The sequence below is a fragment of the Aphis gossypii genome, chromosome X, assembly GCF_020184175.1.
Source record: "Aphis gossypii isolate Hap1 chromosome X, ASM2018417v2, whole genome shotgun sequence".
In the NCBI taxonomy this organism is placed as follows: domain Eukaryota; kingdom Metazoa; phylum Arthropoda; class Insecta; order Hemiptera; family Aphididae; genus Aphis; species Aphis gossypii.
The window spans coordinates 24,549,166-24,654,688 of record NC_065533.1 but is presented as its reverse complement, the minus strand read 5'-3'; the positions used below and the strand labels follow the sequence as shown (position 1 = coordinate 24,654,688).

The 105,523-nt window shown below is 26.4% G+C and overlaps 2 protein-coding genes and 1 long non-coding RNA gene across 8 annotated transcripts; 2 read left to right on the top strand and 1 right to left on the bottom strand.

The window, feature by feature from the left end:
* The first annotated feature begins 23,703 nt into the window (after window positions 1-23,703).
* LOC114124482 (nose resistant to fluoxetine protein 6-like) lies at window positions 23,704-83,574 on the top strand. Its single transcript, XM_027987738.2, has 13 exons — window positions 23,704-24,491; window positions 58,930-59,088; window positions 62,381-62,607; window positions 69,284-69,495; window positions 70,059-70,138; window positions 70,234-70,427; window positions 72,199-72,359; window positions 73,109-73,277; window positions 76,392-76,585; window positions 77,841-77,970; window positions 78,942-79,131; window positions 81,059-81,201; window positions 83,169-83,574. Exons 1-13 carry the CDS (start codon window positions 24,209-24,211, stop codon window positions 83,340-83,342), a joined length of 2,316 nt encoding a protein of 771 aa, XP_027843539.2. The 5' UTR covers window positions 23,704-24,208; the 3' UTR covers window positions 83,343-83,574.
* Window positions 83,575-85,019: 1,445 nt separating this feature from the next.
* On the bottom strand, window positions 85,020-94,992 carry LOC114124486 (uncharacterized). Of its 2 annotated transcripts, none has more exons than XM_050208106.1 (4): window positions 94,832-94,992; window positions 94,118-94,367; window positions 86,549-87,443; window positions 85,020-85,601 (listed from the first exon to the last, which is right to left on the bottom strand). In XM_050208106.1, the coding sequence occupies exons 2-4, from the start codon at window positions 94,312-94,314 to the stop codon at window positions 85,059-85,061; spliced, it is 1,635 nt and encodes a 544-aa protein (XP_050064063.1). In that variant the 5' UTR covers window positions 94,315-94,367; window positions 94,832-94,992; the 3' UTR covers window positions 85,020-85,058. The 2 variants fall into 2 exon arrangements, with proteins under 2 accessions (XP_050064063.1, XP_050064064.1); XM_050208107.1 differs by having other exon boundaries at window positions 94,118-94,345.
* Window positions 94,993-95,568: 576 nt separating this feature from the next.
* Window positions 95,569-102,825, top strand: LOC114124489 (uncharacterized). Of its 5 annotated transcripts, none has more exons than XR_007606396.1 (5): window positions 95,569-95,699; window positions 95,959-96,371; window positions 97,945-98,234; window positions 98,303-98,380; window positions 99,724-102,825. It is a non-coding gene; the product is annotated as an uncharacterized LOC114124489 (long non-coding RNA). The 5 variants fall into 5 exon arrangements; XR_007606395.1 differs by lacking the exon at window positions 95,569-95,699 and adding an exon at window positions 95,745-95,891; XR_003592451.2 differs by lacking the exon at window positions 95,569-95,699 and having other exon boundaries at window positions 95,749-96,371; window positions 98,303-98,393.
* The last annotated feature ends 2,698 nt before the right edge of the window (window positions 102,826-105,523 follow it).

The following is a 105,523-nucleotide window of genomic DNA, read 5'->3' as shown; positions in this document are numbered from 1 at the left end:
AAACCTCAACAATGAATGTAAGACCAAAGTAAAACCACTTAAAAAAAAGTTTTCACTGTACATGGACAGTTGTTGATGAGTTTTAGTAGCTATTTTTTTTTTTTTGAGTCTGTATAAAAATAATTGTAATAAATTAAATCAGTTAGGTAAAGTTATAGGTGATATTATTATTTACAGTCCATAAAAATATGGTAAAAAATAAAATACATAATAATCAAAGCACAATGTTTAATTCAGTACATGTTTAATTCAGTACCTAACTATACTTAATGATTAAATTAATGAAAATGAAACTTTGAAATTACTTTAGGGTGTTTAGGGTATTAAAAATCTCTAATAATTAGTAATTGGACAATTGAGTTTTGATATATTTTATTATTATGATGAATAAAACCTCTTATAAATATTGTTGTTCAATGTTCAATAAACATTTTAAATGTCTATATTACCTATTTAATTTGTATATCTACTTGGTACCTACTTAAAATACTACTAAAATTGTTATTAGCTAATTAAATACAATTTTAATTAATGCATTATTTTATGGTCAGGACTGAAGCAGTCATCTGTATATATTTTTTAGTGCACTGTACTACCAGTCTAACAAATACCAATAAATTAAAGGTTGGATGATTCCTGAAAGGCTGAAACATTTCCTGATATAGGTAAAATGTATTATTTACCTTTTCAATGAAATAACTAACCATTGATATTTGTAGTTAAAATTTATTCAGTTAACAGTTCATATTAGGTATAGTTTTATACTTTTATCACAAATTCCTTTGAAATGATTTATGTCTATTCCATTGCCAAATTCAATAGGTACTCTCTAAGTTTCAAATTGCATCTGTCTTGGGGTTATGTTGGAATACAAAATGTATTATATTAAAAAAAAACTCCCTTCTATAAGATCTTTTAATTCTCTATAGTTCATACAATAAATGGTAGATAAATAATTATTTTTCAACAGAACTTAGTTACAAGAATAACCATAAGCCTGTTTGATGACTATTTTGTTATATTTTTGAAATTTCTTTTATTGATACTAGAATTAGCCTATCACTTATTTGTTTGTAAAATAATTGTAGTCTGTAGAAGTGGTGTCTTCAGAAGAATTTCCATCACTTTTTTCACATAATTTTGCTGTATTTCTGTTATGAGAAACTGATTTATTAAAATATAGGTAGGTACAAAATGTATTAGATTAATATTAATTTAATTATATAAAATAAATAGTAACTAATAATTAGATATGATAATTGATAGTCAGGTAATGGAAGAATTAAATTTTTTTCAATTATTAATTATTAAATTAAATTCAAATAATTGAACCTCATAGTCATCTTAAGTAGGTGCCTGACTGTCTTTTTATTTTCATATTTATTATTTACTTAGCTGAGTGTGTTATTATAAATCTTAATACTGTTGAGCCAAAAAGACTACCTATTTAGTTATATAATTGAAAGGTACACATTTATTTTATTGAGCAAACAGATTCAGTTTGATTATTATAATATTGTCATGCAGGTAGCTTAAATAGGCAGCTACCTATTGTGAAAAAATCCTTTACATTTATGTTGCTGTGAATTATCTACCAATTTAGTATTACTCTTTCATACTTGTTACCAATGATTATATACACATATTTAATAACCATTTACCTACCGATTTTATTGAGACAACCACTAATTACTACATAGCTTATCACATGTTTTAAACAATTGTAAATAATAAAGTTCAAATCGAATATGAAATTTTTTTTTGAAACAGTCATAAAATCATAAAACATTTTTTTTAGTCCTCTAATTTCTATTTTTCGTTTTGTGTTTTCATTATGATAAGAGAACATGAGAAAATTGAGAACGACAAAAACATACAAAATGGTTTGAAAAAAATGTGAATAATTATTTAAAAATTCTAACCCTCGATCATTCGTATTTTGTACACAAATTAAATCTCACTATAAAAAAAAAAGTAATAATCTCAGAGTACAATAAAATATTTAATGATGTATAATCTCAGTTAGAATTGTTTGTATTGGATGATAGTATGATACTGAATACTGAGGAAGCTAAGGCAGAAAAGAGCTTCTATTTAAAGTAATTATTTTAGGCTTTATATTTAATGCGATCAATGCCCATTGCCCGTAAGCGATAAAAATTACGAAATTATTATCGGACAGCTGATCCATCGATACGACAATCGCAGTTTAGTTATACAATCCCATACTTATCCACTCGTTTGAATCCAAAAAAAATTGCGGCAGTGACACCAGATACATACATCAAAGAAGCCATTTATTAACATACAGTAAATTTTTACACCCTGTCCTTATTGTCCTTATTACAAAGAAGTTCTTAGACTATCTACGTACGAACATTCAAACTTTCTAAGTCAGAAAAATTATGTTTTAATTATGTGTTTCCGTTTAATTTGTATGATTGAAGTTCTATTTATATTTAAAATTAAGAAAAATCCATAACTATAAAGTTATATTATAAAAACGAGTACGAGATAGAAAAGTTGTATTTCATGATCAGTATAAAAACTATTATGACTCAAAATAATAATTATTTAATATTTTTAAAAATATCGTTTATCTATATTTTAGATTGGTGTACAATTAATACAGCAATCGATATCTAAAATTATAAACATTATAAAATAAGTGAGGTGGGAATTCCGAATGGTAATTTGATTAAACGCATGGCTAAATATATATTTAGCCATGATTAAACGTAAGTTGATGTTTGCTTGCGAGCGAAAACTGAAATGATGCCACTGCTGATCAACAACACTTATTAATACAATGAGATAATGATTATAGTAAAATTATAATATCTGTCACTACAAATCTACAAGTCTACAACCTATCTGCAGCTAGTACCTATGCATAGGTAACTAGTGTCGGTAACAATTTAAAAAATAAAATTTTTTAACAATGAAAGATAACTTGTTATTGTAAAAAATCATAAACTAATAATGAAAGCATACTACACCAACAGAAAAACCTTGGCGTGTATACAGTTAGGTAAATATGTATATGAATAAATAAAATACTAATTATAAGGACAGACACCTAAGGTGTTAGGATCTAATAAGATTATAATAAGATTCATAATATCTAAAATAAATATGAATTAAATTTCAGAGCAAATATTAGAACGTCAAATATAATAGACAACAGCTTACAAAAAAATGTACAACCCTAGATTGATTACTGTAGGAGTAGGAATAGATTACATATTATTATTATGTACATTGTACTATAGTAGGTATACAAACTATTAACATTTTTTTCAGTTAACTGATAATAAAAAGCTGATATTACAAAAAATGATTATCACGGAAACGCAGCAGGTTTATTGTGTTAACACAACATAATATATACCTATTTTATAAATAGCAAGTTCTAAGTTCTGAAAAAATGGCAAAAATACTTGTATTGACAATTCATATATTATCACTTCCGTAACTCAGTAATGTATTATCATTGATTATTAAACATTAAATATTTATAAATTATAACCAATAAGTAATCATCAAGTATTATCTACATGGCTACATGATCGTGTAAAATGTTTTTTAATCTGGCCAAATTATTGCCATTAATTTACTATTTAATATGTCATATTAATAAATTATTATGCTCCTAATAATACAGATTGTTAGCCGAACTGTTGAATCGGAATAAAAAAATTATCAACAATAAAAATCATATACTGGAAAATTTGTAAGTAGATTTGTATAAGTAATTTAAGTGCTGCTAGTCTAAAACAAAATATTTACAACCGTATTATATATTTTATATTGTATAGATAATATATATCTGATATGATATGTATAATATAAATATTGTACCTATATGTATCTACAATTGTTATTTAATCTTAACATTCGACTATAGGTTAATGTGTTTGAGAAGGACGTGCAGACACAGTTTTAACAATTAAATATATTTTGTACTCAATATGTCAAAAGCGTATTAATAATATTTATAAAAATTAATATGATTATGTTCAATACGGATTAAATAACGCTCGTTTTCTTCCTCTTGCTGATTTTATAATATATTTCTTTTCCACATATGAAGATATTAGATAAATCTATTTAGGTATTTAACACATCTTCGTGAAATGTTTCATTCAGTAAATCCCATACTTATAAGTTATAATGATTTAAAATAACTTATAATTAGTATGAAAAGTAAGACGATAATTTATTATATTATCTGATTCTTTATTGTCAGGTTTTTATTAAAAAGTAAGTTGTTATCAATCTTTTTTTTTTTTAGAATTTTATATCTGATCGTCATAATTATAGTATAATTTGCTATATTGTATGTAAGTTGATTTGTATATATGAGCGGTTATAGACAATATAAAAATTAAAGTACATAGTTTATTGCGATTCAGAAACTACAGTGTTTCTATTCACTATATTAGGAAAAAAAACCTACATGAAAACTGAAATGCTCAATCAAAAAGTTGAACAAATTAGGACTCTTATCGTATTTTTGTTGTTTTGTACAGAGTTGTACATACAAATTATCCACTACCCAAGGTTTTTAAACATAGACCTGTAATTACTATAAATTACTAAAAAACTATAGATTCTAATGTTGTAAAGTCTTAACTTCCGTAGTCACCATTATAGGCTTTAATCATCATTTAAGATAATAAAACAGCCACAGTAAATGAAAAATGAACGTATTCACTGCCCACTAATAATGACGGACGAATCAATTCGGAAACAGACGCGGAATAGCGTACTCGTATTTAGGTCCTACGTGTAACGGACACGATGACGATGTTAACCAATATTGCACATGACGACGTAACCCGTTGTCGACGGGTGAACTGCTGAAATAACGTAATCATGGAGATAGATCGCAGTTGAAGAAAAAACTATCGGCCGTAAACAACTTATGATGTATCATATATTATAATTATTATTATTATGTATTTTGTTTTTTTATTAAGCTCTTTTACTAAGAAAAATTTATACATCGATAAAAAAAATATTTAAAAGTGAAAATTACTCAAAATGAGCCAAAACATTTTTAAAAAATTTCAATAAAACATAAGTATAATAATATTTTATACAAATTTTAATTAAATAAATATATTACCTAGTATGTCAAACATAAGTATTTAGTGTTACGTAAATATTCCCGCTAAAATTAAATCAACCCCAGTACCAGTGATTTTTTTAGTGTTTAATTTTTTTAATTTTTTAATATTTTTTATATTTTTACAGTGATCAGTGGTCTTTTCCAGTTCCACAACCAAAAAGCACGAACTATAGATCTATATTGCATACATAAACCGAAGTCAATATTGAATTTTAAAAACACGCATCGTATGACATTAAAATCTTAAAGATTGCAGTTAAGTACCTACTCGAAACATTTGTCATTTTATTGATAGGTAAATTTAACATTTTCAAATAAGTCAAACTACGGTACAAGTAATAATTTTAAACTGAAGATGTACTAACTTAAATTTTGTGGATTATTAGAGCTAATCAAATTATCTAGAAATCGCAATCCATAGAGAGCAACATTATAATATTATCATATTTTAATTAATAATAATTATACGCCCGTAAAATGTATAATATTACATAATTATATTTCACCCACTATATACCAGAAAAAGACCAATTATCTATGTATAACTACGAATAATCTATCTAAATCTACGCCGAATCGACCAAATCGACTGACGTCGTAAAAATATTATGCAGATTATTTACATAATTGTTTACGGCACTTACCCATTATATATATATATATATATACAAAATTTGAAGCAATTCTTTCGTTATATAATGTAACATTTTATAATATATCTAGTCGGTCATTATGACACATTAGGTATTAGATTTTTGTTGCGTGTTCTCATCATTCGATATATAAATGTTTTCACACTTCTGTTGGTCGTAAGATGTACGTATAGTATTATAGTATATACTAATAATTAGCATGTTTTTACTAATAATAGTGCAAGTAACTGGCACTAACTGCAATGTAAAATGTATAAATTGTATGTACATATTATATATTATGTATATATATATATATATATAAGCACTAGCCACGCGTTATAAAACACAGACGATATTATATTATGCTATTGTAATGTCACATATTAGACCATTCAACAAGAATATTACAAAACCACGTGGAAAGTAATATAAATATATACATATACCTATATAATACACATAACATCATTCATTAAAAATGCATAAATTTTATCAAAAAGCTATTAAACTATGAGCGGGTCCTCGGAGAGAAAGTCACACATGACGAGAAGAAAACAATAAAACTGTGAATAGCATAATACGACCAGATAGGTACCTTTTACGGAGTGATTGGCTAATCGCAGAACACTTGATATTCCGTTAGGTATATTTAGTACCAAAATACCTAACCTTTGCCTACGGTTTACCGGCCGTCGATAACCTACAATCTACATAATATTATACAAATCTTAACGACAGAGCATGCTTACAATCGTATATAAAATCCTACGCTTAAACATTCTAACGGTTAGATAATCCAACCTATTACTATAATCTGATGGATAGGTCTGGTGGATTTAACCAGAAGTCAGACGTTTAATAAGTGTATAAAGGAAAATCGAGTGCTCTGGAATAAATGAATTAATATTTATAATACTATGCCGTTGTTTAAAAATCCGTAACCGGTAAAAAATTTACCTGTATTATTGTTAATTTGTTGTTTTGTGTATCTAAATACGACGGTGACCTATTTGTACTTTTTTAAAGTAATATGCCTATAATATTACTAAATATTAATTTGCTTAATAACCTTTTATACCTATATATCATGTAAGTATATAAATATTGATGCGCATGCACCTTACCTTATTCGCAGCTGTGTCTGAATGCACAGTTGACGTAATAAGATAAATAAGGATTTTTAAATACTCAGATTAAAGGAAAACAACACTGTTAAATTTCAATTTTAAAAAAGGAAACTGTCCAGTTGTCGCTTGCAATGTCTGGTGTTCAATTGTTTTTAGGTGCTCCTGCACTTGTTTGTTTGACTGGTGCTCATGCACTTATTGCTTTTTAAGGGTGCTCATGAACTTATGAGAAGAGAAGATCTTGGTCAAACCGGCTAGAGTCGCTGGCGGCCCCATCAAAGGTCTCCGCGTTACAAAGAAATCGTCTTTATCCCTGACGACAGAAACCCTACTTACTGGACCATCCATTGTCTCCGGCGGCACACGAAATAGATCACATGTGTTGCGCTACACTGTCACAACTATGTATAATATCCTACGTGACCGAATAATATAAATCGTTCCTTTCATCAGTGATTTAAGATGCTAGGGTTATTACTTATTATAGGTTAATCTGCTTGCGGCAATTTTACAGTTATTTATTTTGTTGAACAAAATAAGCAATTTTACAACCATGATATATCATTATACAGTATAAATGAATCGTTTAGGACTTGGCTGTGTACCTATACACATTATAATATAATATACCAATATTAGAATAAATATTGTCGATGTTATCTTCGTGATAAACAATCGTGTGTCGTGTACACGGTTATAGATATAGGCGATATAGCTATACATATAATATATACAATATAATATATATAGTCGTGGTAGTGTATGATAAACATTGAAATGTTATTAAATACGTTTTGAGCTGCCAGCTGCGGTGTTCGGATGTTTTTACATTGTACTATCTGATTATCATAATACGTGTGTAGGAACCTAAATGTTTTAGTTTTTTAAATGCAGTATCTGAACTGACTGAACTAATAATGTGCACGTTAAGTGACACTTAAATAATAGCACTGCTATACAGTAGATACAGAATGTAATTAGTACTTATTAACTGTCAAACGGATGATTTCGATACTGTTTTAAAGTTTATCTACATTATAGTATAGAAAATTATATAATGATAACAAGTAAATATTAGAAGCACAAGTATTTGTGAACAAGTAGCTTAGTAGGTATTAGTATAATTGCTGGAGCAACGGTTTCAAACCTTTTTTCCTTTCGTTCCCCCAAGTTTAATATTTTGCTCTCATTTTAGATTTTAAACTTTTTCACATAACTATATTATATTTAAAATATTTAACCCAATTTTTTTTTTTTGCGTACCTCAGGTCGGGAACCGTTATCCCAGAGCGTAACATTTCAATTCGAACAATTATTTCATGTTTTATTTTTAAATTTTTCAAACTATAATTTTGACTTTTATCAGTTATATTAGTTATATAAGATAAGTTACACACTCAATATATCTCACACTCATATCTATCGATATGTATAGCCTATGCCGCCCTATAGTTTAATATAATCACCTCCAGGGGCGGCTCGTCAGGGGAGACTTTGAGACTGAGTCTCCCCCTTAAAAAAACTCAGTTACTTGTAAATAATAATTAATTAAAATAATAATGCATAAAAATATTTTTATTCGAATTGAAAATATAATATTATATAATTTATATCGTTTTCTTTGTTTATTATTATAAATTGAAAGCAACCAAGTCTAAAACCTTTAAATAGTTATTTTAATAGAAATGCTATTTTAGTTTTATCGATGACGGTGACGGTCGCCGTTACAGTGAAACTGCCGCCCGACAGTCTCAATCATAACATGTAAAATGGACCGGCCGGTTTGATGGAGGGCCGGAGGGGGCAGGAGAATAAGCTGCGTATTATAGACTCTATTGAGACTGGTTCACGACAATAATTGCCGTACCGCGCGCCGTTCTTAGTCGCTGTCATAATTTAATGCATTTTTATGATTTAATAACTATAACAAGTTTACTACAGGGTTTTTATATACTATCTATTTGATATTTTATATTTTCTAATTATTTTAAAAATTCAAAAAGACAATATAATAGACGTATTATTAATTAGTGGTTTTAATACTTTAACGTACGAACAAAAAAATCAAATTAAACTTAAAAATATTGACTAAATATGTAATACTATAATATTATTAGATTTTCAATAACAGGGTTTTTCTTGTTCGTTGTTGTACGTAGTTTATGTTAAATAATTTTAAGTCTCCCCAGAATAATAACTCACGAGCCGCTACTGATCACCTCAATAATAATGTTGTGTATAATAAACTATAGACTATAGTTATAGTTAGAACGGTGGCCGGGAATAACGTGCTATGTAACATTTTTTCGGATTTCATGTTTTTGCGGAATAACGTGCTATGAAGCATTCCCGATATACATATTTTAAGAATCGAAAAATTTCTAGAATATTTTTATCGTACAGAATCATCGAGTACAAACTTAGAAACATAATACAAATATACATATACTTTTTTTGTTTTTAATTGTTACTGAACAATTTACGAATTTCTACATGGCACGTTATTCCCGCCCACCCTTCGTCTATCGAGACTTCGTTAAACGTGCGGTGGTATAATCGTTAAAAATTCTTAACTTTTTGTCCACCACAGTAGTTCTTAATCATTGTCGATTTGAAAAAAAGGTCTAACTGTACGACTATTTCTATACGATACATAATCGAAGATTTAGTCAAATTTTATCAACTAAAATGTACATATACATCGTATATTTTATGGTATAGTCATATTGCTATTAAACTAATTTGCTTTACTATGAGTAGGTTATTTAATTAATTTACGCCGACAGAATTATATTATTAAAAACTATTTAATTATTATAATAGTATATATTTATATAATATATTATTGCTATTAATGCTATTAACTTAAATTCTAGGTCGATCGACCGACAACGAAAATGCAATGACAAGACAATCGATGAATAATAAAAGGTATAGATTTATAAAAATCTATCCGCATGATGAATATTGACAATGTTGATAATATCCATAAAACTAATACTTATATTAGAACATTATAAAAATGATTGGGTGTAAAATCCGATGAATAAACCGTAATATATATTATCTATGTCATTGAACCCGCGATAAGCAGAGTTATGTGTTTTCATATATAGCATATTATATATATATAAATATATATATTGTTCTAGGGTATAACTGTAGTGATTTCAGTAGGTAGGTAAAAAAAATCTGATTTATTTTTACTAGTATAACGTAATATGACGGATACTGCGAACTAGGGGTGACTTTTTTTAAAGAAATTTAAAAAATATATAACGTACGTATACTGAAAAATGAAATACTAGATGGATGATGGATGACGATATATAAGTATTATTAGTATGATGGCATTTCCCTGTCACAGTTTTACATGCACACACACACACGATCGAATCCAAGCATAGTATCATACAGACGACTACAGATAACGATGATAGTTATGAAAATCCTATCTCTTATAATTATTTTAAAATAAAACCCATGATGACATGGTCTGTTATGCTATTTTAAAAATACGTATTTTCAAATGAAACGCGTACCTACGAAGGTATGTGGAGGATCATAACAATGTGCTATGTCGTGTTCAGAATTGTACGTAGCGGAAGTCAATAAAAAAAAATTGCAAATACACCGACTTTGTATTATAGATTTTTTATTATAATTGTGGTGTTAACGTAGCAAAGTGTTCTTACAACACGTCTGTCGTTTAGTAATAATATTATAATACATTAACTATACGTATTATTAACGTTGCCTCCTAACAATACAAATTTACCATGAAAATTGACGCAACTCGCGATGGTTCATACTTATATATATATATTATATATTATATTATTCATAACGTGCGTTATTTAAGTCATAGTACACAAGCGTGCGTAGATTTATATACGTTGACTTTCACTTTTAATTTTTGCAATTAATAAAACAAATAATTAAACCGATTTTTTATTTTTGTTTTTAATATATTAATATATTTGGTATACATTAATTATAATTTGTGTATGATTTATATGTAAACATCAACGAAGTCATCTTAACGCGGGTACCGATAGGTGTCAGATAAGTCGTTAATAGACACTTATATTTTCTCATTACCCCGAAGGTTCTTATAGTATAATGTAGTGATCAACATTTGTAGCATAATTGCCATCACAACTCTTGGAAAAAATGCCGATAATACATTTATTCATTAAAATCTGATAAAGAAATTATTGTACCTACCTATATGAAATTGATAAATTAATATTCTGCTATAGATGACCTACAATTAAGTATGGCATTATTTATACAGGTGGTTATAAAAAATAATTTTACATTCTTTTTTACCCTTGAAGAACGTGTAATGATTTCATTAATGTCTATATATAATGTAGATGTAGATTAAATAAATTAATAGGTGAGAAAAAAATAACTGTCAACCAGGCATACACTAATTAATCAAACAGGTGAGTTTGGTAAATACAATATATTCAGTACACCTACTGTATAATAAATATAGTAACATTATAATATTATATGTATTACCTTTATATTTTAAACTTGGAGGTATGTCCAAGTTTAAGCTGACTGTGATTGAACCATAAGTATGCAATGGTGAAAAACGAACTGTAACATTAAAATTTTTTTAGATTGGACTCAATGAGAGATATAATTAAGACAATAGGTTACACGTGTGAAATTTTCTACTGTTATAGTAAGTATATGCAATTTACAAAAGAAAAAATATGCAAAGAGAATTACTATAACTTAAATTTTTTAAAATTTTTAACTCAGAACTAATGAATAATTTATTTCTGATAAAGTTACTTTTACTTATAGCTATAGTTTAAGTAGTGAATATTGTAAATTGCAGTAACAAATTGCTCTTTCTATGTTATTAAAAAAAAATTTTAAGTTAAAATAATGTTTATACAGTTATAGATACATAGGTAACTAAAATTGTGGTTAAAATTATTCACTGAAGTTTTTTATTATTTATACTGTATCTAGGTAGGTACTTTTTTTCCAATTATTGTTTTTCTTCCAAACTCTTATATGAGTTATAATATGAACTTATTTTATTCAATTAGGTACCTACGTATAGAATAATGCACATTAATAAAATACAAATAACTAATCATTAATGATTTACAAAAAATGAATGTATAATAAAACATATAGGTACCAGGTACCTAGTATAATATTTGGATTAAATATTCAAAAACAAAATAATTTCTATAGATATCTTAAGTGGACGTGATAATATGAAGTCGAAAGATGAGAATGTGTAATAATCTTCAATTAGTTAACTAATTATGAAATTCAGGATATTTCTAAAAACAAGGAAATTGTTTTGTTTTTATTTGTGCATATTATACAAAACTATTTTGACAACAAATTCGAACAATTCACACCTTTATTTATTCTCCATCTACGTCATACTAATTATTTTGTATAACCTTAAAATATACACATAATAATACATGTAGAAGTACAATTGTAGGTACTACACTATCATACATACATTATACATTTACTGATTACTATACGCAGTAACTATTACGTCATTCAATAGGTATTATTGTTGTCATAAATAAATAATTAATAAAGTATTTAGCAAGAGTACGCGCAAACATGATTGTTTTTTTGAGTAGAAGATTTAAATTATCATCATGATCAGTTGTAGCCTTTAGGTCTAGGTGGCAGATATATTCGTGATTAGAAAATTAATTAAGACTTTTAAAAATATATAACAGTTATTATAAATGATCGAAAAATTATCTATAGATATTTTTTTTTACGAAGTCTTGAAAGAAAGATATTTCATATACTCGTACATAATTAGACCAACATAGAAAAATTAGAAATTTGATTATAGCAAATACTACTTAGTAGTTAAATTAAACCAAGTAAACATCTATCTTAAAAACAAAAGTATCGTCTTAGTCGGTATCTAATGAGTTTTAATATTTTTAAGTTTTAATTAAAGTCACTATAATAACTGATAATTTATCAATAATGAAAGCACCATCACTTAAAAAATGTATTAAAATTAAAAATAATATATTCATTAACTATTAATAATAATTAATAATATACCTACATACAAACGGTTGATTTTTTTAAAAGTTATATTTTCTCAAAATTTTTATTTGTCATAAAATAACATATACCTACTAGTTGCTACTTACACCTTCTATTCTGTAATATTTATAATACCTATATATTTGTATTCCATATACATTTACTATTACAATTTCTTAATGGTTATTAAAAAGAATATTTAATAGTGTTATTATATAATTAATAATTCTCAAGGTTGAATATGTTAACAAATTATTTCGACTCAATTATTGGTGAAAAACAAAACTTAAACGGGCTAATTATAAAAAAAAAAAAAATTAATAAGATATACTTTTCTTTATTTAACTTTGACGCAAGATTATGTTTTTTTAGTGATATTATATTTTAAAATAATATTAATTGTCTCATTCGACAAATATCTTTGAGTGGAGTTCGATCAGACCATATGAGATTAGAGCTAGCAGACGTTATTTATATAAGCCGCACCTTCTTAATTTTCTCTTAACATATTCCGTAATATATTATTTGTCAATAGTTTATACGATTTTACTATGACTAGAATGAATATCAAAAAATTATCACTCGACAACAGATATCACCTGGCAGAGACGTGGCGAAGGCTGATTTTTGATTTATAATAATATAAATTAATCAAATCGGTGGTTGAGTAACTAATAAATAATAAAAATGCATTATATTTAACTCGTTTTACAATCTATAAAAACGTAGGTTATACTATACTACTAGATACCTATAAACATCTAGCCATAACCCATCATAATGTAACTAACAATAGTAACAAACAATTATATTGTGCTTTTAAAGTTCTATCTTAAGCGGGTAACGACCTATATTTAGTATCACTATTTTAAATAACCTATTCGATCTGTCTATATTCTACATTTTCTATGGCTTAATATTTTCTGAAGAACGATATAATGTTAATATTTTTTATCATGATTGGGTTTTACTCTTTTTTTGTAGTCTAAATGAGAGCGATTAAATGCAATGGATTATTACAACAAATACTGTAATGAAAAATGATAATTATATCATTACTCTACCAACTATAACAAAATAAATCTATTAAAATTATTTTAGTTAAAATAAGAAAAATAGCACTGATTTTATTTTAAGGATGTGGTGATGGTAGGTAAATAAAATTTCTGAGCTACATCAAAAACAAAAAACATGTTCTAAACGCCACTGAATCACCTAGCTGATATTTAAACTATTGATTGAACTACTGAAATTGTTGGAGTTTGAGACATTTGAATATACTTATTTTTATCCATAAATGTTCACGAAATAAAGCAATAAAAAACGAATTTAGAAGGGAAAAACATAATTGTGAATTGTAATATATTCTTCATTCAGAAATTGACAATTAATAAGACTGCGTTGTATTTAATAAAATATGTGTTTATCGTACAGTAAATCTATTTTTTAATTCATAATATTAGTGAAATGAAAATCTCAAACTACTGATCCAAGACGTAAGTCCACAACTATATCAATAGAATGAAATAGTATATTTTAAATATTTTAAAATGTCATAAGTTAATAGTGTATAGATCGTCACTGCAGCGTGAGGTGCAAGAATACATAAACATTATTATAACTGGTTTTTTATGTTCTTTTGCACTTTTTATTATTTGTATGAATTTATTCTATACATAAACATAATAGTGGTATATAATATGTGTATAGGTACCTAATATAAATATTAGTATTGGCTAATATAATATAATGTAACGGTTATAGAATATTTTAAATAAATTCTAAAAAGTATTATTCTCTTTTACTTTTTTATTGGATTAATAAAAAATTGTACAGAGAATTTTTTTAATAACCATAAAATACATTTAAATCGGTAAATCATTTTTACGAAAAATTAATAAACATGTTGGTTATGATTGGCAATGCTATGTGTTTGTATTTTTTGTATTTATCATCACATTTTGTATTATAAAAATTAGATTGTTTTAAAGTACTTTTCTAAATAACATAGAAAAAAAGTAGAGATTAACCATAATATTATCTGTAAAACGGAAATATATTTTTTGAAACGCTAGTTTTAAGAAAATTTTAATTTTATATTCGTAATTTATACAGAATAACCGTAAAGATTTAATATACCATTTACTTATACTAAGTATTCATGTATGTTGATAAAATATTTTGTTTTTCGGTCAATAAGTACCTATGAATAATTAACACAAGGTTACTCTTAAGTATAGTTAGCTGTTGTCAATTGTTATAATAAAATTAACATTAATATGTAAATTAACTTTTTATTTTCTGTAGAAATTAGTTAAACTTATTATAACAGTTCTATCCAGTGACGAAGCGTCGTAATAGATAATGAAACGACGTTTATCCACTTAGAATTTGGACAAATAATTTGGTTTTATTTTTACAAATTTGAATGTAAATGTTTTTAGTTCTAGTATATCCTTAGAATAGACCCATCATGAATCCCAGAAAATATTCAAAAAAGTATAAAAAATTTATTAAAATGAATACTGTAAACGATGTTGAATACTTTGCTTCAATTTGCCAGACACGATGCAGGAGAAATTGGAAAACGGGCGAGGTTTATCGCTGTGCTACAGCCTACAATTTACTAGACATCAGTTAATTTTAGTATTTTATTTTTAAGTAATCGCTATCAGCGACTTCAAACGGGTCATCGACCACAGCAAACCAATGATTGTCATTGTGGTTGGTTTTTAATTTACGGTTTGTGATATGTTTTATTTTTTTTCAACGTCATTTCGATAAAGTATGAATGATTACTATGTAGATAAATTTAATAGAAAATTTTAATTATTAATTAACTACCTTTGTTCTAGTTTGAAGTCTTCAAATCACCAATTAAGTATTCAGATTTGATTTTCAATAGATTATTAGTCAATATCGCGGGACGACATGATACTACTTGAATTATTTTAAGAATCAGATTATGAAAATATTATAGTGTCGTTGCATAACAATAATCGATGACAGTATAAATAAAAAAAAATTGAAATTTGTTCATCTGAATGAAACAATCAATTTTAATGACCCGAAATGCAACAGATATAATATGTATAGATGATCGACCAGGTGTAGATCTGAGGAAATATAGAACTTTAGCCGCCCCCTTTGGAAAATAAGTGTACTTGTATAATTTATTTATGTATAATGTGTAAATCACACTTCTTAAAATCTACAAATTTAAACTATAAAAAAAAATTATTAACACTATTATCAAATCGTAATTATAATGGTATTTATGACTTATCTATTATGAACTAAAATTATAACTGTATTCCCCCCCCCCCACAAAAAAAAATGTAGCTCCCTTTTTCCCATTTCAAATTTCTAGATCCACGCCTGTAGATAAAATAAAGTAAAGTACATAAATAGTAAATGATAATAATATAGTGAATCCAAATTGCAATAAACCTGTTAAAGATATTTTAAGAATATATTTAAAATTTGAAAGTACTCATTATACCTAAATACCTTACATACTAAATAATAATAAATCAAATAAAATATATCTTACAATAAATATTTCAGTATAAATATTAAATACAAATTATTATATTATCATATTTTTTATTATTAATTATTAAATTTTACAATTGGAAAAATCTTGTTCAAGAAAAATAAATCGTTGATTCAAGTTTTATTTTTAGTAGGTATTACATAAATATTTTTATATGCTGATTAGATATTTTTAAAATTGTGTGAGAACAAAGTCAACAATAGATTAATCCCTATAAAATGTAAATTATTTTGGATTTATTTAATTAAAAATTCGCAAAATAGACATATTTTAAATGTACCTACATTTAAAATATTTTTTCTAGATGTATTTTAAATGCTTTTGATATTATTACTTGTAATACTTTCAACAACTATGCACTAATAGTAGTAGTATCAAGTATGTATTAAATTATGTTTCAAATATATGTTCTACCTATATACATTAGTTAAAAAGTGAAAATATTTTGTTTGATAACAAAAAAATACGAACCTTATGAAAATAAAAATCGTTAAAAATGTACTCAACCTTTATGTATATCTCATATGTATAGGTACATATTATAGACACTTACGCATTAGGTAAATTATATTGATATTAATATAATCTTCGTGTTTGTTAATAAATAAATAACAAGATAAAAGTATAAAACAGAATGCCGTATTAGGTAAACCAATGTACGTCCTATACGAAGGAATTTGTTTGTGTTATTTTCATCGAACTTATGAACTTATACTATTGATAGATTATACGCATCATCTAAGTAATATACACTGGGATAAAGAGTTAATCATGGGATTACAACACAGCCCACAGAATACGTCCACATATATAATATAATTATAATGGATCTGGATTTTTTTAGAAACTAGTTTGGAAGTCAAATATTTTTAAAATGAATATCATAAAAAAAAAGTTAAGTTGATCAGTAAAAAAATAATAAACAACGTTTGTCAGCAAACAATCGATATTATTTCGAAACAATTTATTTTTTTTTACGATCTCGATAAATACGGGTAGATTTCAAATAAAACAAAGCGTATGTATTAAAATTTCATTGATTATGTAATTTATTATTATATAATAAATTTAAACCTATAATGCTTTGTTTTCACATTATTCGATTTAAATCACAAGTTTTCTTGACCATTGTAAAATATTACGATGAAAACAATAATAAACCGTATACTGTACCTATAGCAAGTTTATTAGTTTAACCATATTTTAATATGCCATATTTCTAATCCTGATTGATAGCACTTTACCAAATACAAGTATTGGTCAATAAAAACGAGTGGCTTTGTAGGGAAGTATACATTATTGAAGGCACTTTTGTTTGTTGGCAAAAACATTTTATAGGATTATATTATCATAGATTCATAAAAACAATATAAAATGTTTATATTATAACATAAGTAGGTAGTATGGTATTTTTCGTTTAATTATTTATTCTACTATATTGCCCAATATGTTGTCCCGACAGCATCTAAGTAAACCACGATGCACTCGAACCGTGTTAGTTGTTTAAAAAAAAAAACGTGTTATGCCTGTATGACATAGATTATTTGATGTCGGATGCTTTACCAAGTTAAACCCAAGGAGAACGTGACTTCCGACCACGAAAAGAGCCTTCAACCATGTTTCAATTCACCGACCTTCCGATTTCAGAAGGCACCTTATAGTTTAGGTATTAACTTTTTGTATATGTTATGTATAGGTATATATATACAGTATAATCGATAAATACAATGCATATACCTGCCCATCAAACCACCTATATGTTTGTGTGCGCTGCACACCAACTGGAAACTGCAATATATATATGTATAATAAAACATCTGAAAAAAGTATACAAAATATATTCTCCAAGGCCGCCAATGAAATCTTAGGTATTTTATTTATAATGACACTCGTATATTATCCAACGTTAGCAATAAAAATAATTGTACTACGTCAAACGCCTGTTTAATATATGCCTATAGTAAGTAAAAATAAACATTTAACACGTATTAAATTTGTTAAATTTTCCAATTTATGACTGACGATATGTTTTTGATTCTTAGCTAAACTTTTGTAATAAATAATAAAAGAATAATAAGTAATAATTAACAATTAAACGCTTTTTTTTTACATGATTGGTTAAATACAATAAGATATGGAAAAACCAAATTACAATTTTTTACATTAGGTAATAATAAATTATAGGTACAATGAGATTTTTCTTAACAAATAAAAACAAAATATTTATATAAGTTGTATCATTAGTTTATTTTTTTGTTTTTTAATATAACGGCATCAGTAAGTACATGGTTAAATTACTATTACTACCTATTATTGCTATTTGCTATACCAGTTATTGTATTAAAATGTATAATATATACTGTTTTGCAGTATTTTAAAATGTTTTAAACTAACTTACCGTATTACAGTTTGCAGTTTACAGTAGCTTGTAATAGGTAATAAATAGAAAAATGTTTTGGTGAAAAAAAGATGTTTGTACTCTACGTTTTACACCTCTACTTAGTTTAATAGATTTTAAATGCGCATGATAAATTACAACTACAAATCGATTAGATGTTCAACCGTACAACAAACAGATATTGATATACAATTTTAAATTGGTTCAGCTCAAACATCAATGTTACACAGCAAATATAAAATATAAATAATAAATTACTGCTTTGAGATAATTATTATAAAGACGCGGCGTTTGTTATTGTTAATAGCCAATTCTACATTATATTTACTTATTCTATCTGCTCATATAATTTAAATATTACAATATTTTAACTACTTACTATAAGCGTAACTAGAAGGCATATGGAATCATTACAGTCCTCCCACCTCAAAGATGTTTATAACAAATATTATCGTTAATATTATTAAATAATAATTTTCAAAATATAATATATAACATAGATTTTTAAAATTAATAAGAATTTTTTTTGTCAACACTACCAAATCCTAACCAACTAAAATTAAAACTGATGTAAGTTAAATATATTATGGTTATTTATTAAATATTTATATTTGACATTGAAAATTTGCAAAATTGATTAATAATATGATATTTTAGCGATCATTTTTTTCGTCTTTGAGTCACCCATTGCAAATTCGCATTTATAATATACATTTCGTGTTGTTAGTTATAATATTATAATAAATTAACTATTCTCAAATTTAACGATAAGAAAATTATTTGTGTCCATAAGTTAGAGTTTTTATAGTATTTAAATTTTTGTGTCGAGTTGTAAAATATTACAGCTTAAAAATGATCATTAAGTCACCGACCAATTGAAATATATAAATTCAACGTATAAATATATGTAATAATATATAATTGTTACGGCTGATTTACTCAAATATTAAAATTAAAAATTAACAACTCAAGATTGGTACATCTTAACCTGCTAAAAGCAAATTTACAAAAGTCGCATGTTGGTCAGAGAAAAAGAAATAGTGCATTAACATTTTCTTTGTATAAATATAAATCAACGCCCAACGGTATTATATCAATTAGTGGAGTTATTTTCTTTTTGATTTAAGCTAGCACTGTCTGCTATTTCTTTATTGATTTTTGATTTAATTTAATTTTGAGTACAGGTTTATAGGGTGACAACACCTATACACAGGACAGGCTAAGTACAATGTACTTATCTATATATTTTGTCATAAAAATATTGTAGGATGTAAAAAAAAATAATCTAACAGAACGGAATCTGTTATCACTTATCACCAAATTTTTGCAAAAATTTGTTCAGTTCCCAAGAAACATTTTAAATTACGTTTATGCAGTTATGCTTGCTACTTGGCACTTGCATACACGATTCATGTTTTACATTTTACCTGAAAAAACTGTATTATCTACCCCACGTGGTGTGTCGATTTTCAAGGACAACTGTAAGGTATTACCTGATTATAATCAGGTCAAAAATCAAGTGCTGACCTTGTACGATCATTATTTTTCCAATTTTTTAATTATTATCTACTAAACTGTACACAAATACTCAGTATGTGTAATATTTTCTAATATTGTTTTTAAATAATATTTTTTAATTTAAACATTAAAAAAAAAAATGCTTTTATATCCTAAACTATTATAGATAAGTAACAAGAATAACTATGCGTATAATGAGATAATAATAATCTTAAATAATGTACCTATGTAAAATGAGAGCTTTTTTTAGATTTTAAGTGGTGTAACGTTCAATGCGAATAAGTAGGTAAATGATGAATCATAAAAAAATATTGTAGGTATATTTATAAAATAAAGTAATAATCTCGAAAAAGCTAAATAAATATAGTCCATAGAATATTAGTCCAAAAGAAAAATATGTATTTTCTTTAATTAATAATACATTTTAAATAGATAGGTAAGTAATAATTATATTAAAATAAGTAATTACGAAATATATTAGGCAACAAAATATTAACTAAATAAATATAAGTAGGTAGGTATACATATTTTTAGGTACCTAATGTGTTATTAAAAAAATATATATATTTAAAAATAGATATAATTGGTATGAGAAAATTTTGCATTCATATATTGCGTATAATATTATATTAATATAATTTGTATAAATTTTTAATTTAATATTTAAAAATGTATGTTTTAAAAAGTTTTCGAAATGTCTTCGATTTTCAATATACGAATTTGTAATCTTATTAAAATATACTTATTTACGTATTTTTTAAGGTGGGAGAGGGAGCTTCAATATAAGCTTGCAAAATTGTAATATTTGTTTATTTTGACCTCCAAACGTTTATTTCTTTTATTAAAGCCCACACCATAAAATTCACTGAATAAATTCGAAAATCTATAGTTCCAAGTTTCAAACCTTCGTATTTGATTGTGTGACTTCTACAGTCACCTTCCTTTAATTTTGAGGTTATTGACGAAAATTGAAAATAGAGCAAAAAATCACCTATCAGTGAAGTTATAACATTAGTTATCATTATTTTTCTATGTATATTATATATTGTGTTGTGTAGAAATAATTTATTAACTCCTTTGCTTCGTTTAACATAATGTTTCTTGAGGAATCTAATCTCGTAGAAACTAGAAATATTATCACGAAGCCTATTTTTGTTTTTATTTTTATTCGAAAAAATAATATTAATTTCAGCCTTATAACATAAAAAGATCTGTTTCAATTTTTTGACGACTATTAAGTCCATACAATAAAATCTAGAAGATAGCTAGGAACCTGAACACAAATTACTACATTATACTGTAATGCTGTCTATTAGACTTATATCACTCACGAGTCTAAATAATACATTTAAACTTTTATTACTCTATATGATAATTTTATGCTAGGTTTCATAGTAAACAATTATATCATTATATACGATAAACCATACTTTAAACTAAATGTACATCTTAATGTTAATATAGACATAAGACAAATTATATAACTTTTTGGGTTACATTCTAATGTGTATATAAATGTCTATAAACACTATAACTTAGATCACTATTATTCGCGATTATGACCTTTCTCTATTTTAACATACTAAGTACAATACAAGAGAAAAATTTAGTTTTGTATAATGAGATCTCACTTTTATACCTGTTTTGATCTCGAGCCCGAGTCCGACTTACGAAATGAAGACGTAATAATCAATTTACTTTTTTTGTTGTTAAATTATGACATTATTTAATTGCAGTATTAAAATACAAATTAAAGTATAAAAACAATAAGGTGCTGAGAAGTTTTCATTTATTGTATGTTACGTTAATAATTAACAATCAATTAGAATATTTTCACATCATTGTTATCTGTCAAACAAATAAAAAGTAGGTCTGCGATAAGTATAGGTATAAATAGTAATTTAGAATTATCTTTTGTGTTTCTACATAAGTATATCTACGCCATTATCTCCAAGGAGTTAATATTAATTTTTATTTTCAATGTGAATGTTTTTGGAAGTATTAATTTAAAAACAAATTGCACATGATAACTGAATATAGTATATTTGTTTCTCGTTTATATAGCAATAATAAAATAACATAAAATTGAAGAAAAAATGAATGAAAACCGTAAAAATGAAAAATAATAACTCTAAAATATGTAGAATACCGATTTTTTAACTAAAATTTAACTTAATGATGTCACTGTCTCTGATATCTTAACTCCGCTTACTATCTTTCAATGGTTTTTAAACATCTTTATGAATGTATAACATTTATAAATATAATTTATATGATATTATTAGTTAGCTATGATTGACTGCAGATTTCAACAATTTACCTTAAACTATATAGTTGTAGAGCATTTGTGTGCTGTGTTAAATTCGTCTAAACATATTTTGTATGTACCTACTCGATTTTAGATCATGCATTGATGAGGAGTATTTAGTTTTATTAGGCGTAAACCCCAAGTATAAACATAAAAGATATTATACATAAAAACATAATACACTTAATTTGATAATATGTAGTTAACGATTTCAAGCAAATTTCTGTGAACCAACGCTGCCCGAGCTCACGCTAACCTGGCCTATACCTCGATATAGTTTCGAGAACTAAATACATTTCTAGACTCTGGTATAGACCTGCTGCAGGTCGCGAATTGTTCGTATATACCGTATTATATACCTACGTACAACATCGTGACATAATACCAATTATTATGTTATATTATTATGTCAATGAATCGACGTTGCATACTATATTATTGTGTTATTAAATTGCGACGACGAGTAAATGTCAAAGAGTCTAGAATCGCGATGGCGGCGCCAATCTTATACGACTCGTGTGTGGGAGGGATTGTCATCCTCCACAGCCGTTAGTCGTTACGTTATTGAGACAAAATATAATAATATATTATTTTTTTGCCACCGTAATATTTCTCGCGGACATTATAGAGCTTGTAGCCATCGGCTCCCGAAAGACGCCCGTTGCTCGAGATCCGAATCCATTATTTACTATTATGATCTATACACGTCAATCGTCACGGAATAATATCGTACATATTTTGAATACAGCCTAACACACGACGTATTGGGGCACTGGGGGCCCTGTGCCACGGCGTGTGACGGATAAAACGATGACGTGCCGTTGCCGTGGAGCGGAGGTGGCGGCATCGTCGTCCACCTTGGAAACAACTGAAGAAAGTGAAAGAGATGCGTGCGGTATCAACAACACCCGTGTTGTAGGTATATACTGTTATAGAGGGGCACGTGGACAGACGCCGTTGCCGCCGCCTGAATAACAATAATATATCGCCGCGATAACTGACGAACGTCAGTCGATGGTCACCTCTGTACTACTGGCGAATAACATATTAAAATGATAATAACATAATATCAAACCCGATAGTAAATTGCGATTAAAAAACGACATTAAAAAAAAAAAAAAAATCATATTCTATCTGAATTATAATTTTCGACGGTACGGCTACACGACACTAATAATATTAATACCTAATACATAACCGTCCGCCGCGAGATACGCGACCGCAGTCGACGATCATAACTCACCTACGACACGTACCATTATACACGCGTGCAGTGCTGGTATCTCTTCGTATTATAATATAATATTGTACCCAAATACACGCGCACGTCACCCGACAGTTAGTGCCTACGCCCGTGTAGGTTTTGGGTCCACTGCCTTTGGACGTAAGTCGTCTACCGTTTGAGTCTTAACATCGCGCCCGACGTTTTTTCGGATATCCGTTGACGGACGTACCGCGCCAAAATGTCCAAATCGTTCGAACGATGGTCCATGCTGGTCGTCCTGCAGGTATGTTGTTTCGTCGCTTTTGTCGCGAACGAGCCGGCTGCAGGACAAGTCCGGACGCACCGAAAGTGCGATTCCAGAAACTTCGCATCACTAAACCATACTGAAATCAATGAGTGTAGAAACGACTCGTTGCCGATGCCACCTGCGAGACATCCAGACCAACATCGCCAGTACGCCTTTCTGTCGGAGGAAAACAATAAGAACGTTTCATTTCTCATTCAAAAAGATATGTACCGCGGTAAGTGAGAAATTAATTATTACTATTATTATTATTATTATTATGTTCAATAAAATTAATGAGATGATGAATCGTCGTCGTCGTTGTCGTATTTCTAGTATCGTATTTCTAATATGTTCAACAGGTTTTCTGCATTTGGTACCTACTTGTATACGTTTTTTAAATTAAAATTTGATTTTCTTAAAAAATAATAAAATAACAAATTTGAAAGCTATCGGTGATAAATTTTCTCAAATAATTTATGATAAAAATATTTGAACAATGACTAAGTAGCTTGTAATAAATCTTTGCCTACCTTCTTTCCCCGACCATATATTATTATATTTATTTGTGCACCATATGAGGATATTAACGAGTAACAATATATATAAGTTAACGAATTAACTCAGGATGGCAATTCCGTACCTATAGTTATTAGTTGTGAAGTACCTGCGCGTGTTATGTAAATGCGGCTTCTGTAAATTTATATGATGATTGATGATCTTGTCTGTAATGATTTCGAGCAAAAACGATAATTAAATAAGTTTCATACACACAAGAACATCGTTAGACTATGGACAAGCATGAAGTGTATATAATAATATTATGTAGGTAATATATAAGTATATAACCATATAAATATATAGGTATAGGTAGGTATCCTGCTATACATCTATATGCGTAGAAGAATTTTAAATTTTAAATTTGTATACCAATTATAGTTAAATAAAGATTAATTGATTTATTAATGTAATTATTTTAAAAATAAGAACTGTTGTCTCTTTCACAAGCCTATAGGTTTTCGGAGACAATCATTTTTAAACTTATTTAAATTATTTTTTATATTTTATTCTTTAAATACAATTAAAATACTATAATATATATATATAATAGTCTGAAACGCACAATCAAATCTAACAAGAAATTGTTTTATGGAAATTATATATTATGTATCTACGTATATTCTTTACATTTTTACTATGTCCAAATAAAGATTTAGGCCGTACATCTAAATTGTAATATAATACTGTTGATTCAATAAATTAAAAATTCATTTCAAAAATCAACAAAATACATAAAACGATTATTATAAAACTATATTATGTTAATTAAGAAACTTTTCTGTGTTTGCTAGATACTTTCTTAAATAATTATAACAATATAATAGCTAGGTATAGCTAGTACAGTGTAGTGTGTACTAATGTCTAATAGTAGGTTTATAGCGTACTTAGCTATATACTCAACATCGTGTTGTGAAATAAATCGTAAATTTGTGAAATACGATAGTGACAACAACCTCCAGACAACAAAACGAAACCACTGACGAGTTTAACCCGCGAAAAAAACTTCCAGCAATTAATTCAAAACACACACACCTATTATTTTCAGTAACAATTCCGTCAATCAGGTTTATCCGATTCATCATATAGAATATCTTCGAAAATTCTTAATCATGTGCTAATATAAATGTACAATAATCAGGTCATTAACTTTAATTATTATTTAATTAATGTCAAGAAATAATAACTAATAATGAGTGATGACCAGAATTTTAATTTTCACTAAAAAATCTATACACGAAATTAATTTTAAAATCTTACGTACCTACTACCACTACTACCTAATACCTACATAATATTATCAATATAGGTCCCTGGTCTTCACCAATCGATCGCTGCACAATTTTAAAAATTGAGTTGCTATACGCCAAAAAGTCTTAAAATTATAATATGAAAATGTTGTATACGCATATAGGTACATTTATGTTTATTGTATGGTACAATTTATATGGTAACCTTAAACCTCTATGAAACATTAAAAATATTTCAAATATCGTTTTAATAGTTTTCGTGTAGTACCTATATTCCTTTGATATACCTAATGATGATACATGTATCATTTTTTTTTTTTTTTGTACACGGATATTCGGTATAGTTAAATGCAAAAAAATGAAGTACAAGACGTAAATATAAATATTATGTAAAATACGGAATAGACTGAATAATACAGTTAATGAACCTAATTCGTAAGTACATTAACATAATATAAACAATAATGTAAATGAATATGGTATCTAATTAATTTAAAACGAATAATAAACAAAAAATAGTAAAAGCCAAATATTATATTATAATGAATAGATATAATATATTATCTATCTTTATTGGCACAGACGTAATTATCTATTCAAATCTAATAATTATCTTATGCAATTTTATAAAAACGTGTATTATATTCAATTAGAAATTCCATTATTTAAACATTAAAAAAATAAAATTTAAATACCTTAATTTATTATGCACCTATCAACGACATACCTATTATGTTTATAAAATATTAAAACAGTTTTATTTAAACGGCTTTTATAGTATAATTTCATTTAAATGATCGAAATTATAAGTGCCATAAATATATTTTTGTTTACCGTTCTCTTTGTTATGCCAATATACAAAGATAATACTGTTAAATATCGAAGTAATTACACAAACTATATTTGGTATAGGTATGAGTAATATTTTCTTAATAGCTTCATTTTGAAACATTTGTGTTGTAGTTTGAACACTTAAATACAATCATTTATGTAATTATATTTTAACTATTTTAATGTAAAGTTTAGGTTCAAAAATTCTGAATATTATATAAGTACGTTCATGCCCGTAATGACATTATTGTGTAACCTGAGACATAAACATTTTACAGCGTACCTATATATTATGATAGTTTACCGAGTGAAATATCTGTCCTCGCAAATTTAAGTTATTGTGCATAAATTATTTTTTATTAGGTAATAGCTAATAACATGTATTATGATATTAGGTATAGGTATAGAACGTATAATCAAAAATCATACAAATTATTTTTTACCTAGTAAAACTACGACGTTGCATTTATCGATATACAATCTAGTGGGTAACTATACACAGTACACATACACGGATTGAAAATATTACGCCAACATCTTTTCAGTGCCTATATAGTCTATGATGCGGACTACTGAAGAGTAGGTCTTGTCGGTAAATGGAATATTAATAATATTATTTCACTCTTGCAGACATGCAAGTGATTCGCTAATCGTGCATTTTATTGAAACATTAATTAAAAATATACCTAAAAAATACTTCAAATATATTTGTAAATATATAACTATGCACTTATAACTCATGGTTGTAGTTCAAATGGTCGTTAAAATTAGTGCTGTCGTTTTTCGCGCATATCAGATATGAATACTTTCAGTTTTTTAATGGAGAACACTGAAATTTATTTTATGAACTCTCCACACTTACAACGTACCTAATATGTTATTATAGTTTTACTATTACCATATACGTTTTTTTGCATTGGAAACGTCCCATTAATGCGATATATGGCCTATAACCGATGAGAGACGTTTTTGAAAACATGTTTAATTGATTTTAGCGCAATAACTTCATTTGTATAAGTTGTGTAAAAATAACTAAGTACTTCATAGACAGTATTAAAATTAGGTATCATAAGAAACTATGTACAAAATTGTTCAATAAATACCTAGTTTTATTCTTAACATATTAATATTATATAATATTATATTATATATTCACACATGTTTTATAAAAATGTTAGAAAACGTCTGCAAATTAATGAGTTGCCCTTATTGTGCTCTCTCGTGTCAAATGGCTATTATTTAATGTACCAAGGTGTCACATTTTCGTGTATATATAATATATATATATAGACAATACTCGCGTGTAGTTACACATTACTTTGCAGGATTAAGGATTAAACATCGTCATTAAATTTATTACTGTATATGCATGCGCGGTTACCCATAGGAAGTTCTGTATCGTATAAATTAATATTGTAAATTGTAATGAATGGAACGTCTCAAATAGTGCATAATATCCACCTATAATACTGCAGCTTGCAAACATATGAAGGTATATACACTATTTCAGATAATTATTATCATTAGTGCCCGGGATAATATTCATTAAAAATATGATTAGTAAAATACAATTTTACAAGGCCAAAATGGTAAAATATGCACTTACGAGTATATTATAATTTATAGATATATGAAAAATATAAAAAATAAGTAATAAATAAAAATTAATTTTTTCAATCGGGTCGTTCAATCAAATTTAGTAAATAATAAAAATAGTATGATAAATTATTTTAAATAACGATTATATTAATTGGTATTTTTTCTTTTCACTTGATAACAACTTCAGGTTTACAGTGTCAGTAAACTTATAAACAATAGGTACTGAAATAAATACCTACATCTTTTCTATAAAATTTTAAGAAAATTGTTTTTAATATTCTTGCTTATCAAATAATAGTTCTGCAACATCGAGGTTCTATCGTATATAATATAACATTCAGAACTAAATAAAGCTAATAATTCAAATTTTTTACTTTAAAAGTGTACATAAAAAGTATGCACTATTGACAAAAAAATGTTTTTATATATTATATCAGTATAATATGTATAAGATAACATTTTATTTAAGAAATCACTTCAATTTTTAATGCTGACATTTCAAACATTTCAAACTCTCATTAATGGCTCAAGAGTACCTATAAGAACACTGAAATACATTTAATTTATCTAGTTATTTTTTCCTCTGTAAATATTACACATGTATTTTTGATATAATCGGTACCCGATATAGCATTTAATAAAAAATGTTACAACACATATTCAAATTCAGTTAATTGCTTTTGTATTTTATAAGCTATACATTTTATTACGTAGCTAAATGTTATTTCTTTTGTAAAATGATAGCTTATTATTATTTATTTTTGGACAATGGACACATTAATAATATTTATTTTAAATGTATTAATAACCAATGGTTATGTTATTACTTATTACTCATATTTTTAAAACAAGAGACATGCCTTTGATTTGGTTGTATTCAGGACCCTGGGATAGACTTTATACATATAACTCTTCTTTTAGTATAAGCTGTAGTTTAATATGTTCATATATTTAAGTAACCATAATTGGGAATCTGATGAATTTTTAATTTATTTTTGTTGTATGCATATTAAATAAATAACTATTGGAAGTATATCGTGCATATGGTCTGTCTAACTGCAGTGATGTATATATATAATGTTAACTTATCATTTCTTGGCACCTCGTTATCACTCTAATAACTCCACAATCACTCTAATAATTCCACAATCAACGAAATACCATAATATATTATACATGCATGTGTGCTGATTAATTTTCTTAAAATTTCTATAATGAGTAGAGTGTTTTTTTTATAGTTGTGTAAATTTATTAAAAATTCATAGAGTTAGGGAATATTTTATAGGCGATTTAGGCATGCAGTACGACTATCTATACATTATATACAGCAACACTGCAGCCGATGGATGTGTAAGGCAAATAAATTATAAGATATGTAGGTAACTAAAAAAAAAAAAAAGTAAAATATGTGAACAAATATAATATAGCCTGCACATGAGTACAATTGTTTGTATTATTGATAAAATAATATGGTTATACACTTTAAAAAACGGGGGTTTTTATCACTGGTATTTATTCAAAGTATATATATTTTTTAATTTGACGTATACAAATATTGATAAATTGAATATTGCACCTAGCTGTTTCCTAGAAGGTATTTCCCAATATTTCAAATTGTCAGTAAATATATGTATATTCTTATTAAGCTCACTCGGTCGTATGAGAATTTATCCTAACGGTCAACGGGCAAAAGAATGTTCACATTGTGATTCGTACTGTTTGGGATATATTACTATATATGTGCGCTTACTGTCTGTAAAAACTTGATAATAAACCTATGACCAACAGCCGAGTTTAGTGTAGGTTAATAATATATATAGGTATTATAGATATTAAACGCTTGGTCATTGCCACGCGCGTCGCATACAATTATGTTGTACCATATGTCCATATATCGCGTATAGGACGACTAACGACGATGTAATTTTTTTTTTTTTTAATATTATTCATTAAATATATTGTACCTACAGCAGGTGCATATATTATAATCGGTAAAAATACAAACCAGAAAATCTATATAAAGTACCCGATTTATGCTCGACCGACGCACTTGACGCTTACTGCTTATACCTATAACCCAATTATACAGTTGTTATATTCTAAACGATAAATCCATTGTATTCCGCGTTGCGGATGTTTATTAATTAATAATAAATTATTCACTTGAAACAGTCGTAATGTACCTAAAAACGTATTCCCCGTACCTCGCGCTGTTTGATAAAATCATATACCACGAGTGCGTATAACAATATTACCTATCGATTGCATACGTCATTTTCAAAAATACCTGCCTACTTGAAAATGATACAATTAAAAACGTCACTGACATTCAACACGTATAATACGTACATGGTGTTTTTCCTGAGTAATAAGATATTACGACATAATATAATAATTATATCACGTACCTACCTATAACGTATACTTAACGAATTGTTTTGATGCTTCATTGACCGCGACAATAATACAATTATTAGTCAGAAGTCACTAAAGTATATATAGAAACAGTTTACATTATCTCACCTGAGGTATAAATCTCATTTTTCTGTTTCATAAAACTTAATTTATCAAATGTTTAAAATAATAATAATAATCATAACCAATCGTACATAATATTCTTTTTTAACACACACTTATTGGCGTTTAGATTACGATTGCAATTATATAGGTGTACTTTACGTAGGTACCTAAGTTCTGTCTTAATTCAATCATTATAATATGGCAGACAATAAAGAAAAGAACAATCGTTTTACATTTTCAACTGATAAATACCGTTTTTTTATACACAAAGTTCCATCGCTGGATGGCTCCTTCGCTCAAGTGATCAGTGTGTTTTGATGTATATCTAATTCAAATTATCTTATTATACATTATCCTTACAGACATGATTTGTGCTTATTCTAGAAAGATATCTACAGAATACAGATTGTATAAATAGATACTAAATTAAAAATTAAAAAATATAATCATTCATTCATAGGTAATTACACATTACCATTTAAACAATGATCAAAATCATATAATACGTTTATTTTATTAATCAGTTAAATATATTTTATTATTTATCAATGTTCACATCAAATTAACTTTTGGTGTTCAAATTACTCTTACACTCGTCACCACAAGAATAATAGGTACCTATGTATTATTTTATATGTTAGATTTAATTTTTGGTCGAACTGTGAGAAGGTGCGAACATTCTCATACAGTGTTTTAAGTTCCATATTCCCATCACCAATAACAATAATGTAATACCTGCTGCGCAAATCGCCTCTGCAGAAGCTTACCACCTAGGTCATATATAATATATATAATATATATGTATTATAAGTAAGTTATAACACAACGACGCGTTTGATGGTCATCATTCATTCGCTCATCTGTCAAAACTATAAGCACACCGTTCACATTCATACTACGGATGTACGTCATTATTGACACGTACTCAAATATATATTATAGATATTCGTCCGTGTGTTGTATATGTTGAAACCGCACATTATATATTTATATGCATGTATGTAAGGACTCACAATGTACCTAATGCATAATACACATTTCGAATTAATTTTTGATGCGTCTATACATTCGACAATATTAAAAAAAAGACATACATTTCAACGAAGTTATTATAAAAAAATAACCAATATTAATCTTCAACACTATAATATTATAAAAAGACGTATACGCCATTTAGGGATTCCACACTAACCCCGTGGTGAAATGTTGTAAATCATAGACACAATTGAATTCCAATTTTTTACAAAGCGATAATGATTTTGAAAACAAAGTTTATTTTTTTTTCAAGTCAATTTTTTTTCTTTGAGTCTAATTTTTAATTTATTATTATTTAAAAGAAAAAATCTCACTTCAAATTTAGAAAGAAAAAAAAATCGTATACTTTTAGAAATGTTAATGGAAAAAATATAGATTAAAAATATAAATCAAAATACTTAACTGACTCGATAATAAATAAAAATATGTAAATAAAAAATTATTATTGGAGTAGACTCAAGTTAGTACGTAGAAACGCCTACAGATCTATTTTTCTCTAAAAAAACGCGCGATAGTGGGAAATCTTCTTAAGAGGACGTCGTACCCGCATGTGTTGTCTCCGTTTTTCACACGTACGACATACCAAATGTTCGTTCGCCAATTTCAATAACGTGCTGTTATTTTTGATACTGTACATTTTAAAATTATCACAACTTACTTAAAAATAATAATATCAATAAAAGCTTACGCCTTACGCGGGGCCCTAGATAAGGGAAATTGTTGATTCCGCCGACTGCTGTTTATAATATCTATACGGACTATACGTCGATTCCGCTGGACACGGTTCACCTCCCCCCCCAAACACATATTATTTAGGGGGCTTAAGACATTTTTTTATTGTTCAAATTATTAGTTAAATTTTCAATACATTGTTTTTAACACTTTTTTTTGTTACTCGCTAAAGAAATGTTTTTACAACAAAAAGTTATCATTTTATACAATTCATTCTATTTTACAATATATAAGTCGTAGGTGTGTAAAACGGAGACAACACAGCGGGCGTACAATATCCTTTTAATAGAAACTTTTTTGGCAAAATAAAGTACGTGGTCGTTTACCGATAAATAGCCACAAATGTAACGTTATAATACTTATGATCGCTGCAGATAATTCTTTTATTATTATTATTAAAAACATAGAACACATACATTATATAAATTATGACTTGCAGTGTAAAAATAAAAAAAACTGATGAAATTAATAAAAATTAAATAAACATCTATCAGTGAGTGGCGACTTCCTGCAGTGTTTTACAAAGAAATCCGTAGGTATTGTCACAGGTAATCGCATCGATAATCAAAATTCATAAAATAGGTACACCGTAAACGTATCTTTACGTAGCAAGTCTACATTTTATAATCTCAATAACGTATACTTAGTTTTAATGTTTTTTCTTTACTAAACTATTCAGTAGTTTTGTGTTTACAAAAATCCTAAACGTAAAAATCTTTGACTTTCTAATAATAATAATAATAATAGTAGGGGAACAAAAAATTATCTGAAAATTCCACAAGAAGTAAGTAAAGTGTTTTTTTTTTTTATACTATAAAAATACGTTGACTCCAAAACTCGTAAGGAGATGTGATTAAAATATTTTCTTTACGAACATGACGTACTTTCTAGTTTCTACACAAAACACGTCTAGCCAAGCACACGCTGTCATCTGAGTATAATAATAATACATAGGTATACTCTTATTAGTATAAAATATATATTAGAGACCTACATGTATTATAATATTTGAAATATCTATGCAAGGTCATCCAGTTCCGATGCACTTTAAACCGCAGTCGCTGTCGTGGTCGTATACGCCAGTTATAATAATATTATGCAACGACTCCGATTAAACAGTTTCATAATAATATTTTAAACACATAATATTATACATATACAAGTGTATAGTGCGTATATATTTTTATCGTTGTTATTATTATTATTATATCTATCATTTCTCTATCACTATCTCTCTTTCTTTTTCTTTCTTTTGTATTTACAAAAATACATATATTTTTGTTTTTTTTTTTTTTTTTTTTGGAAGTGGTTCTAATTTCAAAGGTGAACTAGAATTCTAACTTTTGATGTCTCACACTCTTACAAAGCTATTCTTTCTTCTAATTACGAACATGAGTAGGTAAATAAAATTATGAAAATGTATATTAATTTAGTTACCTAGTTTACAATTTAACCATTAACACAAATAGGTTCAATATTTTGAGGCTAAGTTATTTGGATGAAATCCGCGAGAAAAGTTTTTCTTATAGCATATTTATTTTGGACCATTATACCTGCAGATTAATTTTTAGAGCAGGAGGGCGGTTTGTCCCTCGTATATAGCACCACCTATTTATGGTTATAAAATTACTCGAACCTCTTCTTTAATATATCTTTATGACTTATCTTGTATCATTTAATGATGGTTTTTTTTTTAAAAATAACTTAATTATTTAAAATGATCATTTTAATAAATTTAAGTAGATACCTAGTAATTTAACTTCAATATTTCAAATTTGAACTTTTTTAATGTAAAAAAAGGAAGTATCTGAAAATGAATAGACAGCTATTTAAATTGATAAATCGGACAGAGCAATAATAGCATAACTATGGTCAATAATGGCGTATAATTTTAGGTACATAAGTAATATAATTTAATTCAGCTTCAATGACTATGGGTCTAAACTTAAGTCTTATTTATAATTATTAGGTGTATAAAATAAATTTACGAATAAATTATGAAATAAGTATAAAATAATAAAATAAAATAATTATTAGGTACAATAGTGAGGTACATAAATTAAACTTAAAAATTATTTTTTAGCTTTGTTTTATTTTTTTCGTACCGATGGTTTCAAGGACCTCTGTGTTTATATTATATGGTGTCTTAATTCATTGGCGGTTTTATGCTCTGCGTGAATTTTAAAGACAATTGTAAAAATCTTTGGATTATGACTCAGTGATTGACATATATTTCTTTTTTAATCTATGCGAGAGCACTTTTTTGTACAAACTATAATGGTTTTGAAATAATTTTTAAATTTTAGATCAAGTACCTAATTTTGTAGGTACAGTTTCTCTAAATGAAAAAAGCATGAAGAATACTATATATTATTCATTTTAAAGAACAATGAACTTACATAATAAAAACACGTTCTAACTAAGCGATTAGTATAAAAGGTTAGTTCTATCGTTTAAGAAAATGCATTATCAGAGACAAAAATGAGGATGAACTTTAATCATCTTGTATATAAGTACCTACTATATATTATACATTTATACGTATATATATATAGTATGTAGACACAAACTCGGGAGTCGAAGTAACATGCGTTCAATTACTTGACACTTGTATAAGTAATTATTAATGTAATAAATTGTAAATATTCATTTTTTCAACCCTTGAGTACAATATCTTTGCCAACAGAATCTGATGATTCAATTTTAAACGGGTCGACTTTCGAAATAAAATAACATGACACGTTGTATAGGTACATCGTACATGCATATTATACCATTTATATGGCTATACTCGTATATTATAATAATATACCTATACCTATAGTTATTTTCAACAGGTGTATGATTCATGGTAAAATAAGAGATTATTGATAAATTATTCACAAACTGCAAGTTTAATAACTTTATAATATGAGCTAGTACACGGGTCATTTAAAAACAATATATAATAATATACAATTTGCGAAAAAATAATTTCACATTCGTTGCAAATGAAAAGAATAGGTACCTATAATAGGACATAAACTCGTTCTATGACCGTATGTATTCTATTAATGAGTTTGAATCGTTATTACTAATACACGTATATATCTTGAAAGCTATAATAAAGCAATAATTGAAAATAGTATGTTATTAACACATTTATTCATACTTTTTAGTTTAATTAAGAAACATTCTATATGCTTGAAAAAAAGTATGTTATTACCTACAAAATGTATACTTAAGATACCGTTTAAGACTTCAAACATACACGTGGTATACAATATTAAATATAGGTACCCACTACCCAGTAATAACTTTAATAATATTTCATATTAGTTTAACACATAAACCCATATAAAACTTTGTGTAACGTGTTCGTTTTGAGCGATTAATCGCAACGTTTTAAAAAACTAGGACGCGCGCGTTCAAATCGCCCATTCAGTTTGTACAATAATAGGTATAGTCGACGTGTAAGATTACATTCATTGCCCGCAGGTCATATGGACTCTTGCAGGACTCTTGAGAATGGCATTTGATACACGATATAATAAGAGGTAGATATTTAACAACGTATAGCATTATATAATATATATATTAGGTTTTAATAGCAATATCGTCAATTGGTCGTCGACGATGCGTGTCTCATTCGTGCAATCCGTAATATACGTCCGACCGTCCATTCTAACAATATTTAGTTAACTTCACAAAGCTACCTAAAGTGGGATTTGCAGTTTTATGACAAACTTACACTTGAACCTTTAAAAAATAAAAAAACTTGCAGCGTACAGCATATTTAGTGAAAATAATTTGTTAACTTTAGATGATTTTTCATCCACGGAGCGTTGAATGCAGTTGCAGGGCAAACTTCAAGGACGTGACTATATATGTGTGCACGTAGCACTTGCCCGACTCATCTAAAAGCGCACTATCATATATCGTATATGTCCGTATATAACATAGTGATTAGGTTCAGTACTGTATCATTATTGATTATACGTTCGAATATATGGCTAATTATTTCAATATTGTAATAATGTTGAAAAGACACATCATATTTTTCTTTGTTCTATGTTTCTAAAAACATAGTTAGTCCAAAAGCGGTCGATAGAAGAGAATATTACAAAAGAGATAACGAGAAGAGATACAAAATATCATAGCTTATTTATATTATTATATGAAAATATTAGTAGTACGAAACAATGATATGAACATAACATTATTATATTATTTATAGATAACAAAAATAGGCTTAATGAGAGAGCATCGGCCCCATTAAATACGCGCTCTTTCTAAAGACCAGACAAGTGGTGTTGTGTGTGTTTTATTTAAAACTATAAAATATCGTACTCACGCTAGGTCGGCGCGATAGCGGTGCCGTATTAAATATCGTTATCATCGTAATAACTATAATAACATTGCGGCTTTAATAATACGTTGCACATGTCAAAGCAATGACACGAGGATTTCGCAAAGGCGACGGTTCGCAAAAATGAACATAATAAACTGCATAACATTAGAACTTGTGTAAGTATATTATCTATACCTACCTCGCGTACATACTATAGATACGAGACGTAATTTTTTGTATACATAATTATAATAATCACGGTCCATCGGATTTCATAGTTCACACACACGCACGCATATTATATATATATATTATGTATAGATAGATATTTAGGCTTTTAGAAATTATCGCATTATCGAATGTCATGATTTTTTTCACCACAAAATTGCTCAAATCTTTTTCTGACGTTTGCTCATAGTAATATCATTAGTTCTTACACTTGACGTGTGCATATATAGTGCGTGTACACTGTATACAGAGTGTTTATTTATCGAAAACATAAATGTTTTCTTCATCGATGTTATATCAAGCAATTCTTGTTAACAAATTCTACAAATTTTATAAATTATGATTTTATTTTATTTTTTTAAACAACAACAAACCTATACGTTGTTTACATTTCATATTATATTCAGAAACAAAATATTTTTCTGAGAATTTTTATTCGCATAATAATCGAATATGATTGGAGTAGATATTATAAAATTATTAAAATTACTATTTTGCGATAAAAGACTCACACTGTATATTTTGTAAAAGGTAATAGGTTATATTATTATACTGCAGCAGTGGCCTAATTACTTTCTCGCGCACCGTGACTTGCGTCAATTTTATTCGACCCAACACGTCATAATATAATAGGTACGTAGCTAGGTACCTATACACGCTATACGGATTGCGTATAATTATGTTATAATAATAATAATATGCAAAACCGTAGTCGTCTTCAACTTCTCGACGACCGACAAACATTAAAACCAAAACAATAATAACGCTCTTATCCTACCCACACAGAGTATAATCTACAAACATTATGTAATTTTGTTTTGTTTCGGTTTTACTTTTCCACACTCTTAATTGCAAACTGCGCCGATCTGAATTCAGCCCCGTCATCGTTGTCTACCGTTTGTGCCCAATCATAGGCCTTGGAGTACCTACTGTTATATCATAAATGCATAAAGTTAGATTATTGGGTCGCACATTTCTTGTTAATATAATTTAACTGATATCATAACATTTTAAGCTGTAAATAATATAAATATCTAAATTTCTACTATCAGAAAACCTTAAAATGTGTATGTCTCGTTTAATTTAACACTCCTATAAATAACTTAAAACTCTATAGTAAACCTATTCCAAAAACGTTAAGTTCGACGCACGTTGTACGATATCAAATTCATTTTATTTTTAGAAGGTTGAATATCAAATTGCATAAAAATGCCTAGTCAAACATTTTAAAGATTATACTATTACTACATATATATAGAAAATCCTAATATGTATAAACATTTAGAAAAATTCTCGAGTTTGATATATTGATGGTCATTCGTTTTTATATTACAACCAAATAAGAAAATCGTTTTCATAAAATACAATACATAGTTTCTGTTTTACTCAAATTTTTAAGAAAAGTTTGTTCTTTTGAGGTACCAACTGAGTTCAATTTTTGAGCAAAAAAAAAAATATCAAAATTGAAAACCTAAGCAATTTTACAGCTCCAAAATGCGTGATGACTGATGACAGACAGAAAAAAATACGTAGGTATGATTGTTGAATCAATATATTCATCGGTTTATTTAGAACTTAAAAAGTATTATTTCAATGTGACTAAGTATCTTAGATTGGTTATTGTCCGGTTAAAATATTTAATGATTTTTTATTATTATATTATCAATACGAGTATAATATACTATATTATCATGTTGGTATCCACTAATTGTCATTAACCTCTCATCTATTTCTAAAGTTTTATTAAATAAATATAATATTTTGGAAAAAATGGTTTTGCTATTATAGGTTATTTTTATTTTTTAATGCATATTTTAACATTTTTAATAGCTTCAGTGTAAGGCCCTATATACCTGATTCTCAAACACTGAAATTACTTAATAGTAGGTGTACACGGACACCCACGATTGCATCTTTTTCGCCTAGGCGCGAAAGCGATGACCTCAATTTAATTATATCGTAGTTTATTGATGCTCATGCAACTTAAATTATTTTCTTCTTTATATATTATTATTGTTTATCAGATTAACATTATTTAAAAGTTTAAAACGAAAGATTATGGCGAAAAAATACGATTACATAGTCGTATTTATACAAAATATCCGCTATTTGATGACTCTGGTAATGTTTATATTATATTTATTCCCGCCGTTGTGAATATAATAATATGATATAGGCTGGATTTCCTTGAACGACTTTCATTTTTTACCGCTGTGCATGTTCCGTTGATACCAAATGAATTATTATACAAATTATCATTCATGAGTGTCCATCTTAACCATATTATTTTCATAATATAATTATGATTTGTTAAAAAATTTAAAACACACATTAAAATATTTATTGTTTATTGATAACAAATCAAACTAATCACAGATAGGGGGGGTTCATTGAATAAATAATGTTTTATATTTACTTAATAATTTAATTCTACTTCAAAACAAAAGTCTTGTTGACAATATGCTTAACCATAAGCGGTAAGCAATGCTTATTGGGAACGAAATAATCAAAAGTAGGTTTTCGTTGTAAACTGCATTATTTGTTAACTTTTGATCTTGATTAATAATAAAAAAAAATATTTTTTTTCTTACTTATATAATAAAAAGAGTTGTTAATGTATAATTAAAAAATATATACTGTAGAAAAATGATGACGAAATATTAATGAAACACCAGTTTTTAACAAAACGAATGTTTTTATATTTTGTAATTTAACAAGAAAAACTAAAGTAATTTAAAATTTTTCACCAAACGTTTATAAACATATTATGATATTCCAGTAATCTTATAATATTATCGGTATGTTTACAGTTCTTTTTGTGCTATTTGTGATAATAACATTATATATGTTTTTAGTGAAAAAAATAATAATGGTATACAAGGTCCACACTGATTGTTCTTGTAGCAGTAAAGCACTGTAACAGTGTAACACATTCAATTTTTATGACTATTTAAAAATCAAACGTTGATAAAATTTGATATTTATTAAGAAATTAAGAAAATGACAAATTTACTTATTTTACTTATTTGAAGATTTTTTTACGTACATTACACTATTATTACACTTTTATTGAAGACGTAAAATTCATTTTGTGTTTACAAGTATCTATGTAATTTATGTTAATCGGTAAAATAAGATTGCTCGCACTTTAGTGACCTTTTTAAAGTATGATTGCGTTATTTTACAAATAAGTCAAAAGAAATAAATGATTTGGGACAATTTTTTTACGACTTCGCATAAAAAGTTTATGCAATATTACCACACAGAAAACAGAATATAAAATATTAAGAAGGTATAAATTTACTAAAACATTTTTCATTTGTGTATCACGAACAAAATTAAATGTTTCCATTATTACGTTTGTTCTATTTCTATATTATGTTTAAAGTTAGAAATTTTGAATTTAAATGCACCCAATACTCACGGAAAAATGTTTTTAAGTTTTCAAACAAATTTGGATCAACGTTAAGTGGAAGAGATAAAGTTGAAGTTGGAAGATTTTTGAGTTGAATTAACTTAATATACATTTTATTGCGCATTTGAATGTTCATCATGCATCTATGCACTAAATGATTCAAATTGTAATCGATATTATATAATTATTAATTATAGAATAATATTATTTTTAAATTTTAAATCCATACTATAAATTAATTTAAATAACATCATTGAATCGACCAGTGTAATAAGTATTGTAGCTAATAAAATAAATAAATGTTTTTGTCTTAAAATGACTTTAACAAACGTACAAACAACAAACGTTCAAAATACTAAGTTTGGTAAAGGAATGTAATTTCTCATTCGATCAATAATCAATAATTTATAAATTAATTATAAAATAATTTCCTACAGGGTTACAGCTATTTAAAATGAGAAATTTCGTCATTGAATTTCTGAATCGTCCAGTAAGGACCATTCAATATGTGACCTAATCTAAAAAAACTTAATAATTATTTTTTATTAGTATTATCATATAGGTACCTGTTAAGATTGGTATTAAGTTGATGGCCAAATCGGTATCAATTCTGTAAGTTAAATGATGTATGCTTTATTGGCCATCATATAAAATATAATATATTACGCATTGAATAAAATACGATATACATATTTATATTTTCATGAATAATAAATAGTAATTTGCGTCACACTGACACATATTATTCATACTTATACAAGTATATTATTGTGTGAAAATATAATTTCGATTGAACCAGTTTATAAGAAATAATGACATTGAAATTCGAAAGCATTAATACCGTAATATGAATATATCTATAACGACAATGGTTGTTAAAAATTATCTATGAAATTGACAAATTTTCATTTCATATTTTATATACCTATTTAAAATCATGAATTATTATGATATACAGTGTATACAATATATTTAACATATTAAAAAACATTTTTTGAAATATACGTGGGCGGAATTGTCGTCAGAACCCTGGAGAAATAGTTGAATCATAAGCCCCCTCCCCAATTTCATAACTCTTTTTATGTTTTAAACAGGATCCATTATTTTTCTTTTTCATCGAAATGTTTTATATATGTTTCCCATAATAATATAATATTGTACAAATAATATAAACCGAAAATGTATTAAAAAAATATATGTACACGTAAATGAAAAATATTATCTATTGTTCTGGTCAAAGTATTTTTATATACTACTTGATCATCAAAACTTATAAGTACTCAGAAGCCAATTTTTAAAATTTTGCATATTTTTTGTTTGTATAGCAATGTAATAGCTACGCTATTGGTTTAATAAAATAAAATTGTTATTACGGTTGTATATAATTTTAGACTAGTATTTTATATTGAGACTAAACCACCCAAGTGACCGTGATAAGCATATTATTGTGTTTATGTGTAGTTTTAAAATGGGTAAATCCACTGATATTATTTAATTTGAGAAGAACAACGTCGTATATTAATAATAATATTAATTATTAATGTACATAATAATATATACGATCAGCTATAGTATAAATTTAATGTATAATATAAATATAATATAGTGATCATATTATTAGCTATTATTCAACTGGTTACGATATTTTCGTGTGGGTGTAAAAAAGTATTTAAAATTTATGAAAAATGTCTGTAATATTATATTGTTTTATGTAGTTTGGAGACATTCAAAAAAATAGTGTGTTCGAATACGATTTACGTATTTTTGTATACAATATTTTTCGTAGCTTCAACGAGCAACGGGTTCAAGGTTAGCCGGGCGTGTGAAAAAAAATCATCGTCGGTTAAGAGATAACACTGCTGGCATGCAATTCGATAATAAAATATAATGTCGGTGGGTACAAAACGTTCGGACGTTCGGTGCACATTGCACAATTAATAATGACAAATAAATCGAGCGAACGTCACGCGTGAAATTCAAAGCGAATCCGATAAATTAGTCTATAACGCCCTTTTAAACTTTAAGAAATAAAATGTTATTATACCTTTCAATATTTAGTGTGTACTCAACATACACTGAATATTTCTGTAGAATAGTAATTATTCATGACACTTGCACAGTTACACGTTTTACAGTTGATTTAGATTTTAAAGAAAACACAAATTAGCATAATATTACGTTTTGGAAATGAAAACATTTCCTTTCCCAAAAATGGTATAACACGATAATTGTACAGATTTTAAAAAGAAAAACATGATATTTAAACTTAAAGTTTAGAAGAAATTATTAATATTATGTTATTACTAGTTTTAGTCTTTCGACTAACGAAATAGTGTTTATAATACATCGAAAATCGCACTAGAAGCCCTCATAAGAGACATTATACGTCAATAACATACGTAAATGCGTGTTTCGACAAATTGTCAATACTCTACATAATTTTATAATTATGCAATTACTAATCAACGACAAGAGTACTGGACCATCCAGAAAATATTTCGAATTTCCATTATAATTAAAATCGCCTACGATATTATGTTAGATAAGACGTCGCGTCAACATTCCGCGTCTGTTGTTTTCGTCTGAACAAACGTAAAATAAACGTAAATTAATATATATTTAATCAATGGTACCACATATCCACATACAAAATACCAAATTGTCATAGAAGATAGAACCAATTTTTTGTTATTATAGCTTTAATATTAGAGAGAGTTGACTAATTATTAAACTTAAAAATAATAACTTTATCTGTATTTGTACGTTTGTACAAACGTTCAAATGTTCTTTACGATATTTAAACATATAACAAGCTATGAGTGTAAAATATTGCCATTTAAAAATACTTATAATTCGTTTAAATATTATAAAACAATAACATCATACATAACCAATAAAGAACACAGATAAAGTTGGCCGTTGTTACCTTTAAGTTAAATAATGTTAATTTACTATAATACATTAATACTGGAACCAACGTCACAAAATAAGTAACGTTGAACGAAAATTGACCATGTTGTACTGGTTTTAAAGTGGATACAACACGTTTTACGAGTATAACATCCTCTTAAAATGGAAACAACATTGATATGTTAGTGAATTTCTTTAACCGTAATTTTCAATAATAATATTATTATATCGACCGTCATGGTTAGATTCTCAATTCTCATTATACCGAACCAATGTTGAATGTACATTTGACCTTATCGCTGCACACGGTGCTAACTGTTTATGGAATGGACTCGGTCATAGTTTTAATTACGTAAATTGGTCAAAAACGTATCTGATTTTTCTAACATTATTTTTCTTGTCTCTAATAAATTTATCTCGAAAAAATGTCGTGTTTTTCTAAAAGAACTATTTCGTCATTGGTGATGTTTATGTCTATACTATAGATAGGTACCAAAAAATCAACAATCGACGCATATTTACAATAATTTGCCTTCACCTCAGAGACACGACTTTCATGGAATTATTTTCAATCCTTTAAATCATTTTTTAAGACTTACGTTAATAAAAATAAAACATTTGACAATAAATAATAATTGAGAAGAATAAAAAATAACACTACACTAAAAATCGGCTCCACTGGAAATAACAAAATTATACCGATCGGTTGGGTATTTGGGAAGGGAGAAGGGATATAACCCGGTTAACCTGGATCACCACCACATACGTGGTACGTTATTAATAGTTATTACTTATTGTCTTATTAAGTAGTACGACATGGGTTTAAAATATTCGTTCGATATTTCACGTGTTTGTAACGACGTCCACCGTTTTGGTCTAGTTTGTACAACCATACAAACATTGCATCATAAATTTACAACCACATCAAGGACACTGCAACGACGCTGTTCAAAACAGTTATTAATTATTATGATATTATATCCTTATTTTTGACCGTTGAACTCAAATGTAATAACACCGTGAATCGCGATAGCAGTTTTACTATATTATTATTTATTAATAGTTCTGTAAAAACGTAAATTTTGACGAAAATATAATAAATGTGAGTTTGTTGACATGTTATCGAGAATCTATATTACGTATATTTGGTCATTGTTAAGCAACTTCTGCAGTTATCCTAGTTATGGTGAATATTATCAATAATCGCTTACGTTTCGTACTAAAAACGTGAGCCCAAACGCACACGAAATGTGTAGTCCATGATCACGACGGTCATGAGAAAATTTGCCATGTCGTATATGTGTAAGACGGAGACAACACATGCGAGGATTTCACGATATAACATATTACTTATACTTTAAATTTAATCTACCACTGATATGTGAAAAAAAATGTAAATACTTTTTTCAACTTTAAACATAATTAGACTCATAGGCGCGATTAGGGGGGACTTGGGAGGGTCTTAGCCACCATAAACACTTGGATAGCCCCTCAAATATTATTATTATTTCAGATACTATCAATGTTGCATATTCCATAAACAAAATATACACGCATCGCATTTATTCTAGCCCCCCCAAAAAATTGACCCTAGTTGCGCCTTTGCAACTAGTGATCACGATCAAATGAATTCGCTCATATGAGTATACGGTGTTCATTTATATTCATATATTATATGTATGTACTTAATAATTATTAATAGATGAATTTGACTATGTAATTAAAATAGAATTTTTATTAATTTATTAGGTACATATTAATAATTTACCCCAAAATATAAATACTGTGTGCCCACTGCCCAGAGAGAATTGAATGAAGAGAAAAATGATAAAAAAAGGTAATAAAGGTTACATAGTGTTTTCTTTTACGTTTTTTAAAATATACAAAATATATCCAAATTTTTGTTAGGTACTAAAATTAATTTTCTATACGCAAATAAAAATAAAATAAAATAGGAATAAAATAATATTTTTGGAAAATTAAATATAAATTGTTCGTGATGTGATAACTGATCACTACTTTTAAAACTGAATTCCGAAATAAACAAACAATAACAACACGGCCAAATCACAAGAAATATTTGGATAACAATAATATTACCAATCATTACGTCATTTATAATTTAATTAATTAAAATTCAATAATTGTAGAAACTATATAAAGACTATTTTTGTACTTCATATAAATAAACATTATAGGATTTTAAAGTTAAAATTATAGTCTAAATATATTCTAAAACGTACCTATTTTTTAATTTATAATATTAATTTTGATAATGTTATAATAATAGTAGGTATTATACATTTGTTTTCCAAAATATTTGGTATTTCTTTTTTTCTAATTTTATATAAATATTTCTCGACGATGGGATTTTGGCTTTTAATTATAATTAATTTTTTTAAAACATAGGTAATATAAAAATTCGAACTTAATACATTGCGAGAAGGCGTCAGTGGAGTACCTATAAGTCCTAGACCTAAAATAGCACAGTTGTGGTAGTACGAGGACGAACATACAATGACACGCTCTTCTATTGTGTATACAATATCAGTATATATTAATATATTATATTACATAAATAATAGATAATATAGAGCGAGGAAAATTTATAAAAAAAAAAAACGTACCTATTTTAAACTATACCTAATAATCATTAAAATTTAAATCTGAACAATACTTGGACTGACGTAGGTGCAAAATATGACATAACAGTCTTTGTATAAATATACATAATATATCGTGTTATGCGACGAGTTCAGATATCAGTTTTGATAATTTTTATGTTATTTATTTCACTATATTACAAATGTTATCGCGACCAGAAATTTTCAAAATTATTCAATAACTAATTAATTATAATTATCAGTTAATCAAGGCCTTCTTTAAAATAATTAAGGCAAATGACGCAATACATTACATAAAAACTTACGAGATATTCATGAACATGATGTATGAAAAAATGCTCTTTATGAAATTTTTTTATGAAAATTGACTAATATTTTCTAACAAAACTTGTTATTCAAACAGGAATTTTTTTTAGTACTAAATTAAAATTAAAAATAATTTATTTAACTAGAAAGCCCAAGTTTCACTATCAAATGTATTGTACGTAAGTATCACATTTTCACACGAACGTTTTTTGCATAGGCGAGTCCAAACCTTATTCGCAGGTCATGCACACCAGAGACATATTAAGAAAGAGTAAGTTCCTGTACCCTCATCACCCCCTAAAAAAAATTGGTTTAAGGATATGACCCCCAAATTTCTTAATAAGCTTTATCATTATTATATAATAATGGTTGAATCAGTTTTACTTTTTTATTAGGAATAAAAAACAATATTCCTTTTATTAGATAAATAAATAATTAGGCAATAAGAAATTGTATTTAGTATTTTAAAATATAATTTGTAATACTTTTTATTAATAGTTTTATAATTACAAATGGTCTTAATATATATTAATGTAATAGATAATAAAAGTCCACATGATAAAAATCAAAAAAATTAGTATAAATTATGAAATCAGAATTTAAGAAAAAAAAGTTTATATTATATACCGAAATTTATAATGTAAGTTAGATCAAATTTCGCAGGTCATGCCTGTGCATGACAGGCAAAACCCGTAGACCCACCTATGGTTTTTCGGTTTACATTGTTAAAGATTGTACTCGTCATAGGTTAGGTTTGCAACAGCCAACAAGGAAATGGGATGGCAATGACGTAAATCGAAAAACATGCAGACCTAAATATATTTTAAAAATAACTATAATATTACTGTCTTTGGCTGGCATTTCATTGATACAAATAAAAATAATTTCTTATTCACAATATCCACGTATACTAATTACTTCAAATTTTAAAATAAACTACAAAAAAAAATGTAACCATCATTATACATGTATTGTATATTTGTATGTAATGTGTCATTCATTTTAAAATAAAAAAATGTGGGCAAGTGAGTACCGCTCTGCTGTACATTAGGTGCTGTATGGATCATTATTATATATTATAGGAGTGTTAAATTTGAATCCAATGATAGTTATCATTGTATACGAAAAACGATTCTGAACGAAGATGATTTGTCAGCCTAGGATATAATTTCTAGTGGTTGGTAAAAAAAGTGGTTTAAAAAAACCAGCTTATATTAAAAAATATTTTGAAAATTTAATCACGTAAAGAAAACGCGAATCTTAATAACTGGTAAAATTTTCAAGTATCTACGACTTATACTTTTTGAATAATAATTAATAACAAATATTTAAAATCGTTTGAGGATAAATCGTTATCGTTACGCTATTTCGTTAAAATTTAAAATTCAAACGCACTTAAAATTTTTCCTATAATGATGCTTCGAGTTTTCTCTATAGATACTTGAAGGTAAACTTATGGAAAACTTAGTGTTGTATTTTTAATCCTTAGTTATAAACACAAAAAATTTTATGATTTTTCAACTTCAAATAATTTGCAAATATTCATGCTTTTGACGAATTTTCGTCAAAATTTGAACTTCAAATGCTAATAAAAAAAAATGTGCCTATGTATTCTTATAATTTTTAATCACTATAAGAATACTTATGAGGAACTTTGTATTAAATTTTCAAGTATTTTGATAGGGCCAAAAAAATTTTATCGACACTTCAAAAATATTTTTTCAGAAAAATTGAAAATTTCAGTTGTCTATAAATAGCTCAAAAAAAGTCAAAATATTTTGAAATTTAAATCACGTAAAGAAAACGCGAATCTTAATAACTGGTAAAATTTTCAAGTATCTACGACTTATACTTTTCGAATAATAACAAATATCAAAAATCGTTTGAGGCTAAACTGTTATTTAACGCGGTTTTTGTAAAAATTTAAATTTCAAACACTCATAAAAATTTTTTGTCTGAATCCGGTAGAGTTTTTTTTACAGATATTTGAAGAAAAATGTATGGAGAACCTTGTACCAAATTTTCAAAACTTAGTTATAAAAGAAAAAAATTTTATGATTTTTCAACTTCAAAATTACTTGCAAATTTTCGCGTTTTCGACAGATTTCGTAAAAATTTGAACTAAAAACGCTTATAAAAAAAAATTGTGACTAACGATTTTTAATTTTTTTTAGCTACATTAAAAACAACTCATAAGGAACCTTGTATTAAATTTTCAAAACTTTTTGGTCATCCAAAAATTTTTTATCGACACTTTAAAAAAAATTTTTCAAAAAAATCGAAAATTTCAGTGGTCTATAAATAACTCAAAAAAAGTCAAAATTTTTTGAAAATTTAACTATATACGGATACCACTGACATTAACATTTGGTGAAAATTTCAAGTATTTTCAGTGATTAGTTTTTGAATTACAACCATAAAAAAAATCGATTTGGTCGAAAACTGGTTTTGCTTAAAAATTGCCGTTTTTCCGTCATTTTTTTTTTGTTTTTCTCGATTTTTTTGAAAACTGTTGGAAAATGTTAACTTTTTACCTCTATAATGCACCAAGGATATTCACTTTTACATCGGAAACCACCCCCATAGTTTGAAATTGGAGCATTATTTCGACTAGTTATGCTGTACACAGACACAAAAAAAAAAAAAAAAAAAAAAAAAAAAAAAAAACACACATCATTGTAAAATCAATACATTCATCACTTCGTTCAGAATCTAAAAGCTACGTAGTTTTGCATCATTTCATCATTTTTCCTAGAATGCAAAATTATTTAACAATAGCAAACTATTATGTTTATAAATTTATAATTATAGCCCATGCCCCATAACTCATAGGATTTATTATAAACTGATCACTTAGCTGAAAAACACTCAAATTTAAAAATAATTATATTATAATTTAAGTTGTAAACAACATCACGGTATTTTAATAGTTGATAATCATTTTTTCTTGAATACATATCAAAATAAGTAATATTTATAGGTATGTATAATAATGCTTAATGCTTTAATGCAAAAATATAATTATATTGTTTCAATTAAAATGATTCAACAGAAAAGATAATTTAAGATAATTCGTATTAAGAAGGTATTTATAATTTTGAAGAAATTTTAAATTACCTATGACAACAATTTTTAAGTTAAAATACCTCAATGTGTGATGATACATTCAATACCTGCAATTTTCGGATGAGTATTTTCTAACGCGTACGAGGCTCGTAAAATGTTAATTGCGTCTTTTTCTGTAAACATTCTATATATACCTAAGTGAGTTTCCCGTACACAGATTTTTCGTGAATCAAATGGGATAGAACACTGATATTACCGGTAAAAATACATCTTATAAAATTATAAATAGTTTTAATAATGTAATTAAAATTTATGGATGTGACTTTGTGTTACCTACATACCTACTACCTACATAGTCCCTCCGCTGTGGCAACGGATTCACGCTTCACCTATAATAATTTATTATTCATCTGATGTTATTGTCGCTCAAGAGTGAAATCATAGGTGTACGGTATATGCTGCCCCTGAACTTTGTTTCGGTAACCGCGACTATAGTTAAATAAATAATTATGGGTCTCGGTAAATTTTATCTCTATAAAGTTTTATTTCCACAAATTATCTAAATTATAGTTAAAAACAATTTATACATACTAATATACTATATATTTATTTTTTTCCGGAAAATAAGTGTTACCTATATGAACATAGAACATGCATTATACAGCCGTATAATACAATTCCAGTACATTTACCTGGAATTATGATTTTTAACTGTAAAATAATTATTATTTTTCACAAATTTAAAAAATTGGGTTTTTAACGCTTATCACGACTAACGCACCGCAAACCTCATAGCATATTATATTTTCTAAACAAAAACGGCTATTGACAATCATATAAATATTTTCAAGAAGTGTTTAAATAAATTACATGTTTTTAACACTTACACAAGGTTAGGTTAGGTTAGACATCCAATATTTTTAATTTTTAGTTAATAATAGTGAAATTAAAATTTTGAATCATTAATTACATTGTTATACTTAGTAGAGTAAAGCGCATCTCTGGATAAAGTGAATAATGTTAATAACTTTTTGAACGCTGAGGATTAAGTATAATTACGTGAAGTTTTTCAAGGCAAGTCATTGCTTCCATAAATTGTTTATGAGTATTTCAAAAAAAATATTATTATTGGTAGTACCTAAACATTTGGAAAAAAAAATAATAATATTGAGCAAATAAGTTGGTAGCGCTGTGCTTGCCAATGTAGGGTTTATGATTGGATATCACCAGCTCATTTACAATGTTTACATTTTACATTCGTTGAAAAAATATTTTTCCCGTAGATAGGACGAATTTGTAAAAAACAAGGTAAGAACTTTAGCTTATTAAATAATATTAAATTTATGAACTAAGTAAAATAACTTGTAAGCGAGAGTACTGTAAATATAAGTACCTACATAAATACACAATCACAGAATTTTGAGAATTACGATAATTACAATTTAATGAATATTTGTGAACGTTTGTGAATAATAATATTTTTACTATTAGGACGCATTATGTAATAAATTTAATTAATTAACTTAAAACGATAAAAAATGTATTAATCTTAATTTTATAATTTCAAAACTAATAGTTAGGCAATATTGTTTTTGCTCTATCGTTCTTAACTCGATGAAATACTTATACGTTTTAATAAAAAAAATCGCGTGGTATCTAAATCGCAATTGTTCTAATGTTTTTATTACACTATAAAAAGTTAATTTTTAATTATATTGTTATAAGAAATTGAATATTTTATAAAAAAAAAATACAGTTTTTTACAATGAGTTGATTTATTAATTTGTTTGAATTAATATAATATAATTGTCAATTTATTTATTTATCCTATTTTTATTTTATATTTATACATACAATATACTATATACAATATACTTACATGTATATGAATATTTAATATGATTAGTAATATTTGTATTTAATAATTATGAATTATATACAATTTCTAGTGCTTTAAACGGTAGAAACCTATCAAATATACGTAAATATACGATATGCATAAAATATTGTATAACATTAAAACTAATTCTAATTTTCAAAATGTTAACGTAGGGGCGGTAGTAGTTATTTTTTTACCTTTTTTTTAAAAATAGTCTTCGTAATTCGTTAATTAATTCGAAAGTCTTTTATCATAAGACCAGTATATAATATTATTTTAAATCATAGTAAATACTAAATTCGTATAATATAAAAATGCATATTATTGATATGTGTGTATGTAATTAACAAGTAGATAAAATCAATGTAAAAACAAAAATATAAATACACCACAATATTGTGCTTATTAATTAGGTACAATAGTATCTGCTGTAGGACGATAATGAAATATAATAAGCAACATTTAATGATATTTTTAATTTAATGTAATTATTATATCTATGTTTATTTTATTTATGTAGATACTATATAACATAATAATAATTTTATTAATTGATACAATATAAATAAAACATAATATTTTGATTCAAAATAATATGTAATCTATGTATCTATATTTACATTATTAAACAAATTTAGAAGTGTTAAAATATTGGTCTCATTTTTTTTTTGTAGTTAATTCATAAAAATAAATATTTTTACAAATTACGACTGTATAACTTTGTACCCATGACCTAATACTTTATTTTACTAAAAAAATTCCGGACTCTAGCCCCCCCCCCTCCCACCATTACTTATATAAACCTAAATACGTATGTATATCATGTTAATATTATATAATGTTACGTATTAATTGTACTTATAACTCACAAATGACAATAATTTTTAATATGAATCGACAAAGTTATATTTTGACAATATTAATATGCCAGTTCCACAACGGACACAACTCGATTGGTTTCGATTTTTAACAATCGCGTTAACCTCGTTAACCTTGTGATACATTCAGTAAAGGTTTGGGTCGCAATTAATCTAAAATTTACATCACTTATACAGTTAGGTATTTAGTTATATTTTGATATAATATATTATTGTAAATATGCATAAGAAAACGTTTTTAAAAAGTCTCATAAATCATAATACTACTTAAATATAAAATAAGCATAATAAGTTAAAGGTACTTGTTTACATATTTTATATAAGGTTAAAGTGATCATATTGTATTGTCACCTCCAATAATTAACAATCAATTTAATTCACCCTTTCCTGCCCTAATCTCTTAATTATTAACTATTTTGAGTTGTTTTTTACGATTTACTTTCCTTTGTAGAAACGTGGCAATGATAAATAATATCGACCAATTTTAGATAAGTAAGGTCAGGAATTACTGTATTATTTATAAGAGCAAGGTTAGGTAACTAAAAATACTTGTTTTTGTACGTAATTTAAAATATATTTTATAATGACTTAAAATCTTCAAATAAATTATAAATTGATAAATGTTTTTAAGATAATTAATAATATTATATATATATTTTCAATCTGACAATCTGATATTTAGCGCTCAATATGAATATGACGTGATAAAAAATATAAAATACAGTAAATTACTAGATAGAAGGAACCATTCAATAAATACTTTGTATTTTTTTTTTTACTATTATTATTCACTTATACGTGTAATAAGTCTACGCGATTGTTCAATTGTTGCTAAAAGCCATATAATAAGTTTCTTAAATTTGTTCTTGGAGATCTGGATACACTACAAGTCACCTAAATATTTTTATTTGCTACAAAACAGGCCTTTGAATGATTTCACCATTTCATGAGATTCAACTGATTTGAGCAATAAGTACTAAAACGTTTGGACAGCCGTAATTGGGATTGACAATAAATTTTCGACTTTCGTTTTTACTTTTTTATTTTTCTTGATACAAATACTGTATATTATATAATCATAGGCGCAATTAGGTGCGGATTGGGGGGTCTTAGCCCCTCAAATATTTGGCAAGCCCCCTTAAATATTATTATTATTTCAGATACTATCAATATTAAACATTCCATAAACAAAATACACACACATTGTATTTGTTCTATCCTGAATCCCCCTCCCCCCCCCCAAAAAAAATGACGTTAGTTGCGCCTATGTATATAATATATATTATATTCTAGAGCGCAGGAAGTTTATATATCAAAATTGTTAAAAAAATTATTGTTTTTCTCTATGTGTAGGTATTTTATGTAAATATTATATATATATGTGTGGCGTAAATTGTAAATCATAACGCATATGATTTTACATAATAATAAAAATAGGTACTATAACAATTAATATAAGTTATAGTGATTGTACAGAACCGTAACGCAAAAATGTTTGATATTACTCTTAAGTCTTAACTACGTTTAGTTGATCTTATCGATTTAACAATTTAAATGGTTTATACTTTATATTGAATATCAAAAACCAGATATGCGGATTTTAAAATTGTTTTTATTTATAAAATTACTTACGGCATACTCATACTGTATTTAATATTTATACTTATACAACATACTAGTATAACTGTATAACATGTATGTATTTTATTTTAATTTGTTTTTAAATATGGTTCAATGATGTTTCATATATCTCTGGATAGCATTAAAATTAAAAATATTCATAAGTGTAATTTAATATATTGTATAGTAACTGAAGTATAAAATTAGGTAATTATACTTTTTTAATAGATAGCATTTATATGTTTATCACAATTTTAATAATTGTTATTTGGTAATATTATGTAATACTCAGTACTTAAATTATAATAATATGTAAACAAATATTTTTTTTAATTTAAAGTTTTTTTTATCTAATCAATTCCCCAATTATATTATAAAATGTAAAAATAGTTATAGTTATTAGTTAATCATTTTTGTTTTATGTATAGCTTTATAACACTAAACAATATTCAAAATAAATAAAAAAATAATATGTATAATTATCAATAATATTTTTTTTTATTCAAATATTATTTTAAATACTTTTCGAAAAAGTTATATTAAAATTAAAATGTATACTATTTCATTCAGTAAACCTTGTTTCATACGTAGTGAATACGCACTTAGTTGGGAATTTTTATGAATGTAATAAAAATCGATTTGTACATTCGTTTAAAAACTATTAATTTCTTGCGAAAGTTCGCTGCGTATGAAACTACCTTAATAAACACTTTTTTTCTGAACCCAAAAATTAATTTTAAATTTATGTCAAAACAAATTTCTCTAGTCAATTTAATTGTATAATATTAGTAGCATTGCAATTTATTGTACTATTAATAAAATACGTATTTTATATTTATACATTATTTAATGTTTGAATACGTTAAATTACACTTATTTAGATATTAACTTTTTTAATGTTGTCATATTTTTCAGTAAATGTATTCATTTCAAGATTGCAAACTATACTCTCGTTATGTTTCATTGTCGAATGTTACTGACAATAAAAATAATCCGTTATTATTTAAGCTATAATATCTCGTAAAGCTATACGTGTAAACGTACTCTCTGTACCCATTTTTTTATATTTATTAAATATATAAATCCTTAATATATCCTTAATAATGCTGCGTCATATTCCTTTTTTGAGCCATTAATTAATAAATTTTATTTCTTTGCCGGCTGTATCTCAAAGTTTAGATAGTTTTATTCTTATTTTGTGTTGGTCATACCGCATGCAGTAGATGTTGGTCGTCTTGTATCTGTAATGAATAGATGAAAAATAAGACCGAAATAATTGTCATTCATTTCTGTATTTTTAGCCGAGGATAGTCGATAGTGTGTTCTGTAATACTGTATATTATATTTGGCATAGACACACATCGTCTTAAAGACTTAAAAGTTAAAACATAATATTATTATGTTATACTAAAACGGTTATTATTGTGAATAATATTATGTCGTAATGAGTAATGACTAACAAGTAATAACATACTGCAATAGATAACAATAGTTTAATACTAAACATAACAATGCTGATAACATTAATTAATTTCATGAGTAAAAACCTATAAACGTAATTAGTCATCATCTAGAATATAATTATTATAACTATAAATATTTGTCCGTGGTACTGTGTGTACCTATCGACTCCACACATACAGTATGTTCGTTCTAAAATCTAAAATATCCTACTTATAAATAAGCAATTCTTAACATTGTGAATTATATTGTTTACGTTTAAACATTGACGATTAAAGTGTCTGCTACAATTCAATAATTCAAATAATTATCGTCAAATATTCAAATGCGTAGAAATATTTTAACCCATGTATAAATTATTAATATAAATACGTCTTTATCCTATGGTCTATGGCCTATGTATATTTTGTACATTTATATACAATATTATTATTACATAAATATTGTTATTTCTTTTTTTTTTTGGATCTTTAAGTACATCGACGATTTAACCACTAGTATAATATTATGTACATTTGAGTTATTTACTTTTTTTTTTTTTTAAAAAAAATTATTGAGCATTTTTATATTAAATAAAGCAATTAGATTTCTTTTTTTTTAAGTTCACGTCCTTTATATCTTGTGGGTTCGGTCCTAAGGCTTGACAGATTTGTTTAGAGATGTGGAATTAGTTACGGTAATGTTTATATGTTTGACATTTAATGATGATGATGTAGTTGACCGTAAAAAGGACGTCATATGTGTTGCATAGAAAAGGTTCATCTTGACTCTCATCGAGAAGCTGTTAATATTGTTATTGTTATTAATAATAACAATAAATGTTAATTAATTATATTGCTTCATGATCATGAACCTTAACATTACTGTATACCTACAATAAAATAAATTAAAACAATTACTAACACTGAAACACGTCATAGTTATCACTGAAACGTAAAATCAGCGTTACAATAATTTATAAATAAATACAGTAGATTATTATTGATTGTTGCTATTATGTATTATAATTTGCCTATTGTTTACCATTAAAAGCTTAAGTAGGTACGTAATATCTTTTACATGATTATAAATCGTGATTAACTTATTTTTTTAATCTTTTAGAATATAGATGTCCTTCTTATGTACAAATTACAAGATACCTACTAATTTATGCGTTTAGTGTTTACCGTAATGAGCAATAAGTACCTAAATATACGCCGTTATTTATAAAATAGTAAATACACAATCAATAAATTATAATAATTATTATTATTGTTCTATACCAATTTATGTATTTTATGTATGTGATCTTATATTCTTATATTATGGTGATATATTATTAACTTTTAGATTATTAGCTATATTAGAGGTAAACTCATACTTCAAAAGTAAGAATCTTTTGTTTGAATTTGAAATTATGTTTTATTCAACCAATAGTTATAAAGTATAATATTTTTATAGTTTTACTTAAAAACAATCATTTTTATATCATACGATTTAGTTTCACAGAAAATAATTCATTCTCAAATTGTGTAGTATAAAATTATACAATACAAGGTATACTAAATTAATTTCGGTGTAGTATTTTTAAGGAAATTTAAACATTTGTTGAATAATAACCGATTTGCCAAAAATATATAATAAACATCGTTGTTACAATACCTAGGCATATAATTTTTATCTATAAGAATCTTGTCTCTCAAGTTTCAAGTGAGGGATTAGCCCCTAAACAATTATTCACAGCTTCTTGTAGAAAATTATTTATCTTCAAATTTTATTCGAGCGCCAATACCTATTGTCGGTATTTTGGTTGTCGGTCGATTGACCCAGAACCGATAAAAAGACTCAGGCAGTTAGGTATTACTCGAATGATGTACAATAATATTTTATATTGTTTTATTATTATTATTTATTTATTTATTTCCACACGTTTCATCAATAAAACAAGTGTTTTATTTTTATTTTGTATAAATATTTTAGTGTTTTTTAATAAATAAATTTTAGCAATAAACAAACTATATCAATAAATTATTTTATTAAAATTATAATTATAAATTATAACCTTGGCCCAATTAATTCTTATAAAATATGAATATTTAATGATATTATTATACTTAATTTATTTACAGAAAATGTATTATTTCTAAGCATTGTAGCCTATTACTATTAAGTAATAACATTGCAACTAATGCATCCAAAACATGCTTATTAAATTTTGTATGCGCGGATCTTTAAATATTTTGTGTATTTCTGTTCATCAATATTTAATTTATTGTTTATAATATGTATTATGTTTTCGTTTTATTTGTATATACGTCATATTATTATGTAAAAGTAATAATTAATAAATAATAATCATAACATTCATAACCATGAAAAGTACTAATAAAATAATAACAGGTTAATGAACATTTAATCATATTCAGTACCTATTTGAGTTCATCTTGACTGTGATAATGTGATGTAACAGATTTCATAACGATTTTCAAGTTCAACTGGTCCGTCCTACGTTACTACTTTCGTCGAGTTTAATATACGTAACGTAGGCATACATTTTAAATGGCTATTAAATATTATTAACACATATACGTAATGTTACACGTAGCTGAGCTGCAGTCATTGCTCATTCTGCATTAAACGAATAATTGTATAGAAATATTAAACAAATATTTGGGAACCTTCGTTTCAGAAATGACTAAACAAGTCTAAAAATATAGTTCATTACCACTGAGTATACGGTATTGCTATGTTTTGAGTTTTGACAAGAACTTGCTGTAACATAATATAGATTGCAGATTTTATATTAAATTTAATTTGATTCCAAGTTAATTAAAATGTTATGTGGTTTATGTATTAAACAACTAATAAAAAAAATTTAAATTGTATAATAATAAAATCGTGGCAATAATATGTCACTTAACGACTTTATTCATTATGAACAACTTGTATTTTCTATTCCTAGCCAAAAGCTAAATCAAAATATGTTGAACGTATTATATTGCGTGTGCGTACTGCGAGCTTAGGCCTTAGCTAGGCCACAAAAATAGAACAAATGGAATAATAAATGAATGACATATATCACATATTTATTTTATTTACATGCGTAATAATGACCGTTTTAAGATATATATTATATATATATATATATATATATGTATAGAGTGACAGTTTTAAAAAAAAAATTAATTATACTGCAGGTTGTACCTAAAGTTGATACTAAATAAATCGATTATTTTGATATATTATACTTCGTTAATTTGCAATATCACGATATATACTTTATTGCGTATTATTAATGGTAAACTATGGTATAAATATAGAAAAATTCTAATTATTGTACCTATCAACTTAAACTAAATATTTCAGACTAGCTAGTTAAGTTCCTGTTAATACATTTATGTATTATTATATATTATTTGAATAAATTTTAATTATGCTCATCATGTGTGTTTTAGATAATAGACAAAATGAAGTATTGTTATCAAATACGATTCAAGGATTGTTTTTTGCAAGTCCACCTATGGCTGTGTTAAGCAGTTCAAATGAATTGTGCAGGAACCACAGCGCTATTTATTTAAGAGAATTAGAAAAATTGACAATGTGGGCATTAAGAAGTAAGTGAAATTGTTTCTATAAAATATTGTTTGCCGAATGAAAAGTTTGTGAAATTAAAAGTATTAAGTTGAATAGTTGTATAAGTACAAAGTATTGTATCAATTTAATAATCATTATCTCTTATTCATTTTACGGTAGTAGAAATTCGATAATGGGTGTTCGAAATGCCTACATAATATTTATACATTATGCGTGATGCGTGAATAAAATAATAATTCGATTTTTCCAATTTTGGGTTTATTTGATAATTATAATATTATGTGATGTATTGGGAGAACCTATACATATTATAATATTTTAATAAGTAATAATGCGATTATCAAAATAATTTAAATATTATTTTGTTTATCAATTCACTGATGCAGCGTCACAACGTGTCTTAAGTATAACAACATCGTTTCTGTAATAAATTATTAAAAATAGTTTTAAGGACGTAGGTTAGTAGGTAGTAGATAGTTGCTATTCTGCTAACTTCTCATAAATAGGAACATTTGAAATAAAATTATCAGTATTTTCATCACCAATTTGGGAGCGAATTGAAGATGAAATATGCATTGACGAGATATTATTATACCCTACGCAGCACCATCTATTTTAGCCTTTAGAGGGTTTTATCGATTCCGCCGTTTCAATATCAATTCCACGGGCTATCGATTTTGCTTGATATTTATGTCTATATTATTGATTCCACCGAATATTTGTTTATGTTGATTCCAGTGACTGTTTATTAAACAATAGCTGATGTATTATATTATAAAGTATTTTTTGAAATTAACAGTATTGGTACACTCAGTTTACGATAATTTTTTTTTAAATAAAAACATTTCAAACATTCTCGTCTACAACTAAAAATATAACACAATTATACATATAACATATATTATGCCAAAAAAGATAATTAAATACAATGTAAAATTTGTTAAAATAGTAAAATGATATAATTGAAATACCTAGTGATTAGCTTTTTACAAAATATTTTACAATTAAAATTGTTAGGTTAGTTGTAGTGTTAGGTTGAGTTATTTTTTAATAAAAAAATTTGTTTGGCATTTTTGATGTCAGTTTTACATAAGTTAATCTATTATTATTTTTATTTAAATAATCGTTCGACGGAGTCGATAATCGACGGAATCAATATGTAAAAAAATTGATGAAGTTGATATGTGGAGGAATCGATAGATTTTTTACAGGTAAAAGGTCATTTCGGAGCAATTGATATAAGCCCCTATTTTAGTATTCAATAATATAAACATTAAACATAATATATTATTATTTAAATAATTAAATACCAATTGAATATTGGACAATATTATAATCCGTTAACTTTTGCTTAAATGTTTTTACCTTATAAATCATATACAATGTATATAATTATATTTTTACTGTCTCTGTTCGCTCGTTGATGATAATTCAAGAACCAAAATATTTTGTACACACTACTGTGCATTTATTGAAAAATTTTCTTATCCAATAGAAACAAAAACAAAATAAATTACATTTACTATGAAAATAGAGTACAAATTTTTAAATTTAATTTGTTTTTAATAAATAGGCACAAACATTGTTATTTAGTGAATTTTGTTTATTATGTTAATGACATAATAAGCGCATAAAATATAAACGCATGTACCTATGTATATTTTGATATTTCTTTTAATTTTACGTCAAGCCATTGCTGTTATGTCGTAAATACTATTTTAATTTAGACATTCACATAGGTAACTAAAATTCATATAAACTATATCCTGGTACTTTTTTATTATATCGGATAGAATTTGCAACACAAGTCGGTATTAGAGTGTGTCAACATGCATTTTACGTATATCTACTGTAGTTTTTTTTCAAGTTCGACCTATTATACCGCATTACTACGCAATACCCCGTGTACACCTGTGTATATATTATACATCATACATATGTACTTTATGTAGGTACCTATATAGTTCCACCTGTTCCGAGCTAGCTGGAAACTATTAATATTCAATTGACGCTATTAAGCGGTATAGCATGTGCCTGTACGTATACTGCATATACAATTCTTAAAAAACCTTCACGCTTTCTGAGTGTTTTGCAAATTATGCTTAATATTAAATATTCATTACATAGTGACATAATATTTCAATATTTATTATGGCAAAACAACGACAAACCCAATAGTCACACAGTACATTCTTTTATTTATTCATAAAGCCGATTGTTTTGTTCACAGATTTAACCAAATCATTTATGGGTTAATGCATGTACTGGTATTGAATTATAATACATCACTTATTATTTCACAAAATTACACTTAATATATGATATACCTTAGGAAAATTACTATGTTATTAAACAATTAAATAAAAAAAAAATGTATATAATAATCGACGAACAAAGTATTCATTAAACACTTGTGGTATAAACAAAAAAATTAAAAATTATATATTTATCGTCTCAAGTATCGAAACATACCTTAAATGTCTTATTAATATAATAAGATATAAATACTATAATGTGCAATTTGTCCACTGAAGTGAATAAAAAATAAAAATAGCTCTGAACAATTAAGAAAATAATAATGATAATAAATATTTATACAATATTATATAAAAGTAATTTAGCGTAACACGTTTTATTCTTATCGAAGACGTTAAATGTCAAACGATAATTCCTGACCTATATAATTGCACATTCAGCAGTCATTAGTCATTCATATGAAAGGAAACAGATTTAACAACATATTATTGATATATTTTAGTATTCAAAAAAAGCAGCAAAATTACGTTAAAATATATAAAAATTAGACGGTGTACAAGTCAAGCAAAATCGCTTATGTTAAAACGATTGTCCTTGACACATTGGCACTGAAATATCTGGAACTAAAAGTGTATTAAAATATAATAAATTATAATATATAATATTACCTATATTATCTCTACTTGAATTCTAAATATTTATTATTTTACACCGTTTAAGAAACATGACTTACTTTGTATTTTTAATATTGTTCCAATATTATTTCGGATCTCTAACTAATTACTTTACTACCTCCAACAGTGTGATTATCATCACACTTATTACTTACACAATGTGTACATTTATTCTTTTCACTTGGCACCATAGACCAATTTCGTCTAAGGCATTTCTGCCACTGTAAAATAATAAGTTCTGCTCCCCCGAAATTCAGCACTGTTAAGGCATGTTCCGAAGTCCATAGTTTACGCTAATGACGGTAAAATATTTAAATACTCGTTGCTGTATTCATCAATTTCGAGTATTTGAGTGTAATCATTTCATTTTTTTTGATTGCAGTGTATGATTCTTCAGCAAAAATACCATCGGGCATTCTGAACGGAAATGTAAATCAGTTCGGAGACTTCGATCAGTGTTTGAAAGTGAACGATGAAAACTTGGGAATTAAGGGGCAATATTGTTTAACATACGTGGAAATGACGTTACCATCAAATGCAAACGAAAAACTAAAATACATTATTGATCTTATGCATTCACATTCAGCTTTTCGTAGTCGATTAGAAGATGTAAGTATAGATTATTATGTATTTATAATTTATGATATAGGAACATGTTGTTATGTGATGTGTCTTATATTATACACAAAATGTATTCGATTTATACAATTAAATAAAAATATATTATTACTAGCAGGCCACAATGGTATAATATTTTGTTATACTTTACCAATACATACTTATACTAATGTAATATTGGATAAGGATATAATAATTGTAGCCTGTAGGTATTTAATACATACTTACTTATACATATTTTAATGCATACTATTGCGTAAGTAATAGGTACATACTATTAAAAATATACTATTTAAATACATATTGTATTTGAAGATCGATAATATTTAAAGGTTAAATATTATATTTCCCTGCAATATGTATTAAAATATAAAATGTGTTCCAATGTTACATACAATCTTTAAATTACTATTGTAATATATGACCCATCTCATTCATTGCCGTCTCCATTAGGGGGGTAAAACAAGGCACTTTTCCCTTTAGAATTTTAAAGTTTAGGTTAAACTTGTGGTTTTAGAGTATAGTTTGATAGCATAACAAAGCTTCGGGATTAAATAGTTGCCAGTGATTGTTAGGTTTAAATAAACACTGTCAATTTTATATGGAAAGGTGATTTGGCGCTATTTTATTGGCACAGATCATACGTTTACTACTGTTTCTACAGGTGTAGTGTAAATAGTTTACGGTTACTACTGTAAACTTAAATACGTAATATAATAATATTATAACTCTCTAAAATATATACAATAATACTCATAAACACGAGCATAGTTTAATGTGTCAAGTATTAATGGATCCAAAAAAAAAAAAAAATCGTAGTATGGTAATATTATAGGTTCGTATATATGACTTACCTATTTGTTGTATGCTGTATACTATGCCTACGTAATTTAATGTAAACGCATGGAGTATCAAACAATAAAATTCAAGATTGACTATATCGATCGTGAAAATAATGTCATCAGTGGTGATATAAGAAATCACCTTAAACGTTTTAATAATATAATAATGTTATAATAATATGTTACAGTAGGTATTATATTATATCCCGTAGTTTAACTATTATGATAAGTCAATGTACTACGAATGACAAATGTCAAACCAGTTATTATGGTCGTGTGACACAACTTGTGTCGTATTATCCATGTATTATATTGCGAATCACGATTTTATTTCAAATCCTGATATTATTGTTATTTTGAGATATTATTGAATACAAAATAAATACCTAACTTAGCGTATTGTTTTCAAAGATGAACAAACTATTATCATAAGGGTCAGTGGCATACTGATATACAAACACAGTTTTTCAATGATGCATGATGATAATCGATATCATTGATCTAATTAGATAGATGACATTGATCTAATTGTATAAAAATAAAAATATTAAACCTATAGAGTACCTATACCTTATTATTTGTTTATATTTATTTTTCTGCAAGTGTGTATGTATTTGCTTCTTGGTACAAATATAATGTAGGTATCTATACAATATTGTAACATATTATTATAATATATCTATTTTTTCCATTTTAAAGAATATATTTTACAATTCGTAAATTTAATTTTTTTTCAATAAACAAAATAAAGTGTCTTGAATATTTAAGTAGGTGGTTATTAGATGTTAAAATTAAAAATTTTATTATTCAAAATAATTTACAAATTTTTATAATTTTCAAAAAAACCTTAAGTAATTCGAAATACTTAAAAAAAAATATTGTGATTATGTATTTTCAATATTTTTTAACACACGCCGTAATACGAATTACTTATAAAAAACCTTCTTATACATTTTCAAGTTATTTTAATGAAAAATGCAATTAATTTATTTATCTTTATTGAAAAAAAATCCACGGGTTAGAATATTTTAAATGTCTATAAATAAGACAAGTGAATCTAAATATTTTGAAATATGCATATCATGCATATATTATTATGAATATTTGATGAAAATTGAAAGTCTATATAGTTTTGAATTATAGTAAGAACTAAAATTATTTATTTTACCGAACTGATTTTTTCTAAAAATGTCTCTTCCTGATTATTTTGAAAAATATTGAGAACCCGCTCAGTATCTAAAATTAAACGTGATCAACTTAACATCAGTGTCCTACATTTAAGTATTCAATTTATTTAAAGAATAACCAAAAAAAAAAAAAAAAATCCCAACAAGGATTGTTATTACTGTTTTTCGCTCATATCGCATTGGTATTTAATTTATACCAATATGTCATTTATTCATTTAATTTATACATTATAATACTCCATGAAAACAGTCAATAGAAACCACAGTTATGCAGGTAGGAATTTTTTTAATGTGTTCAAAATCTTAAAAAAAATTTTTATACAACTTTATTAATTCAATTTAATTATATACAGCTGTCCCGTTTTATATGTACCACTAAATATCTCAGTTCGAAGGCTTTAGATTAAAAATGGTTTGCTGTGATAGATAGGTGGTACCAAAGTGCACATTTTTGGAAAATTTCAAATTTTTAACTCCTTTAATTCACGCATGCGCATGCACAATTCAAATTAAATTTTTTTGAATAGCAACCCTTATTTTTGATACCAGATATGGGTAAATCATTTTTTTCTAACAAATTTTGATCCTTTGATTATAGTCCTAAACCTAAAATTGACCGAGTTACAGGCCAATAGATTTTTAAAAATTGAATTACCCTTATCTGGTGTCAAAAATAAGGGTTGCTATAATGTAATTTAAATTGCGCATGCGCGAACCAAAGGAGTTAAAAATTTGAAATTTTCCCAAAGTGTGCACTTCGGTACCACCTATCTATCACAGCAAACCGTTTTTCAATCTAAGGCCATCGAGCTGAGGTACTTAGTGCCAGTTAGTGGTACATATAAAACGGGACACACTGTATATAATGTATAAAAATCTGTATAATAAATATGACAACAAATTTTAGATGTATAAAAAAAAAACTGAAGGAGCCAGTTTTAAGTGCTACTGGCTTTTTAGAGTACCTCTTAACCCCAGCGGCCAGCTTGGTGACGAGCCTATATTTCTGCTTTAACTAGCTGTTCCATACTCTTATGGTCCTATATAGTTATAGAATATGTATTAGAAACTAGACAACAACATATTTTACATCAAATAGTCAAAACTTATAAGTAGGTACTTATAAACAATACATCTGTAATGCGTATTCAGATTAAAAAGTTTCCAGTTTTCGAATTTTAATAACAATAAAAATTGCTCATATTTATAAAGTAATGTTTAATCTATATACACAAATACATTCAATAAAAATTTAAATAAATACATGTATTAATTTTCATAAATTAAAATTGATTAAAATTATAAGTAGATAGCTTAAAAAAAAAAATCATTAAACGCTGTTTATAAGACTTTTTCTATGTTGAGGGTGAAAACGGAGAAGTAATTATACTACTGAACTTTATTATAATATCTATAATCAGGACTCAACATATGTGTACTGTACTATCTACCGTGTGCTGCAGTCATCATGGTTAACCACTAATATTAAAGATTTGCATAAACTATTTTACAAATTTAACCTAGTTTACTGATATTTCGTGTAGGTATCGTACATATTGTTTTAATATTATTTCATGTACATAATATAGTACCTACTACCTACCATATCGTTCATATCATAGGCAGATTACGCCACAGACTCGGCAGTAGTCACTTTATAGTGTTTATTCGGTAGGTATTCAAAGTGTGCAGACAGTTACGACCTGGCTATACCTACCTATTTGTTTTGTAGGTATTGTACCTACTTTATTTATTCATCGCTTGTTCTTTTATTTATTTTCTACGTATTTACAATGTTTCTGATGTCCGCAGTGTGTGCCACGATTCAAACGAACCTATGTACATTATAATATCTAATGTACATAAATAATACATAATATACATATCTGATACATTTGTTTGGGCAATATGTCATTTTAATACGTTTTAGAGTTTAGACTCATAAATTATGTTGTGTATGTGTACGCGACGTGTGCAGCATGTGTTAACAGACACCCGGAAGTCGAATGCTTGTGGTTATGTACTTTTATTGTTTTATAAAAATGCCGTTTATCTGCGCTGAACGTATTATTTTATCATAAAAAAAAAAAAAATGTTTATCTTGATACGATTGTGTAATACGACACTATATAGTAATACTTGTCATCATAAAATAATATTTCAGTTGTAAGTATCTATTTATATGTATATAATATATACATAGTCTTTGACAAATGTCACTTGAATAAAAATATATAGTATGATATTAGGCAAAGTGACGTAGGTACCTATGTACCAGCATCTGTCATCGTACACTGAAATGGCCAATAATAGATGTTTATCGAGAATAATTGAATATTTCAAAAGTAATGAAGTTACAACGGTATGATATATAGCTTTGTTTGTCTACGGCTGTTTCGTCAGTCACGTTTTTCAAGATAAAAATCTTAAGCCACAACCGTCATATTTTATTCTTATAATAACAATATTATTTATGCTAATACAGCTGTTATTTTTAATTGGTATGCCCAATGTGTACTACCTATGTAATTTAGACCATGTAGAATTAACATTTTTTAACGATTTTTAAGAATAATGTATTACAGTAAAAATAAATGATTGTCGACGACCGATCGTCGTGGCAGTAATTTAATGGCCAAAGGGTGTCGTCTTCTAAATTATCAACGAATGACGGCCGTCTTACTGGAACTGCCAACTGGAGTATAGAGACTCTACTAAAATAGTATATTGTATGGCAAAGGCGGGAAGTGAGCTATTTCAGTCGCGTTTGACGTGTACAACACGATCCGAAGGCGGGCAGGGCTCGTAATATATTGCGCCCGACAAAATTAATTTTAAAACATAAACGCGTCAATGAATATTACTATGGCAAAGAAAAAGAAACAAAAAGTTTTGACATACTATTTATTTAATAATGTTTATGAAAAAATAATTAAATAATTTCCATATTTTAAAAACATATATACGTGATTTAAATAAAAATATATTTTGTTTAATGACTCAGGTATAAGAAAACCAACAAATAGCTTGACAGAAATTCTCAAAACTAAATGTATGAAAATGTATCATTTCTATTGCATATAAAATAATTAATTTTCACGGAATAGTATAATATGGTCTAAGTTTTAAGTTGATAAAAAAAAATTATAAAAAATTATATTCAAATATCATAAAAATATGTTAAAAACCTAACCTGGATTAATTGCATGTTTTATACCTAGGTGTGATGAAAAATATAAATGAAAATAAAAATGTTCAGATAAAACATTAATTACCTACCTATAATATGCCTTTTGCTAATAAAATGCGTCACAAATATCACAGTAATCTGTATTATTTTGATGTGATTATAATTTAAAAATTCGATTATAAGAAACCTTCAGAAATGCTGAGTAATAAGAAGTTAGGTGCCTAATCAGAAGTTCATTATAATATAGTTAACGATTTCTTGATTTCGTTCAAACAAAATTTACTTTATCAAAGAATTGTAATTAATTTTAGATTTTGTGAGGTCGAGAAACGAGTGAATTATTCGAAAAAGTTTTTATTGTTATTGTGACTCAACAATGGGTATATAATATATTATATGTAATGATTTAATTAAAGTTATAACACTTTTAGTCAAGTAGCCATTCGTCACTGTCACATCCTATAATTTAACTGTAGGTACCTGTGATTCAAACTAACATAAAAGTCCTGCTCAAAAAGTAAAGTAACTTCAAGGCAATTTAAACCAATTATATGGTTTCCAGTATCCGGTCTTGTATAGAGAAATAATTATTAATTTTTCACGCGTAAAACAAATGGCAAAACAGCAAGGCTGTATTGGTGGGTAATTTTTATTTTTAACAACATAGGTAATACATATATATTATATTATTAGAGTTGGAATATTTATGACCTTAAAAACTCTAAAAAAACATACAAATATGTCCAAAAATATAAAAGTATAAGAATAAGGATTCTTTAAATTTTAAAGTATGTATAAACATTATAAAATGTGTTAAAAAATTGTATTATTTATTATTCATTAAAAATATAGGTAAACTATAGGTATATATTTTTATATTAGATTAATAGAATAAGGTTTAAATAGTAAATACACACGTATATCATGTTTCGTGTACATGAGAGTTGAAGAGTTGTGATATCAACAAAAAACTACCTATGAGTCTTATATGTATGCCTGTAAAATCATTTATGACATGTGTTTGTCTACATGATTACATGGTTAATTCAATAAATACAATATAGGTAAGGTATGTATAAATTTGTCAACAAATCTTATTTAATATTGATTATTTAAGAACGATGACAAATGTAGTAATGTGTAAAATAGGTATTGCAATTCATTTATAATTATCGTTAATACAAGGCAATAATAAAAAAATTGTTTTAAAAAATATTGCTAAAAATCAAAAAAACAAAATTAATTTATAATTGAAAAGTAAAAATATGCAAAATAAAATGTAATGTAATTGCTTCTGCGTCATAATGTTATACCAAACAATATACCTATTGTGAGGCGACTATGCAAAGTATACTTGTCTCAGACTTTACATACTAACGAGGTATTTTTCATTAATACATAATTTATTTTAATTTTTTAATCTATTGAAACTTGCATTTATCTTTCAGCCCGGCCATCGCGTTCCGAGATTTTCCACTATGAACTGGGCTGTTTGCACGCCTGCGAGCTGTTCTGCAGCTGACATTGAACACGAAATGTACTTGTTGTTGTCAAAGTACGTCGACACGACGGAAATAAACTTACGTCTTAAAGTTGATCCAGACATGTGTCAGACGTTTAGGCCATCTATCGTGCCGACGACGGGGTCATTGATCGCAATGTAAGTCAAAAAGACGAAAATATCTTGTGAATTTTTCGTATTTTGAATTAAGTTTAGACTAGTATTCATTTTTAAATGGAGATTATATACATTCTATAATATTCTACCATTATAATGGGTTCATTAACCTGCAAAATCCAGAATTGGCTTATTATCTTTTATTGATAATTGATGACATAACTTGAGAATTTAGATTTAAATTGTTTACTATATCTAATATGTATAAAAATATTTGATTGATAATAACATGTTTTAATTTACTATATAAGCAACTTTTTATACAAATCAAAATACACTCTTATTATAATTATTAGATTTATTTTGATTTACTTCCTACGTATTTTAAAAATTGATTGAAAATTATCTAAAATTATCTATATACTCTCATTAAACATATATTTTCTAAAAATGTTATATATAGAATAGGTATATTTACTTCTAAATGTTATAGTTTTTCAAAACTTGAAAATCTCAATTATAACTTTTAAAAACGCACACACCCAAATAAGTTAGGAAATGTTTGTATTATGCCTATGTTTATACATATATATATTTGAATACAGGTCGGTCTTTGGAATTTTGATTGTGATTATAATGTTGTCTACTATTATGGACAAATACAATATGTTCCTGAATCCGGAAAGTAAGTGTACCACAGATAATACGGTCGTTAATAGTATTATAATATGATTGTTATTAATTATTGACATTGATTGGATTTTTACATGATTTTTCCAGAAAATATGTCCAAAGTACTACACTCATTTTCATTAATAAGGAATGTTCGGCAGCTTTTGAGCGTTAACGAGTCACCTGAAGACATAAGATCAATTCACGGTATCCGTGCGCTAAACGCTTTCATGCTGTTAGCGTCCCATAAATCAATGGCTATGTTTTTCAACCCTTATTCGAACAGGACCGCCATGACCGAGGTAAAGCTTATAAATAAATATACATGATTAAATAATAAATAAATAATAATAATTAATATATAATAATTATTAAATTTTTATAATTTTATAAAATGAAACGTGCATGACGATTATCGGTTTAAGGTTATTTGTAATTCATACACAAAGGTTGATTTATTTTTAAGTGAAACGTTATATATATATTATATATATTTAAAAGAGCTAACTGATTCATTATCAAAAATCTGAATCTGCTTAAACCTTCCTATTAATATTTTAATATTTTTATTTCTTAATTTAGTATAACTATTATCAAATTATCAATAATTATTGTGGAATGGTAAAAAAATAAATTTACAGTTTACAGTTAATAATAAACGAGCATAATATTTCTATGAAACAGCAAAAAACTAAAATGCTGAACTTTTTATTAAAATACCTTAAAAATACGAAAAAAAAAGTTTTACTGTGATAAAATGACCTGATAATAACAAGATAATAATAGCTTGAAAGAAAGAAAATGATAAATAAATAATAATTAATTATTCCAATAATAAAATATAGTGGATGTAAACGAACGAATAATATTGTAAATTTTATACTAATTTTGTGTACTGTGTTGGTACTGATATTGTGTTATATTGTTGTCATGATATTTTCCGGTAGCACCCGTCAGCGATGACGACGCACAAAATATAGCATTTAATGCTGCTGTTTGCAAACTCGAACGTGAGACTAACGCACCGGGAAGTAACCGAAAAACTTCTAGTATAATATAAGTATACCTACATGTATGCATCAGAATAATGAATCACCAGGAAAAGCGCTTTTTTATAATTGGGATCACGACGGTTTGAAGATTTCACCTTGGCCCGTCGTTCTGCGTTTCGCGTCGTTTAATGCGTATACTTAACTTTAAATAAAAAAAAACCCCAACAATCATTGTAATTTCTACAATCGTGTCATTATTGTTATAATATAATCAATTAAATATTCAATGAATATCATTATTTCTGTAACTTAATAATTTGTGAAAATACGTCTACACGTAGCCTTCACGTAAACAGAATTTATCAAACATATTATGGAAGCGTATACACGGGCATATTATGGTTTATTGTACAAGTTGTAATTAAAAATAATAAAAAAAGGTATAATGATACTAAGTTCTTAGAAAATAAAATTACACTGGTTAAAATTAACTAAGTAGGTATATTTGAAATTAAAAGACAATGAATATAAGGATGCTTAAATTAAGGATCACACTAATGATAAGTGAAATATGGTATGGAACTTAGCAATATTGATTTGTGTTAAATATTGCACGTAGTAATGAATAATATATAAAATATACAAATATTAAAATATGTTAACTAAAGTACAAATAAAAATTTAAATTTCCAATATTTTCAAGAGTTAGAAGATGTGAAAAAGGAATTTGGAAAGAAGAAAAATGAATCATTGATCTAGACATTTAGTAACTAGATTCTATGAGACGATCTTAGTTACCTATATTACCGGTTATCGATATACTTGGAAACCAAAATTTGAATCATAGTAAAATGTTAGAATCACAATAGTATTATAGCAAAAGTATCTTGAATAAATTGTCAAATTATCAAAAAAAAAAAAGAATTAAATTAATAATTTTTATAATATCTGTAAATTCGCCATTAAAATACCTAATCTTTAAACCAGAATTTAGTGTAATATATAATAATATTTGATAGAAAATCGATTTAAAATGTAATTGTTATCATATACCTGTATAATTTTTTGAAATATGTTCTAGCATCTCGGAAAGCAATGGACTGTTATAGCTCGTGCTGCAAGTCTTTACACGGATCCCTTCATATTCATGAGTGGATTATTGACTGCTATTTCGTTCTTGAGGCATTTAGATCGAAAGGGTACCATCGATTTGCCAAAAGAATTAATTTCTAGATTTGCGAGGTACGTACATCATTAGCAATAAAATAATTAATAAGCAACAGCAATGCCTGATTTGCTCTGATTAACTAACCTATATAGTATATTGTATATACACCCTCATAACCTATATAAACACGGTTATAAATAATATAATATATTTATTTACAATCGTGATTACAGTGCATAATTCTACAGTTCTACATCGAGAATGGAAGTATGTATTATGTATTATCATAATGCATTTTTTCAAATTTGGACATTTTACCGATTTTTCTTTAGTGAAATTTTGACATTTGAAATTACATTGCTAATTAACGTCTATTATTGAATTAGATATTTTTTCTTCCTTACTTTATCGTATATTTTTTTATCCCCCTTCGGTATCTTAAACTTTTATTTTTTCAAGAAAACTTGAGAAAAATGTATGTTTCTTCTTATTAGTGGTGAGATGTAAATATTGAAGTCGCAACGGCGTTACAGTTGTTTTGTTATTGTATTTATCACTTTCTGGATTAATTAATTACTAAAACATAAAAAAAAATTGTGTAAGGAATTTTAATTAATAAATTATTTTTGAAAAAATGTTCATAATTTTTTTTCTTTATCTCTTATTATAGGAGTGAGGTACTGAGGTAATGCTTCGTTTACCTCTGCCAGCGATCCGATACTAACGTCGTATATTCGCTGAAATCTATATTTATTTCTCTTATAAAATAAAACGCAAATTTTATGTAAATCGTTATTATATTTATTATTTATGTTTGATACAGACTGGTGCCAACTATGGGGGCGATTATATTATTCTGCACATTGATCTTACCAAATTTGGGCTCTGGCCCACAATGGAATTTAGTAGTTAAACATCACGCCGACATTTGTGAAAAGACATGGTGGAGAAATTTCCTGTTCATCCACAATTACTTTGGCTTCAAAAATATGGTAATAATAAACAAGGATGTATGCAATATATCTAGTAATATATTACGAACTTCAAATTAATTAATAATAAATTGAAAATATTATTTATATTAGTACCTATATAATATTATAATAATATAATATACATATATTATAAATATATATATATTAAGTATATGTATTACCTATATACAGTATAATATAGCTATAGGTACAACGATTTGAACTATTTTGTCTTAAATTTAAGTATGATTGACTTGTAAAAAATAATCCATGAATGTTCTTTATAATTTAACTTAATGGTAATAAAATAATATTAATAGACATCTAATATAAATTTTCCCTGATTATAATAATATAATAATAAAATAATTTATAATATTATATTACAATATGATTTGTGCTCAGTGCATATTACACATATAAACAGGCCAGGTGAGTGCATAATAATTATTTTATCAAGGAACGGTATTCTTGCTGTTCAAAATAAACTTTTTTTTTTAAATTTATGTGTAAAATTGTTAACTGTGACAAAAAAATAAATAGTTTATAATAACCACGATTATTTTTTGAAAGACATAATATCATACAATATCGTTGACAATTTATTTATAATATGTTGTAAAAAAATTATTTTACAATCATTTTCCAAGTACAACTATATAGTAAAAGTAAATTTTAAGTTATTACAAAATTATTTTAAATGATTGTTCATTAATATAGTGTTTTTAATAATTTGTCTTACTATTTCTTACGACTGGATGTTCAATTTCAGGATCTGGTCAATGGCTAGAGAGGTACCATAAATATTTTTTCATGTAAAATATTATTTTAATTTACCTACACTATTTTCTAAAGTATTTCCCATACTCATATTTTATTACCACTTTTTTTGCTTTATAATATATTTTAAATTTTAAATATTTGGATACTAATCATTGTTTGCTTTACTGACTAAACATCAGTATAAATTCTATACTAAATAAAACTGATTTAACAAAATTACTACTTTTATTGTTAATTTTAAACACAAAGACACGTTTAATTTAGTATCACGGACACAGCCACGCACTTTTTTTGCCGACATTAAACATTACAATTATCAAAGTACCAATAATGCTTTAAATTTCGTTAGGAATCAGCAACTTCTCCATGCAAATGATGAAAAAAATTATCGCAGTTAGTATGATGTACCTTATCTGTATTAACACAGTTTTTATTATATTTATTTATTTTTTGTCACAGCTTACATATATAATTCCACTAAAAGATTAATTTAATCATAAATAAAATCTTGCTTTAGTTATTTAATACATCTTAAAATATTATATAGGTATATATTATATTTTTATTATTATTTGAAATTATTATTAGATTTCTAATCTATTTTTTTTTTTTTTTATCATATATTATTATCATTGTTTTTACTTTTTTAAATTACAACATTCATTTTTCATTCAATATTTGTTAGTTATTTCGTTTACAGCATATCACACCAAATTGTTGACGAAATGATGATCACATATCAAAAGATTAATATAGTGTTGATCATCCTTAGTTATTTTTGTTTAAAAAAAATTGTGAGAAAACATCGAAGATATTATATATTCTTAGTATAATAAGTTAAAATTAAAAAAATATTTTATTGAGAATTGTATATAGGTAGGTAATAGAATTTTACGAATATAACGTAGTCTTTTAAAATTAAAAATAGTTAAACGAGTGTCATGCAACGATTAATATCAAATAATATTATTTTTATGATGCAAAATTTATTTATTATTAGTAATTTCAGAATATTTTTTTAAATTTTGGTAGATTTGATCATTAAATACTGTTGTAATATTATTTATTATTATTACATAATAGCTGATAATTCTATTAATTAAATACGTTTTATAATTAACTAATTGGTATTTCAATTATATGTTGGAAAATGATATTTTTTTAAATTTTTTTCTTTTATAAATAACACACTATAAATAATTCATCAACATAATTTAAGCATCTCATATTAAGTATATTATATTATTATTATGCAATTAATTTAAAGTATATTTTAGTGTTGATAGTGCAATGACTTTTCTACTCTAATTATTTATAAGTATACTGACTCTTTTATGTTATATTATTATTTACTATAGATATTGTTAAATCAATAAAAGTATATTCGTACAGCCCGTACAGTTTGATAGAACCGTTGTTTGAAAACCAGTATAGGTACATAATTAAAATTCACAAACCTATTTGATTTTGTACTTACAAGACAAATTCACGAATTACTATTAACCTTACATGTGCACAGTTTACAGCATAAAAGGCATTAAACATTTTATATAAATTTACCTTATGTACCTAACTTAAGATAGTGGTTGAAAATTACAACATCTAATTACATGCCAACAAAAAATCATTGTCATACCATGCCCTGAGAGCATCAATGCATTATTTTATCTATGTGCCTATTATACTTATATTAAATTTGTATTTGTTTTGATTGTAATAATTGTGTATACTTAAAAAAAGTGTATGTTTAATATTTTTATAAGATCACTTATTTTTCAACTAAATATTATAACAACTTAATCACAAATTTATATTTATTTTTAGTATTATTTTCTTGAAAATTATAATATAATTATAGCTTAAAATTAATATTTTCCAGAGTGTAGTTTGGACTATACCTATAATATGTGTTTAGGTATTTTTATACAGACTAGTAGTTCTCAACCATTTTTCCACGACGACACTTTAATTTAAATCAAAGTAAATGAAAGCACAAATACATAATTAAGATATGCAAAGAGTATCATTAATAATATTAAAATCTCGAAAAATTGTCAACAAAGTTTTTTACCAACACACACATTACAGTTATGGGCTTATGGCACTACTTACGGACACCACCTAAGAGTGGCTTAGAACCACAGGTATATGGACAATATTATTGTCATGGAAACACTATAATTATAGGAGTAGGCAATTTTGGGTATTTCTTAGGGTAATTTAAAACACCATTTTCCCTATTTAGTGTGTTTACAGTAACTGCAGGATATTTAATTTGATAATAATATTAACATATGAATATATGATGCGTATACTTTTAATGTAACATATTTAACGTTTCTTTTGCAGTGTTTGTCGCATACGCATCACATTGGAATTGACTCGCAGCTCTTTATGATATCGCCACTGCTCGTGTGGACATTGTGGAAATGGCCCAGAAAGAGCATGGCTGCACTCGTAGCGTTGGCTACCATCTCAACCGGACTGCGATATTATGTGACGTTAACGAAAAAATTGAACTTGTTTATCAACTTTGGAAGCTCGTAAATCACGCACATTATATATTTTATATTTATTGATACCTCCACGTTATCGTTATCGTTAAATTATTATTAGGTACCTATAGGTTTATGTATATAACTGGGAAAGTTAATGAAATCAAATTAATTTGAGTTAGTTAAAACTATTATAGTTAAATCAATGTTATAAGAGCATAGGGGTCATAGATTTATAGATCAAAAAATTAATGTATTAAATTCTTTAAGTTTTATGTCAATATATATTATTTATAAGTATTAATATTAACATAACTCAGTTAAAAAAAGTTAATTAATTTTCCTAATTACTGTCACAGTTAGATATACACATAGCAAATTGTGTGTAACTTTCAACACATAAATTGCATATTGATCATGAATCCTAATTAAAATACCAACAAATTATTTATATTTATGAAAACCCCTGTTTCTTTTGACAGTCATCACGATTTAAGAAAACAAAACAGGTACCGTTTTTTTGTTTCAATAATAAAAACATACTTACGCGTTTTTAATGCATATAGTTGTTATACATGCACCTGAAGGTATCCTAAACACATTAATTAATTTTGATGAAACGTTTGAGTATTAATAAAATATTTGAAAGGAATGAACCACTTACAAACTATTTCTTTAATAGCTTATGATCAAATTTTGAAAAGTTATTTTAAAACATGAACTAGTTCGTGTTATGTTAATAACGTGCTAAACAGTGAACTATAATACGTTTTATTAAACATAAAATTAACTAACTTTTCCTCTACTCATCAATTACTCTTCTAAATGCTATATTAGAGCCTATAGGTTATTGTAGAAATACGTTCTAAATTTTGTAGAAAAAATTTAAACTAAAATAAAGTTAAAGAAAATTCAAAAAAGAGCAAAATTAAAACTAAGTCAATTTGAACAAATTATGAATTCTTTATAAAAAACATTTTCGTTTATTAATTTCGTTAGAAATATTATTTTATAACCTAGTCAGTGCCATGCTTAATGCTATCATTGGCACCCTTCTAGGTTAAGCATATTTCTAGAAAAGCTAAAATTTTACTTACTGTTGGACATATACAAAGCTTAAAAAAAAAACAAAAGTAAAATATTAAATACCTACCTATATATATTTTAATTTAGTATCCCTATAATTTGTGCAGACCTATGAGCCCTGCATAACTATTGTCCTCCTTTTATAAAGGCATTGCTCTAAGTGTTATATAGTGTAGATAAATATTAAAATATTGTTCTTTTTTTATCGCTTCTACAGGGTATCACAAATGTATGACACCGCAGACTACTCCTACATATTACCCACTCACAGATTGACTGTGTACATTATGGGCATTCTGTTGGGATATTGCCTGCGCTACGTAGGAAGAAATTACCCGTTGAAAAGCGTAAGTCTGATTATCTTTTTTTGTACATTTATGTTTTATAAGTAATAAAATACTTGACATGTTGATAGTGTTGTAATGATCGCTAAGATTATAATGCACTTATATAACCTACCTACATGCAAACACGTATGACCGTATCAAACTATTATGTTTCAGTTTATTTTTTTCAAACGATATACACTATAAAACTAATTTCTATCGTTTCTGCAGTTGTTCTGATAATGCATATAATATTATATAATATTACAGAATTGTAAATTAGTTTCATTGAGTTCTCTGATGATGAGAATAATGTGTAAGGCTGAGAATTTAATGAATTTAAATACCCTAAAAATGCAACTTAAATTTCCAAAACAAAATAAATATAAGACACACTAAGTAGTATATTTAAGAATCATAATTTAAATAATATAATATTTTGAATTTAAGATGATACCTTTTTATCAAATACCCATAGCGCAAGTTCAGAATGTGTAGGTACAATAGTACAATATTTATAAGATGGCAATTGAAAGAATAATTATTAAAAAGTTTAAAAATAGTTATTAATTGGTGGAAATTATTAAAAATTATTAAAAAAATTGATTTGATAATTTTAATTTTTTACACTGACGATAAATGTGTACCAAAAATATGTGTGTGAAGGCAAACGTGTTAATTTTTATTCAATTATGTAATAAAATTACTTTTAATTATTGTTAAAACTAATACAAAATATCCCGCCCTGGAGGGGACGTACAGAAGACATCGAAGTGCAGTAAAATTTTAAATTAAAGGCTTACTGTAAAGTCCGAATTATTAGATATTTTTATAATATATATTGGGACTTATTGTTGTTATTGAATGGAGTCACTTAAAAGTTTAAACATAATTTATGTGTGTTTAGTTGAAAATCTATAGAAAGTTAGAGATCGCGAAGATTATTAGTTTTTTTTTTGGAAAAAAATAATGTTAAACGTCTTTTCATTTAGGGCCACCTCAAGTTGGGATGGATCGTCGCTATCGGATTCTTTTACGAAGCGTTTATACACCCGTCCAAAATGGGTGACATCGATTACGTATACAACGCCAGCGATGCAGCCAATTATGCGGCTTTCGCACCGATATATTGGTGCATTTTTTTCAGTTGGATTATATTTGTCTCGTACACGGGCAATGGAGGTACGTGATCGAATGAATAATTATTATGAAACTGTAGCTTGGTAAAGGTCGGTGATGTGCACCGCAAAGAATTTTTATGAAATATAAAATGTAAAACTAGAATAAAAAAACTATAATTCTTGGCTCCAACGGCGACCTCCCGTACACGGGGCAACATTTATTGAGGCAATATTTTTTATTATTTAGATTTGTTTTATATAATAACCTATATATATATATATCTTTAATATTTTACAATCATTAATCAACTGCACAGAATACTTTTACAGATTAATTAATATTTTGATGTATAATATCTCTATAATTTGTTGTGAAATTCTGCAGTTAAAAATAATATACTATATAAAAACATATTTTTCGAAAACTTATAAATCGACTTAGACAGTAGCCGTATAAACGAATCGCATATGCGCCTTTAAATATTAGTATCGTGCTCGCCGCTCGCTTGTTTGTACGTAACAGCCTGTGGGCTGTAATGAGTCAGAAAATATATACATTTATTCGTAACCGAACTACCTTGTGCTATTTTTTTCCTCATATAATTTTATGTTCTTTTTATTCGACTAAAGTATACATTATATTCGATTCGGTTGTGGACATACAAAAATATATAAACCAAATTACTTAATAAATCATTTCGTTGCAAATTAATATTTTTGATTTTGGTGTTTTTTACATTTTCTATTAATTAAATTCCCGTTTCGACTTAACAATTGTCAGTATCCAACTGATAACTACCAACTTATTTTGTTAATGTTATTTTAAATGTTTTTTACCAAATTTGAAATAATTGGGCTGCGTAGACTAACATGTACTATATTCAGTGGCGTAGCCAGGGATTACCCGAGGGGGGGGGTTTACTGATCTTTTTATTTTACTCACATCTAAAATATATTGTCCAAGAGCGGTAAAATGTACTGAGTTGTACGCTAATTGAATAATACATTTCATACATAAGTATAACGCAGTTAACAAAACTATAAACTTTTATACATTATAATAACAATTTCAATTTTTTTTAAAGCCAAGGGGGGGGGGGGTGTTTGAACACCCAAACCCCCCCTAGCTACGCCACTGAGTCTATATTTGTTTACCAAAATTAGCTGTTTGAGTGTTTTACATACCTATAGCCTATAGGTATATAATTTTGAGAAGCAAGTTAAAGATACCACTAAAAAAAAATTAAATAGATAAAACTGTTGTTGTTATTGTAATTCTTAATTAGTAGTTGTTTTTATAAGTATATTATAATGGTATAAATATTTTTAATGGAAAATTGATAGTTAAAAAAACAATTACTATCTTCTTCCTCTTCATATCCTTTTGTTATTCTATAATATTTTATTTTTTAACGTAGCTCCTTATATTTTTATATATAGTATTGTATACATAAATAATACGATTAAATATATAGAGCAATACGTATTACGTAATCATAAGCGTTATTAACTTATATACATAATATTATAACGAAATAATAGTTAAAAAATGTTTTTATTTTTTTTTTGATAAAATAAACTTCAGACACGTCATACTGTCATTGTAGGCAATTGACTGTGACAACTTGAAAATAAATTATCTAATCCATAATAGATGACTAGAAATTCGTATATTAAATAGTGATAGCTTAATCTAAAATATTTATTTCAATTTTCGTCCAAATAAAAACAATTATAATTGTGACTTACATCCGAGGTATTTATATAAGTACCTAGTTATAGTAATTACCTATGCAATTTTCCTTTTGGCGTTTACGTCTATAAGTAGTAGCGCAGTCCAAAAGTCTATTTATTGACAGATTTGTATTGTTTAATTTTTCTCCATGCCTATAGGTACACATTTAGATGTTTAATTTACAAAATGATTATTGTATACATTACTTTTACATAACATTTTACTTATATTTCATTATTATATATATATTTAGGTGTCGTATCGTCGTTGTTTTCTTGGAAAGGATTTATCGTGTGCACACGTCTTTCCTACACGTTTTACTTGACACAATTTCCGGTATTCTTCTACAACGTCGGAAGCCATCGTTCTGCGTTGGAATACAGTTTTGGATTGATCGTAAGTATTATATTATATTATATAATGTACCTAAAATAACTGTGTACTGTGTAGTCATCACCCATCACCTTATTCCCATTAAACGCCTTACACGATTGATATTCGTTCATCTGTTTAAACTTTCATTGTCGGAAGTATACGGAATCTCCGTGTAGTGAGTGATATATAAGTTTCATTGTTCGCGAGCTGTTAAATAGTAAAAAAAAAAAACAATAAATAAATAAAAAGCTACTCAAGGAAAACAGAAAGAAATATTTAAAACTTTTAGATCCGGCACATTTTTTTTTTATAAATAATTTATAGTTCACTAGCGAGTTTGCGACATCTAAGTCAGATTCGTATAATTATAACGTTCAAAGTTAAAAACGGCCCCGTTTTGTACATTTTAGCATTTAATGGCCATGATTTAGCTTGTTTTTTTATGCGATATCAATATTTGAATTAAACAAGACATTTATTTCGATCCGAAAATCCTGAATATTTTAAATTGACAATAGCTCGTTTTGCATACTCGACCAGACGCGAGAATATTATATATTCGCATAAATCGTACATATAGTGTTATATTATGTGCACCTATTATACCTATATCGATAATTTAATTTTAAACGGAAAAAAAATTCTCGATTTATTTCCAAATTTTCGTTGACAATGACATTATACATTTATGTATTTGTAATTTGTGTACAAAGCAACAATGATCCACAATAGAAAACAAAAAAAAAAAACAGAAAAGTTTAGTGCGCAACGTCTACAGAATAATAATGCGTAATATATGTATAGGTGTGTATATATAATATGCAAAGTAAGATTTCATATTCAATTTATGATTGTCGCGACTCATGTAATAAATCAGATTTGCGTCTGGACATCACTAATTATTATTATTACCGTGATTTATGAATAACATAAAGTCGATCGTTGCGCAAAATCGGTCGAAACACACAGACCTGTGGTGACACTTAAACCTATATATCGTTCCAATATACAAAACCGTTGCAGGTGGCATTGTACGCACACCGTATCGACTGATGTATTTCGTACACGTGGTATATGCTAATATTTAATCAAATATACTGCACGGTAACAGTACCGTTTATATAGCGATATAATCTGCGTCTCGACGAAATTTCGTTGAAATTTATTCGCAAGGTCCCAGCAAACTTAATATCTCGGCATAAGTGTGTGTTCGTTGAATATCGAATATTCACTAAAAAATAAACCGCTTCGAGTATGTTTGTCTAAATTCTAGCCGGTCGATAGGTACGTTCCGTACGTCGAGTAGACGATAGCTAGGTGTACCTAAATTACATGGACGTCTCCAAAAAGGACTTGATTTATGTAACGATTAGTGTGTGGATTAAATGCCCTAAGAACTATAAAAAAATAATCATAAATATCTTTTTAAAGCAATAACGCCTTTTGAAAGTGACCGAAATGTTTTACAGTCATATATCTATGTATGCAATCGACATCATGAAAACGACGATAATAGAAAAGACATCAAACCTTTATACACATCGTTAAATATCTGGCGAAAAGTTATGAATACCGTCATTGATTTATTATTTTAAATTTACCGTTTTGTGTTAGATGCAAAATTAAAATTGAAGAAAATAATATTTTACGCATACACTGTGTGAAAATATTATAAATCGTATTGTGTTATATTATCTCGTTTTAAACACTTCGTTTTTAAATCTAAAATCATATTTATTAGTTATAAAATCGAAACTCCGAGGAAAATCCTCACGACTCTTGCTTTAACCCCCCCCCCCCCCCTCTTCTCATCGTCGTGTCTAAAATATGCTCCCGCAGAGTGCAGCGCCGGTCCGCCACTTAAAATCTCCTAATCAGAAACCAATAAGCATATCGAGGCACCGTCCTGCGATCGATATAATAACACAATAATTTTATTTTTTAATTTTAATTTTTTATTTCATCGACGACGTGCTTTTTTGCCGCAGGTAAACATCAAGGAGATCTTGGCCATCATCATGGTGTCCGTGGCGCTTACCTTGGCCGTCGAGATGCCGTTCAACAACATCAGAACGTCGTTCGTAAAGAAGTCCAGACGTGAGACGGAATCGCCGACCGCCGCCGCCGTAGGAGGCGACACGGAGTCGCGTCGCAACCGATGAGATTTCTTCGAGGGCACAATATTATATAATTCAACAATCATTATTATTCGTCATCTCGGTCGTCGATCACATCGTTCATCACACATACGCGTACACGCCGTCAAGCTCAACAATTTCCATTTAGCATTTTAGGTTTTAATAAATATAGGTTCACCACTCGCTCTCATTCTCACAAGACGTTCATAACGCGTTTACCTAATTTTTTTTTTTTACATTTTTTATCGTTTTTAAACGGACACTGAAAGTCATAATATTATCAACAGTCGCACACTACTAACTCGCGTCGTCAATTCACAAATTTGCCCATTGTTTCAACATACATAATATATTATATTAGACTGAACCCACGCGCAACGCAATCGACTTGCCCTGCGCTGTCGTAGTAAATTTTAGTATCGATGGATAGTTTATATAGCGTACAAAAAAACGTTAAGCTCAATAATTTATTTATTATTCAGCTTAACAATATTATACCTACTTGCCATTTTAAAACACTGGTGTACTTTTAGATTATATTATTACGTGTACATATTATACGATTCAGTATAGAATTAGTTATTTATCATTATTACCTATAATTATATTAATATTATCATCAACGTACTAAATACTTAATGAGCTCATGATATGAAGTTCTAAATGCATAATATTTATTTATTTGTCATATTATTATATTAATTTTGGGTGTTATAAAAAATAAAACCATTATACATTAAACCTATTGAGATATATCATGTACTATACTATATTATTATATTATATTATATTTGTAGTTTTTAATAATAATAAAAAAACAAATTAAAAATATATAGTGTTGATGAACTGTATGATTCTCACTTTAGGAATTTCAATTTTTAACCACCTTGTAACATGTTTGAATTCGTATTACTACTAACACTTATGTGAAATGTCTAAGCAAAGGTTTAGCTGTATATTAGTTACCATGGAATTGATCAAAATATTATATCATTCAGCAACATTCAACTATGTGTGAAACTTTTAGTTTGTATGTTTCAAAAATAATTATCAAAATATTAGATGCAAAATTAAATCTTTTATTCATATTAAACAATAAGTTTATATTATTACTAAATTAATTACTTAACAACTTCATACATACTAGTATAGTATTAAAACTAATTATTAAAATATATATAAACTTAAATTATATATTCAAACAATCATTTTTTCAAAAAAAAAAAAACTTAAACAACAATTAAGTATCAACAATAATTCTTGTAATAAATACATTTTTTATGACAAATATTAATTGTTTTTAATTAATTTTTGTATAGTAAATTTAATGTTAATAAAATGCAGTTTTGTTGTTTAACGAAAAAAATAATATAATCCAAATAAAAATTTAATACTAAATCTAACACAAAATATAAGACAAATAAAATCAAATCAAAACTAGACTCAAAATAAATCAAATAATAAAAAAACGTTATATAAATATAATGCTACAAATGAATATATTATCCTCTTGAACACAATCATAGTAAGTTAACCCAATTATCTTAACAAATAATAGCCTTCAGTTAGTTTATTATTTCAAAAATATGTTTTTATTTTTAATTCATAAATAATTAACAAATAATTGTTTGCAATATATATTGCATTGTAATGAAGTTAAAATTAATAATCATAATGATAAATATATATATATATATATATAAAAAAAAAAAAAAATGTTGTACAAAAAAAATTAAACAATTAATTAAATGCGATAACCATAAATTCTTTGGAATTAGAGAACACTATAGATAGTTTACCCACATGAACTAATGAATACCCTGCAGTTAATTGTATAGACCTAACAGGAATATGTTCTTTGACATCAAATATGTCATACGAATTTGAAAAAGTCGATCGAACTAATAAATACCTATCATTTATAGGTGTTAGAGGTAAAAGATTTGATATTGCATTAATAGCTATTTTTTGTACCACTTCAAATTTGGATAGCATGGACTTTAAAAGGTCATACTGAAATATACTTTGATTAACAGTATAATAAATATACTTTCTAGTGCAGTCAAATGAAAATGTTTCACATTCAAGCCAAAATACTTTTAAGTATGAATCTATCTTTGTGATAAATGGAGTTGCAGTACCTTTGTTTTCTACACCAATACAATTATTGGTCACTTTGAACTGAGACACAGGTTTTAATAAGGGTATCTTTAATCTATTGTCTTGTGAACATCCTTTCATGTGATAAACAATTGCCAAATATTCTTCTATTCCTTTTTTTTTCTGAAAAATAAAACGTAATAAATGTAAATTTTTTTTTATATAAACCGATTAGGATACCTATGTAAATGTGTAATCAATATTTATACTCTATAATCTATAGCAGCGTTTCTCAATCTAGGGGTCACGTAGGTCAAAAATAATAAAATGATGATTTACAAAATGAACCTTTTTATTTAAAATTTTTTATTGAACAAAAATGCAATACCACACGTATTTAATAACATGTTACATAAGCAATGTCCGACTGTCATGGGTAAATTTTATCATTTCATAACACACAAAAATAATATTAATAATAACAATAATAATCAGTCGATTAAATGTAGATCGTAGATATCTCATCAATAAATAAGGGCCACTCCACCGCTAATGGCTTACCCAATGACCCAAGACATGGCATTTACTTGTGACAAGTATAAATTACTATATTTTATTTATAAAATTAATTTGAAATAGTATATTTGCCATTTGGTTAATCAGTTAATGGTATATTTTTATTGTTCAAATTTGTACTTAATATAGATAGTCGGGTCACTAATTGATTGACCAAGTTTTATACCTATTTTGGGGGTCACAACACAAAAGGTTGAGAAACGATGGTCTATAGTTTGAATAATAAATAATTATAATGCTGTACTAAACATAAACTGTTACCTACTATAAAATATAAGTAAGTTACAATAGTAGAGTTAAATTTTTATGCAAATTTTCATAAACTACATTTTTTTATTTATTGAAATTTTTTATGGATTTTAATTGCGAGAAAATATTTTTACGATTAGATAAAAATATTGTAAATTAAACCAGCTAAGGGCAACAATATTATTTAATTTCAAGTTTTAAAATTACTTGCAAATAAATAGTAGTTATACTTTATTAATTGAACAAGCATTTTGAAATAAGTTTCATATTTTACTACTAATAATTAATATAATTAATAAATTTACCATTATTGTGATTCCAATCATGATTCTATAATCTGAGCATTTCATGCTATTAACAATGCATCTTTTTGAACTAAATTTCAGTTCTTTATATGTTTTTCCTGTCCTCAAATCAGTTATAAATAATGTACCAGTAGAAGGGTGTACCATTGCTAGCTTATGATCATATAAATCAAATTTTGTCTCACGATGTTCATTTAAGAACTTTGAGTCAAAATCTTCTTGATTCAAGCCAAATTCAACATTTTTCCGTATCACTTTAAAAAAGCTTTGGGTAAATTCAGTTCTCACAATTGAATATACAAATATAACTGAACAAATTTCTAATACCAAGTATCTTTTGTTACCAATTACTTTGAGAGGGTATTTTCTTAATCGAATTAATTTTTTTAACTGATCAAATATTTTCAAATATTTTTTTACGATAGGTTTACTTGCTCCACTTAAAACAATTACTTGAATTGGTTGTTTGTTGTAGGCATTTATATTGACTATATAATCATCAGTACAATATGAATATTCATCACGCGGACAACGAGGTATATTAATGATTGGAAAATCGTTGTTTTTTATGTTCCTTATTATCATTATATAATGATTAAATGTTAGCCAATAGTCACATAAAGGCCCAAATAATTTTTCTGAAGCTGCTTCAGCATATCCTTTGCATTCTGAATCATGTCTTGACCTGTCATTCAGACACCGGCTATAATCAATGACTCGTATATTTAAATCATCACATATATTCGCCCAAATCTCATTTTGGTTTATATATAAACATCTCCAAGCCTTACTAACAGATTTTAAGCTTATAACATCATTGAAACTCAATTGTCGGACAATTTTAGTGATGACTTCAAGTGGAAGTTGTCTAAAAATATCATAAGGTTCAGGTGATCTAAAAAAAAAAAAAAATGTTTATATTAATAAAACAATTGGTAGGTAGTTGCCTAATAACAGGACACAGTATTATTATTAATCAAAAACTTTAAATAATGTCTTATTTATTACTCAGAATTTATTTTTGTAGTTGAGATAATAGAGGTAAGTATTTTTAAGAGTAATATAAATTATAATAGTACATTTTATTACTGGGGAATTAAATAGCTATTAATAGTTTGCATCATGATACTATAAAATATACATTTTTTATATTAATAAGTATATGATACTTTTAATATCTATTTTTGAATAAGCTATAAGCATTTTAAAAATGCTTAGCAACTTTGAAAATTCTCAGCCAATTTTTAATCCAACATTGAAGCATACGTAAACAATAATAAATTAAATTTTTATTTTTTTAAAGGTATTTATTAAAAAAAGTATTAGCTAACATTAAACAGTGACAGCATGTTAAAATTATTCAATTGAAACATTAAGTTATTTTCCATTTCAATTCATAAATCAAATTTGTTCTACAAATAGATACAAATTGTTATTAAGTCTTTATGATTAATAAATTATCATGAATAATAATATAAAATAGGAAAAAAGAGATGATTCATAATGATTTTTTAGTTTACATGTACATCATTTAATTAATAGGTAAACAAGTTTATAATACAGTCAATTCTGTTTAATAAATACCGGGTTAATAAAACCACTTAATCGGAGCAATTTTTCAACTCAGAAAATAAACGTATGCTTATAGTAAAAACGTTCATAGTTTGTCTGGGCCAAGAATTCCGATAATTGGGAAATTTTTATTGAGTATATTATATAAATTATTATCAATATTATTCGATAATATAATATATGTAATTGAACATTTAAATCTTTGGAAATATTGATAATATTTTTTCTTTAACAAGGTAATTAGAGAAGCTCCATATGTGTGTTAGATGCTTGTTCAGATTACATTTGTCAACCAATAATAAGATAGTAAGTAAGAAACAAAGTACTATTAAAATTGTTTTTAAATAAGATAAAAAAAAAAAAAAATTATTAATTAATTTTATAAATAAATAGTGTGTATAATATCATATTTTTCTTTTGATATTAAAAAATAATTTGGGATAAATCAAATGTGATTTATCGATAACAGATACCTATATTTGACCACTGTCTAGTATTTTTTAATCATCATTTAGACATTCAGTTACCATTTAGCATTTTTTCGTGTCATTTTGTTAATTGAATTTTTTTTCACGAATGAGTGTGTCTTGAATTAATCTTATACGGGTTTTGTACTGATTTAAAATGAATTATATTACAACAATAAAATATTTATACATAAATATTAAAATGTGTTGATTATTTAATAAGTAAAAACCTTTTAAATAACAATTATTTGGTTTGCTCAAAAAAGAATACTAGCACTAAAAGTGGTGGAAATTATACAAAACAAGAACCAGAAAAAACAAATTAGGACACTTTAAAAAAAAATGACTAAGAGGTGTACTAAAAAGGGATGCCAAACATATCAGTCAATAAGCGCAAAAAATCCATTTTTACTTAGACAGACCTCAATAGAAAATGTCATAGTAATTCAGCTTTAACATAAATAATAGAACTTATCTGGTATTGGTACTAATTTTATGATATCAATACATAATGCAGTTTTATGGATAGAAGTAGTAAATTTTAAGTAGCATATATACAAATTTAATCTGTAGATTATACACAGTGGACCAGTCTCAATCATTTCTATATGTTTAAATACATTAATAATATATAGGTTATAATAAAACGAAGCAAGTGGGTAACGATTTGCTGTATAGTAGGTATCAAGTGCTCTATAGATATAGTCGATATAGAGTAGCTCACTATAATAGGTTTGTTAAATTTGAATGCAACGATAATTATCATTATTTTTGAAAAACGATTCTGAACGGAGATGGTTTATCAGCCCAGGATAGAGGTTCCCAAACTTTTTATTGTACGACCAATTTTAGAATTTTTTTTAAAATTTGGCGAATCATAATATCAATGAATGATCATTTTTTTTAGTGAATGAGTTGCTTACAATAAAAAAATATAAAAATATAGTGCAACCCACCAAAACTATAATCGCGACCCACAGTTTGGGAACCTCTGGCCTAGGATATATTTTCCAGTGGGTGGTGAAAAAGGTGGTTTATGTTTTAATGACCTGAAACCAAACCTATAATTTCAGTACTTTTATAAAATAATTGTAAATCAAAATTATGGAAAATCTTGTATTAAATTTTCAACTCTTAGCAACTTATACAAATATTTATGAATTAGAAATCCAAAATAATTTGCAAATATTCATGATTTTGACAAATTTTGTCAATATTTGAACTTAAAATGTTAATAATTGTGCCAAGGTATTGGTAAAGCGTACGATCTACCGAGAAAACAGTAGATAACTAGCCAATGTGTTTTTATAATTTTTGAATAATTATAAGACTAACTCATGAAGACCTTTATGTTAAATGTTCCAAGTATTTTGACTCAGCCAAAATTTTTTTTATCAATATTTATAAAAAAAAAAAAAACCAAAAAATAAACGAATACTTCAAATGCCTATAGCCTTAAGATAAACGAGATATTTTGAAAATTAAATCATGTAAAAAAAAATGCCAATCTAAATAGCTGGTACAACTTTCAAGTATCTATGATTTAAAATTTTTGAATAATAACAAATATTTAAAATCATTTGAGGACAAATCATTATGGTTACAAGATTTTGTAAAAATTTAAAATTCAGATACTCATAACATTTTTTTGTACAATGACGCTTGAGTTTTCTCTATAGCTATTTAAAAGAAAACTTATGGAAAACTTTGAGTTTAATTTATAACTTTAGATATAAATACTAAAATTTTTTTACATTACATCTATAAAATCAATAGCAAAATTTTGTGATTTTGACATATTTCGTAAAAATTTAAACTTTAAAGCTTTTAAAATAAAACTGTGACTAACAATTTTTTATTTTTTTTAAACTTTAGACTTTGTGTTAAATTTTCAAGATTTTTGGGAAAAATTTTTTTTTTCAAAAAAATCGAAAATTTCAGTTGTCTATAAATAGCTAAAAAAAACTCAAAATATTTTGAAAATTTAACTGTGTATAGATAATGCTAATACAAATATGCGGTGAAAATTTCAAGCATTTACAGTGATTAGTTTTTGAGTTACAATCATATAAAGAATCTATTTGGTCGAAAACTGGTTTTGGGTGAAAACTCTGGTTTATCTGTCTTTTTTTTTTTTGATTTTCTCGATTTTTTTGAAAACTGTATGCTGACTTTTGACCTCAATTATAATGAATCAAGAGTATTCAATTTCCCATCAGAACCACCACTGATGTCTTAAATTTTTTCAACAAGTTATCGTGTATACAAAAAAAAAAAAAAGACAAAAATATTCGCCATAAACAAATTTATATGTTTTTTTTTTTTTAACACATAACTATGTGTCCCAAAATAAAGTGGAGTTGACTGTATTATGTGAAAATGTAAAAGTAATTTTTTCTAAGCAGAGTAAATTATATAAATAAGTTGATTTTCAAAAAAATAAGTTTTTTCATAGGTAGATAATTTTCACTCTATATAGTAATATACGTATGAATGCAATTAAGATAGGTAAAAAAAAAGTGAAACAATAACTTTCTTGGTACTTGTTTGTTATCACCTTGCCGTATACTGTGCCGTTATTGTTCCTACAATAATAATTATTGTACTTAGCTTATGACAACAATTGATTTTTTGAGAAATGGGAAAATTGCATTGTTATCTTTAATAAAAGTAAATAATATAAGACCAGGCTCAATAATTATGTCAGATTTTTGGAAAGCTTATAAAATTTTGCAGCAAGAGGGATTCCAACATAATACTGTTAACCAGTTATAATTTTGTCGAGAATTTTGTTGAACCAATTACAGGAGCACACATCCAAACATCGAGAGGTTGTGAAGTTCTGCTAAATGGAGGAATAAAATGTGTTTTGAAATTAAAAGAAATTTTCTGAAATTGTATTTGGCAGTATTTTGTGGACAACACATTTCGAGGAACAAAATGCATTTGAAACTACTAGATGTCTTTTCTCCATTTTAATTGTGATATTAATATATATTATTAATTAGGTATATATATTTTTAATTTATTATATTATAATACATTTATTTTTCTATCATTTTATTATTAATAATCCACATAATTTATTTACTTATGGCGGGGTGATAAAAAACAAGTACCCTTTCTTTCTACACACATATGAAATTCAGCTTGTACCCATAAGAAGTTATAGTAGTGAGTGAGCAAATCATGAAACTGTTACAAAGTTATATTGCTCAAACTTTGCAATGTACTCATGATGGATGGTTTTCATTTAGCAAGATCATTTGATTTGTTTTTAAAAACCATTAGATTAACAGTCTTAAAAAACGTTCCTATTTTTTTATGTTATATTTATCTTTTAAATAATTAAATGTATAAATAATAAATGAGAATTGTAAAACACCTAACAAATGTTCAATAATCAAAAAAGACTTACACTCAATGTCCATGATGTGGGCTAAAAATAATAATAATAATAATATTTAACAGCATTTTAATGACATTTATAATATAATTTTAAAACACAGGTAATAGCGGCATAGATGTTAAATAGTATTTTAGGTATACTTAGGGTTGCCAGATTTTGAAATCACCAAATCAGGACATCATAAATCATTTATAATTGAATAACCTTTTTTTCTTTTAGTATAGTTATATGTTATATGGAAATAGGTAGGTATATCTGCTTTGTTATTTAAAAATGTATTAATCAATACATTTTTTTACATCAACTTATTTACATAAACTACATTTAATATATTTATTAGTAATAAGCTAATATTGTTACTTTTCTGTGGAATGAATTTATAATTAATATATAATTAATAATATATATGTAATAATACAATATTAAAGTTATTTTTTCTCAGCTTTTATTAACCGAAACAAACTTAATGACTGACCAGGACACTGGGACATGCCATTAAAGCTGGGACAAATCGCAAGCCTAGATATATACTCGTATATCTAAATTTTGCCATGTTTAAAAGATAAAGCCTCCATCCACATTCACCAATTAGTATAGTTAAAGCTTAGAATTTTTATAGTAAATACAATTTTAATTTAAGATAGGTACTCAAATAAGGGAAGGTTGGCATAATTTTAGAACTTTCCAAGTTTTTAAATTTAAATAACACATTAATTATTTATATGTTATAAACTCGGTTCTATTTTCAATATTACTGTCACTATTTAGGATTTTCAAAACTACCTATTTTGAATGTCATTAGTTACTACAAGAATTAGATAAATAGATAGTTTATAGTTATTTAAAAAATTATAACTTAAATATAGTATAAAAAATAATAATCCGAAAAAAAAATGTGTCTCCTGAAGCCTGAACTTGTAGGGAGACAAGAATATTAATTTACTTGATTTAACATTTATATTGATAGTTAAACACAATAAATTAAATATTAATCAACTTAAACAGTTACCTAATTTATAAACCATATTGTTTGTGTAGTTTTTTGGTAATTGATAAAATTAAATTTTAAAATAAATAAACAATAAGATTTAGAATATTAGGATAATAAGCTATTCATTAAATTGCATATACATTATAAAAAAATATTTTTAGTATAGACTATAGAAGTTTTAAAATCCATACTATATACTGTATTTTAAAGAAATTAAGATGAGCTAATACTTTTAAGAAATGTTTTATAACATATTATGTTATAGTACCTATTGCTAATATTTTAGAATTTTGAAAAATTCCTCCAAAAAAAATTGCTTAAGAAAGTTGGATTTGTCAAAAAATTCAAAATAAAATATCATTAAAATAACAGGATCTTCTAAAACATATTTTTAATTATATAAAACTGTAGGAAAAAAATTATATTATTACATTAAAATCCAGTTTTACTGATAAGTTATCAGTTATTGACTCTTGTTTAATGGCCAATATTTACTTAATTACTGCTGTTTAATGGATAATTTGGCACAGTTATCTATACAAATTTGTAATGCATTCTAAATTTTATCATTTACAAATTATATTTATACCTATTTAATTTAACTCAAGAAAAAAAAACAAATATTAATAATATTCTAAAGGAAGTACAGTCTTATAAATTAATATTAGTAAGTATTTTTGAATTGATATAATGTAAATCCACAATTACACAAAAATGGATACAAGTTATTGATATTTTGTTTAGTATTGCAAAATAAAATGTAGTTAAAATATTTTCTTAAAATGTCTTTCATGCCAAATTAAAATCCAGTTAGTATGAAATACATTTAATGAAAATAAATATAAAAAAAAAAATTGAAAAATATTGTTTACCATGCAATTTTAGTGTTTTAGAAACATTTTAAAATTATGATAAATTAAAAATAATAGTTTTTCATAACATAAATATTTATTATAATGTCCTATAGTACTATTATAGTGAATAGAAATTTCAATTTGTAAGTTTAATATATAACTGTTACTCACAGCAATATATATTTTTAATTTAATTAAAACTAATAAATTGAACTCTTTTTTAAATATATTAGATGTGCCTAATATTTAATTATTAATCAATGAAAATTAACTTACTCCTCTGAAATACTGGATGATATGCTTTCTGTTCTTTTACCATCAATATTCATATTGTCTGATTCAGTTCTCGTACAATCAATATTCATATTGTCTGATTTGGTAATTGTGTAATCAATATTCATATTGTCTGATTTTGTATTTACACAATCAATATTCATGTTGTCCAATTCTATTTGAACACTATCAATATTCATATTGTTAGATTATGTTGTTGATCATAAACTTCTAGAATAAAATTAATACAGATCTGAAAAAATAATATAAAACTAATGTTATTCATTTGCATACCTACTAGCCATAATTATTATTTAGTAGGTATTCTATGAAATAACAACAATTAAACCTAAATATCACGAATAATTTAACGGACAAGGCTAAAACGAGAAATCAAAATAATAATATTATAAGTGTAGAAAAGTAATGTTACGGAAAAATCGTGAATGTTTTACTACGTTACGCGCGAGATAAAATCGGAGATTGACTGAAAATGAAAAAAAACAAAAGCATCACGAGCGATCGATCGCGATCGATAAGAATATAATAATACGAACGAATGGAAATTTTCAGAAAAACATCGTGTCCGACCAGCTCTTTTCGAGAGAGAGAGCTCACTACGCGTACACTAACGCCGCGCGGGGGGCAAACGAAAAAAAAAAAACAAAAAAAAAAACACGTCGATCGGTAGGGTAGACGCTGTACGTATTATATTACCTGAGGTGGTGTTACCAGAAATAAATAAACACGATCCGAACGGCAGCACATCGCCGTCGTCGTCGTCGTAATGATATGTGCTCGTCAGACACACGGGTATCGACGACTGGCCGCGCACCGCTGCTGGCGTCGTAGTCCGCTTGGAGACCGTTCGTGGATACCAGCAGCAGCAGCAGCTCTAATAATAATTATTTGTTGTTTTCGTCGTGCGTTACATCGGCGGCGGCGGCGGCGGCAGTGGCGGTCGTCGATAAGGATTCGGCGAAAACCGATGGACGAATTATAAAAAAAAAAATAAAAAGTCCGACGACTTGTTGCGGGTCGGCCGTAGTGCGGCGGACGAGAAATCTACGTCGATAACGATAATAACATAATAATAATAATGACGACGACCGACAACAACAATAACAGAAGCGACCGACTACGATGACAATAGCGTGTGCGTGCAGTGACGATTGTGTCGCGCGCGAGGTTACGCGTACTTACGTCTCTCTCGGTGCGTGCGTGCGCGCTCGCGTGTGTGTGTGCGAGTGTAATCGCGGTCAAACAACAACAGCGATCGAAGCGCGTACGACGGACGGAACAAAACAAAATAATAATAATAATAAAGACGATTGCTGCGTGTCGCGCGCGCGTGTGGTGTTCTCGTCGTCGTCGTCTGATCGAGGAGAAAAGAACACAATCGAATACACACACACACACACACAGACTACATTTTATTATTATTATTATTATTATTATTATGAACCGCTCTGGTACGACGAACTCGCTGTGACGACGAACGGTAAAAGTCAGATACGTTCGCGGGGAGGGAGAGCAATAATAATAATTACGAGTTATCGGCGGCGACGGGGCCCCGGTAGCGGCGGTATGGAATTCTTCGAATTCGACAACATTAGTATTATATTATTATTATTATATTATTATTATTATTATGAACCGCTCTGGTACGACGAACTCGCTGTGACGACGAACGGTAAAAGTCAGATACGTTCGCGGGGAGGGAGAGCAATAATAATAATTACGAGTTATCGGCGGCGACGGGGCCCCGGTAGCGGCGGTATGGAATTCTTCGAATTCGACAACATTAGTATTATATTATTATTATTATTATTATATTTTGTCAGAGGAATGAGCGCTCGCGACACGGATTATAAAAAACGGGTCGACCGATTAGATATTTTCTCACCGCCGCCGTCGCTCGAAATTCGGACGTAAAGTTCCTCTACACGACGGAAGCGCTACCGGCGGATACGGTCCACGACGTTATCGCCACCGCGATGTTGTTGTTAAATCCGTGGGTTTCTGCGGTATAATATTATTAGGTATCATATAGTTGTTGTTTTTTACGCGCTTTGACGAAATCGTCGAAAACAAAAAAATACCAATATCGTTATGATTCACGAGTTCACCACGATGTTTTTTTTTGTCGTCGTCGTCGTACGCCGTAGTACAACGACGATGACGAGTCGGCACGAAATACACACGACAGACCGCTGGAGTTCAAACTTCAAACAGTAACGTGTACATAGAAATTAATGTAAATTTTTAATTGTCTGTTAATATATTTATGGTCGATTGCATAAGAAATTGATTAATGGTTTACAAAAATTTAATTAACCAATTATGTACCTCTAAATCATCTTTAAAGGTCATGAGCTCACTATTAATTTATTAAATATTTAGTATTATTTCCACTTCTTCGTATTGTAACTATACTATAACTACCTATTCCGTGTAAGTAGGGTAGGAAGTTGATTTATATATATTGCACAAAGACAAGTACAAATTAATGTAGTTAAGTGTGCAAGGCAATTATAATTATTATAAATTAGTATAGATAAAAATTGTCTATCAATGATATTATGTATTTCATTATAAAGGTAGATATCACTCTGCAATCGGAATCTTTCCGATTCATGTTTATTGAAATAACTAATATTATGTCTAATGTAGGTATTATTATTATTGTATAACTACCAAATTGATAAAAAAAAAAATCATTTACTAGTACTAATCGAATGATTCATTTTTTTTTTTTTAAAATAAATTCTCAGTAAGAACAATCTTTCTAGTAAGACTTCTTACATCAACAAAACAGTACATTCTTAAAGCTTCTCAGTTTTTAAAATTAAACTGTTCTAATACAATGAATGGTCTAATATTTTTAAATTTTATATTGTGATACTGAAAATGTTTAGTAATTTCCTGTTTGGTGTTAAATGTATTAAAACAATTCTTATCACCAAATCATCACTTTTTATTAATTGCTTATTATATTTAAATTGTCCTAATAATTGACCAATTTAAAGATTAATTTAATTTAATATAGTTTAAAAAATTATTGTACAAAGTAATTGTGTAATAAATGTCAATAACTTCATTATGATTTTAATTTGTATTATACCTACTTAATCTATAATATTTGTTATAGTTCTAAAAAAAATAAAGACAATATGTTTATATTGCTCTTTAGATACTGTAGATAGAACAAAATATAATAGTCTTATATAGTTTGTACAAATAGTTGCTCGACTACACACTTTAATTTATATAATTACTTTAATTTTCTTAAATGCTGATTATTTTTTATTTAGCAAATTTTAATTGTAATTTTCAATTATGATACTTTTATCACAAATTCGAACTCCGCATTTTAATATTTTTCTGAATAACACGATGAAGTGGTAAAATAAAATGTTTCAAATTAGGTAATTTATGCATTTCTTCTTTTACTAGTTTTACTGAGATTAATATAATGAAAGCATTTCGGAAAATAAAGTATAAGACATTTATATTTATTTATATGGATATTATATTGAATAATAGTGTACCTAATTAGTTATAAATAATATTATATATTATAGTTTTTTGTATAAATATATAACAATAATATAAATGATGTTCAATAAGTAAACATTACTTTTTTCTGTGCACTTATTAAACACATACACCTATGAACTTTAAATAAATGCTTAACTTGGCAAATAAAATTTTTTTTTATCTTCTGGCTTTAACTACTATAATTATTATTTATCAGTGTATTATAGAAGTATGATAGTTATGAGAACATTTATAAAACATTAAAATAAATGTTTGTATTTTTTGTTTAGAAAACTATTTGGAGTCATACCAGTCTTGGAGGAAAATGAAAAACATTGAAGTACCTACAACAATAAAAAGATTATTTGATAAGGGCAAGGCTGTAACAGAGGAGGTCCAGGGGTCCGGATCCCCCCGAAATTTTTAAAATTAGAAATATTTTACGTAAATTATAGATAAAAATGATAAGTGTTCAATATCTAGATATTTAAAAAAATGTTGGACCTCCCCCAAATTTTTTTTCCAGTTACGGCCTTGGATAAGGGTATTTATAAGCCTTCTACTTGATACAACATTTATAGTAAGTAATATTTTTATGTTAGGAATTAATTAAATAATTAAATTATATCTTTTTGTTTTTTAAAATAGATTCAAGCTGCAATTCAAAATGTAGTTATCTTCAACGACTTGGGTTATATGTTGATACAGTCATGTTGGTTTTTAGAAGTACGAAATATGAGTAATGAATATGCTTCAAGTATATAATAATATCTATTTAATTTATAATATACTTATTATGGTCGATTTACTGATAATATAATCAGGAAATTATATGAAATATAAATAAGTATATAAAATTACTCGAATTAGTTTAAAAATTATAATGTTGTATAAATCTATGAGAGAACATAATTATATTATAATGTTTTTACCTCTTAATTTGATAATAGGTCAATTTACTCGGTACTAGTTTAGTTTAATTCTGCCAAGAAGACATTCTCCCCGCCACTCGGTTTAAGTTGATGTCCACCACTTATATCTATTGTGTTTTCTGTTATAATCAATACATTATACATTATGATTATACATAAAAATGCAGGCAATCAAAATAAGAATATATATAAAATATGAATAAATAAAATGTAAAAATATTATACATCATTCATGTATGAATAAATATAATATGCAGGAAATAATAAAAATTATGCTGGTGGCCAAAACTCTGCAATATATACATTTTATAACATCGAAAACAAGAGAGATGTAAGTGGTGGGCATCAAATAAACCTGAGTGGTGGGGGGATTACCTTCTTGGCAGGGGTCAACTAGACCAGGACCATTTACTCTAATATTAAAGCTAACAACACAAAATCAGTTCTATTGTGTACAAATTTCTTATATTGTATATTTGTAAGACAGATAAAACACAAAAGTAGCATCTTCTTAATATAATATTTTAAGAAACATTATTAATAAATAAAATGTAACCTCTTGATTCAACACCATTTAAATTTAAAATTTAATGTACTTATGAAAAGAAAAAAAACTGTACAACAATTTGAAAGATGCATTACTCAGACCCAATTTAGGGCACTTTTCACTCTTCTTATAATTGACTACACGATATAGGAAGATTTTTAAATTTCCATAGATATTTAATATATTTAATACATTTATCTTGTTCAAAAAAAAAAAATAATAATAATAATAATAATAAAGATTTTGATTAGAAATCAAGTTTAAATCATACTTAATGACTTATTTAAATCTGCATTATGAATATATTCTTTGAAACATTTTAAGCTCTTCTACTCTAAAGTTTTCACATGAATTTTTCACAATAAATATGTTTATTGTTACATTAATACATTTATTTACAATTTGTCCTTAATACATGTGTTGTTAGTTATTAGAAGTAGAATATAATAATATAATATTCAAACAGCAAATAACAGGTTTATTAAAATAAATTTAAAAATGCTTATGAAATAATATTCCATAGTGTTAATGTTAAAATTATTAAGTACTTATCTATCATGAAATATTTTAAAATAATTTTTTATTTTCAGATGCCATTAACCAAGAATAAAGTGAATTTGTTGCACTTAATTTCAACATCAGTTTACAATTAATTAAGCCATTATAGTTAAGCAAAAATCATTGATTAATTCTGTTTTTTTTTTTTTTTTTATGTTAATAGAGATTTTAGTTGGATACTGTTAATCTTGATTGTTAAGGTCAGGTAGGGCGCATGGATGTGTGACGTGTGTGTTGCTCAATTTTTCAGGTGGTCACCTATTCAGGAAACTACCAAAGTAATCGCTTATTTAACATCAGTGCCGTCTGGCAATTGATGTGTCCACTGCGCCATGCCATGCCTCTCAACCGTGTTATTTTATTTTTCTTTATATTACAACATTTTATTTTTATTTAACTGAATTAATCTAAAATAGTATTGTTAAGTATATTTAAATCAAAGACAAATTTTAATCAATGTATAAGTTTAAATTATAAAAATAAGAGTATAAGATAATAATAACTTTTTTATTAGAAATATCAAAATAAAATTTTAAATTTATTAAATTGCTGGAGATTAAATATTTTCTTTAGTAGATTTGATATTTTAACCAAAACTAATTCCTCAGTGCTTCTTATTTTTCCAAAACTATTTTTAAAAAGAATTGATGGGTGTGTAACACTATCTTAAAGATTTTATTTTCTGAGTATTGTGATGTTTTAATTGTAAAGCAATAAATAATTACTAATAATTAATAAACTAGATAATAAAAGTATAAATTATATGATAATATTTTATTATGGTACGCATTGTGATTTAATATTGTATAAACTAAAATATTTTGTATACAAATTATAAGATAAATAAATAGGTGATATATTTTTATGAAAAATACTAGACTATATTTTCAGATTAATGAAGAGATAATATTGTTTTCTTTTAAACATTGTAAAAAATAAAATAAAATGATAGATCACATTAACTTAAAATACATTTAAATATCAGTTAATACAAGTTCATTATATAATTAAGAAATCATTAAAAATATTTCATGAACATTTTTCATTTTAAAACCATGATTAAATAAATAAAATATATCTCATCAGTTTAAAGTAAGCTTATTTGTTGTTATTAATTATTTAGATGCCTTTTTCAAATTATATAATAATTAAAATAAGATATAATTACATTTGTGAGTCTAGTTAAAAACAAAGTATAAATTAAAACTATTAATACATATTAGGGGTCTCGATTGAAAACATAAATTACTGCATCCATGAACACAATCTGTATACATATGACTGAACAATTTGTATTTATATAAACCTACTAAAAGCATGAATTCAGATGTTTCAGTAATTTTCAAGTATTTTGCTTATGCAAAATATATAATTAATTATATTAAATTTAATGTGGATTTTGTACAACTAAAATGTATTTTATTATTAAATTAAAATTTTGAACGACGTAATGAAATCATTGTAAAAATTATATTATCAGCAAAATTATGTCATACAATTTGAATATATATAAATTATATAAATTTCAATATAAATAAAGTATTAAATAATATTTTAACTTTATTTTTAAGTAAAATTTGTATTTAATTAATAGGTAAGAAAATAACTTTTTTGTAGTTTATTGTACATTTAATAAGTTAAAATATTTAGAAGAGTCAAAAAGAATACTATTATAATCAGTAGGTATAGGAAAAAAATTAAACAATTTTACCTTATGGTTAGATAAACAATGCTATAAATGTAACAAATATTATGTACCTACTGTGTAACAATTGTTCAATTCATTTTATATTTATGTATTATATATTATAAATTTTATTTTATAAAAATGGCAGTGGGTTCATCCATTATTCATTACAATTTTATGAAATAAAATATTTTATATTGATACTTTTCAGTTATTATACAAACTACTAGAATTAATTATCATTCATTTTTTTTATTGAAATAAATCTAGCATCAGAATTGTTTTCGAATAATTATATTTTATACTATTTTATATAGGTAATAACAAATGATTAGGTATTGCATTAAATTTGTAATTATATATTAATTTTATTTTACTATTTTTCCTTTCGCTCACAGCATAATATATAATTAATTCTATATGCTATTATTAAAAAACAATTATCAATATTCATTGTTACATTATAAAAATAATAATATAAATATTGTATTATATACTATTTATTAATATTCAACCATCATTATAAAATAAAAATATGTATGTTATCATGTAATTTTAATAATTTTAGTCTGAAAAGACCCTGTTATAATTATTGTATATTGCATGATAAATTTTAAACATAAACTGCAAATATAAATAATATGCTTTTAAGGACAGTATAATCTTAAATGACCGAAAATGAATGTTTGAATTAAAGATAATATTAAACAAACAAGGCAATTATCATATTATGTAATTTTATAGAAAGTAATAATAGAAAAAAATGCTAACACAACAGATATTTTGACTCATATAGTAAAAAACAATTCTGTCACAAAACATGGGATTAAACATTAATTTTATTTGTGTAATGCAGAAAATATAAAATTTTTTTTAAATTAAGTTTATTTCTTCAAATAATAATTTAACAGTTATTATATTAACATTTTGATAAAAAAAATGTATACCTACCCAGGGAAGCAAAACTAATTTTAAGCCATTTGTAAAAAAATATACTACCTATTTCACCAATGAATATTAGCTTAATACCTATACTAAATATTTGGTTATTTTCAGTTATTTAAATTTACTAATAAATGTACACTCATATTATTAAGAACATATTTTGTCTTAAATGTACATTTAAATTAAAAATAAGTATAATAAAAACAACGTTAAAATGTTAATTTAAAAAGATCTCTAATATTAATTTTTTTTTTTTATTAAAATTTTATTTTTTTTTCTGTTTGATCAAAAAATAATGTTTTTAAACAGTTTTGTTCATGATATTAACTTCTGTAGTATGTTTATTTATCTATTTATTTTAAATGTTATGTTATGTGTTAGCTATAAGCTATATTTTAACTTAGAAACGTATTTAAGTCCTTGGGACAAGTAATAAAATAATAATTATCTACTTATTATATCTAATAATAATTATTTTAATTATAATCATGTTTTAGTTGAATTCTAATATTTTTTTTTTTTAACAATTTTAATTTTAATTTTTTCTATACTAGATTAAACATGAATATTGTACAGCTAATTTTTTTACACATTATTATACAGAATGGTAAATGGAAATCAATGTTATACAGCAGTGCACCTATCAAAATGTTTGGGAAATTATTATCGAAGACTTATTCGAGTACATTAAATTTATCTTATTTATCTCTTTATGTTCTAGGTAGATATAACACTATGTCACTGTACCAAGACACCTTCATATTTAATAGGGGAATCTAAGTATTATTTATATCTAAACATGATTTCTACCTATTTCTAATAGTTATCAACTGAACTAAATTGAAACTTAATGAACTATATTGTTATAGATACCTAGGCTATAATTTAACTGTTAAAATTTCATTTTTGACAATAATGTAAATAAAAGGTAAACTTAGTCTTAACATATTTTACATAGCTACTGAATTTAGATTATTTGACCAAATTAATTTCTTCAAATATAAACAAACACTCGTAATTGGTAGATATAATGTCTATTGATATATTATATTTGTACTCGGTAAAATTTATGAAACTATAACTACATACTATTATTTTAAGAAGTTAAATTTTAAATGTTTAATTTCAATTAAAAACAAAACAAGTTTTTATAGGTATGAATTTTTAACTTAATTTATGTACTTACTATATTGATTGATACTCATAAAAGTCAACAAAAGAAACTGATGATGAATGATTCTTCTATCACGAAAAAAGTTACACTAACATCGCCACACGCAGGTCGCGGTTGTTGCTCTACAACAGTCTGCAATACTTATAACTAGTAAAAAAACTAATTACACCAATAACTAATAAGTCACGAATTAATAAACATATTATTATATAGGCACGTCACTACGTCAGTCAGATAACGTCGTGCGTCTAAACCTCTAAACGTTGAATGTTCCTTAGACCAGTTAGACCTTGAATAAATGCTAATATATATTTATGGAATGTTTTAATAATAATTTACAGTGGTACCCATATCGCCTACCAAGTAGTGTAATCGCACGGTTGTTCGACTATGGCGGGTGGGTCTTTTTTTAACCAAAGTATTATGATGTGCCTACCCTAGTCTTTAAGCACCTCTAAAATAGCTTAATAAATTTACAAATTGGCTATTTCAGGATTTGAGATTCGTGAAACGATTATTATTTGAGTGGTTAGGCGGTATTGTGGTAAGTGGTAACCACTGAAAGGCGGTGGATGGTTTAAATTATCAACTGCGTGCGGGTTTGCGGGAAAATATGTTTGGGCGCCAGTGATAATTTACATTATAATAATATCTTTTAGTTGTTATTGGTTTTTTCATGGATTCTGTCAAACGTGCGAGATGACGAATTGACTGCGAAAACGGAACTTTAGCTGACATGCTGTTTTTTTTGTAGTTGTGCATTATTGCATTAGGTAAATATAGTTTACTGAATACCTATAAAATATATTAATGAACTTTTACAAATATATATAATATAATGTAATATACATGCGTCTTATTTGGCTCTCTGCAGGTGTTTTAATGGACAATGCTGAAAGTAGGATATGGTGACACCAATTAGAAATTAAAATACGCGAATCGTAGTAAAAAACCGCACTTATATAATATTAGTTCGTTAAAAGAGGTCCAGTTGTCGCACGCTCACTGGATTCGGTATTCTGTTCTAGAGAAAACACTATCATACCTCTAAGAGAGTGGCAGACAATAAAAGGTATTTGATGATATTCAATGTTCATGTTAATAGGAATTTATTGCATATTGTGTACGTAAGCACTGCATTTCGGCTGATATTGATATAGCGATAAATTACATACATCAGAAATCGGTACCCAATCAATGTAATCAATACCCGCGTTGAAAATTATTAGGATGGGCGAAGAAGTGAAGTTACCACACGAGATATAGCAGGTAAAAATTACCTTAAAATAACTATAAAACTCGAAGCGTCAATATAGGAAAAATTTTATGAGTATTTGAATTTTAAATTTTTACGAAATTGCGTAACTACAACGATTTGTCCATAAACGATTTTAAATATTTGTTATTATCCAAAAAGTATAAGTCGCAAATATTTGAAAATTTCACCAGTTATTTAGATTGGAATTTTCATTACATGATTTAATTTTTAAAATATTTTGCTTATTTTAATGCTATTTATAGGGATTTTAAATATTTGCTTTTGTTTATATTTTTTTATAAATCCATTGATTCAATAATTATAAGAATACATAGGCACAATTTTTTTATTAGCATTTAAATTTTAAATATTGATAAAAAATTATTTTGAAGGTTTAATTCATACAATTTTTTTTATAAGTAGCTAAAAGTTGAAAATTTAATACAACATTTTCCATAAGTTTGGTTTACAATCATTATAAAAGAACTTAAATTTTGGGATATTCAGATCATTAAAACATAAACCACCTTTTTTACCACCCACTGGAAAATATATCCTAGGCTGACAAATCATCTCCGTTTAGAATCGTTTTTCGTACTTATATTTTAATGATACCTATCATTGGATTCAAATTTAATACATTCATTATAGTGACCTACTATACAGTAGAGAATTACTTACTTGACCACTTTTTTTTTTTTTAAGTTGTAACATGATATATTGATATAATTTTATTTTTCTTCGTTTTTTTTTCATAACTAATTTTTT

Excerpts from the sequence above, each read along its gene's own strand:
- LOC114124486 (XM_050208106.1), bottom strand. The coding sequence starts at position 94,314 with ATGAATATTGATAGTGTTCAAATAGAATTGGACAACATGAATATTGAT. Across the intron at positions 87,444-94,117 it reads TCATCCAGTATTTCAGAGGA|ATCACCTGAACCTTATGATA; the intron begins GTAAGTTAATTT and ends TTTTTTTTTTAG. Across the intron at positions 85,602-86,548 it reads TGATTGGAATCACAATAATG|AAAAAAAAAGGAATAGAAGA; the intron begins GTAAATTTATTA and ends TTTATTTTTCAG.
- LOC114124482 (XM_027987738.2), top strand. The coding sequence starts at position 24,209 with ATGTCCAAATCGTTCGAACGATGGTCCATGCTGGTCGTCCTGCAGGTA. Across the intron at positions 72,360-73,108 it reads TTAATTTCTAGATTTGCGAG|ACTGGTGCCAACTATGGGGG; the intron begins GTACGTACATCA and ends TGTTTGATACAG. Across the intron at positions 76,586-77,840 it reads TTTATCAACTTTGGAAGCTC|GGTATCACAAATGTATGACA; the intron begins GTAAATCACGCA and ends TCGCTTCTACAG.